Genomic DNA, 144,179 nt, shown 5'->3' with positions numbered 1-144,179 from the left:
AAATTAGTGCACATGGTATTGGGGGTAGGGTGCTGACATGGATAGAAAATTGGTTGGCAGACAGGAAGCAAAGAGTAGGAGTGAACGGGTCCTTTTCAGAATGGCAGACCGTGGCGAGTGGAGTGCCACAAGTCTTGGTGTTGGGGCCGCAACTGTTTATCATATATATTAATGATTTGGAAGAGGATAAATAAGAGCAGCACTAGCAAATTTGCAGATCAACTGGGGGGTAATGAAGAGGAAGTTAGGTTGCAGGGTGACCTCGACAGGTTGAGTGAGTGGGCAGATGCGTGGCAGGTGCAGTATCATATAGATAAATGTGAGGTTATCCACTTTGGTGGCAAAAACAAGGGTGCAGATTATTATCTCAATGGGGTTAGGTTAGGTAAGGGGGAGGTACAGCGAGACCTGGGCGTCCTTGTGCACCAGTCACTGAAAGTTGGCGTGCAGGTACAGCAGGCAGTGAAGAAAGCTAATGGAATGTTGGCCTTCATAACAAGAGGATTTCAGTATAGGAATAAAGAGGTTCTTCTGCAGTTGTATAGGGCTCTGGTGAGACCACATCTGGAGTATTGTGTACAGTTTTGGTCTCCTAATTTGAGGAAGGACATCCTTGTGATTGAGGCAGTGCAGCGTATGTTCACAAGATTGATCCCTGGGATGGCGGGACTCTCATATGAGGAAAGATTGAAAAGACTAGGCTTGTATTCACTGAAGTTTAGAAGGATGAGGATGGATCTTATAGAAACATATTAAATTATCAAAGGACTGGTCAAGCCAGATGCAGGAAAAATGCTCCCAATGTTGGGCGAGTCCAGAACCAGGGGCCACAGTCTTAGAATAAAGGGGAGGCCATTTAAGACTGAGGTGAGAAAAAACGTTTTCACACAGAGAGTTGTGAATTTGTGGAATTCCCTGCCACAGAGGGCAGTGGAGGCCAAATCACTGGATGGATTTAAGAGAGAGTTAGATAGAGCACTAGGGGCTAGTGGAATCAAGATATATGAGGAGAAGGCAGGCACGGGTTATTGATTGGCGATGATCACCCATGATCACAATGAATGGCGATGCTGGCAAGAAGGGCCGAATGGCCTTCTCCTGCATCTATTTTCTATGTTTTATTCTTGGTTAGCACAGACACGATGGACTGAATGGCTTCCTTCAATGTTGTGAATTGTTTTCAACACATGATTTATTTTTACAGCACTCACCCTTAGCTATGTGGTCAATGCTACATATCAGGAAGAAAGCCGTATGAAATAGCTGCAAAGATCACGAGGACTTTTTGGATTACGCTAAGATTTCCAGCAATTCCCTGGACATTGCCACTTACAGTATCTTCGTATTGATGCTTGAAACGAGGTTGTAAAATTTGCTCCGAATGCCTTCTAACAACTTTCTCAGTATTTAGGGCAGCACAGTGGAGCAGTTGGTAGAGCTGTTGCCTTCACAGCAACAGAGACCCCCAGTTCGATCCTGACCTCGGGTGCTAGTGTAGAGAGTGGATGAGAATGTGGGGAAAAGGAACTAGTATGCACAAGTGATCGATGGTCGTGGTGGGCCGAAGGGCCTGTTTCCATGCTCTAGATCTAAAACTAAGACTAAATCTGCCTCCGGCACACTGATTATCTGTCTCCATAGTCTGTTGTAAGTCAACGACTTTACAGGTCCTGCTTGCGGCATTCAGCCCTGGGATCATTTGTCAGACCTGTGTTTAGTTGTGGCAGAAGGTTCACACAGACGTACATGCACCTGACACTTAAACTGCACTTTAACAGGACAATGCTTCCTAATATAATCAGTGCAGTTGAATTATGGTTTCAAGCCACGTATTTATCCTTTCACTATGACAAAGAGTATGACACTATGACATTTGAAATTCTTAAGGCCTCGTTTAAAGCCCACTCAGAAATTTACATAAATAGAAATTTGTCAGCACAGTTCTCGGGTGCAGTGTCAACATTTAGTACCACTCAAATTATAATTCCACACACTGTCATTCACTCACATTTCTTCCACTCAGCTGAGGGATGAAGGCTGCACTGTTAGTCAACTCTAAGCCCACAAGCCATAGAGCAGGTGAGTGTTTCAATAAATGTTTAGTCTGATGTAAATTACTTTATAATTACCATTTTGTTTGTGGTTTAGTGTGGCTGGATCACGTTGATGCTGTCTTGTGCAATATGTTTATGTGCTTAATTTCAAAGTATAGATGAAAGGCCAGTGGCTCAAACTATAAATTATAGTCACAGAGACATACAGTGTCATAACTGAACCTTCGGCCCAACTTTTCCATGCTGACTAATCTAAGCTAGTCCTATTTTTCCGCATTTGATTCATATCCCTCTAAACCTTTCCTATCCATGTACCTGCCCAAGTGTCTTTTAAATGTTGTTATTGTACCTGCCTCAACTACCTCTTCTTGCAGCTCATTCCATATACGCACCAACCTCTGGGTGAAAATGTTGCCCCTCAGGTTCCTATTAAATCTTTCTCCTCTCACCTTTACACCGATGTACACCATATCAACTGTATTATCGTTATCAACTCTCTTTGTTAGTTATAGAACAAGATAGTACAGGAGCAGGCCCTTCAGCCCACAATGGCTGTGCCGAACATGATGCCATTTTAAACTAATGTCTTCCATATCCCTCCATTCCCTGCATATCCACTTACCTATCTGAAAGCTTCTTAAAAGCTTCTATTGTATCTGCCTACACCACTGCCCCTGGCAGTGCGTTCTAGGCACCGAACACATTCTGTGTTAAAAACTTGCCCGATACATCTCTTTAAAAACTTTCTCACTCTCTCTTAAAGCTACGCACTCTAGTCTTTGATGTTTCTATCCCAGGAAAAAAGTTTATCAAAAAACTCTATTAAATTGGTTAAACTAGATTTGCCCTGAATAAAACAATTTTCCTCGGGAAACTACTAATCCTGCCCTGATAAAATCTTCATCAAAGCATTTCCACCCTTTGAGGTTAATCGCCCCAGTCTGTAGTTGCTGGGCTTATCTACCCTCTGTTTATAGAACGGTTTGTAACATTTCCCACTCTTCGTTTTTATGGCATCAACTCCTGCATCCAAATCGCATTGAAACTTTGCGATCTGGGTTTACATGGGAAAATGTGCAATCTCTACACATGCCGTACTGGAGATCAGGATTGTACTTTGCTGCAGCTGCAAGGAAGCAGCTCTAGTGTCAAAATACACATTGAATATAGACCTATAGTTAGATCTTTAAAAGAAAACTTATAAATGTAAAAACAAAACACAAAGATAAAAAGACAAAAAGAAAAGGAAAAAAGGGAAAAACAAAACCCCCCTAAACTAAAGGAAAAAATAAATTAATAATAATAAAATAAGAATAAAAATAAAATAAATAAATAAAACTAAGCAAGGCAAAACAGAATCTGAACTGAGAATGTCAACAATTTAAGTCTGTTTGGCGTCAAGTCCATCTACATCAACTGGAAATATCTCGGGAAAGTGTGGAAAGGCTTGATCCCACCCTGGGCTGCAGAGGTCGGCATAGTGGCACAACCAGCAGAACGCTTCTTTGCAGCTCCAGTGACCCGGGTTCAATCCCAACCTCGGGTGCTGCCTCTGTGGAGATTGCATGTCCTCCCTATGACAGTTTCATCCAGGCTCTGGTTTCCTCCTACATCCCAAAAACCAGTGGGTTAGTGGGTTAAACAGCCATTGCACATTGCCATAGTTTGTAGGTGTTAATGGAATCTGGGAGGTTTTTGACGAGGTGTCGGAGGAATAAAAAATGGGATAAATATAGGTTTCTGCGCTGGGCAATTTTGATTTAGATATTGCATCTCTGTGTGTCAGGTAGTGGTCTTTTTATGTCAATGGTTCCTTCATCCTTCACCACCAAGAGTCCTGATGCATGTTCAGGCACTGGTGGGCTCAGAAGAGTCACAGGGGTATTCTGAAGGGCTGAAACGAGAATGATTATGTGGGGAGCCGACCAGGGAAGTTACTTGGCTTTGAAGGTGAACTTGGTCAGGCAAAATTTTGTTTCTCGGCTCCATCATTATGTATGAGCTGTTTCTGTTGCTGATAAAAGTTAAGATCTTCCTTTGAACATGCCAGATTTTTTTTTTAATGAGTGTTGCATTTTATACTGGCAGATGAACCAAATTCCTGGAACACTGTTTAAAAAGCAATTGAGAAAGCTGGTTCAGAGCCTTTTTCTTTAACTTTGAACTGTGGGCGATTTGTGAAAAGCTAAGCAATGGGTCTGCTTCCATGAGGAGCTGCTCAGAATTAGAATAAAAATGTACCGAGCCAGTACTTGGAAATTCAGTGAAGGGAGCACTGAGAGACTTCAAGAGATTGAAACAACCTGACATTTTACAGAATGTAGAAACAAAAAAATTCAGATGCTGGTTAAGACTTGAGTGGTAGGGACACAAAGTGCTGGAGTTACTCAGAAGGTCAGGCATCAACTCTGGAGAACGTGGATATGTGAATTTTCGGGTCGAGTCTGATCAGGACCCCTCTTCAGACCCAACTCGAAACATCACCTATCCATGTTCTCCAGATATGCTGCCTGACCCGCTGAGTTACTCCAGCACTTTGTGCCCTTTAGTGACATTTTACAGGTGGAATTTAACCGAGAAGTGTGAAGCAATACATTCTGGTAGGAATAATGAGGTGAGACACATTAAATAATACAATATAATAAGATAAGCAGCAGCAGAGAGATGGAGGTGCACAGAAAACCTTGAAGATAAAATCTTGAGTGGAGAGCCACTAAAGCATTGGCTTTACAGGACAAGGGGTCACAGCTTAAGGATAAGGGGGAAATCCTTTAAAACCGAGATGAGAAGAACTTTTTTCACACAGAGAGTGGTGAATCTCTGGAACTCTCTGCCACAGAGGGTAGTTGAGGCCAGTTCATTGGCTATATTTAAGAGGGAGTTAGATGTGGCCCTTGTGGCTAAGGGGATCAGGGGGTATGGAGAGAAGGCAGGTACAGGATACTGAGTTGGATGATCAGCCATGATCATATTGAATGGCGGTGCAGGCTCGAAGGGCCGAATGGCCTACTCCTGCACCTAATTTCTATGTTTCTATGTTTCTATGTTTACGAAAGGAAATAGACCATAGAAGGAAGGAACGTGAGCATAACCATTCTAAGTCACTTGGGAGGCTTGAACTTCAATACTGTATTCTGATCAGGTCACCACACACTAGGAATGATGCTGAGGAATCAAATGAGAAAGCAAATGGCATGTTGGCCTTCATAACAAGAGGAGCTGTGTATATGAGCAAAGAGGTCCTTCTGCAGTTGTACAGGCCCCTAGTGAGACCACACCTGGAGTATTGTTTGCAGTTTTGGTCTCCCAATTTGAGGAAGGGCATATTTTCTATTGAGGGAATGCAGCGTAGGTTCACAAGGTTAATTCCCGGGATGGCGGGACTGTCATATGTTGATAGAATGGAGCGGCTGGGCTTGTATACTCTGGAATTTAGAAGGATGAGAGGATATCTTATTGAAACATATAAGATTATTAAGGGTTTGGACACACTAGAGGCAGGAAACATGTTCCCGATGTTGGGAGAGTCCCGAACCAGGGGCCACAGTTAAAGAATAAGGGGTAAGCCATTTAGAACGGAGAAAAACATTTTCACACCGAGAGTTGGGAATCTGTAGAATTCTCTGCCTCAGGTGGAGGCTGGTTCTCTGGATGCTTTCAAGAGAGAGCTAGACAGAGCTCTTAAAGATAGCGGAATCAAGGGATATGGGGAGAAGGCAGGAACGTGGTACTGATTGTGGATGATCAGCCATGATCACATTGAATGGTGATGCTGGCTCGAGGGGCCGAATGGCCTACTCCTGCACCTATTGTCTATTATCTATTGAAGAGATGCTGAGAGAGAGTTACAAGAAGGACCAGTTATGTGGGAAGTCTGACAAAACTGAGTTTGTTCAAAGGGACAGTCACCATCAAAGATTATAAAGCTGAGCTCTGCTCTTTAATCTTTGGTCACCATGGTGGCTGATTGGTGGCCACGTTGGCGTTACGTATGTACAGTGCATGAATTACAATCCTTTCACAATAGCAACGCGATTAGCAAAGGGAGCTGTCTCTTTATCAACTTCTTCGATGCTTTCTTTTAAGCTTGCATACAAATACAAACCTACCTACACAGATGTATGGATAAGACGGAGATACATTGTTATGAACCAATGCAGGCAAAAGGGACCAACCCAGAATGTGGGCCAAAAGGTCTGTTTCTGCGCTGCACAGCTCTATGTCTCTATGACAACATCTCATCACTTCAGGAGATCACTCGTCCAAAGTGTCCAATATGATAGTTCCTCAACCCTGTACTGCCTGTTTGTATCCCCTATCAGGACAGCCCTAGTAGGCCTACTGCTCCTGCCTGCTCCTGTCCCAGTGAAGTTATCTCCTCATACCTCAAACCTATCTTATGCCTCCTTCTCCAGTCCCTTCCCACCTATGACTCTATTGTTCAGAATTAAATATGTGAGTTCAGGATTAACGTTTTCACTGGTGGTTATAAAGTTATAGTCATGAAGAGTGGAAACAGGGCATTCTGCCCAACCTACCGTTGCCAACCAGCCCCAATGCACTTGTCCCACTGGCTTGCATTTTGCCCATGTCTCTCTAAACCTATCCTATCCATATACTTCCCTCATTTTTTTCAAACATTGTTATCGTACCTGACTCAACTATACCCTCCTGCAGTTCGTTCCAGATGCTTAGCACCCTTTGTGTAAAAAGGTTGCCCCTCAGGTTCTTATTAAATCTTTCCCCTCTCACAAACTTACGTATGTGCTTTGCTTTTGATTCCCCTTTTCTGGGGAAGACTGCATTTACTCTATCTATTCCTCTTATGATCGTATACACCTCTATAAGATCACCCCTCATCCTCCTGCACTCCAAGGAATGAAGTCCTAGCCTGCTCAACCTCTCTCTACAGTCCAGGCCGTCTATTCTGGCAACATCCCCAAAATCTTTGTTGCACCCTTTCCAGCTGAACACCATCTTTCCGATAACAGGGTGACCAAAACTGAACAGAATACTCTAAATGTTGCTTCACCAAATGTCTTGAACAACAGTAATATGACCTCCCAACTTTATACTCAGTACTCTGACTGATGAAGTCTCATGTGTTGAATGCCTTCTTGACCACCCTATCTACGTATGATGACACTTTCAAGATCTATATATCTACACACCTAAATCCATCTGTTCTTCAACACACCTCAGAGCCCTGCCATTTACTGCACATGTCCTGCCCCGGTTAGACCTCCAAAAATACAACATCTCACACTTCTTTGTATCAATGTTGATACAGAGATATCAACCAGTATCAACTCCATCAACCATTCCCTAGCCCACCTGCCCAAACAATGAAGATCCTGCTGCGATTTTTGACAACCATCTTCGCTATATAACAAGACCACCTACATTATTGCCATCTGCAAACTTACTAATTGTGTACGTTCTCATCCGAATCATTGATTAGATGATAAACAGCTATGGTTCCATTACCGGACCCTAAGGCAGACCATTACTCACAGGCCTCCAATCCAAAAACAAGCCTTCCAATATCACCCTCTGCTTGTTCCATTAAGCCAATTTTCTATCCAGTCGACTGTTTCCTTGGATCGCATGCAATCTAATTGTGCCATCTTAGCTGAAATTAAGTAGAAAATAATTAATTATGTAAACAAGTTGTCAGTGAGTTAAATCAATTCAGAACAGCAATGCTGTTTACAGAGGAGAGGGACTCTACAATGATCAGACTTCAATAAATGAGATGAGAGGTTTTCTTATAGTGGTTAATATTACGTAATCAGATTTGCATTTTTTTTAATTGCTTCGTGTCGTAGGAAAAATAAGAAGCTTTATGAGATTTGTCAGTCTAAATCTGCCTCACCAATACAACCAGGGCATAGTTAAGTCACAAAAACAGGTTCAGAAAAATTCACCATTGATCAGTTTGGCAATAAATCCATCGGATATATTGATCCCAAACAAATAGAAGCAGTTTATTAAGGAACTGCAGATGCTGGAAAATCAAAGATAGACAAAAGTGCTGGAGAAACTCAGCGGATTTCGGGCTGAAACCCTTCTTCAGTCTGAAGAAGGTTTTCGGCCTGAAACATAGCCTATTTCCTTCGCTCCATAGATGCTGCTGCACCCGCTGAGTTTCTCCAGCACTTTTGTCTACCTTAGGAGCAGTTTATATTTGTTGATCCCATTTTATGGCTGATTGCTATTTGGTGTGTGGACAACACTGTTTCATTCTCATCCATCTCTTTCCTCTCCCCTCACGTAAACTTTCTCCATTCCACAAGAGACTGATTATGATGCTGATCATGAATCATCATTGGCATTCCTTGCTGATGCTGAAGAATTAGCACTTCATGAAAACTATGTGGACACTATAACTTCCCACAACACTCTTGCATAGTCTCCATTTTATTTTGATGCAATCCAACTGAATCTTAGATTATAGAAGGAATTTCAAATGAGTAATAATACAATATGATACGATAAAACTTTATTCATCACAGGAGGGAAATTGGTCTGCCGACAGTTAAAGCACACAATGTACGCAAAAACTTGAAATTAACAGTGCAAAAAAAAGCATGTTGTCTGGCTGCCATGTGCACAGTGTCTTCACCGGCACGAACGAACAAACAAACACACACAGACTTATCCCGTGGGCAGAGTATTCTAAACTAGAGTGCCCCTCCCCCAAACCAGGTCCCCCTTTGTTCACCCACTGTCCCTCACGGCGGTCCTCCCCACGCCGGGTTCCCATTGTCTTACCTTCCCCCCTCATGCTCCAGCTCCACTGAGGCTCCCGCTGTTGCCGAGGCTCCCGTTGCTGCTGAGGCCCCTTCACCGCTGAGGCTCCCTTTGCCGTTGAGGCTGCAGCTGCCACCGAGTCTCCCGCTTCCGCTGTTGAAGATCCTATTGCTGCCGCTGAGGCTCCTCCGACCCAGGCAGGCCTCATCACCCAGCTGCTCCGTAGTCCCCAGGGAAGGCCTGTGGGGCGAGCCGGGCCTACCAGGTCACATTCCGCTCTTCGGTCGTCGGTGGGACAATTGTTCCGCGGGTGGATTGGGCCCACACGACACTTCCACCGCATGCGCGGCTCCCCGAGACACTGGGTGCCATACTGCTATTTGGGAGACATTTTAAATTACATTTGTTTGATTATTTTCTACTTTTTTAATACTAGTGGTCTTTTCGTGGGACTATTCACTCTGTTGTATATTATGTAGGTTATGCAAGGTTTTGAATCATTACACTACTGTCATTGAATCTATGATTGTGTTTGCAGTCATGTCCGGATGATGTCTCCTTCTCAATTATGCACCGTGGAGTGTATTGTTTTCATGACTCTTTTAGCTATAATTTGAGATATTGCTCAAACACAAATCAAACTATTGATCTTTGCACAAGACACTGGAATCTTGAGCAAATAACAAACTGCTGGAGGACCTGTTTACGAGATATATTAATGGTTTGGAAGAGGGAATTAGGAGCAACACTAGCAAGTTTGCAGATGACACAAAGCTGGGTGGCAGTGTTAGCTGTGAAGAGGATGTTAGGAGGTTGCAGGGTGACCTGGACAGGTTGAGTGAGTGGGCAGATGCGTGGCAGATGCAGTATAATATAGATAAATGTGAGGTTATCCACTTTGGCGGCATAAACGAGGGGGCAGATTATTTTCTCAATGGGGTTAGGTTAGGTTAGGGGGAGGTGCAGCAAGACCTGGGCGTCCTTGTACACCGGTCACTGAAAGTTGGCTTACAGGTACAGCAGGCAGTGAAGAAAGCTAATGGAATGTTGGCCTTCATAATAAGAGGATTTCAGTATTGGAGTAAAGAGGTTCTTCTGCAGTTGTATAGGGCGCTGGTGAGACCACATCTGGAGTATTATGTACAGTTTTAGTCATCTAATTCGAGGAAGGACATCCTTGTGATTGAAGCAGTGCAGCGTAGGTTCACGAGATTCATCCCTGGGCTGGCGGGACTGTCATATGAGGAAAGATTGAAAAGACTAGGCTTGTATTCACTGGAGTTTAGAAGGATGAGGGGGATCTTATAGAAACATATAAAATTATAAAAGGACTAGACAAGCTAGATGCAGGAAAAATGTTGGGCGAGTCCAGAACCAGGGGCCACTGTCTGAGAATAAAGGGGAGGTCATTTAAGACTGAGGTGAGAAAAATCGTTTTCACCCAGAGAGTTGTGAATATATGGAATTCCCTGCCACAGAGGGCAGTGGAGGCCATGTCACTGGATAGATTTAAGAGAGAGTTAGATAGAGCTCTAGGGGCTAGTGGAGTCAAGGGATAAGGGGAGAAGGCAGGCACGGGTTATTAATAGGGGACGATCAGCCATGATCACAATGAATGGCGGTGCTGGCTTGAAGGGCCAAATGGCCTCCTCCTGCACCTAGTTTCTATGTTTCTATGTTTCTATGACCTCAACGGATCAGGCAGCATTTGTGGAGGGAAATGGACAGACGATGTTTCGGACTGGGACCCTTCTTTGTCTGAGACTCTTATTCCTCTGAAGAAGGGTCCCAACCTGAAACGTCGTCTGTGCCCATTTCCCTCCACAGATGCTGCCTGACCCGCTGAGTTCCTTAAGCAGTTTTTTTTTCACTTCTCATCTTTAAGTGGTGAGCAACTAGAGAGCAGTCCTGAACTACTATCTACCTCATTGGTGACCCTCGGACTATCTTTGACTGGACTTTACTGGCTTTACCTGGCACTAAACATTATTCCCTTATCGTGTATCTATAAACTGTAAATGAATGGATTGTAATTATGTATTGTCTTTCCGCTGACTGGTAAGCATGCAACAAAAGCTTTTCAGTGTACATCGGTACATGTGACAATAAAATAAACTGAACTGGACTGATTTTAGTATCACCAACGATTTAGTGAAAAGAAGGTAAGATGCATGACCTAATTTAATTTCCAGTGTATTTAAATTTATTGATCACACAGGTCCACATTAATGAAACAGTCAAGCCCTTGGCCTTCTCGTTTGTGCCAACCATTCGAAGACTCCCTGGTCACGTTCAAATAGTCGATACCAGATTCTCTCACCAGCCCGGAAAACAGCGAAGCCCTGTGACCAGTTCAGCAGTGATGAATGAGGTAACATCTTTAGTTTCAATATTGCTGCATTTACTTTTCCATTGAAGAATTTCTTCCGACATGAATAGAAAAGAAAACTCAGCACAACACTAACACATCACTAACACATCACTTCCCTGCCAAAATAGAAATCTCCAAATATCCACGTAATGTGTACATCTCAGCAATCAGGAGACTTGAAGCCTATTGACTGCTGTTTCAAAAATAATTATGTAGCATGTCTAAACTTTTTTTAAAGGGTGTTGTCCACAATCACGTGAGTTGTCCTTTTACTCTTATTTCAATATCTCCTCCAACAAGCCATTGATATGACCATTCGCTGGGAAGAGAAGTCAAATACTAACGGCCGCAATGCATTCACTTCTCGGAAATTGCCTGTAATTATAATTGGCCCATTTCTGTGATAGACCAGCAAAAATGTATGTACGAGTCAGATTCTATATTCAACCTGTAACTCAGTTAAACATAACATGTGACTGACCACCGGAAAATAAACTTGAACATTACCAGAGTTGGCACAACATGTGCTATCCTCACATAAGAAAATATTTAACCTTGGATTTTTTTCAATTGTTGCCTTCCTCCTGATGGCTTACATTTCCATTTCCATCCTGGAGTCCATCTATTATGATGCATTTCCACAAAGCTAGATAATAAAACCAGCACTGTAGTTGTCAATTTTAGATCTGCCTCTTTCTGTGCAACAAATCTGCCTAATTCTGTAGTAAACAACCTTGACATTGCCCTGAAACAGACACAAAGTACTGGAGTAACTCAGTGGGAGAGGCAGCATGGATAGGTGACTATCTGTGTCGGAAACCTTCTTAACACTAATTGTGCAGAGTTGTGGGTGATGATGAGGGGGGGGGGGGGGGGGGGGGGGGGAGAGAAAGCTGGAAGAGAGGAGGAGGCTAGACAAAATATGGCAGCTAATAGATGAAGGTTGATAGGTAGATGGCTGGATGAAGGCTAGAGATAAAAACACATACATTGTAGAATAATTATGTAGCGTGTCTAAACTTTTTTGAAGATAGATTCTCATAGTTAGACTTGTTTCTGTACATGCCAGTTCAAAAATGTTTTGCCTGCAATGTTATTTGAACTGTGGATATGGAGATTATGGAAAGCGTGCAGAGTGATGCCTGGATTTAGGGGCTATTAGGTACAGGAAGAGGTCGGACAGCCTTGATTTGTTTTCTCCGGAATGCCAGACATCACAGGGAGACCTGATGGAAGTGTATCAAATTGTGAGAGGCAGCGGTAGGGTAGACAATCAGAACCTTTTGTCCCAGGATGGAAAAATCAAATACTCAGGGACATAGCATTAAAGTGAGAGCGACACCATTTAAAGGATAAGTCTTCTGCACAGAAAGCATTGCTGGTTGAGCGCCGACGTTGAAGCAGATACAATAGTGGGATTTAAGAGACTTTTGGTTAGGTATCTGAATATGCAGGGAACCAAGGGATATGGATGTTTAGAATATGGATTGTGTGCAGGTAGATAAGATGTTCTTTTGGCATCATGTTCGGCACTGACATTGTAGGCCGAACTGTTATATATTCTATGTTTTATGTGCAAACTGTGATCTGGTGATATCATGGGAAGCACTGTTGGTTATCAGGCAACAAAAATAAACATGATATACAATGCATCACTTTATCTTCCAATCGTGTATTCTAATGGTTAAATACAATAAGGAAGGTCTGGGGCGGAAGATGCATTATTGTGGGCGAATTCAATATCAAAATAAGGCACAGAAAGAGAAAAATAGGAAAGAAAGGAATAAAGAGAGTGCAAGACAAAATGAAAAACCAGGAAGGCAAAAGCTTATCTTAGTGACCTCGCAGGTGTCCTCATGGTTTACTGGTCCCTTCGTTAGCTTAAGCATTCTTCTTAAACATCTGCTTTTCCTAAGCATGCTACTAATTTAGCCTGAAAACTCCGTTTTAGCTGACATAGCTGAACATTACACCAGATGCCTTAAATTGTAAGTATTGTAAGTATTGTAAAAGTTTTCTCAACAAAGTGTACCTGGGATGAAGGGGTTGGCAGATGAAGAAAGGCTGAGTGGTTTGACATAACACTCATCAATAGTTAGAAGAACAAGAGATGATTTGATTCAACCATGGAAAGTTCTGAAAGGGATTGGCTGGGTGGATGTTGAGATTTCTGCTCGTAGGATTACCAGGGATAAGTGAGCAATGTTTCAGGATAAGAATAGAATAGTTTCTTTATTGTCATTGTAACATGAACCATGTACAACGAAATTTAAAAATGTCAGCCAGTCAGTGCACCATTCAAACATTTCTAAAAGCTAACGATACATACAAGATAAAATATTAAAAGATAAACAACTAAATAAATATCATGAAAATAGCACGCATAAACACCCAACCCTCCATCCTTCTGTCGATTTCACAGTGTACCACAGTCCATTAGTATGTATCGCCCCTGCGTTCCTTGGCGGCTACATTTAGTGCTTTTATAGCAGTGGGGTAAAAACTGTTTTTTAGTCTGTTCGTCCTTGTCCTTGTAGATCTGTACCGTCTGCCTGACGGCAACAGTTCAAACAGGGAGTGTCCGGGGTGGGAAATGTCCTTTATGATGCTCTGGGATTTTTTGGTGCAGCGGGAACTGTGTAAGTCCTCCAAGGTAAGGAGAGGGCAGCAAAGGAAAGGGGTCGCTCAATTAAATTAGACATAGGTTTGTGGCTCAATGGAAGTTTCTACCCAAGAGAGCTGTGCTCACTGAGTATATTCAAAGGCCTGGGATTGACAAAATGTGTAGGAAGGATTGCAGATGCTGGTTGAAACCGAAGATAAACACAAAATGCTGGATTAACTCAGCGGGTCAGGCAGCATTACTGGATAAAATGAATAGGCGACGTTTCGGGTTGAGATCCTTCTTCAGACTGAGAGTCATCAGTGCTGGCAGTGTACATTTTCATACCTTTATGCCCCTGTCCCACTTAGGAAACCTGAACGGAAACCTCTAGAGACTTTGGTGCCCCAGCCAAGGTTTCCGTACGGTTCCCGGAGGTTTTTGTCAGTCTCCCTACCTGCTTCCACTACCTGCAACCTCCGGCAACCACCTGCAACCTCTGGGAACTGCACAGAAACCTTGGGTGGGGCGCAAAGTCTCCAGAGGTTTCCGTTCAGGTTTCCTAAATGGGACAGGGGCATTAGTTTCCTTGTTTGCCTCTCCCGTGATCCTCAGTCTGAAGAAGGGCCTCGACCCAAAAATGTCACCTGTTCCTGTTCTCCAGTGATGCAGCCTGACGCGCTGAGTTACTCCAGCATTTTGTGTCTATGCCTGAGGTTAACAGATCTTTGAACTCGAGGCGGCATGGGAAGAGACTGGGCAAGCAGTATTGACGCCTAGATTGGATAAGCGGTGATCTTATTGAACAGGCATTTGGGGTCAAGGAGCAACTCCTGCTCCTTTTTCTAATATTCTTGTGAAGGACCCTAGTGCCCATGTACATGAAATGTTGAACATTGGACACACAAGAGACTGCAAATGCTGGAATCTTGAACGAAAAGCATAGTCCTGGAGGAACTCAGTAGGTCAGGCAACATCTGTGGAGTACAATGGTTATGCTTTGGGTTGGGATGCGTCTTCATTGAAAGTTAACATGTAAGTTCAGTAAGCAATTAGGAAGGTGAATGGAAGATGGTTTTCATTACAAGACCATTCAAGTACAAGAGTGTTTTGCTTCCACGACATAGAGCCCTGGTAAGATTACATCTGGAGTATTGTGTGCAGCCTGGCTCCCGAACTGCCCTTGGGATTGAGTGAGATTAATGAAGGTTCAGCTGATCAATTTCTTGGATGGTCGGGTTTGTTTCACGTGAAGAGCTGTGTCGTGCGGTGGTATAATGGTACAGCTGATGCCTCATGGATCCAGAGCCCCAGATTCAATCTTGCCCTCAACTGCTGTCTGTGTGCTGTTTACACATTTTCCCAGCGACTGCTTAGGTTTCCTCTGGATGCTCTGGCTTACTCCCACATCCCAAGGACATGCTGGGTAAGAGGTTAATTGCCCACTGCACATGGTCTCCGATGTATTTGGTGGAATTGATGGGAATGTGGTGAAAATAGATAAGAGGGAAAATGAGTGGAGGACGTAACTGCTGTGTATGCTGCCATCTATTCAATGGGGTGAATGGACACCTTCTAGTGAATCCATCTACTCTCTAGATTTCAGTAATATGAGATTTTAAAAAGTACAATATTCTGGGGTTTAAAAAGGATAAATGCAGAGTTGGTTTCCCCGGTTGAGAGAGTCGTAAAATTATAGTCATTAAGCACGGAAAAAGGCCCTTTGGCCCAACTTGCCATGCTGAATAAAATATCCCTTATAAAAGTCCCATCTGCCTGCATTTGGATCATATAAGATCATAAGACATAGAAGCAAAATTAGGCCAATTCAGCCCATCAGGTGTGCACTGCCATTCAATCATGTCTATCAATCTCCACTTTAAAAACACCCAATGACTTGGCTTCCAAAGATCAATTCCGCAGATCAATTCCACAGATTCGCCATCCTCTGGCTAAATACATTCCTCCTCATCTCATTCTAAAGTACCTCCTTTTTATTTTATCGTGTCCTCTGGACACACTTTCTCACTACTGGAAACATTCTCTCCACATTCACTCTAAGCCTTTCATTATTCGGTAGGTAGGTTGGAATGAATGAGACACCCCCCCCCCCCCCCCCCCCCCCCCCTTCCATCCCCCCCACCCCACCCGCCCCCCACTCCTTCTAATGTCTAGTGAGTGCAAACCCAGAGCCATCAAACACTGCCCTAAATATTTCCTATCCATGCACCTGTCCAAATTTCTTTAAAACATTAAATGTTCAAAACCAATGATCAAAGTTTCAAAATAAGGGGGTTGACCATTCTGGGAAGAGATGAGGAGAAGTATGAAGAAGGATCGTGACCTGAAACGTCATCCATCCTTTTCCTCCAGTGATGCTGCCAGGCCTGCTGAGTTACCCCAGCACTGTGTGTATTGTCATTATAAACCAGCATCTGCAGTTCCTTTCTACTGATAGATGAGGAGATGTTGGGTGTGGAGGCTCTGTGAGGGCTCCTAACCAGCTCAGATATGCGTGGCCATGCAATGACATGGGCGCTTATCACATTGGAGCCCTGCTAGCTGGTTGACTTGGAAAATGCAAGCCCTATCCTTCAGAGGAAAGAAATAGACTTGCTTTTACATGAATCATCTTATCCCCTTAACTTGTATTATTGTGCCCGTGGATGTGTTGTTATTTCCCCAGGAACCGATCGTGTAATTAACTGCTATTTTTAACTGACCTTTTGAAAATCTTCTTTGCAGGCTTTGTGCATCACTGAAGAAGAACCCTCTCGAGATGTTGGAGTGGAAGAGGGCATTGTACAAGGAGCTTCAAACCAATGTTGGTTCAATAATGAAGGAACGCCTGCATCTGCCGACGAAGCTTCACAAATCCAGGGGATTTTCAAGGCTGAACTCGTCTTTCTGACAGGCTCATGTGGAAGCGATGGTGATTGCTTCTCTGGAGAAGATGGAGCAGACCTCTCAGCAAGGACGTTGCCTCCGTTGTATTTGCATCAAAATCCTTTAATCGATGACAAAGGCACTTCTGTTGGACCGAATGTTATTGGGGATGAATCGAAGGTTCTTTTGTTTCAAGATACTGAGGAGAAGCTGGACGGGACTTTGCAGGGATCTCTCTTTCAGGCAAGAGAAGTGTACTTTTACTCACTCAAGCTTAGTAATTCTTTTGAATAGAATCTGATGTCGGATTGCTCCATTGTAGAACTGGAAACTATGGCATATAACCCGTGAATCAATAAGAAAACCTGTCATAACCAGATACAGGAATAACATCCTTCGAAATGTGACAGATTTTTAAGAAAAATAATTTGTTGCCATTGCCTGTTTCCAACAGCTTTCATACACTGTACATCATGAACAGAAATTATGTTGATATCAAGCTGCCGTCTTTTATTCCAACTTGCAAGTAGACCTCCAAGTGCAAAGGTCTTGGTAAACCTGGTGTACAGTAGAAACATAAACAATAGGTGCAGGAGGAGGCCATTTGGTCCTTCGAGCCAGCACTGCCATTCATTGTGATCATGGCTGAGCATGACTAGTAAATAGTTGTGGATGGAATAAGACGCTAGAGGATGTAACATTGGGGATAATGTACATAAATAGTCAATATTACTTGGAAGAATGGATATTACTTGGAAGATGGATATGCAATGGAAGACATTTAAAGGCTGCATGGATGAACTACAAAAAATGTTCATACCAGTTTGGCAAAAGAATAAATCAGGGAAGGTAGTACATCCATGGATAACAAGGGAAATCAGGGATAGTATCAAAGCAAAGGATGATGCGTACAAATTAGCCAGAAAAAGCAGCATACCGGAGGACTGGGAGAAATTCAAAGACCAGCAGAGGAGGACAAAGGGCTTAATTAGGAAAGGGAAAGTAGATTATGAAAGAAAACTGGCAGGGAACATAAAAACTGACTGCAAAAGTTTTTATAGATATGTGAAAAGAAAGAGATTAGTTTGAACAAATGTAGGTCCCTTGCAGTCAGAAACAGGTGAGTTGATCATGGGGTACAAGGATATGGTGGACCAATTGAATAACTACTTTGGTTCCGTCTTCACTAAGGAAGACATAAATAATTTGCCGGAAATAGCAGGGGACCGTGGGTCAAAGGAGTTGGAGGAATTGAGTGAAATCCAGTTTAGCCGGGAAGTGGTGTTGGGTAAATTGAATGCATTAAAGGCCAATAAATCCCCAGGGCCAGATAGACTGCATCCCAGAGTACTTAAGGAAGTAGTTCCAGAAATAGTGGATGCATTAGTAATAATCTTTCAAAACTCTTTAGATTCTGGAGTAGTTCCTGAAGATTGGCGGGTAGCAAACGTAACCCCACTTTTTAAGAAGGGAGGGAGAGAGAAAATGGGGAATTACAGACCAGTTAGTCTAACATCGGTAGTGGGGAAACTGCTAGAGTCAGTTATTAAAGATGGGATAGCAGCACATTTGGAAAGTGGTGAAATCATTGGACAAAGTCAGCATGGATTTACGAAAGGTAAATCTTGCCTGACGAATCTTATAGAATTTTTCGAGGATGTAACTAGTAGCGTGGATAGGGGAGAACCAGTGGATGTGGTGTATCTGGACTTCCAGAAGGCTTTCGACAAGGTCCCACATAAGAGATTAGTATACAAACTTAAAGCACAAGGCATTGGGGGTTCAGTATTGATGTGGATAGAGAACTGTCTGGCAAACAGGAAGCAAAGAGTAGGAGTAAACGGGTCATTTTCACAATGGCAGGCAGTGACTAGTGGGGTACCGCAAGGCTCAGTGCTGGGACCCCAGCTATTTTAATATATATTAATGATCTGGATGAGGGAATTGAAGGCAATATCTCCAAGTTTGCGGATGACACTAAGCTGGGGGGCAGTGTTAGCTGTGAGGAGGATGCTAGGAGACTGCAAGGTGACTTGGATAGGCTGGGTGAGTGGGCAAATGTTTGGCAGATGCAGTATAATGTGGATAAATGTGGGGTTATCCATTTTGGTGGCAAAAACGGGAAAGCAGACTATTATCTAAATGGTGGCCGATTGGGAAAGGGGGAGATGCAGCGAGACCTAGGTGTCATGGTACACCAGTCATTGAAGGTAGGCATGCAGGTGCAGCAGGCAGTAAAGAAAGCGAATAGTATGTTAGCTTTCATTGCAAAAGGATTTGAGTATAGGAGCAGGGAGGTTCTACTGCAGTTGCACAGGGTCTTGGTGAGACCACACCTGGAGTATTGCGTACAGTTTTGGTCTCCAAATCTGAGGAAGGACATTATTGCCATAGAGGGAGTGCAGAGAGACGGTTCACCAGACTGATTCCTGGGATGTCAGGACTGTCTTATGAAGAAAGACTGGATAGACTTGGTTTATACTCTCTAGAATTTAGAAGATTGAGAGGGGATCTTATAGAGAACTTACAAAATTCTTAAGGGGTTTGGACAGGCTAGATTCAGGAAGATTGTTCCCGATGTTAGGGAAGTCCAGGACAAGGGGTCACAGCTTAAGGATAAGGGGAAAATCCTTTAAAACCGAGATGAGAAGAACTTTTTTCACGCAGGGAGTGGTGAATCTCTGGAACTCTCTGCCACAGAGGGTAGTTGAGGCCAGTTCATTGGCTATATTTAAGAGGGAGTTAGATGTGGCCCTTGTGGCTAAGGGGATCAGGGGGTATGGAGAGAAGGCAGGTACGGGATACTGAGTTGGATGATCAGCCATGATCATATTGAATGGCGGTACAGGCTCGAAGGGCCGAATGGCCTACTCCTGCACCTAATTTCTATGTTTCTATGTTTCTATGAATGCAATATTAATCATTTTTCAACAGTGCAGTGTTACGTGACATTACTTAAGGAATGCACAATGCACAATGCATTAATGAGTACTGCTTGGAATTGTATAAAGGATTGTTTGGGATAGAGACTGGGGAAACATCAGGTGTGAGCATTTGTTCGGATATCTGTTCCAAACCATTTTATGTTGCAGTGTCAAAACATGCAGGTAATCCCTTTGTGAAATAGCTCAGTGCTAAGCATGTCTCATAGCATTGAAAGCTGCTGTTATTTTGTGTCAGATGAAATTGCACTGTTTGTAGTAGCCCAATTGTGGCCCCATTTATCAATCATGATATGACACAAAGGCATAACAGGATGGGGCTGCACACCATCACATCTCATTCCAGCTAGAGATCCAGTAACTCGGATACAATCCTGGGTGGGATTTGCATGTTCCCTCTCTGACTTGGACTTCTTCCCTGTTCTCCGGTTTTCTTCCACGTTCCAAAGACGTGGGCATTGGTAGAAACAAAGAACTGCAGATGCTGTTTAGGCAGCTTTTCTGGAGAAAAAGGATGGGTGACGTTTCAGGTCGGGACCCTTCTCTGGTTGGTAGTGGCTGCTGTAAGTTGCGTGAGTGATGGCATCTAAGTGGAACTGACAGAAATGTAGGGGAATGGGTTACAGGGAAGTTTGTGAGGGAATGAGGATTACTCTGTGAGCCAGCAAAGAGTTGATGGGCTGAATGGCCTCGGAATAGAGTCACGGATAGTCATGCGGCATGGAAAAACGTGTCCTTTGGCACATCTCATCTATGTGACAAAGATGCTCCATCTAAGCTACCGTTTGCCTGCATTTGTCCCATATTCTAAAACCTTCCTATCTATGTACCTGTCCAAATATCCTTTAAATGCCATAACAGTACCTGCCTCACTACATCCTGTGGCAGCTCGTTTCATGTACCTCTCAGTGAAAAAGTTTTATCTCAGGTTCCTATTTAAATTTTCCTCTCTCACTTCAAAACTTTGTTCTCTGGTTTTTCAGCTGGAGACGTTGAAACTTCAAAATTCCCTCAGTAAACCTCTCCTCTACCTCTCCTTCCTCCCTTGAGGTACTTAATACATTCGCATTATAGTATATGTTTGGAATTCAAATCATTTTATGTTGCTCAAATCATTTTATGTTGCTGTGTCCAATTTTGCATGTAATCTCTTTGTGAAATAGCTCAGGGTGTACTACAGTGCTAAGCATGCTGCGTAAAATTGAAAGTGACTGTTATTTTGTGTCAGATGAAATTACACTGTTTGTTGTAGCTCTGTTGTGGCCCCAATTTATCAATCATGATCTAACTCAAAGGCATAACAGGCTGGGGGTGCACAAATGTCTCAGCCTACCCTAGTACATGGATAGGACATGCTTGGAGGGATGTGGACCATATGCGGGCAGGTGGGACTAGTGTAACTGGGACATGTTGGCTGGGGTGGGCAAGTTGGGCCGAAGGCCCTGTTTCCACATTGTATCACTCTGTGACTCTAGTAACTTGCCTTCAATCCTGGGTGGAATTGTACATTCCCACTGTGATTGCATGGATTTCCTCTGGATTCCTCCCACTTCCCAAAGACATGTGGGTTAGTAAATTAATTGGCTGCTGTAAATTGCCCTGGTGTGTGTGTGAGTGTGCGTGTGTGTGCGTATGTGTGTGCGTGGGTGTGGGTGCATGTGTTTGCGTGTGTGCATGATGATATGTGTGTGTGTGTGTGTGCATGCGTGTGTGTGCGTGTGTATGTGTGTGTGTGTGCGTGGGAGGTGGAATCTAGGTTGAGTTGACGGAAATGTGGTGGAAATAGATTAGTCATATAGTCATGTACAGCATGGAAACATACAGCAACTCTCATGTCGACCAAGATGTTCAAGGATTTTTTAATGATGTTTAACCTGCCTTAACTCTCCCCTCTGCCAGCTTGTTGCATATATTCAGCACCCTCTGTGTGAAAAGGTTGACCCTCAGCTTCGTGTCTGATCCAGTCTTGCCCAGCTCACCTTTAAAGATACGTCCTCTTATTTTAGATTCCACTACCCTGAGTGCAAGGCTGTGCATTCACCCTATCTATACCCCTCATCCCTTCAAGATATTATAAGTTGCTGGAAATTTGTGAGGGAATGTGGATTGCTCTGTGAGCCGGCACAGACCTGATGGGCTTAATGGCCTCAGAATGCAGTAAGGAAATATGGAAAATATGTGATGAGGATGGATGTGGGATGCCAAAAGCCTGGTGCTTTCCCAATGTTCCTATTTATCCCAACAACAAAATGATCAGAACATAATGCAATCAATATTAGCCCTGGAACCTGATCCACTTTACTGTTCATTCAAAATGAACTTGTTTGGTGTGTTCATCAAAGCTTATTTTAAAAACAGGTACAATGTAAGGCAAAACAAAGGGCCACACACCTTTTTACTCATTATTTAACTCATGTCTCAATATCATTATGCTGAAAAAAAAACACAGGCCACTTTCCAGTGGGGATGCCGATTTGCAGACTAGATAATATATTTAGTCACATTATTTTGGGAGATTATGGCTGGCTTTTGATGAATGTTCAGTTGATTATCAGCATGGTTTCATAAGGTCTTTGTACACATTCGTGTCTCAAATATAATGAGGCAAATCTGCCGGAGACCTTCCAGCTTTCATTTCCTTAATTCCCAGCAGTTACAATCTTATCTTCGTATAAAGTCAGAGGGTGACTACCTCAACTAGTTTATTGATATTCCAAACCATCGCGTGTTATCCAGTCACTGCTGTCTCTGTGGATCCCACCTCCCTCTATTACGGACACTGCAGGAGGTCTTCCACAAACCCCAGCGATCTCTGGAGAAAAATAATAAGGTGATGTTTCGGGTCAAGACCCTTAATCGGATCCTGCAGTGTTCAACCTTCGGTGTAAACTAGCATCTGCAGTTCCTTCCTATACAGATGGTATGTGACTGAGACATGGGGGAGGGTGGCATGGTTGTCATGACTGGGACATGGGGGAGGGGGTCGAGGGATGCCTATCATTAGGTAATCTGGAGAGGGATATTCCTTAATCGATACTCGGACATGTTATACCATCTTTAAGTAACCTGGCCAGTTTAAAGGAGAATAACATGACCTCCTGCACCCATCAGGGTGTGGCCACCCCCTGCCCACTCTGCCCACTCCTCCTGCTCCTCCTCTCCTGTGCATTAACAGCAGGACAGTGGCTGCCCTGAATTATCGAGTGACGCTGGGATGAATAGTGGTCGCCTGCAGTGGTGCAGCCAGCAGAGTTGCTCCAGTGAGTCCGTTTCAAACCAGTGTTCAATTGAGAGATGTTTAACATGTTTGAATTCCTGGGAGTTTAAAAAAGAATGACATAACCTCCTGTGTCATCGCCAATCAATGGAACTCTGACAACTTGCACTCAGAGCGGCGCGGCAGAGGCAGTGTTGCTGCCTTACAGCAGCAGAGACCGGGGTTCAATCCTGACTATGGGTGCTGTCTGTATGGAGTTTGTACGTTCTTCCCGTGACTGCGTGGGTTTTCCCCAGATTCTTCGGTTTCCTCCCACACTCTAAAGACATGCAGGTTTACTGGCTAATTGGATTGGTATAATTGTAAAATTGTCCCTAGTGTGTGTAGGATAGTGGTAGTGTGCGGGAAATTCTGGTCGGGCCGGACTCGATGGGCCGAAGGGCCTCTTTCCGTGCTGTATGTATAAACTAAACTAATCACCTCCAATACATTCATCAGGCTCAAAGGATACATTATATGTCCTTTCCGCTTTCTTCATCCTGTATTGTCAGTAAATTGTACGTTCTCCCCAGTGACCACGTGGGTTTTCCCCAGGTGCTCCAGTTTCCTCCCGTGCTTCAAAGACGTACAGGATTGCAGGATAATTGGCTTCAGTAAAGATTGTAAATTGTCCCCAGTGTGTGTATGAAAATGCTGGTGTACGTGGATTGCTGCCCGGCGCGGACTCGGTGGGCCGAAGGGCCTGTTTCCGCGCTGTATCTCTAAATTAAATTTTCCTAACAAACTTTATTCACCGTGTCAGAAGGAACGACAGCTGCTGGTTTATTCTGAAGATAGACACAAAATACTGGAGTCAGCGAGTCAGGCAGCATCTCTGGAGAAAATGAATTGGTGGCATTATGAGTCGGAACCCATTTCCAAACTTTATGTACGTATGCACAAGGAGACCAGCACAGTCGCAGTTACTACACTGCTCTAAAACATCCATTCGCAACTGTCAGCTTTTATACAGATTTGGACCAATTGAAATCTTGCACTCTCTCTAATTCCTAATTAGCATACATAGAATAAAAAACACCAATCACAATATGTTCTAAAAAAAAGTAACAATATCCATTAAAAACTACATGCTATTCAAAACCCCTAATTGTATTTAATCATTGTGAAGATGACTCTCGAAGACCTTGTTGTGTACAACTATCGCTAACCGCAGGTCATACTTTTATCTTGGTAAAGAGAAGCTCACAAGGTCATTGTTCTGTACGGCAGTAGCGAGCTGCGTGCTATCTTAACCCTTGCCATGCTGCATTTATCACACTCCCTTTTCATGTTCATGAATTAAAGGAGCAAAATTCGGCCATTCGGTACTACTCCACCATTCGATTATGGCTGGTCTATCTTTACCTTGCAACCCCATTCTCCTGCCTTCTCCCCATAACCCCTGACACTCTTATTCATCAAGAATCTGTCAATCTCCACCTTAAAAATATCCATTGACTTGATCTCCACCGCCGTCTGTGGCAATGAATTTCACAGTTTCACCACCCTCTAACTAAATAAATTCCTCGTCATCTACTTTCTAAAGATACGTCCTTTTATTCTGAAATAGTCACGTATCCATTTTGTCTTTCAACTGCCCCTGGTGATTGTGGCCGATATGGGCAGGATAAATGTGATTTGCACTGGTCCATTCTATGACTCCTTTATAACTGAACCATTGCAGTGGGGTCCATTGTCAGTGGACAATAACCTCTGGAATGCCAAATCTAGGTACTATTTCTTTCAGTAACACCTTTGCCACTGTTCTGGTATCACTGTGGCACAGACATTGTGGCCATTGGATCTCTCCTGTGCTGTATCGTTCTATGTTCTACATTAAACTCACCACAGAGAGTCAGGACTGCAGAGATCCAAGTTTGTTTACTTTCCTATTGCGTTGCCAAGTCTATTTTTATATAAGACTTCCCTTTTTACACAGGGATACAGGCTGTCCTTGCCACATTTAATCTGAGGGGCACAGTTGGGTGAATGGTGAGTTGTCCCGGGTGCTGGACTGCACATAAAGTGCAGCCGGAGGGCCAGCTGAGCAGTTTTGGCACCTCATCCAACTCATGAACCAATGATCGGCCATGAGAAGGAGGGGTTGTGGTGTCGGCGGTAAGCGAAGGTCCGAAGGTCGGACAGCTGGCCGGGCTGCCGAATGACGGGGCCACAGGCGAGGCATTGCTGCTGCACTCTATGGGACAAACCAATTTAGCCCAATATATGGGATAACCCGGCTAATACAGGACAGTTGGCAATGCAAAGATCAAGTCGCAGCCAGGATTTTGCAGTTGGTTGTGGGGTCTGTTGGATCATTGCTGACTCTGACAACAAGTGGGAACTCACAGGACAGCAGGGATCTTGCAGAGGGATTGCTGGGGAGTTCGGCCACGTCGGCTGCAAGAAGCACCCTCCCCGGGGCATGAAGACTGAAGATGGGCTGAGCTCGTTGCAGCATGACGGTTGGCAGGACGACCAGTTGGAGGCAACGGCTCCAACAGGCCTTGAGAACCAGGCCCGCTTGATAACCACAACTGCCGCTGGGACTGTGAAATGGCGCCAAACATGACGACTATTGCTTGTAGACTCAGTGGACCGCTTCTTTGCATTTTGTGCTAACTGGGAATAGTGCCCATATTCTCACTGATCTGAATGCAAAAATAGAATCTCACCATACCTTGGTACACGTGAGAATAAAGTAATATTAAACCATTGAACCATTGAAGCTCATGCCCAGTGCAACCCCGAGCAGGTGATGTCTAACTAAGCTAGTTTAGTTTATGTCATATGTACCGGGATTTTGTTGCGTGCTATCCCGTCAGCAGAAAGACCAAACATAATTACACTCAAGCTGCCCACAGTGTACAGGTAAAGGGTAAAGGGAATGACGTTTACTGATCTGAGAGGAGGTTAAAAAGAGCATAAAGTAAGAAATGCTGCTGTTGGAGTAGAGGTTTGAAAAAGTGGAGCGATTGTAATGAATGATTGCAGATCCGTTTCTGGAACCAGCACTCAGAGAGTTGCCTGTCTTGGACACCATCTGGTTTGTTTGTTGGGTCAGATAGTCTGGGATCAGACAACTGCCTGATTTAGATGCAGCACATTGGTTTGTAGTGGTAGAGCTGCTGCCTTACAACGGCAGAGACCCGGGTTCGACCCTGATTACTGGTGCTGCCTGTACGGAGTTTGTACGTTCTCCCTGTGACCACGTTTCTCCGGGTGTTCCGGTTTCCTCCCACACTCCATTCACGCACAGGTTTGTAGGTTAACTGGCTTCGGTAAAATTGTAAATTACCCCTAGTGTGTAGGATAGTGTTAGTGTACGGGGTAATCACTGGTCAGCGCAGACTCGGTGAGAAGAAGGGTCTGTTTCCTAAAGTAAAATAAACTGCTGGGGGCTACGGCAACAGGATACAAGGGAGTGAGAGAGTGGTAAGGGAACATGAGGCGGTTGTCAAGGTGGAACGCAAGTGAAATGGACATTCTGATCAACATCAGTATGGGATGTCCAGTATATGTGTACAGGGCCCGGGTCCTAAGGAGGTCCCAGCTAAATGACTCTGAGACGCTATCTCTCAGCACAAGGCCAGGACTCTGTGGTCTGCAGAGAGGTTTGTTGGCTAGTCACTGGCCTCCAAGCCACAACAGTGCAGTGCAGGAACGGGCCCTTCGGCCCACAATGTTTGTGCTGAACATGATGCTGTTAAACTGATCTTATCTGCCTGTACATGATCCATATCCCTCTATCCCCCTGCATTTACATGTGCCAATCTAAAAGCCTTTTAAACACCTCAATTGTATCTGCCTCCACCACCAATCCTGGCAATGACTGATATCCTATCCTGAAGGGCCGAACCTGCCCTCTACCGACCTTTTGGCTTTGAAGTGTAACCTGGTTACTTTACATCCCATTGAAAGGATATCCCCACCCACCATATCACCCTGGGACTTAAAGGGCACTGCCATCTAGTGCATAGGGTGTCACACAAAGGATCAATTGAGAGCCACCATCTCACCCAAAGACCTACTGCCATCTGTCTATGCTCCATCATCTCATTAAACTTTAAAAATGACTATAAACAACTGCAGATGCAGTTACTCGTAAACATCTTGATCAGGCACCCGGCCATATGTTCTGTCTCATCCATAAACAACTGACCGTAGTCAGCATGCTCTAAACAGGAAGTCACCAGGAACGTATTAACGCTAACATTAGATTATTCCTCTATATTCTCAGACCATGACAAAGCTGGGGGAAAAAAAGACTACACTGCAAGGGATAGTTAAATATCAGAGGATTATTGAAGGAGAATGCAATGTATATTATCAGTTTGGCTGATCTTTCATATTGCCATCATGTAAAGAAAAACATTTCCGTGCACACATTATGCCTGACAGCTTTGACTCATCAGATATTTTCCAACTTCTATTTCTCGTGAACCGTGGGCATTGCATTGAAATGTATCCTGCTCCGAGCTCTCTAAAGATGTTGATTGAAACTGATGGATGCAAAGAGAGGATTGTGGGAGTGTATTTTGTGCATGTTCTGGCAGAGGCCTTAAATGCATTTCTGACATTCGCGTGATCTGGCTTGAAACTGGAGATGTGATCTTTTGTCCATTTCTTAGTGGAAAAAGTGCATTGGAGCAACTCTGTGCAATTCTGAATATGACGCCATTTATTTTCCAACTTTAAATGAGAACTGTTACTGCCATCCACATGCTCACAAACTTCCCAAAGGTCTTCACATTTGATGGGAGAATCGTAAAGCACAAATTACTCCACGTGCAGGACCGGCCTTAAGCCAATTGGACCAATTGCTCCCAATTGGGCCCCGCGCCTAAGGGGGTCCCGTGCCAGAGTAATCTACTCTCGGCTCGTATAGATCTACCCCGGGTGGAAGGGGGAGAGAGTGGTGGAGAGAGAGTAGAAGGGTGGAGGGGGAAGAAAGGGGTAGATGGGGAGGGGGGTGTGAGGGGTGAATGAGGAAGGGGGAGGCGGGTCGTTCCCTCACGGTCCCGGGGCAGCGATCCCGCCCCTCCAGTCGCCGTGCTTCACGCACATAGCCCCGGCTCCACCCCTCTCTGGGGGTCTCCAATACAGGGGGGTCTCCAATACAGGGAGGACCAGGCCGGGGATCCTTTTTCCTTCTCTCCTTCCCTCCCTCCCTTCTTTCTCTCCTTCCCTCCCTCCCTTCTTTCTCTACTTCCCACCCTCCCTTCTCTCCTTCCTCCCTTCTCTCCCTCCCTCCCTTGTCTCCTTCTCTCCCACACACATCACACAGACAACTTACACACACACACATCACACACAGACAACTAACACACACACACACACACACATCACGCACAGCCAACTAACACACACACACACACAACTAAGTTAGGATGGGGTAGAAGCCCAAAGGGTAGGATGGGGCTGAAGCCCAAATTTTAATGCCTGGACTGGTTTTTCACCAATGGTTATTGGTTTTCCAGGATCTAGTTAATTACATTTACTTTTTTTAAATTTCACAATCAGTAAAACAAGTGTTATTGTAACTATGTACTTTTCTGAGGTGATCTACAATTTTGTTTGTTACTTGTAGGCTTACATGTATGCAATTTTATATTACAATGTAGCTTAGATCTGTTTGGTCCATTTACTCACAGGCACTTTTTAAGCGCACAATTTGATTACTTTCCATTCTACCATAGATATATAAAGTCTATAATAGACTTTATTTATATTTTTTGATGATTCTACGGACCTTGGCTGGGAACCTGGGGTTCCCAAAATTGTTCCCATTTGGGCCCCACACCTTGGGGAATGGCTGCTAACCAGGGGAGATTTACCAGAGAACTGGGGTTGGGGACTGGACTTTTGTGCCTTTTGTGCAGTGGTAACCACAGTGGGGGGATGATTTTTCTGTGTGTAAGGTACTTTGTTAGTCTGTGTCCAAGATGGCTGTCGGAAGAGAGAGTGGACGCTGGCGTGCTTTAGCTGCCGCTGCTCTCTCTTCACATTGTGTGTTTTTTTTTTGATCTTGTGTCTTTGGAGCGATTTCTATCTTTAATTTATGTATTGATGATGTCCTTATTATTTAATTTTCTCCGACTATATGTTTTTTTTTTTTTTCTCTTCTGTTTAATCTTTGTAAGGTGACCTTGAGATTTGAAAGGCGGCCGAAAATAAAATGTATTATTATTATTATTATTTAGGCCGGCCCTGTCCACGTGGCATACAAGTAAAAACGCTGGTATTCCAGCATATTCGGGACTTTGATGGTGTAAGATTTTCTGGACTATTGGCTGTTATTAATTCCCCAACATGCTTTAAATTTATTGTTTTTTTTAATGATGTTACGGTGTTATCAGAAATTCTCCAGTGACCTTGGCAGGTTTCAGGGGGACCAATTATCTTGGGCTAGTGTTGGACCTGTGGTCTGCAGTGAGTGTTGTTGGATTGTCACTGATTTCAAAGCAAGCTGAAACTTATATTTGGAATATGATGAGCAGTTTTCTGAGGAGGGAAGTGATGGCCGTAGGAGGAGTTTTTCAAGAATGATCCCGGGGATGATTGGGTTAATGAACGCTGAGCGTTTGATAGCACTGGGCCTGTACTCACTGTAGTTTCGCTTTAATTCCAGTTTTAGAGATACTTTGCAGAAACAGGCCCTTCGGCCCACCAAGTTATCGCCGACCAGCGATTCCTGCACATTAACACTATCCTACACACGCTAGGGACAATTTACACATACACCAAGCCAATTAACCTACAAACCTGTATATCTTTGGAGTGTGGGAGGAAACTGAAGATCTCGGAGAAAACCCACGCGGTCATGGGGAGAACGTACAAACTCCTTCCAGACAGCATCCAGAGTCGGGATCAGACCTTTGGCGCTGTAAGGCACCTCGCCACCATGCTGACCCAAAAGATGTTTAAAATTAAAGTTTAGAAAGATCGGGGGGGGGACCTCATTCAGACATCAAATAACAGAAGGTATGGAGAGAGTGGATGTGGTGAGGATATTTCCATTTGAGAGTGAGTTTAGGACCTGAGGGCATAGCCTCAGAATAAAAGGACGTACCTTTGGAAAAGGGATGAGGTGGAATTTCTTCAGTCAGAGGGTGGTGAATTTGTGGAATTTGTCCAGACGTCCATGGCCAAGGTAAGGCGGAGATTGACAGATTCTTGATCAGTATGGGTGTCAAAGGTTATGGGGAGAAAGCAGGAGAATGGGGTTGAGAGGGAAAAATAGATCTGCCATGAATGGCGGAGTAGACTCGATGGGCCGAATGTCCTAATTCTGCTCCTATGCTTTATGGACACATGAAATGATGGCCACGTGGCATCCAGGTAGATGTGTTAGATGAGATTGGAGATGCCTATATCTCAGAACAAAATCTGTTAATTTGTAATTGTAAATTTGGGGAGATAGATTGGAACAAGTGGGAGTATTTTCAAATTGTTTTTTAAAAATAATTATCTATTTTTAATGGGTCTGACTTATAGGTAGTTAAAGAGTGATCTCACATCCCCCACCACCCGTAGAATTCTGGATCAGTGAAGGAAATTAACAGGACACAAAAGAGTATGGAAGTTAGTTATGACCTACAGGCCCACAGCAATGAATTAATTGCATACGCACAGTAATTAAGCACAACCTTGTCAGTCTTGCATTCACTGGGATTGGAAATGCAGAAGCCACTGCCAGTTGAGCACAGACACAGTCCATACTACTTGGGAGACTACGTACTGATAAGGTACTGGGATTGGACAAAATTGGGACTGTGTTGGAGGGGACTGTATCAGGTGCTACCATGACACCAACCGCCGTGAAGATTGAAGATTACCCCCGTTGGAGACATCTGATACGATTGACTGTAAATGGAGAGAACCAAGAAAGGACAATGGGGCTATTGACTCTACTTTTTATCCTGAGGTTGGCCCAGATGGGCTGGACTTGGGGAACAACCACTGCACCAAGACGTCCTGAATAAGGCTGACAACTGTCCTTACATTTATAACACTGACCAAGATGGATCCATTACCACAGGTTCTTGAAGTAACCAGAAAAAGGTGGCAGCTTATCCCGGAGCTACAGACCGAGCTGAAACAGATGAGAAATGTGCTCACCAATGCCCACTCTGAAAATGACCAGCAATCAGGTTGTGAAGTTGAAAAGCCTTGATTTTGGAGTGCAAATCAGTTACAGAACTGGATTGAGGTAAATTCCAGCAGGGATCAAAGTGAGGAGCTGAGTTGGGTTGGATCAGACAGACAGTTGGCATTGATGGAGAAGGAAGAAGAATGCTGGTTTCACACGCTGATGGACAACTTGGGAGAAAGAACAACTCCATTTGTGAAAATAAAGTACATTTGTGACGAATGTGGACAGACTTTCACACAGCGGAACCACCTGTCAGTTCACCAAATGCGCCATACTGGAGCAAAACCTTTGCAGTGTGAAGTTTGTGGTTTCCAGTGCAGGCAAAGAGCATCCTTGAAATACCATATGAGCAAGCACAAGGCAGAAGCTGAACTTGAATTTGCTTGTGACCAACGTGAGAAGCGGTTCGAGAAGGCTCACAATTTGAATGTTCATATGTCCATGGTTCATCCCTTGACCCAGAATACAGATAAAAACAAACCTATTGAAATTGAATCAAGTCAGCTAAGTATAGAAACATTAATTAAGCAGGAACCCAGTTAATAGTTATTCAACAGCTAAATGATGAGTCTAAAGAATCTTGCACTCTTTTTCAGTGTCAGCAAGACACAAATGATTAACATGAATAAATATAATCAAGCCAGGCTTACCTAAATTGGTAGAGCAAAGGAAAGGTTTGTGTGGAGGAGAATATAGTTTGAGCATTATAGCACACCAGTTACAGAGACAAAGTCCAATGTCTGCAATGGGGTAGAGGTGAATCAGGCAGAATCCTAGCAATTGGAAGGACTGTTCAGAACTCTGATAACAGAGGGGAAGAAGCTAGTTGGTGTTGGGGTGAGGCAGGATTCCACTTTGCCACAGTATATCTGTACGAACTGTCACGCTCAGTTTTATAAGTGTTGGACTGTCTTCAAAAACGTCATTCAAAAAGTGAAAACTTCACCAGTAGCTTCAGTACAAGATGGACAAAAGGCTAGCAGATGTGTTGCAGCAACTGAAACATCATCAGTGCAATCATTTTCATAATCTCCGTTAAGCAATTCTGTGTCTGGTGACTTTAAGCAAATGTTAAACGACAGTCTTGGTTGCAAACCCACAGGGTCTACAGATGTTGGTCACCTGGGCTCACCATCATGGTAATAGCTGTGGTTGCACATGCACAGAGTGATTTAACAGCAGAGTATTGAGGAGTAGTTGGTGCTGTGTGGGGGTGTCCTCAGGGCCACAGTTACATCCTGGACATGCATTCAAGTTGTGGTGTTGATTTGAATGAGGGACAGTGCCCATCCATTTGAAATAATGACTCAATGGAGGAAGATCTAGGTGATTCAATAACTCTTTCACCTCGGAATGGTGACTGAAAATGGTGAGGGTGAAAATATTGCAAAGCATCATCCTGTTCCAGTGTTAGTTGACTTTCAGCCTTGTACATACAATGGAGCCACTTATGGTAGATGTGGACAACTTGGAATCCCCATTAAAGAAGTGCTCAGATCCTGAATATACAGAGTGCTCTTGGGAAAAAGTTCAGGTAGAGTGGGAGCGCCATCGAGTATGGCTGCCCAGCCTGCAGCTGTCTGTCTTTTCACCCTTTCTTAATTTTTTAGTATGGTAAAAGTTTTGTCTTGGAGGTCTAGTCTTTTTATGTGGGGGGTGGGGGGGGGGGTGGGGGGGGGGGAGGGGAAGGGGGAAAAACTGTATTTCTCGTTCCTACCTAGTCGGCGTTGTGACTTTTCTCTGAGCCGTTTCTTCGCCCCTTCCTCGCGTCCTACCAATGGGACTGGAGTGGCGTTTCCTGCCGGGATCGGCCAGAACTTCAGCTTAGGCGGCTGCGCAGCGTTGAAGCACCATCGCGGAGCGGGCGATGCCGTGTGGTAAGCTCCGGAGTGCTGAGACCGCCGACTCCAACATCGTGGAGCTGTGGTCGTGGAGCGTTCAGCTGCGGGCGGTACTGACTTTTAAACACCGTGGAGCCTGGAATCTCTTGCCGAGATCGCCAGTGTTGGAGCTCCAACCAGCGTGGCCTGTGGACTTCGGGAGCCATGGCCTCTGGCAGCAAGCGGCCGTTCCAGACACTTCAAGCCGCTGAAGAGTGTTCTCCCGACATCGGAGCTCCATCATCCGGCGAGAGGGCATGTAACATCGGGCCGTCATTGCGGCGACTGCAGAGGCCTTAAATAGGCCCCGGCTACGGGGTGAACAAGAGGAAAAGGACAGGACTTTGTTGCCTTCCCTCACAGTGGGAACCATTGTGGGGGGATGTTTTTATGTTTTATGTTAAATTCTTCTTTAATGTGGTGTCTTACTTTTATTGATGAGCTGCAAATGCCAACTCAAATTTCACTCCACCACAAATGGTGTATGTGACAATAAATGTCCTTTGTCCTTTAGGTACAAGGTTCAACTCAACCATTAAATGTAAAAAAATCAGTTAACTGCAATGAAGCATCTTGTTCTATAAGAAATGATGTTGTGGATGAGTCCAGTGATCTTTCTGAAAGATATTTATCAAGTGAAGATGACAGAGAAATAAAAGTTAAGAATGGCTCTTCAGACAAGTCTTTTCAACCATATTGGACGGAGAAGAGTAAGTTACCAGTTACGAAGTGCAATATTAAGGATGTGAAGAAACAATCTGGAACAAAACGTGGTTGAAACCAAGGTCAAATTTGGAAAGAGAAGGTTTCCCCACCATGTATCGATGTCAGTATAAGGGTTGCTGTGCTGTTTACAGAGGAGTTAACGGACTTAAGAAACACATAAAAGAGCAGCATGAAGAGGTGCATGAAAGACCTTACCCAAGATGTAACAAGGTGTTTCTGATTGATCGCTACCAGCAGTGCTATGTAAAGCTGATCCATACAGAAGATAGAACATCTTTACAGATCAGGAGGAAGTGCAAAGCCTTTGGTCACAACTTCGGAAAGACAAACCACCTTTGATTAACAATCTTGAAGCATTTTGAGCTCTATCTTATGACCAAGGGTCTAGAGGGAGGAAAAGCTGTCCAAACCCATGGATAGGCTTGCGTCTCGTCTCGCTCAAGGCGGTGAACCTCACCGCAGGCCGAGGGGGGCGGAAACACCTGTGCAATGCTCTCCGAAGGGACTGGCAACACCCTCGGACAGATGCGAACTTTATGGCACAACCCCAATATTGGCTGAAAGGATTACACTGCCTGCAAGTGGCACCTGTTCCATTGACCCTAAACAAGCTTCATCAGGATGGTTGTCAATGAAGAGAGTGAGAACTGGTAGCCATACCTTTGGTTTGGTGGACTTTGGGTTCTGTGATACATTATGGCTCCATAATTCTGTTAATCATTGCTCTAATGCTTGTGACCATTGTGTGTACCTACCGAGGACTATGAATGTTATCATGTTTGATAAAAACGAGGGAATGAAAGAGCTAATAGTCAAATCTAAAATGGAGTCATTCTTCTACAAAAGCATGGTCTAGTAGAACAAAAGAATGGCTCGGTGCCAAGTCTGATTGACTGCAAATTATATGGAACGCAATATGGAGGAGAAGGTGTCTTTTTAATAAAGACATTAAGATGGAAGCCTGCCTAATAACATGTGCTCTTTCAAGGCCATAAAGAAGCCAAGATTGAGAAAAACAGCTGACGCTCCAGAGATAAGTAATAACTTGTTATTGGATGAGCTTGATTTGGACCTAGCTTTTCCTATATTGTGAAAGGCTACAGAATCTTTCAGTCATGCCATATTCAGACTTGGTAGGACTGTTTTACTGATAAGAAAAATGTATACTTGTGCTAACTTTCCTTTGTTCTGTAAGTGGAGCCAGCGAAGCACTGAGCAACGTTTGTGCTCATTGAAGATCTTGCCACTCCCGTCTGACGAATTGATTAAAGATTGTCATGGTTTACCTTTAACAATTTTGTTGCTATCTGCTTTTTAAGAAACGATCTTTGACACCATCACCTCAGGGAAAGTGGAGTCAGTCACACTTTAAAAATGAATTAAAAAAGAGTCAGCAAGGAAAAATCTTTGGCATATATTAAACTTAAATTGATAGTTCTGTGGAAAATGATCTGATTCTGCAATATCTGTAGAATATTTGTGATTGTGGTGCTTCTGTAACTTATTTTCTCTCTTTTCTTTTTGCTCTTTACAGTCAAATACATCTTCTCGGTCTCCTCATATCATCAGTACCCAATCACTAACCTCCACCCTTCAGAGTGAAGATAGCTGTCCCACTGATCAGAGGCGGGCTTGCCTTTCACCTGTGTCAAATAAATCGCCACTTTATTTCATTGCCAATAGAAACACAGAAAATAAATCTTCCAGTTTGCCCAAGTCCAGTTTCTTGTCTGCATCTGAGACGTCCTTCTTATCTTCCAGTTCCTTACCTTCGGCACTTCATTCAAAATCCCTGTCCCCATCCAACTCTCCCGTCAAGGTCTCCAATGCAGCGTCTCTTCTCTACCCTCTAGCTCCATTACACTCTCGGAGCTGCAGTGATTTGCACTCTTCTGCAGTTTGGTCTCCCTCATCCCTGCCCTCCTTAAGATCCACAGTGGGGTCTTCGACGTGTGTGCAGTCTTCACCTCATTCTTCCAGCCCGAATGTACGTTCTCCCACCTCTCAGCAACCATCTCGTCACCGCTCCAGAACTCCTGACTCTTCCCAACAAGCCTCGGTACACAGTAATTTAGCGAAACCTAGTGTCGGGTCCTCTCCCCTGACTCAGCTGTCATTGTTAACTTCCATGTTAAGATCTGGAAAACTGACTCCAGCATCATCCAGATCCTCAGTGCGGTCAGAAACAGTTTCCTCCCCCACATACTCCAGCGCCGCTGGTTTACGATCTTCCAGCAAATCGCCATCCCCACAAACCTCACAGGCATCTTCGTCCAGTCAAAAAGCCAGAACACTCTCTCCCACACCAGGGACCTGTTTCCAGAGCAGCTCTAGAATGGCCTCAAATGTTTCTTCTATCTCGCCCAGATCCACTTCCTCTCCTTTGTTCCCAAAGCCGGCGGCTCATTCGGTTCATTCTACTTCTACATCGTTATCCAAGAGGCATAGAAATAGTTCCAGAGAGAGAGCTCACACTCCGCCACCCCTTCCTTCCGCTCAACTCAAAGCTCATCACTTGAAGATGGCTAATTCCACACCTACGCTGTCTTCCTTGTGTCAGGACTCAAAGCCTCCGATATCACCCCATGTTTTCGTCCCAATCCGTAGACAGCCTTCTCCTGTCCCAGTGCACGATTCCTCACATCAATCCCCTACCATGCAGGAACAAGAACCTCTCTCATCAAACAAATGGTCGGACCCTTCACCCTCTAAAAGATCTTGGCAGAATTCTCCAACTTCTCGTCCTTCAAGTTTGAATTATTGCCCGGTAAAATATGATCTTCCTTTGTTTGGAAAGACACGACCTTCCCATTCTCCTACTGCAAGCCCCTTCAGTACTTCCCCCATCTTAGAACAGTCCGTATCATCTTCTCCGACCTCAGCTTCTTCATCCCCCACTCCAGTGAATTCATTTTCTTCTTGCTCAACCCCAGTTAATTCTTCCTTCAGCTCTGGTTTCCTTACTCCTACTCCCATGGCTGTTAGTCCTCCTACCACTTCACCCACATGGCATCAAACCCCTCCTCGTTCCTCCTCTTTGAAGCCAGACTCCCATTCCACCCCCCTGAATTATTCGTCCTCACTTAAACCTCCTACTCCAGAGCAGTTATCTCGCCAACCTTCACCTCTTGCTAAGTTCAGTGGCAATGTTAATACTCCAGCTCACACTGCTGCTCGTTTCTCTAACCCCAGCACTGACCCGCCATTGCCTGGTCTTGTAACCTCCCCTACACCACCATCACCCACCCCAAGAGCCGGCACACATTCTCCACCTTTACCCCGTTCCACTGAGACTAAGAAACCAGAACAACAGGTACTTGCACCTTTTACTTTTGCATGGTATTGATAGCGATGAAGGCTCTTTTCCTTGATTGGCATTTTCATCATTTGCTTCTATTAACTGAAGTAGCCTGCATGAAATATTGAAATTGTGTGAATTAGTCTTGTTCTGCTGGATTTCAAACTAAATCTCGGATCTAAAATTAATTCCCAAACTTCTCCTTTAACTAATGCTTAGAAACGACACCTCCCGGAACTTTATATTTAAGGCTTGTGATGTCATGATCATTTGTGTTAAATTCAGGTCTCCAATGATCTGAAAATGCTTGGTGTTGTCTATTGTAAGGCAATGTTTAAGTATTACTACAGTTTCAAAAACCAGGCTGAGCTTCTGAAAATAGCTTGTAATTTGGTCACTAATATCGATTGCAGCCATTTTGGAGAATGCTTTGAGTGTTTTAATTAGCCAACAAGGAACCATTTCGTATCGCAAGGTTTCTTTGAGGTGTATTGAAGAGTTTAGCTTTCTAAGAAAAAACTAATATGAAAATGAAGAGTTTAAAGCCTTCCCTTCCAATGGAACGATGCAAAAATAGGGAAAGAGCGTTTCAGCATTGTGTGTGGGGTTAGAATCAATCATGCACTTATCTCTTCGGAGAGTCATTCCATCACAAATCAGATCGCTGCTGGAAAAGCCCAGGAAACAAGATATTCGCAGGTGAGATAAGCTAGGGAGATAAAATAAGAAACAAAACAGGAGAGGAAACTTTAGGTTTTTGCAGACCTTTAACAAAGTGAAACAATTTAAACAAAAATATAATTTTCTATTGCATTATTGACAATAACGCATCAGTTCAATTGAAGATAGTCGGAATAATTTACAGCAGACAGCCTTATGTACAGGAAACTTTCATTCAAAGAGCAGAGGAAGCAGGAAATTTAGGACCTTTAGGTGACCTCTATCAAATACAAACCATGTGAGTGAAAGATATTGATGTGTAAATAAATGAAGTGCATAAAATGAATCACAGTCAAGGAAAGACATTCTTGCCACAGAGGGAGTACAGAGAAGGTTCACCAGACTAATCCCTGGGATGGCAGGACTTATGAAGAAAGACTGGATAGACTCGGCTTGTACTCGCTAGAATTTAGACGATTGAGGGGGGATCTTACAGAAACTTACAAAATTCTTAAGGTGTTGGACAGGTTAGATGCAGGAAGATTGTTCCCTGTGTTGGGGGAGTCCAGAACAAGGGGTCACAGTTTGAGGATGAGGGGCAAATCTTTTAGGACCGAGATGAGATTTTTTTTTTCACACATAGAGTCGTGAATCTGTGGAATTCTCCGCCACAGAGGGTGGTTGAGGCCATTTCATTGGCTATATTTAGGAAGGAGTTAGATGTGGCCCTTGTGGCTAAAGGGATCAGGGGGTATGGAGAGAAGGCATGGTTGGATGATCAGCCATGATCATATTGAATGGCGGTGCAGGCTTGAAGGGCTGAATGGCCTCCTCCTGCACCTATTTTCCATGTTTCCATGTTTCTATTTACCAGCAAGCAAGACTGCCGAAGGAATTACCTCCAGTCACTTACATTCCAGATCACTAGATGCAGTCTTTCACCTTTGTGGACATTTTAAATTTACAGTGTTCTAACGGAGTAAAATAGTTTAGTTTAAATATAATTCAAATATTTTGGTACCCATTAATTTCTGTTTTAAATGTTATATACATTTCTAAAAGATATGGTTGCAGTATTAATAATTTTCTTGGCATTTACAATGAAAACTCCATAGCTTCAGTTAATACAAAAGTTTGTAATTGAAGGTAACATGAATATAAATAAAAATAAATATTTTGAATGAAACCCAGCAATACCAGCAAGTAATATCAGGCCCATAACATTAACAACCCGTCATTTGAAACTATTATCTTTTCAAATCTATTATAGAAACATAGAAACATAGAAAATAGGTGCAGGAATAGGCCATTCAGCCCTTCGAGCCTGCACCGCCATTCAATATGATCATGACTGATCAGCCATTGTCCTTGTTCAGTAATAATCCCTCCTGCTCTTTTTCTGCACCTCTCTCCCTCTTGCCCTCTCTCCCTCTCTCCCTCCCTCTCTCTCCATCTCTCGTTCCCTCTCTCTCTCTCCCTCATTCCCTTGCCTGTTTCTTTTCTTGACTATTTCCCTCAATTCCTCCTGCAGTACAAGATCAAGTCACGCTATAAGGCTTTTGCAGCAATACCAACCAATACACTGCTTTTGGATCAGAAGGTTAGTGTTAGCCTCGGAACATGCCCTTTCCGTGTAAAAATCTGCACGATAATGATGAAAAAATTGCTGATAATGACACTGCATGAAGCTTTCGTTTATACAATAAAAGATTAAAACAGCATAATGGTTAATAATATCGCTATTGAATGGTTATGGTAGGCTGAATATCTTCTCAGTGTTTTGTTCCATTGAATGCATTTCATGATTTTGTATTCATTTGACAAACCATGGCCTTGTGATAGCACTTACCTCTTCATTGAAAATAATGGAAATATAATCACGGTTCATTTGGATTTGTCACCTGTCATTGTTAACCAACTTGAATCAAGTAGTTGACATTCATTTCATCCTGAAGAATGCTAATCATCATTCCGCACTGTTTGTAGACTCTGAGATTTGTATAGCTTTGAAACAGCCCTTCAGCCCATCATGTCCATGCCGACCTTTTTGCCCATCAATACCAACACCAATGCCTGCATCAGTGCCATATCCGTCTATGCCTTGCCTATTTAAGTGTCTGGCAAAATGCCTCTTAAACCTAATTGTTGTATCTGATTCAATTACTTTCTCCTTTTCAAAATAGGCTAGTCCCATTTACCAGCATTTGACATATCCCTCCAAACCCTTCCATATATAACATATAACATATAACATATAACAATTACAGCACGGAAACAGGCCATCTCGGCCCTACAAGTCCATGCCGAACAAATTTTTTCCCCCTTAGTCCCACCTGCCTGCACTCGTACCATAACCCTCCATTCCCTTCTCATCCATATGCCTATCCAATTTATTTTTAAATTATACCAATGAACCTGCCTCCACCACTTCCACTGGGAGCTCATTCCACACCGCCACCACTCTCTGCGTAAAGAGGTTCCCCCTCATATTACCCCTAAACTTCTGTCCCTTAATTCTGAAGTCATGTCCTCTTGTTTGAATCTTCCCTATTCTCAAAGGGAAAAGCTTGTCCACATCAACTCTGTCTATCCCTCTCATCATTTTAAAGACCTCTATCAGGTCCCCCCTTAACCTTCTGCGCTCCAGAGAATAAAGACCTAACTTATTCAACCTATCTCTGTAACTTAGTTGTTGAAACCCAGGCAACACATTCTGTAAATCTGCCAACCTGTCCAACTGTCCAAAAGTCCTAGGTCATCTAAAGAGTCAAAACATTATTGTTATCAAAACATTATCAAAACAAAATAAACATACTAAAGGGCCTGTCCCACTGTACGAGGCAATTCAAGAGTTCTCCCGAGTTTTCCCCCGATTCGAACTCGGAGAATGTCCGTAGTGGGTCCGTAGGAGTTCGTGGGTGTCTCGTAGCGGCTCGTACGAGTAAAAAGTAACAATTTTTTTCATCACGAATATTTTTTTACTCGTGGACATTTTTCACAGTGTTGAAAAAACGTCACGAGTTTACTGGATTTCCCAAGTACCTACCATTACTCGTAGGAGTCGCTACGAGACATCCACAAACTCCTACAGACCCGCTACTGACATTCTCTGAGTTCGAATCGGGGGAAAACTCGGGAGAACTCTTGAACCTGGCGGAGAGGCAAAGTAAGTAAAGTGGACCGGTGGAAAAGAACAAGCCAGGAGCACATTGACTTAGAAATTTGAAGGAAGAAATGGAGTTGGATTGGACACACCCTCAGGAAACCTGCCACAAACATCACTCGGCAAGCCCTGAAATGGAATCCCCAAGGACAAAGGAAAAGAGGTCGTCGCAGGAACAGCTGGAGAAGAGTTTTCCAGACAGAAATGTCTGAGAGTGGGCTCAACTGGGGAGATCTCGAAAGAACTGCCAACATCCGAGGTGGAGGACATGTGTCAATGGCCTATGCTCCCTAGAGGAGGAGGAGGAAGAAGAAGAAGAGGAGGAGGAAGAGGAGGAGGGAGGAGGAAGAGGAGAAGAGGTAGAGGAGGAAGAGGAGGTAGAGGAGGAGGGCGGAGGAAGAGGAGGAGGAGGAGGAAGAGGAGGAGGAAGAAGAGGAGGAAGAAGAGGAGGAAGAGGAGGAGGAAGAGGAGGAGGGAGGAGGAGGAGGAGGAAGAGGAGGAAAAGGAAGAGGAGGAGGAAGAAGAGGAGGAAGAAGAGGAGGAAGAGGAGGAGGAAGAAGAGGGAGAGGAAGAGGAGGAAGAAGAGGGAGAGGAGGAGGGAGGAGGAGGAGAGGAGGAAGAGGAGGAGGAGGAAGAGGAGGAGGAAGAAGAGGAGGAAGAAGAGGAGGAAGAAGAGGAGGAAGAAGAGGAGGAAGAAGAGAGGGGAGGAGGAAGAAGAGGGAGAGGAAGAGGAGGATGAAGAGGAAGAGGAAGAGGAAGAGGAAGAGGGAGGGAGAGGAAGAGGAAGAAGAAGAAGAGGGCATAGCCTCAGAATAAATGATGTTCCTTTAGAAAGGAGATGAGGAGGAATTTCTTTCGTAAGAGGGTGGTGAATCTGTGGAACTCATTGCCACAGAAGGCTGTGGAGGCCAAGTTAATGGATATTTTTAAGGCAGAGATTGACAGATTCTTTATTAGTACATGTGTCAGGGGTTATGGGGCGAGGGCAGGAGATTGGGGTTGAGACTGAAAGATAGATCAGTCATGATTGAATGGCATAGTAGACTTGATGAGTCAAATGGCGTAATTCTGCTCCTATAACTTATGAACTTAAGCCTCACCATTTCTTACTTCTGGCACTTGAAATCAAACTGGAATACTTGTGAAATGATGTGGCATTAATGAAGGTGGTGATTTTTAGAGATGTTATGTGCCTGCCAATTAAATATTAAAAGCCCCATTTGATTCCATTTGAAGCTAATGCTTATAAAGATGAAATGAAACAGAAAATGTTGAAATTACTCATCAAATTGGCAATTCTGGGCTAGTTCAATTAGTATGTATTTGGCCCATAGACATTTATTCCTTCCTAACCATATGTCATTCAACACATCTTACCAAGGAAATCATTAATTGGAACTTACTGTCGCAATTATTTTATGAAAAATAAGACACGTGTCTCTGTGATATCACCCAAATGCACTGGCAAAGAGCAAAGATTAAATCCATGTCTTCGTCCAACAGATAATTAATGTGAACCATTTTTCAATAGATTTTTATCATGTATATTTTTTCTGTCTTGGTTCAATCTTTCTTTGCTCCCCATTATTTGTCTTTCTGTCTCTGAGTTTGCGCTTGTTCCCCTTTAAGGACTTCTTTGTTCCCCGTTTTTCAATCTGTAACATTCATTAGGAAGGGATGTAATCTTTTGATCCCACCATTAACCAAGATCCAAAACTGCCACTTCTGTTCGCTCCACATTCACTGCCACCTGTTTCTTGGAAGCAACATCCCTGAGTTGAAGTTTGAGGGAAAAGTATTTAATTAAGATAATATGTGGTGAGATGTCTCTGAACAGACATTTTGTCCTATTAGTTGACCTTTTCTACACCACTCTCAATCTGGATTTCACATTCATCTTTGTTCTTCTGCTTATAACCATATAACCATATAACAATTACAGCACAGAAACAGGCCATCTCGGCCCTACAAGTCCGTGCTGAACACTTTTTTCCCCCTAGTCCCATCTACCTGTTTCGGCTCGACCCGAAATGTCACCCATTCCTCTCCAGAGATGCAGCCATTACCGGGAGAACATGGAAACTCCGCACAAACAGCACCCAAGGCCAGGATTAAACCTGGGCCATTGGCTGTGCCAGGCAGCAGCTCTACTAGCAGCGCCACCGTGTTTTTGGAGATTGGTTGATATTTGAAACTCACTGCCGAAGTAGGTGGTGGAATCGGGCACACTCACTACGTTTAAGAGGCATTTAGACAGACACTTAAATAGGCAAGGGCAGAAGATGATACTCTGTTAATGTGGGCAAATATAATGAAGGTAGATGGGCAACAAGGTTGGCATGGACTTGATGGACTGAATAGCTTGTTCCTGTGCATTTAGTTTAGTTTAATTTAGAGATATAGCACGGAAACAGGCCCTTCGGCCCACCGGGTCTGTGCTGACCAGCGATCCCATGCACTTGCACTATCCTACACACTAGGGACAATTTTACAATTTGTTTTACCAAAGCCAATTAGCCTACAAACCTGTACATGTTTAATATATAAAACTCTATGACACTATGGCGATGTTGGAGGGCATAACAAAAGGCCGTTCAGCCTATCTAGACTTTTTCTAGATGTGCAGATCACATTTTCCAGTTTAAGTCCAGATTGCATTAAGTCTCAGGGTGACCCACCTGAACTGTGCCAGTATAATTCCTCCAGAAACTAGATTTTCACCTCTGAAGTACAGCAGTACAGCATAATGTGTCTGGACTCTAATCCTGGAACACCATTTGTGTAACATTGACTCCCAGCATCAGCTGCCAAGCCTTACTCGATCAGCCTGCTATCAAGTTCCAGAGACCTGCTCTCCCCACGCCCACCCCCTGCATTCCTGGCTGTTGGCTCACAAGAGGGACAGCAGGAGGCCAGCGGGTGCAAACGTTCTCCAGCTGCTAAATCCCCTGAAGTGAGCCAAAGAGCATTGTTTCCATGCTGTTTCTATCAATTTAAAATCCAACTCAAGTGAGGGTATGGAGCTCAGCAGTGTCCTTCAAAGTGAGCTACTTGCCTTTGGTCTTTTACCAACAACCTGTGTCCACCAGTGATGCCCATGATGCAGATCATGCCTCAAGCTACAGGCCCTCGGCTATGCTGGAACCTTGACTCCTTGGGTAGCAGGCCTTTAACAGTAAAAGGCGCATCTTTGACTACTTGCCTCCAGGACAGTGAGCAGAAGGGTAAGTCCCAGACTTAGTGGTGGGGGGCGTGTTTCATCGATGATGTCAATCTGTAGGAGTTTGGAATGGCAAACAAGGATAACAAGCTCCCGGCACACCTCCAAGTCCAGGGAGGAGGAATTCCTTGGCTACAGACAGGGGGAGATTTAGCCGCATGATCGGGTAGGCTTTGCCCAGTGCAGAGCTTTACCGATCCACTCAGTGCTGGTCCACTACCAGAGGAATGTTCTGGAGGGCACACCAGTAGATCCGTTGGGGGAGTCCAGAACCAGAGACCGCAGTGTAAGAATAAGGAGCAGGCCATTTTGAACAGAGACGAGGAAACACTTTTTCTCACAGAGAGTGGTGAGTCTGTGGAGGCTGGTTCTCTGGATGCTTTCAAGAGAGAGCTAGATAGGGCTCTTAAAAATAGCAGAGTCTGGGGATATGGGGAGAAGGCAGGAACAGTGTACTGATTGGGGATGATCAGCCATGATCACATTAAATGGCAGTGCTGGCTCGAAGGGCCAAATGGCCTACTCCTGCACTTATTGTCTATTGGCTCCAAGATGAGTGGCACAAGCAAGTTCAGGCATCTGAAGGCATCTTCACTGACTCATGTCATAAAGGGTGGATGAACAGACTATTTTTCCCAGTGTACGAGAATAAAGAACGAGAGGGCATAGGTTTAAGGTGAGAGGGGAATGATTTAATAGGAACCTGAGGGGCAATTCTTTCACACAGATGATTGCGGGTATATGGAATGAGAGGATGAGGTTGTGGCAGGTACTACAACGCCCTTTAAAATCTATTTGGGCAAGTACATACTTTGAGATGGTTATAGGTTGCATAGGTTGAGAGGGATATGGATCAAACTTGTGCAAATGTGACCATATATGAACATCTAGGTCAGCATGGATAAGTTGGACAGAAGGGTCCATTTCCATGCTTTATGACTGTTTATAAATAAATAAATGATCGAAGCGCAGCGGTGTTGTTGATCAGTTTAGACCAGGGGCCTCCAAACATTTCAGCATGAGGGCTACATTAAATATTTGGCACATTTTTGCGGTCCGTAGGACAACCACCCACTCATCCACACTCCCACCCACCCACCCACTCACTCCCTCAACCACCCACCCACCCACCCACTCACTCATCCAATCACCCACTCACTCATTCACCCACTCAAACCTAAAACCCCACTGGATCTCTGGTGTGCCCTCGACCCACTCACTGGTAGTGGACCCACTGAGTGGATCGGTAAAGCTCTGCACTGGACTCTAAACTCACAACCCACTCACTCACTCACTCACCACCCACTCACTCACTCACTCACCACCCACTCACTCAGTGGCCACTGTCGCTGACCTTCACTGTCTTCCCGGTGCTACCGACGCTGCTGCTGCCGACCCGCATCCCTACTCCAGCCCCCCATGAGCCTCCACCAGCGGACTCCACCAGCCACCAGCGGGCCAGAGCGTCACGTCTCCCACTGGCCACCAGCGGGCCAGAGCGTCACCTCTCCACTGGCCACCAGCGGGCCAGAGCGTCACCTCTTCACTGGCCACCAGCGGGCCAGAGCATCACCTCACCACAGCATGTGGTCTCCACCAGTCTCTGTGGGCGTCCCTCTCCACAGCATGTGGTCCCCCCCCCCCAGTGCCCCCCCCCCCCTACAGGGAACATCAGTCGTTGCACTAAACATTATTCCCTCAACTTGATAGCCTACCACAGAACCCGCTAAATAGCCCACCCCACGGAATGTGTTAAGAGCTTGCTGTGGGTCGGATAAAATCTCGTGGTGTGCCGGATGTAGCCCGTGGGCCATAGTTTGGAGACCCCTGGTTTAGACCATCAAATGCAGGTGGTTGCTATAGGTGTTGTTAGTAAAGATGTCATATTTCCTTTCAATAGGCCATCGATGAAGCAGTCAGCGACTCGATGGAATCTGCAGCACAAAACACATCCGACGAAACCCAGTCACAAGTATGATTTATGGACACATTAATTCCATAGTTGGTTTTATGTTCAATGCTTGTGCGGTGATTGTGTATAACTTTGTTTCTGTTGATGCAGTTCCTTTTTGAGCCTGGCACTCTCAGGAAACAGTCTGAGGAACTGTATGCTACTATTGAGAAAGTACTGGAGGATCCATTGCCAAAGGTAATGAAAGAATTGAGTTGAGTAAACGTTTACTGCCCTTTCTCCCCACCAAATACACACGATTCTTAAACTATTTTCTTCTTATTCCTATCCCATCCAGCGCTGCACGAGTTCTTCTCTCAATTCCCCACAGAGGTCGTTGGATGCAGAAGGCCGCCAAGTACGTGAGTTATAGCGCATGATCAGCAGAACCTAACAAAATGCACAACAGCACCGCTTCCATTTACTGCAATATTGCTTTGATATGTTTGATTAATGAATTGGATTGAATTGTATTGAATACTTTATTGTCACTTGTGACAAATCACAGTGAAATTCTTTGCTTGCATACCCAAGGTATACAAATAGTCGCCCATAAAGAGCACTTACAAAGTTACAATTTCCCTCCCCTGTGCCAGTTCCCCCTTTGTTCTCCCCCCCTCCCCTTTCCCACCACACCGGGTCCTCCTTTGTACCTTCCCTCGGCAGCAGCGTCCTCACTTCCATGTGTCTGTCCTCGTCCGCCAATCGTTTGGGTGTCGGGGGTTACGGGGAGAAGGCAGGAGAATGGGGTTGAGAGGGAAAGATCGATCAGCCATGAATGAATGGCGGAGTAGACTTGATGGGCCGAATGGCTTAATTGTGCAAGTATCACTTAAGAACTTATGAGAAAAATAGTGAAGAAAACTGGCTCTGATTTTAAAAGTAGTTCCCGCTGTGATATGTGGGCATCAACCAACTCATGTGCTGATTGCTCGAATGTCAAAGTCACACTAATCTATCTCTGTAATGTCAAGTGCTCCACATTCTCACAACCTGATTCTTAATTCATCATAATTCTATGGTCGCTAAATATGAGTCATTGAGTTCTTGTGTCCTGTGGTATGGTATGACGAGCCGTTAGAAGTAATTGTTCCTTCTTCCGTTAATTTGGTGTTGTGATACAAAGACAGTGCAGTCCTGACCTCCCGCCTGACTCATAGGAAAACTTCGAACAATCTTTAATCGGGCTATATTGGACTTCAATGTTATGTCTTGCACTGAATGCTGCACCCGTTATTCTTTATCAGTGCACTGTGGACAGCTTGATTGTATATGTGTAGTCATGTATAGTCTTTTCTTTGACTGGATAACACGCAAACACCGTAACATCGTTTACCACCGTAACTCGGTACACATGACAATGATAATAATAAAGTAAAAGATGCATGATAAGTAATGATTTTGCATTACCAAGTCGATCCCAATAATGTCCCTCAGTCGCTGGGTCTTTCAGCTTGTATCTGCTACCCACGATGGACTGAAGTTCTACTCAATTCTGCGGGTGAGAAGCAGGCACAGTGACCATCCATTACTTTCTTCCCCTGAGTGTCAGCAACTACCACGCAGATCTGTTCTTGAATGTTCCCAACTGGTCCAAATCAAATCTATTCATCTTGTATGACATGTGGATTATTGAAGTTGTGATCTAAAATATCACACAGGCAGCCACAAGCCCATCCTGGATAATCCAATATCAATCCTTGCAGACAGAATTGACTGATTTCTTCAATTCCTTTTGCTGTCTGAATGTATCAGTGGTTTTGTTGGAATTACTTCACCATGACATTGCTTTTTAAATGCACAACTTTCCCATCTTAAAAATAAACAGCTAAACTTTAAACTGAAGCTGAATATGTTTAAGTCAATATGTTTAAGATGGAACTGCAGATGCTGGTTGGTTTACACCGAAGATAGACACAAAATACCGGATTGACACAGCGGGTCAGGCAGCATCTCTGGGGAAAAGGAATATGGGCTAGCTATTCCTTTTCTCCATAGTTAGCCCCTATTCCTTTTCTCCAGGGTTGCTGCCTGACCAGCTGATTGCCAAACTTAGTAAATTTCTTGTCCTATGCAATGAATATTCAAACCGACTTTGAAGTCACAGAGTAACAATTGAGAGATTCCCTTCAGTGTCATCTCCACCTTCACCATGCATTTCATCCATAAAATAACTATTGTATATATTTTTTCATTTTCAGCTTTTTAGTCCCACACCGAAATCAGCTGGAAGAGAAACCAAATATGTGAGTTTCTTTTTGATATGGTGTATGTTGAAAGTGTCAAATTTCCTGAAAATGTTAGAGGAAATGTGGAATGTTTCATGCTGTGAATAGATTCAATGTGGATTAGTTTTAGAGATACAGCACTTAAACAGGTCCTTCGGCCCACTGTGTCGGCACCGACACATTAACGCAATCCTACACATACCAGGGACAATTTACAAATACATCAAGCCAATTAACCTAAATACCTGTACATCTTTGGAGTGTGGGAGGAAACGGAAGATCTCGGAGAAAACTCACGGGGTCATGGGGAGAACGTACATACTCCCAACAGATAGCACCCATAGTCGGTCGGGATACAACCATGCGCCACCATGCCACCCTAGATTACATGTGTAGGAAGGAACTGCAGATGCAGGTTTACATCGAAGATGGACACAAAAAGTTGGAGTAACTCAGCGGGTCAGGCAGCATCTGAAGGCAGTCAAAAGACGGGTCTCGACCCAAAATAGCACCTATTCCTTTTTCTCCAGAGATGCTGCCTGTTCCATTGAGTTACTCGAGCTTTTTGTGACAATATAAATTACATCTGCTATTTTTTTAAACTTAGAACATAGAAATGAACAGGCCCATCAGCGAACACAATGCCAAGTTAAACATATCTCATCTGTCCGCATGTGATCCATATCCTCCATCTCCTGCATATCCATGTGCCTATCTCAAAGCCTCTTAAACATCACTATTGTATCTGCCTCCGCCAACACCCATGGCAGCATGTTCCAGGCACCCACCTCGGTGACAAAAACTTGTGTTGCATATCTCCTGTGAACTATGCCTCTCTCACCTGAAAGATATTTCCTTGAATATTTAAGAAAGAACTGCAGATGCTGGAAAAATCGAAGGCGAACAAAAAAGCTGGAGAAACTCAGTGGGCGAGGCAGCATCTATGGAGCGAAGGAATAGATGACGTTTCGTGTCAAGACCCTTCACAAAGGATCTTGACCCGAAACGTTGCCTATTCCTTCGCTCCATTGATGCTGCCTCACTTGCTGAATTTACCGATCATTTGCATTTATCTACAAGCGTGTAACCATTTTATTATGGTATGGATGATTTCTTGGGAATAGCACAGATTTTAATCAGCGGAATCTTTAGGACATATATAATTACCAACAAAAAGGCTGCTTTCAACCTAAACTGTAAACCAGCTGAATAACAACTATAAATTACTTGTTCTGACACTACGAAGCGTCATGGATGGGGTGAGAAAGGTGGAAAGGGGGGAGAGCCGCAGTACTTGTTGGATGCAGTGGGCAGGTATCATTATCATTATCATCCTTTATTGTCATCTTGCAAAGCAACAGTTGTACAGTGCAAAATGAGAAGATGTTTCCCAGGGAATACCGGAGCATCGCACATAAAAACTTAAAAATGTCACGCATAAAATAAAAACGATAAAAAAACAATCCAGTTCCTGATAAAACAGTATGAATAGTTTAAAAAAATGCAGGTAAAAACTGCAACATTAGAATACAAGTAAAAACAGTCATAAAATGTCCAGGGCAGCTGAATTAAGAGCCAGTGCCAGAGTTATTACTCAGTGCCAGTTATTAAATTGTCAGTGCAAAAGCAACAGAATCAGGTGGAGTGACTGTTTAGCAGCCTCACAGCCTGTGGAAGGAAGCTGTTTAGCAGTCTGGTTATCCGGGCTTTGATGCTGTGATGGCAGGGATCTCTTTCCTGATGGCAGGAGATCTAGATATGTGTGGAGGGGGTGCAGTCTGTCCTTTGCAATGCTCAGTGCTTTTTTCAGGCAGCGGCTCTGGAACAGTTCTTGTACCGAGGGTAGGGAGATGCCAATGATTCTCTCTGCTCCCCTCACTACCCTCTGCAGAGACTTCCTGTCTGAGCAGTTACAGTTGGAGTACCAACTGTAGAGATTTATTTTGATTTAATAATGGGAGAGAGGACTTATTTCCAGGGCCTTGGGTGCAAAATACAGTCCTTATCCTGGGTAAGTGCAATCATTATATATGAATTGAGATTTTGTTAGCTAAATCGCGACATAAATATACGTAAGGTAGAATTTTGAGCTTTAGCAAGGGAGCAAAGCAAGTAGCAAAGGACAAATGCCACTAAACACTCGACAAGGTTGCCCCGACATTGACATAAGAATTTGTCCAATGTTTAGTTCAATTGAAATTAAAATGGTGCACCCTTTTGCTGCAGAGTATTCATCTATGATTAATGCAGGAGTATAGATTCCTAGAGAGATTTGGACAGTGGCAGGCCCTTTGGCCCACTGAGTCAGTGTGGATCATCGACCACCCTTTTACACAAGTCCTACATTAATCCCATTTTATTTTCCCCACATTCCCAGGTTCCACCCTTCACCTCCGCAGCAGGGGTAATTTACAGCAGCAAATTAACTCATTGCCCCTTTGGCATCACATCTATGCCGAATACCATGCCAAGATCAACTAACCTCATCAGTCCACAAATGATCCATATCCCCCCATTTTCTGTATAAACTAGTGCCTATCTAAAAGCCTCTTAAATGCCCATGAAATATTCAATAATTGTGAGATGGAACCTTACATGTAGGGTAAGCCAGATGGTTCCTTTATTTTAGCATGTTTTTAAAACCCCAGACATGATTAATATCAAACATTAGAACAGCACAGCCCATTCTAATTACCCACTTGAGTTCTTAAACACTTACACCTTTGTGGTGTGGGTGATAAATCTGGAGGGAACCCGCGCGTTCACAGGGAAAACATGCTAAATTGCACACAGACAGCACCCGCGGTCACGATTGAACCTGGATCTCTGGCTCTGTGAGGTAGTGACTCTATTGGTTCTGCCACTGTGCCGCCTATCTGCCAGCAACTATTTGATTTATGGTATTAAAGTTATTTGCTTCAGCAATACCTGTTTAAATCCTGTGTAGATTGTTGTTCTTAAATAAGTATGGCTTCATTGTGTAATTTTTATATTTCTTTTACAGGCGAATCTCCATCTGCCATCATATGAGTACACAGAGAACAGAGCTGTAAGTATCTCCAGAGATGCTGAAACATAGAAACATAGAAATTAGGTGCAGGAGTAGGCCATTCGGCCCTTCGAGTCTGCACCGCCATTCAATATGATCATGGCTGATCATCCAACTCAGTATCCCGTACCTGCCTTCTCTCCATACCCTCTGATCCCCTTAGCCACAAGGGCCACATCTAACTCCTTCTTAAATATAGCCAATGAACTGGCCTCAACTACCCTCTGTGGCAGAGAGTTCCAGAGATTCACTACTCTCTGGTGAAAACAATTCTTCTCATCTCGGTTTTAAAGGATTTTCCCCCTTATCCTTAAGCTGTGACCCCTTGTCCTGGACTTCCCTAACATCGGGAACAATCTTCCTGCATCTAGCCTGTCCAACCCCTTAAGAATTTTGTAAGTTTCTATAAGATCCCCTCTCAATCTCCTAAATTCTAGAGAGTATAAACCAACAATGAAATTCTATCCAGTCTTTCTTCATAAGACAGTCCTGACATCCCAGGAATCAGTCTGGTGAACCTTCTCTGCACTCCCTCTATGGCAATAATGTCCTGGCCAGTTTTTTTCCCAGATATACGCAGCAGGTCAGCCTTGTATCACAACCATTCAATAGCCAAAGTCCAATGTCCACAATGGGGTTGAGGTGAATCAGATAATATCTAGCTTCTGGAAGCCTGATAACAAAGGGGAGGAAGCTGTTCCTGAGTCTACTGGTGCGCGCTTTCAAATGAACAGATAGCTTCCCTCTAATTCACGAGAATATATCAAACTAAAAATTGAAATGGGATCAGAAGAAGGGTCCTGACCTGAAATGTCCCTTATTAATGTTCTCCTGAGATGCTGCCTGGCCCGCTGAGTTAATCCAGCACACTGTGTCTCCTTTGTAAATCAGCATCTGCTGATCCTTGTTTCTGCATTCTTCTGAAATATTGGGATGTTTTTTTGAACTCCAATTTAAAAAGATTAAACCAGCTTCATTCCACCTGCCAATCAGCTGCTCCCAAGCCACTAAATTACAAATTAGCTTGATGATCTTGTTGGAGGAGGAAAGAAAAGCATCCAACAAGATGAAATAATTATTGAATCATTATCTTTTAATACATGCATATTGGTTCGTCATCTTTTGGGAAAACTTCTAAAATTGTACCATTACAAGGAACTTCAAAGCATCATTGATTTATGGGTTGTCAATTAGCACTTTAAAATTGATGAATTGTGAAGATTACTTGGGATAATTGAAATACCAAACTAAAACAATCAATTAAAACATGCCAGTTAATTAATCAGTGCACAGTGATGCTAACACAGTTTAACACCCAAGTGATACTCAAGTGACACACATTGATTAATACCTCGTTGAATCATGTTGAGTGGCTGAACGTTGTAAGAAAATAATATTATTTTATGACAACCCCCTCCCTTTATTCCTATTCACATACCTAAAGAAGCTTTTACTATCTTCCTTTATATTCTTGGCTAACCTTCATACCTTATCTTTTCCCCCCATTTTGATCTCATGTTTAATAGTTTAGCTTGATTATGTTGTCCTTTGTCTTGGAATTGTTGTCCTGTAGATCTAGGAAGTAGATTTATCGGAACAACCTTTGTATATGATTGGGATTTTTTTCCCCGAAAGTGGTAGTTGAAGCCTCTGTTAAAATAGAACAATACTTTTGTCTAGTTCACTTTACAGGTTTCAGAGTGGAAACAGGCTCTTTGGCCCACTGAGTCCATGCCAACCAACAATCGCCCATACATTAGTTTTATCCTATACACTAGGGACAATTTTACAGAAGCCAATCGACCTACAAATCTGCATGTCTTTAGGATGTGGGAGGAAACCAGAGCACCAGGGGGAAACCCAGGGTAACCCTTCCGTAACAGGGAAAACATGCAAACTCTGTACAAGACAGCAATCAGGTTGAAACCTGTGCCTCTCACTCTACTGCTGTGCTACTAATAACTGTCCTAACAATTCAAATATGAAACCACAGTGGTTATTCTGGTAATTATTACCACATTCAATTACCCTTTAGAAAGCATTTGTACATTGGTGTTGTGTGTTTACTCACCTTTAAATCTAGACAAGACCTGGTGTAATTCGTCCAGTTACTGTAATGCAGAAGCAACCTGCAGTGCCCAAGAAGGAAGCCAAATGCCCCAATCGTTTCACGCAACATACCGATGAAATCGATGACACTGAATTCAAAGAGGTAAGTGCCTTATATCAGATTAACACTAGCTGCATAGAACGAACCATCATCAACTGATTTGCCATTTGAAGATGTAAAATATTGATGGAAATCTGCCTGCTTTTCACTTCCCATCACACATCTGCTAAAGTAATTTAATCTGGTTGGAGCCAGGTGGTTATATGGATTACAAGGTTGATGGAGTTATTCACTCAGCAGTAATACTTTTGAACTCAGTCAACTGTGTTATTACATTGCCCTTTTCATAGCCAATTCTTGCCGTTAAACTGTCATCATCTCAAAGTAGGCATGGAAGCACTTACATCTGTAATTTTGCTATTGCAAATTTGTAATTGCGCTAACTTTGTTCTTGGTAGTTTAGAAACTCAGCACAAAACTGTATTGCCCAAAACGCTTCAAGGAATGTGCTACTGAATGGACAGTGCAACCCAATTTAATTGGTGATAGAATTAAAGAAATCCTGTGATCAAAGCTATCGATGTGTAATGATAGCTTTGCGAAAGGGCTCTGTGCTGAATATAAAATGATCCTGGTAGTTTTTAATTAACATTGACGGTAGTCTCTTCTGTGCAGGCTTATGCTCTTTGAGAATACCCTTGTGGCAAAAAAACTTGTACGGCCAAAAGGTGACAAGTTGAATACAAAATGTAACACTTCAAATTTGTCAGGGTCATTTGTCGTTCTATAACTTCTCCAAAATACCTATACATTATTAAAGGTTTGCAGCATTTCCAAGTGAGTTACTTGGCAGCAAGTAGTGCTTTCTAAAGACCAGTATAAAATGCACATACGAATGTTGTCTCATTCTTAGGATGGAAAACTTGCTGCAGCCAAATGCTTTCCCAGATGAACCTCTTGGAAAACTACTTCTCTCTGGAGCTTGGTGGTGGCAAGAGGGATGGAAGAGAGAAAACAAGAGCACGCCTCTTTGATAATCATTAAACACAATAAGGATACATGTGTATGTCTACACTTGTAGCTCCTTTGCACTTCGGATGTATACAATGTTAATTGAATCGGCTCTGGTACATGGAACATAGAACAGTATAGTACAGGTATAGACCCATCAGTCCACACTGCCAGTGCCGAATATGATACCAAGCCCAACTCTTACCTGCCTCCACATAATCCATATATCCATGTGCCTATCCAAAAGTCTCTTAAATGCCACTATTGTATCTGCCTCCACCACCACCCTTGGCAGCACTTTCCAGGTACTCACCACCCTCTGTAAAAAAATAATTGTCACGCACATCTTTATATTTTGCCCCTCTCATTTTAAAGATGCCAATATTTGATATTTCCATCCTGGTAAAGAGGTTCTGACTGTCGACCCTGTCTATGTCTCTCATAATTTCATATACTTCTATCAGGTCTCCCCTTAACCTTTGACGTTTCAAAGAACTCTGATACTTTGACGTGTGTACTATTCAATGTACTTATGTGCAATGGACCAAATTAGTGTGGTCATTTCAATTTATCATTTCAATTTGCTTTCCAAATTGGATTTTCTTGACAATCTTTGTGCTGCACTATAATTTCTTCACCCTGCGAATTCCAGACAATAACTTAATAATTGATTTTTAAATAATATTCGCACTTTGCTTTTGACCTGGTAAAATTACTTTGTGAAGAAATCTCAGCTCCAGAATGTAACTGTGTACTTTCTTTGTTTGCAGTGTCCCTCCATTTGTTTTACTGTCCGTTTTCCTTCAACAGTGGCTCTTCCCACTCTCTGCCATCCTAACGTCTGTCTCACACCCCACTGCGTGCAATGAAACTTACCGGAACATGCCGTGCTCACAGGACATATCCCAGTCCATTCCTCTATCTCTCTCACCCGTCACTTGCCTAACCTCTGGATCACGCATTTGCTTCTCTCCCATTGCCCCATGTAATTACTATATGACCTCTAACCTCTCTCGCAGCCTTCACTCCCTATATATTAAGGTGAGATGCTTATTAATAATTCTTTCTTAAGCATTCTTATGTTGTTCTCTCATAGTTTTGCTGCATGAATATTGTTAAGGTGGGGAATAACACATACCACTAATACCCGCAGCTGTGCCAGATAATACATTTAAATGTCCTCGTTCTTTGACAAATGAACGTTGATATGGAATATTTCACTTTTTATTAAGTGGTGGTTGAATTTTCAATCAAAGATGGAAAAGGGAGATTTTCCTCTGTATATTAGGTTTGAATTTGAGATTGAGTTTGGGTTTAGTTTATTGTCACGTGTACAGAGGTAGTGACAAGGTTTTGTTGCCTGCTAACCAGTCAGCAGAAAGACAATACATGATTACAATCGTGCCATTCATTGTGTACAGATACACGACAAAGGGTCAGAGTATAGTGAAACATCTTCCCAATTTGAAGTGCTTGAAATATGACCACATTGAAGCAAGAGCCAAGAGTCAAGAGTGTTTTATTGCCATGTGTACCGACAAATGGAACAATCAAATTCTTACTTGTAGCAGCGTAACAAGCCTGTAAATACGATAAGCATAGATAATATGTAATAAACAGTAATTCAATTAATTAATAATCCCAATACACGTGCAAAATAGACCCAAGACTGTTCACAGTCAAATTCTTACTTGTAGCAGCGTAACAAGCCTGTAAATACGATAAGCATAGTTCTTAAACATGGTGGTCTGCATCTGCAGTTTAGCATTGTCAATTAACTTAATAATCCCCCCTACACATGTGTTGAAAATAAATGGGACAATTCGTGTATTTACACAGGCTACATACCAGCTTAACTGGCTGGCCCAATTTCACAAAGGCTTATTGTGACCCTTGTTCGCCATAGTTCGGAGGTGGAGTGTTGTGCAGTCTTCAAGAACAGTCTATTCTTCTTTGTTGGAAAGATAATTGTTCTTAAACATGGAGGTCTGCTTGTCCCAGGACAGTTTAGCACTGTCAGACTGTACTGGCTTCACACTTTCTTTCAGATTCCCGTCAGCTTGCATTTGTTCCTTTTTGCCTTCCATCTCAACTGACATGGGTTGAGGAAACGGGAACACCTGGAAATCCCATGGGAAAAAATGTCATTTTAAACTAAATGAAAGAAACCTTGCAGGTTACTTTTACATTTGTTCCCCTTAAACTATAAACTTTTATACTTCTCTATCCTGAAACTAGTTTTATACTCTATCCTAAAAGAAAATACTTCATTTCACAAAGGCTTATTGTCATTTGGACCCCGTTGAGGTCCAAACGAAATGTTGTTTCTGAAGCCATACATTACAAAACGTAAAAGATTCACAATGATTTACACAAACTATCCTTCACATCGCTATGATGGAAGGCACAAAATTATCTCTCCATTGAACTCCCCCCCCCCCCCCCGATTGAGTCTAAGTCAAAGCTTGTGCCCCGCGGACATTAATACCATTAATTCCAAGGTTCGCGCACCGGGTCTTGGTGTTATGTGGGCAACACCTATTCCATTCCCGCAGATTCCAAGCCCGCAGGGCATGCTTGCATTTCCGTTCCTTTTGCTCTTCAGCTCGCAACTCGGGCGGGAGAAGTCGCCGGAGCCCCGAAAAGCGATCTCCCAACCAGGGACCCGCGGACTTCTGATTGTTGCCGGAAACGCCAGAACACCTGGAGTAAACCCACGGGTCGGGTCACAGAGATAGCACAGCTTCAAACTCCACGGACTCGGCCAGCTCAAACATTTGAGTAGGATTTTTCCGTGATGGAAATGTCTATTTTAAACTGTTGGAGGCCGATCCACCTTGCAGGTTACTTTTTACATTTGTTCCCGACAAGAAAACTTGGGTCTCCTTTTATAAGATTCTATCCTGAAACCCCCCCCCCCCCCCCCCCCCCATCCCCGACTCCTCTATCCTACAAGAAAAGACAAAAAAAATAAAAAAGACTATGACCATCCAATTTATTTTTGCCCCCCAAGATTTTATAGATTTCTTGCCTCTCTGTGTGACCAGAAACCTTGAATGCTAGCAGTGACCACTGGCTGACGAGTAGGGTCTGGAGACAAGAGAGAACAAAGATGAGGCATTCGCAGTTCTGGGCAGATGCGTGCTCTAGTAATGGGAACTTTGGCTGATAGTTCAGAGACGCCAGCACTACCTTTACAATGCCCAGTGCTACGCTGCCAATCTTCATCACACACAGCACAGGTTCTGAACTTGGGACTGGCTGCTTGCCTGGCATTTCGGATGCCACTAAGTGTGGCTGATGCCAGAGACAGTATTTCTGCTAGTCTCACTGCCATGTGCATTGGTTTTGTTTACTGGGCCATTGATGTACGTGCATTTTTTTTTCATTCTGACTTTTACGGTGATTTAAAAGTAATTATTTTACTATCGATTTTTCAGATGATGCTTTACTTTGTTATTTTTCCAAGTCAGTGACAGATTGCAAGTATTTTAGAAATATAGGTATTGTGACATTGACAAAACCATTATTACACCTCTCAATTACAGCTTGCAGTTTCCAAACTGAAGCGTACCACTAGAATCTGCTTTGTAACCTTGAGAATATATGTGATAACACACTGTAGAATTCAGCATCATAGATCCACACCACATATCGCAAAACAACTTTCCCACTACTATTAAAATATAGAACAACATATGCACAACAACAGCCCCTTCGGCCCACGATGTTGGTACTGAACATGATGCCAAAGCTGCCTGCAAATAATCTATATCCCTCCATTCCCTGCATATCCATACACCTATACAAAATACTCTTAAATGACACTGTCGTATCTGCCTCATCCACCAGCCCCCCGCAGTGTGTTCTAGGCACTCACCACCCTCTGCCTCTCACTGTGGCTTATACCCTCTCCTCTGCACCCTCTCCAATGCCTCCATTTCCATCCTGGAATGGGGTGACAAGAACTGCAGGGTTTGCAGTAATTGTTTGCATGCTCTGCATGCTTTCTCTTTGTAATGCTGCAAAAATGTGTTAAACAACATGAATTGTAATCTGGATGACCAATAAGGATCTGGAGAGTTGTTGCCCAGGGGCTATGGTGTCAGTCACGGCCAGGAAAGGCACTGGCAGTCGGCAATGGCAATGTTGTTGCTGGATTGAAGTACCAGTGACCACTGGTTTCAGTGTCAATGACCTGGCAACTCACTAGGCACTGGCATTGTGTTTGCATTGACTGTTCAGTTTATTACTGGACACTAGCACTGGCGACCTTGTTCATGTCCAATGTTATCACTAGCCACAGACGATGGCATCAGTCGATGCCTATGGATGTCACTGGCTCCTGGAACTGGGATCAGTGACGATTGGCAGGAAAGCCAATGGATAGTGGATTTGAGCAATGGAGGCCCAGAATATCAGCCACTGGGCAACGGAGATGTCTTGGCGACAATGGGGATGCCTCTGGCTGGTAATGCTTGCGGCTGCTGGCATTAAGTTGAATGGTGGTCGATGTCCATTGGTACTGTTGTTGGCATGGATGCTCTGTATCAACGCTCTCCACTGGCACTGCAAGCCATCTTGATGTCCACAAATGTTACTGTCCACTTTAACTGTGGTCAGTGGTAATAGAGTCATAGGCATAGACACTGGCAATGCCTCACTGGCTTGCAGTGCCAACAGCCACTGGGCATTAGGCTCAGTCATGTTCACTGTGTCTGGCAACGACCACTGGTGATGGAAATGATGGCCACTCACACTGTAGACAATGTCACTGGTCTGGAAGGTCACTGATCACTGGGCACTTACATCAGGGTCAGAGTGATGGCCTGATGAAAAGGATGCAGCTCCATTGTTAAGGCCGCATTAGGAATATTGCAGCAGTTCTGGTTGCCCCATTACAGGAAATATATAGAGGCTTTGAAGAGGGTGCAGAGGAGATTTACAAGAATGCTGCCTGGATTAGAGGGTTTCAGCTATATGGAGAGGTTGGATAGACTTGGATTGTTTTTATTCTGGAATGTTGGAGGTTGAAATGACCAACACTAGAGGGCATATAAAATGAGAGTGTGGAAGTTTAGTGGAGATGTGTGGGGCCAACTTTTACACAGATAGTGGTGGGGGCCAGGAATGCATTGCTAGGGAAAGTGGTGGAGGCAGGTACAATAGTGGCATTTAAGAGGCTTTTAAATGGGTGATGGAAATGTAGGGAATTGAGGGACATAGATTATATACAGGCATATAAGGGTTCTGTCTGGGCACCATGTTTGGCACAGACATTGTGGGCCAAAAGGGGTGTTTTTGTGCATGCGTGAAGGGTCCATTTCTGTAATGTACTGTCCTATGTTCTATGTCATTGGTTGCTGGCAGTGTTGACCGATGTCATCCCCTGTGACCATAAACAAGGTCACCAGTACTAGAGGCCAGTGATGATACTGACTGTCAATGTGAACACAATGCCAAAGCCTAGCGATATCCCAGGTCATTGACACCGACACTGAACTCATTAGTTGTGGAATGCAGTAGTCTGGCATCAATATTGACTCCAAGAATAACACTTTCATCCATTGTGTACAATTCCAAGGCTCCACTTCCACAGCATGCAGAATAATTAATCATTAGAAACTGCCTTTATAAACGGGCAACGTGTCTACACATCAGGATTACACTGAATACACTAGTTCCATGTTAGATCAATAACAAATAAATTATTTTCTGTTGAGCTTTGCTGAAGCAAACAAACAAGAGTCAACCTGTATTACTGCTGTAGCAGTGATGTTATGTGCCAAAGAGATACAAAGTGCTGGAGCAACTCAGCGGGACAGGCAGCATCCCTGGAGAACGTGGTAGGTGATGTTTCGGGTGTGGACCCTTCTTTAATCTGAAGAAGTGCCCTGACCCAAAACATCACATATCCATGGAGTCTGAAGAAGGATCCCGAACCAAAACGTCACCTACCATGTTCTCTAGGGATGCTTCCCTGACCTGCTGAGTACCACCTGCACTTTGTGCTATTTTTTTGTAAACCAGCATCTGCAGATCCTAGTTTCTATGATGCTAAGTACCGTCTTTGTTAACTTACAATGTACAATATATGTTGAACTTTAGCGATATGCTAAAGCCGAGGAAGGAAAAAAAAATTTTTTTGAACCTGTTCATAACACATTTCATAACACATTTAACGGATAAATGGGTATGAAAGGATTAGAGGGACCTGTGTCAATGCAGGCAAATGGGACTAGCCCAAAATGCCAACTTGGTCAAGGTAGGTAGGCCGAAGGGCTGTACAGATCTAAATGTTGTTTGTGGAAAGCATTCCACTGTAAATGTTGAAAATCTAACATTAAACATAAAGTGCTGGAAATACTCTGCAAATCATGTCTCTCTAGAGAGAGACAATCACAGTCAGCAAACTGAAATGATGTTCGGATGAAACGTTAATCTGTTTTATTTCTCCAGCATTTTCTGTTTAAACGAAAACTTTTGTTTGGCAGATTATGAGAAAATCGATTTGAGCCTTGAAATTTACTCCCAGTCACTTACTACCCAGACAGGATTTCAGAGATAGCTAACTCTGAAACTCATTGAAATAACACAAGAATTGCTTCACATTTAGATGTAGGATTTCAATCAATGTCCCGAGCTCCCATCATGTAGCATCTTCTTAATTCTGGTTCAGAGCAGCTTATCATCCATGTGAACTGGCCAAAGATCTGGCGACTGTGATCATAGAGAGCCAGGGAAACAGGCCCTTCGGCCCAACATGTTTATGCCGACATGTTTATGCCGACCTGGATGCCCCTTTTAAACTGGTCCCATATCCCCCTAATCCTTTCCTATCCATGTACTTGTCCAAGTGTCTTTTACACAATACAATTTATTTGTCTGTAGCTGCATCAACTACAACTTCTAGCAGTTTGTTCCATCTACCCACCACCTTCTTTGTGAAAAAGTTGCCCCTCGGGTTTCCTATTAAATCTTTCCCCTCTCACAAACCTATGCCCTCTAGATTTTGATTCACTTACCCTGGAAGAAAGGCTCTGTGCTTTCGCCATATCTATTCCCTTCACTATTTTATACATCTCTATAAGATCATCCCTCCGCCTCCTAAATCTTATCTCACTTTGTAAATGTCACCTGAACTAACCTTGATGGTTCCATAAGAAGGTACATAAAAATGCTGGAGAAACTCAGTGGTTGCAGCAGCATCTATGGAGCGAAGGAAATAGGCAACGTTTCGGGGCGAAACTTTGCCTATTTCCTTCGCTCCATTGATGCTGCTGCACCCGCTGAGTTTCTCCAGCATTTTTGTCTACCTTCGATTTTCCAGCATCTGCAGTTCCTTCTTCTTAAACACTGGTTCCATAAGATTCTATTCCAAATTTCTCCTAACTTTTCAGAGTTCACATAATTATTACTGAGAGCCACACAGTGGTTTAATTAATACGTTTACTACCCAACATGCCCCACTCAGATAGAGACCACAATAGGTTTAAACCTGGCTTGTTGCTGTGTAGAACTGATGCTACAATTGCATCTTAGACGGAAGCAGAAGAGGAAGCCATTTGGCCTATTACAGATCTTTGGAATAGCTATCGTAAATTGCCCCACACTCCTTCCCATTCTCCATTGCCCTTTCAAATATCTTTCAATTTTCTTTTGAAAATTCACTTCTGAACATTGTTGTTCCACCATTTTTTCAGGCAGCACATATTAGGTCATAACTAATTGCTGTGTCCCAGAAGTTTCTATTTTGCCTTGGAATCTTTTGTAATGATATTAAATTTGTACTTGCCTACTCATCTACTAGTGAATGCAAAATCCTTCCTCTCTCTATGAAAAGCCTTCATGATGTTCAAACCAGGATTTAAATCTGTGCTGAATCTTTTGCACTTTATACCATCCTTGTGTATCTCCTCTGCATCCTTTCAAATCAACCATGGGTTTGGGAATAGGGATATTATCCCACATTGTAGACAGACATAAAATGCCGGAGTAACTCAGCAGGTCAGCAGGTATCTCTGAAGGGAAGGAAAGGGTGACGTTTCGGGTCAAGACCGTTTCACATTGTTCTTGGTAGCCACCGCGACTGCTAAGAAACATATTTGTGGAAACTATAGCAGGGTAAGATTAGTGCAATGCACAGTCGATTCAAAATATTGCTTTTGCAGTTAACAGATGAGAAATGTCAAAATGGACAAAGAATTGGAGGGCAAATTGTACTCTGAACAAATCCTGGCTCGAGTCTAAGAGGAAAGTTGAGATGCGGTCAGGTGTACACTTAAAAATTACATATATGGCAGTAAAAGAAAAGGGTGCGGGGTTAACTTAGTCTGCTTTTTGCAGAAGATTATTTCTTCTGAAGAGTTTTAGGTCCTAGAACTGCTAGTTCATAGTTCAAACTAATATTTTTACTGACCAAGCAAGTTTGGTGCAGTTCTAAGCATTTCTGTAGTTCTAGAGGGGACTGTGGGATTAAGTATGGTGGTCTCGTAAATCTTTGTAGAATCATTGACATTTCCACAAACAGACTTGTCTGTTAAATTCAGTCAGGAACGCATGCATTGCTTAAAGTAATTTAATTTTCTGTTCAATGTAAGTGACATAGTATGCAGAATAATTAGATATTCAGGTGACTGCTGTTAAAACTCGTATTCACCAATGCTCTCTGCCTTCTGTTTAAATGTTGCCAGCTTATGTTGAACTGTAGAGGGAGTACAGAGAAGGTTCACCAGACTGATTCCTGGGATGGCAGGACTTTCATATGAAGAAAGACTGGATAGACTCGGCTTGTACACGCTAGCATTTAGAAGATTAACGGGGGATCTTATAGAAACTTACAAAATTCTTAAGGAGTTGGACAGGCTTGGTGCAGGAAGATTATTCCCGATTTTGGGGAAGTCCAGAACTAGAGGTCACAGTTTAAGGATAAGAGAGAAGTCTTTTAGGACCGAGATGAGAAAATCATTTTTTACACAGAGTGTGGTGAATCTGTGGAATTCTCTGCCACAGAAGGTAGTTGAGGCCAGTTCATTGGCTATATTTAAGAGGGAGTTAGATGTGGCCCTTGTGGCTAAAGGGATCAGGGGATATGGAGAGCAGCCAAGGATGGGATACTGAGTTGGATGATCAGCCATGATCATATTGAATGGCGGTGCAGGCTCGAAGGGCCGAATGGCCTACTCCTGCACCTATTTTCTATGTTTCTATGTTTCCCCCAATATTGCATTGATGTGTCGGTGCTATTAACTTTAAACAAGTGAATTATATATATTCTTTAAACACATCATTGCATAAAGTTTCACTTTGCCCAAGAGGTTATCTAGAGAACTATGTTTCCCACACATTTCTTGTTATTCTCTCTTTTTATGTGATGAAGCCACAACACTCAATAACAACAATCCATGAGAATGAAGCTTTGGGCATCAATGAGGTAAAGATGCCAATGTGCATGAACAAAGGATGACTTTTAATTATTTTGCCAGCATCACAGTGCATTGAGATGAATATCATGTTATCAGGTTGTTTCTAAGGCTTTGCTGTGTAAGATTTAACATTGGGTGTTGGGAATGAAGCCTGGAATTTCTTTGCCTTTTCAAACCAGTTTGGCTCGCATTGACCAAAGCAGTGCAAAAGAAAAGGTACAGAGTTTTAACTGCTAACTATCAGCCAATTTTCAGTGATGTCTAAAGGGCCTGTCCCACTTGGGTGTCATTTGCGCGTCACGCAGGTGGCACACGAAGATTTTGTGAATCCCAAAATCCTGGGGCACCGTGCGCGAACGCGCGTCACTGCCAACGCCACCACGTCTCACCTTGCGCCATGCACGCGTAATGCACGCCATGACGCAGACGTGATGCATAAATGACAATAGACAATAGATGCAGGAGTCGGCCATTCGTCCCTTCGAGCCAGCACTGCCATTCAATGTGATCATGGCTGATCATCCCCAATCAGTATCCCATTCCTGCCTTCTCCCCATATCCCCTGACTCCGCTATTTTTAAGAGCCCTATCTAGCTCTCTCTTGAAAGCATCCAGAGAACCTATAGTGGGGTACCACAAGGCTCAGTGCTGGGACCCCAGCTATTTACAATATATATTAATGATCTGGATGAGGGAATTGAATGCAACATCTCCAAGTTCGCGGATGACACGAAGCTGGGGGGCAATGTTAGCTGTGAGGAGGATGCTAGGAGGCTGCAAGGTGACTTGGATAGGTTGGGTGAGTGGGCAAAGGCATGGCAGATGCAGTATAATGTGGATAAATGTGAGGTTATCCACTTTGGTGGCAAAAACAGGAAAGTAGATTATTATCTGAATGGTGGCCAATTAGGAAAAGGGGAGATGCAACGAGACCTGGGTGTCATGGTACACCAGTCATTGAAAGTAGGAATGCAGGTGCAGCAGGCAGTAAAGAAAGCAAATGGTATGTTAGCATTCATAGCAAAAGGATTTGAGTATAAGAGCAGCGAGGTTCTACTGCAGTTGTACAGGGTCTTGGTGAGACCACACCTGGAGTATTGCGTACAGTTTTGGTCTCCTAATCTGAGGAAATACATTCTTGCCATAGAGGGAGTACAGAGAAGGTTCACCAGACTGATTCCTGGGATGGCAGGACTTTCATATGAGGAAAGACTGGATAGACTCGGCTTGTGCACTTTGGAATTCAGAAGACTGAGGGGGAATCTTATAGAAACTTACAAAATTCTTAAGGGGTTGGACAGGCTAGATGCAGGAAGATTATTCCCGATGTTGGGGAAGTCCAGAACTAGAGGTCACAGTTTAAGGATAAGAGGGAAGACTTTTAGGACCGAGATGCGGAAATCATTTTTTACACAGAGAGTGGTGAATCTGTGGAATTTTCTGCCACAGAAGGTAGTTGAGGCCAGTTCATTGGCTATATTTAAGAGGGAGTTAGATGTGGCCCTTGTGGCTAAAGGGATCAGGGGGTATGGAGAGAAGGCAGGGATGGGATACTGAGTTGGATGATCAGCCATGATCATATCAAATGGCGGTGCAGGCTCGAAGGGCTGAATGGCCTACTGCTGCACCTATTTTCTATGTTTCTATGTTAACCTGCCTCCACTGCCTTTCCTCGTCTCCGTTCTAAATGGCTTACTCCTTATTCTTAAATTGTGGCCCCTGGTTCTGGTCTCCCCAACATCGGGAACATGTTTCCTGCCTCTAGCGTGTCCAAGCCCTTAACAATCTTAGATGTTTCAATGAGATCCCCTCACATTCTTCTAAATTCCAGAGTGTACAAGCCCAGCCGCACCATTCTCTCAGCATATGACAGTCCCCCCCATCCCGGGAATTAACCTTGTAAACCTGCTCTGCACTCCCTCAATAGCAAGAATGTCCTTCCTCAAATGAGGGGACCAAAACTGCATACAATACTCCAGGTGTGGTCTCACTAGGGCTCTGTACAACTGCAGAAAGACCCGTTTGCTCCTATATTTGATACCTCTTGTTATAAAGGCCAACATGCCATTCACCATGCCATGCCAATGACGCGCAAATAACACCCAAGTGGTACAGGTCCTTAACACTAATCTACACTTCTATCTGGACTACACGTCTTCCCACCCTGCTTCCTGTAAGGACTCCATCCCCTACTCCCAATTCCTCCGTCTACGCCGCATCTGCTCCACGGATGAGGCGTTCCACACCAGGACATCTGAAATGTCCTCATTATTCAGGGAACGGGGGTTCCCCTCCTCCACCATAAATGAGGCTCGCACCAGGGTCTCTTCCATACCCCGCAACACTGCTCTCTCTCCCCATCCCCCCACTCGCAACAAGGGCCGAGTCCCCCTAGTCCTCACCTTTCACCCCACCAGCCGTCACATACAAAAAGTAATCCTCCGTCAGTTTCGCCACCTCCAACGTGACCCCACCACTCGCCACATCTTCCCATCTCCCCCCATATCTGCCTTCCGCAAAGACCGCTCCCTCCATAACTCCCTTGTCAATTCTTCCCTTCCCTCTCGTACCACCCCCTCCCCGGGCACTTTCCCTTGCAACCGCAAGAGATGCAACACTTGTCCCTTTACCTCCCCCTCGACTCCGTTCAAGGACCCAAGCAATCGTTCCAGGTGCGACAGAGGTTTACCTGCATCTCTTCCAACCTCATCTATTGCGTCCGCTGCTCTAGATGTCAGCAGATCTATATCGGTGAGACCAAGCGGAGGTTGGGCGATCGTTTCGCCGAACACCTCCGCTCGGTCCGCAATAACCAAGCTGACCTCCCGGTGGCTCAGCACTTCAACTCCCCCTCCCACTCCATCTCCGACCTCTCTGTCCTGGGTCTCCTCCATGGCCACAGCGAGCAGCACCGGAAATTGGAGGAACAGCACCTCATATTCCGTTTGGGGAGTCTGCATCCCGGGGGCATGAACGTCGAACTCTCCCAGTTTTGTTAGTCCTTGCTGTCTCCTCCCCCTCCTCAGCCCCCCTGCTGTCTCCTCCCATCCCCCAGCCTTCGGGCTCCTCCTCCTTTTTCCTTTCTTGTCCCCGCCCACCCCCGTCCCCGATCAGTCTGAAGAAGGGTTTCGGCCCGAAACGTTGCCTATTTCTTTCGCTCCATAGATGCTGCTGCACCCGCTGAGTTTCTCCAGCTTTTTTGTGTAACCTACTAATCTACAAACTTGTTCAACTATAAGCCAGCCTAACCCTTGACACTGGGCATGCAACCTTACAGAAATAATCAAGTGGTTGCTAACTGCATCTTTGAGTAGGCTCTGACATTTAAACTTGAAATCATCTAAAAGCTTGTATTTATACTTGTTTTTGATTTATAAAGAAATTAACACTTTGCCTGAAATTGATAATTGATTCTGTGCCGTTTTTATGTCATTTTTGCTAATTAAAAGATTGGATTAGATTCTCCTATGAAATTTCTATGAAGCCACTTTTAAATATATCAAAGCCTATTTTTTATGCAAAAAAGGTTTCTGATGCACGATCACATTCTATAACACTGATTGATTGCATGAGACTGGCAGTATTTAAATTTGACGGTATTCTAATAAATTTGAGTGGAAAATTAATTTTGACCACAGTTTCCATTGATTGCATCACAACTGGAAACTCTTGGCTATTGCCAATGTCCTGGGACGGACATTCAGCATAGATGTTACATTTTCATCTGGATAGGGAGAGTCTAATATATTAGCTGCAATGCAAACTCCTCCAGGAGTTTGCACAATTTAATAGCTATTTCAACAAATTTTGTTGCTTATTAATGATAGAAATTAGAGGAATAAAATGGTTTGATTGCATTCATATACCTTCCACCACATATGAAAGATTTGAGCTGAACGTTGAACAGCCTTGTATTGTTGAATAAAATGGAAAATACAAAAAACACTCAGCTAATCAGGCAGCATCTGTGGAAAGAGAAACCATTAACATTTCAGGTCCAGGAACTTTTCTTTTTGATTTTCACAATGTTTGAATGATACATTCTTTGAAAAATTACGTTATTTTACAATTCAACATAAAATTTCCATTAAATTGAACATTTTGCAAAATTTCTACAAAGTCTTTGATTATTTTAATTCTAAATGTGTAACTGTAAAGTGTGTGGTGACAGAGAACATACGGGGCGGTATTCATATCTCTACCTCTCCATTTACATGGAGCATGCCTCCTCTAATCAGGTTGATTTACTGTGGGGAAAAAAACAAAGCGCTGGAGGAACTCAGTGGGTCAGGCAGTATCTGAGGAAGAATGGACAGAAGACATTTGGGGTCAGGACACGCTAGGGCAGCATGGTGGCGCAGCGGTAGAGTTGCTGCCTTCCAGCGCTTGCAGCACCGAACACCCGGGTTCAATCCCAACTCCAGGTGCTGTCTGTACGTAGTTTGTACATTCTCCCCACATTTCAAAGATGAACAGGTTTGTAGGTTAATTGGCTTTGTGTGTGTGTAAACTGTCCCTAGTGTGTGAAGGAAAGTGTTAATGTGCGATGCGGACGGTGGGCCGAAGGGCCTGTTTCCGTGCTGCATCTCCAAAACTAAAAAAAACTAAAACTAAAACTTCTTCAGATGTAAATGCCGAAACATTGTCTGACCGTTCCGTCACAGCTGTTGCCTGACCCACTTAATTCCTTTGTTTTTTTGCTCCCAATTCCAGCATCTGCAGTATCTTGTATCTCATGTTTGATTTACTGTTGCCTTGATATGTGTTTGATCTTTGGGCAGCCCAGAACCATGTGGCTGGAGTTGCTACTTAAAGCTGGCAGAAAAATTGCAAGTTATACTTCGATACAGCTATTCTCAACTTTCTTACATCCTGAAGTACTTTTCTACCAATGCAATGCTTTTTTTTTTTAAAGAGATACAGCATCAAAACTGGCCCTTTAGCTCACCAGGTCTGCACCAGCCAATGATTATTCGTACACTAGTTCCGTGTTACTCCAGTTTTGCATCCTACACAAGGGGCACTATAGAGAAGCCAATTAACCTGCACACGTGTGCGTGTTTGGAGTGTGAGAAGAAACTGGAGCACGCAGAGAAAACCCATACGGCCACAGGGATAACGTCCAAACTCCGTACAGACAGCACCCGTAGTCAGGATCAAACCAGTTCTCTGGTGCTGCAAGGCAGCAACTCTGCCGCTGCACCACTGTGTCACCGTTTTAAGCCCACTGCTGTATTTCCAAGTTGAGCATCTTTGTAACAGTGCGCTACTGCCATCGCATGCAGTCGTTTCCACAACATCGTCAGCTCTTCTCGTGGATGCTCCCACGTCTCCACACGGGATCTCACACGTTGTCTTCTGACATGACTTATGCGGGATGTATCCCTTACATAAGGGGTTGGACAGGCTATATGCAGGAAGATTGTTCCCGATGTTGGGGAAGTCCAGAACAAGGGGTCCAGTTTAAGGATAAGGGGGAAATCTTTTAGGACCGAGATGAGAAAAACATTTTTCACACAGAGAGTGGTGAATCTCTGGAATTCTCTGCCACAGAAGGTAGTTGAGGCCAGTTCATTGGCTATATTCAAGAGGTAGTTAGATGTGGCCCTTGTGGCTAAAGGTATCAGGGGGTTTGGAGAGAAGGCAGGTACAGGATACTGAGTTGGATGATCAGCCATGATCATATTGAATGGCAGTGCAGGCTCGAAGGGCCGAATGGCCAATTCCTGCACCTATTTTCTATGATCAGTGTGAAGAAGGGTTTCGGCCCGAAACGTCGCCTATTTCCTTCGCTCCATAGATGCTGCTGCACCCGCTGAGTTTCTCCAGCAATTTTGTGTACCTTTGATCTTCCAGCATCTGCAGTTCCTTCTTGAACAGTTTAAATTCACATCAGCTCAAGTGATGTGATTTTTCTCCCTCTGGGAGGTGGTTACAAACAGAGTGGAGAGTCTGAATTACTGATAACTACTTTGGAATTCGTGTGTTAAACGATGTTTGTCTGGAAATTCTACCCAATGTCATTGCCATTCTCATGGTACTGATGATCAGGTCGACTCTGCCTTACGGATGTTGACTGAAAGATATTCCCTGGTCAGACTACCACAGAGAGCTCATCGATTTTCTTCAGAAAGGTTCCATAACAGCTCTCTGAGAAGGCAACTGTCTCATCTTTAAGATGATGCCTCCAACTGTGCAGCACTCTTTGGAGTTGTTATGGATTCACAGCACAGAAATAGACCCTTCATCCAACTGAGTCCACACCGACCATCAATCACTCATTTACACCAGTCCTGCACTACTCGTGTTATTCCCCCACATCCCCAACAACTCCCTGCCTCCAGACAAGACCAGAGGTCAGGAACAAACCGAAGAGGCTGGAGCTGTGAAGCAGTAGCTCTACTATCCACCCCATTGTGCCACCCCACAACCTTCATTGTAGTGGAGTATCACCAAAGATGTTCAATCCTTTAAAGAGGCACATAAACCCAGAGCCTCTGACCCAGTCAGAGAATAAATGTTTTTGTTGCGATCCAGTGCTGTCAATATTTGTCCATGTGAGGCAATCCATGTTTAGCTATACCATCCATGCTTGTGGTGTATGCTGGGCAACAGACATGGAGAACAATAGTATAAGGAACCCTTAGGTCCTATATGTTAACTATGAGGCTTAACCCTTACTCATTTGATTTCTTCAGATGCCCACTTCTCAGCTTCATAAGCTAACTGAAGTACTTTCATTTCTTTATAAATGCGTTTTGAAACCGAAGCAATCCCCACCAACTTAGATGTTCTCATCATGAACTAGTATTAATGATAATGAACTAATAATTCCAGTACAAATACCCAGATGTTCCTGGACGCAATTATTCTTGCATTGTCAATGTGTGTGTACCCCTGCTTTATGGAGGGGATGTGCTCCTAGAAATCTGTGACACAAGCATTTTTTTCCAATGAGTCCCATGTTATAAGTAGAGATGCCTTTCAATGGAAAGCTTTTCTCTCAACAGCAATGTCCACCTAGGTGCAAAGTCTACAGAAAGGAAATTCTGAGTTTTGTACGTAGAAGAGGAAGGGTTGTTGTTTTAATTAACTTGAAATGGATGTTGACAGGAGACACGAGAGACTGCAGATGCTGGAATCCAGAACAACAAACATAAATGGATGTTACATTGTTCGGTATAGTATCAATGTAAAGGATTGCCTTGTCGGTTTCCAAAGTAAATCTCTTTAGTGACCATCCATTGTGAGCCACCAGCCGGTGATCATTGTCTTTGGTAAATCAGTTCATCTGTATACATTTTGTGATTATTCTTTCCGACACCTCCATAATAGTGAATTTTTATTCCCACAATTTTTATCACAAATTTTGGGTAGTGATTTGTGAATTTGGTGAGGGAGAATTTCCATTACCCAGATTGCCATAATGAGGCATTATACTGCATTTTGAAATAGTACACTCTGGGGAAATTGTAATCGTTCTCCCTTGACTGATTATTGCAGCTTGTGAATGCAACAACAAAACCAATCAAAGATCAGCTTCAGAGGAAAGGCACTGAGCGAGGATCTAGGCGGTCACCAACGGATTACCCTGGCAGTGATGAGGAAGTGAGGAACGAGAACGAGGAACGAGAACAAACCATCAAATAATGAATGAAGGTGAGGGATGTGTTTCCTCTGTGCAAAGCCTGACAGCCAAACAGTTTGAGACTGCAGGAGCAAATGCATGTTTGGAGTTTAGCGTGCAGAGAGACACAACATGGAAACAGGCCCTTCAACCCGTTAACTTCACAATAAATTCATCAATAACGTATTTACACTAGTTCTATGTTATCCAACTTTCGCATCCACTACCTACGCACTACGGGCAATTTACAGATGAAAATTAACCTATAAATCTTCATGTCTTTAGAATGTGGATGTGCAAGCTCCACACAGACAGCAGCCAAGGTCAAGATCGAATCCGGGTTTCTGGCACTGTAATAGGCCTTTTTCCCTCCCAACACCAGTCCCTGGAGACTGGAGTTGGGAGGGAAAGGTGGGGGAGTCGAGGGAGAGGAGGGGGAGACAGATGGGGGTGGCTTCATTTACTGGCGGCGGGTGTCTGTCACTGAAATAGGCAGGTGAGATTTCACATCCACTGGGAAACTGAAGGGAGCAACAATTAACTGCTGCCTGCCCGCTGAGTTAAAGAGTTCCCACGGTAAGACGATGTTAGTTACGCCCAAGTTTAAATTTCCAACGTGTGTTTCAGAGTAAATCAAAAACTGTCTGAATCAGCAAGTTAGACACAAAATGCTGGAGTAACAGCGGGCCAAGCAGCATCTCTGGAGAAAAGGAATAGATTCCATTTTTGGTCGGGACCCTTCTTCGGGATGATTGTAGGGGGGAACTGGAAGCAAGAAAAGACCGGGACAAATCAGGGCCAACAACAGATGACCTCAGCAGGGTATTTTGAAGAAGGGTCCCGAACCGAAATGTTGCCTAACCCTTTCCTCCAGAGATGCTGCCTGACCCACTGAATCACTCCAGCACTTTATGTCTATATTTGGTTCCCTGATAGGCCAATTGTTGGCTAGGGATAGTGTGATCCCAAGAGGGAACCAGCATTGCAAACCTTGGACTGGTTAACCAACATTTTTTACTGCATGGGGGGGGGGGGGGGCAGGAGGGGGGTTGGGGGGGGGGGGGGGGGGGGGGGGGGGGGGGGGGGGGGGGGGGGGGGGGGGGGGGCAGGAGGGGGTGGGCGGGGGAGAGAGAGAGAGAGTGTAAGTTACCTAAAATTAAATAATTCAATGTTCATAGTGAACACGGACACAAAATGTTGGTGTAACTCAGCAGGTAAGTCAGATCTGGGAAGAAAAACATAAAAAGCTGGAGTAAGTCAGCGGGTCAGGCAGCATCTCTGGAGAAAAAGTATAGGTGGCGATTGGAATCGGAACCCTTCTTCAGACATCCTAATCGGAATTGAGTCTGAAGATGTGTCTTGTCCCGAAACATCACCTATTTTTCTCCAGAGATGCTGCTTGACTCGCTGAGTTACTCCAGCTTTTTGTGTCTGTCTTTGTTTTAAACCAGCATGTGCAGTTCACTCGTTTACACGGGTCTCTGGAGAACATTGATTGGTAGCGTTCCGGACCCTGCTTCGGAAAGGCATCGATCGCTGGTCGGCGAGGACTCCGAGCTGTATCTCTCAAAGAAGTACATGTGAAAAATTTCTCACGGACCATAAAAATGCGGGACCTTTCAGTAAAGTCCCTTTTAAAGATTATAGTTATTTTCTTGAATCTCATTAACATGAATATGTTGATGTCCATATGCGGATGCAAATCTTTATTTTTTAAATTCAATCCCACAGAAGACAATTTTTACTCACCTTCTGTCCCCTCTGTCCAGCTTCCGGGTTCACCGTTCGCAGGAGTTCCCACGGTACCCGCAAGAGTCAGTACGGATATCGCACTGGCCACTACGTGCATATAATGTTGCAATGTTCAACCACAAGTGTACAAGTCACTCTTGGAGAAATTCAAGCTTGTTTGAATTTTCTCCCGAGTCACCAAGTTACACGAGTACCTGTCATTAGCGCCATGGTGGTCCACGAATGCCGTACGGTTATCGCTAGAGGTTCCCACAATGTTCAACTCTGGTTAACTCTTGCGTCAAGTCGCCCCATGAAAAAGGGATTTAAGGCAGCAGCTCTGCCGGCTGCGCCACTGTGCTGCCCCATGTTGTGACACAGGTAATTATAGGTTGAATGGCCTAATTCTGCTTGTATGTCTTATGGTCATATGGTCTTATGATGTTTTAGTAAAACTTTCACAAGTCTAGTTAAATAATTTTCATGTAAATTAAAATATTTGTACTCATTGACATTTCAAAAGACCATTTAATCCAAGATTCAGGCTTTCGTTTTCCCCAAAATAAATTATGTTCATGAAAAATACATACAAGATGTACAAAACATTTCACAACTATCTTAAAGTTGACAATGTTGGCTATTCGGTTATTAATTGTGCAAGATCCTATTGCCGATGTTGTGACTTCTTTGGACCATAAGCACTTGAAGTGAATGAGCCAGTTAGAGACAATCCAGCCCCTCAATCTCAAGAGGTGGCAGGACCTTAGGCTAGCCAACACAGTCCTTTTCCACAGAGCCTTTGAATTGGCTGCAACGAGCTTCAGAACATCGCTCATCATGCGCTCCTGCAGCCTGGAAAGCGTGAGATTGCAGCATTCACCTATGCATTGCCTTAGATTGGCTGACTGGCAGAAGGAGGTTTACGAGAATGTTACCAGGGATGGTTGGGTTAATGCATGAGGAGCGTTCGATGGCTTTGGGGCTGTACTCGCTAGGGTTTAGAAGCACGAGGGGGAAAAAAACCTATCATACCTCTAGTTTCCCTCTGATCCGAAACGTCATCTATTGTATTTTTCCAGAGGTGCTGCCTGACCCGCGAAGTCACTCCAGCATTTTGTATCTTCATTATTATCTTCGGCCTTTTTCCTACTCTTTCCGCATGATTCAATGATATAGTTTTGTGGAAGGGTTTTTAAAGACATTCATTTTGAGATTTTATAGAATGCCACGTCAAAGCCTGGCAGGTTTTGGAGTTCTATTTAGGATTGAACTGTAATAGAAACAATAAGACACTCATTTTGCTTTCTGCGGAAGCCTATTATGTTTCATTTTGACCTGAGATGTCAACAGAATCTATCACTTTGAGGCAACATGTTAATGTTAATTGGGTCAGTACACTTATGCAGGGGGTATTATGCAGGTGTTCAGAGACTTGATAAGGTCACTTGTCCCCAGCTGCTTTTTTCTTTCAAATTATCTTCCTGCGCTCTCATGCTTCTGCCGTCTACAAAATTGGGATCATTTTGTGTTATGGACTGGGCTACCTCCAAAACTCTCTGCAATTTCTTGCGGCCTTGGGCAGAGCTGTTCCCAAACCAAAAGCAAAACAGACCCTGTAGCCCACTGAGTCCACGCTGACAATCACCAACCCATTTATACTGATCCAACATATTAAATATAACAAAGTATGCTTAAGGGGTCAGATACACCACTCTGCTTCCTGTTTTCCTGTTTGAGTTTAGTTGAGTTTATTATCATATGCACTAGTGCAGTGAGGTGCGGGCACAATGAAAATCTTGTGTACAGCAGCATCACAAGGAGCATGCACTCAGACAATGTGTAAATTATACATAGGTTCTGCCAGATAATTAAAATAAAATGACTGCAAAAAACAATTTTAAAGATTGCACTATAAAGTTGTTCTGAAGTGGTGACTAATTGTTTTACTCCCAGTTGTCTGTTGAAGTAAACCGCTTCATGTACATAAGAAATTGGCCATACAAAATAACAGCTGAAGAAATGTATGATATATTTGAGAAGTATGGACCAATCAGACAGATCAGAGTTGGAAATACACGCAAGACAAGAAGAACTACGGGTGTCAGCGGTTAAGGGGAGAAGGCAAGCGAACGGGGTTAGGAAGGAGAAATAGATCAGCCATGATTGAATGGCGGAATAGACTTGATGGGCCGAATGACCTAATTCTATATGGAATGAACTACCAGAGGAGGTAGTTGAGGCAGATGGGAAAGGTTTAGAGGACAGGTACATGGATGGGCCAAATGTTATGGGCCAAATGTGGGCAAATGGGACTAGATGGAGTATTTTGGTTAGCACGGATAAGTTGAGCCGAATGGCCTGTTTCCGTGCTGTATGACTCTGTGACTCCATAACATGAGGTCATTTCATAGTCATTATCACTACTCCTGGTTTCTTTTTATTGAGTATACTTTAAATATTAATTTCATATAATTTGATTTCATTTAATTGGATTTATTGAATTATATGAAATCAAATCCCCAGCATCTGTGTTGGGATTTGCACTCTGATCTATGGATCAGTAGCCCAGGGCTCAGCAACAGTCTCTCCTTGCAGTCGGCAATCACTCATTACTGATGGCTATCAATTACAGCCATTGAGAAGCAACTCCCTATGGTGATCAGGACAGGATCATGCTTGGCTTGAATTACCTCTACAGCCAAACCGCTGACAGGAATCACCCATTCCCATTTGCAGGAAGTGTAGGAAGGAACTGTGGATGCTGGTTTACACCGAAGATAGACACAAAATGTTGGAGTAACTCAGTGGCTTAGGCAGCATCTCTGGAGAAAAGGAAATGGGTGACGTTTCGGGTCGAGGTCCTTCTTCAGACTGAGAGTCAGGGGAGAGGGTAAGGAGAGATAAGAAAAGGTACAAAGAACAAATGAATGAAAGGTATGTAAAAGGACAAATCAAAGTCAGCAATGATGATCAAGAAAAGGTAGAGCCCACAATGGTCCATTGTTGGCTGTGGAGAAGGTGATAACGAGTGAATACAAACAGTGAAACTAAGTAGTGTGACAGTGAAACTAGTGCAATGATAGGGTGGGGGAGGGATGGAGAGAGGGAATGCAAGGGTTACTTGAAGTTAGATGACAAAATTCATACTGCTGGGTTGTAAGCTGCCCAAGCGAAATATGAGGTGGTGTTCCTCCATGTTTAGGAATGTTGCTTCCTGGACCATAGAATACTATTATAGAAAATATCAGATTTATTGAATGGATCCAAGATCTAGGACAAAGTACATATGATATAAATTATTAGTAAGGGACTTTACACTTGTCCAAAGATGATTTTATGAAACCAGTCATTAGGCTCATCAGTGACTGCAGCAACATCACCAATAAATGCTTCCATTACAATTTATTTTCCATGAGGAATTGGAATTCTCCTCTGCAGACTGAGACATTCCAGAGAAGAGCTTGTATGTACTATCTCACCCCCATTTTCTTTCAGTCTGAAGGGTCCCAGCCCAAAACGTTACCTATCTATCTATTCCTTCCACAGACGCTGCCTGACCTGCTGAGTTGCTCCAGAAGTTTGTGTTTTGCTCGAAATGTCAGCATCTGCAGTTCCTTTGTGAACCCCTTTTCTTTTCCTTTCTGCACCTCACTCCTTTAGCTGAGAGCCACAAACAGTGAAGTGGCAAGTTAGTTCTTCTGGACATTCCAATGAGCGTGTTTGGGCACCTGACTGCTCGCCAACACTACGCTAACATATGATCCAATGCTCGCCAACACTTATGGACTAGCCACTATAAAGAGATGGTCCTATTGGGCAGTGGCAGAGCAGTCTGTCTCTGCCTAAAGACGCACATCTGTCAACAGAGGACAATTGTAACACAACTCTTAATTCAATGCAGAGGCACATTCTTCTGCCCGGTTCAGAGAGTGCCAGTAGAGGCAAAGAACTCCCAATAAAAAAAGCTCAACAGGTCAGGCAGCATCTGTGGAAAGAGAAACTGTCAACGTTTCGGGTCTGTGAATGAGAACAGAACAGGAAAATGTGTAGAACAAAGGGGATGTCAGTGGTAGTTTAGTTTAGTTTAGAGATACAGTGTGGAAACAGGTCCTTCGGTCCATCTAGTCCATGCCGAACAGTGGTCACTCATACACTAGATCTATCCTTCACACTAGGGAAAATGTACAGAAACCAATTAACCCACAAACCTGCACATCTTTGGAATGTGGGAAGAAACTGGAGAAAATCCATAGGGAGAACGTACAAACTCCGTACAAACACCCCCCTAGTCAGTGTCGAACTCATGTTTCTGGTGCTGTAATGTAGCAACACTACCGCTGCACCACTGTGGTACTTGGAATGATGAATTAAAATGGCATAAGGGTGGCTGTTACCAGCGCAATAATCCTCTTGATCTATATAATGTCATGCATGTTCAAAATACACAAATATGCATAAAATGAGCATGTTTAACATTATTTTACATTGTGATCCTGCATGTGGCTTGTAGCTATAGGAGAAGCAATTAGTGCAGACAAGGTAAAGAAGTAATGTAATTAAAACATGCTGACACTGTTCCAGTTATGTTGAATACAAACATCAATAGATTCGCTAATCTCACATAACCTGAATGCTGATTGTTCTAAGATGAGCCCCCTACAAGTTACATAGAGCACACAGAGATTAGTTTAGTAAAATTACTGAAAGCAAGCTTAGATTTCATGAAAACACAAGGACCTGCAGAAGTTGGACTCTTGAGAAAAACACAAAGTACTGGAGGAACTTAGTGGGCCAGACAGCATTTGTGGAGGGAATAGATTTCCTTTAGAAACAAAGAACTACAAATACTCAAAAGGCCACAAAGTGCTGGAGTAGCTCAACAGTTCAGGCTGCATTCCGGAGTAACTGACCTGCTCATTTACTGCAGCATTTTGTGTCAATAGATTTCCGGAACATATTGCTGAATTCCTCCAGTGCTGCACTCTCACAATCTCCTTATCTAAAGGAAATATTATACGCATGGAAGCCACTTCCAGGTTTGTTCTTTAGTTTAGAGATACAGCAAGGAAACAGGCCTTTGGGTTCATCAAGTCCACACCAACCAGCGATCCCCGCACACCAACACTAACTGACACACACCACGAGGGGCAATTTACATTTATACCAAGCCAATTAACCTACAAACCTGTAAGTCTTTGGAATGTGGGAGGAAACCAAAGATCTCGGAGGAAACCCACGCAGGTCACGGGGAGAAGGTACAAACTCCATACAGACGGCACCCGTCGTCAGGGATCGAACCCGGGTCTCCGGCGCTGTAAGGCAGCAAATCTACCGCAGAAGTAACACTCCACTCATGAGATTGTGTGAATGTTCATTAGAGGGAGTCAAACTCAACCGAAGAATGGAGGTTTAGTTTAGTTTATTATTCTCACGTCTACCTCACAGCTTCAATGACCCAGGTGCAATCCTAACCTCAGGTGCTATCTGTGTGGAGTTTGCACGTTCTTCCTGTGACCGAGTGGTTCCTTCCCAGCTGCTCCAGTTTCCTCACACATCAAAAAAACAAGCGGGTTTGCAGGTTAAAGTGGCCCACGTGTGTAGGCGAGTGGTAGAATCTGAGGCTGGTGGGTAGGAATGTACAGGGAATAAAAAGGGATGAGTGTAAAATTAATGTATGTGAGTGATGGTTAACATGGAGTCAGTGGGCCAAAGGGTGTTTTCTCCATGCTGCATCTCTCGTTGGATCTGTGACTTTATGTGGGTCAATATCTTGCCACATTTGGTTGAAATTACTGTGCCACACTTAAGAAAGTGTAACCTACACCACCATTGTAATGCAACCTTTCATTTCATGGGCTGCGGTGACAGTGCTGGTGTCACAGTTGTAGTATTTCTCTGAGTTACCTTAGTTGTCCTCTGTCATCTGATCCGCTGAAGCTTTGCAACATTATATAGCAAAACCTGGGTGAGACTGTCCAGTGAGAAACTAATCTTGCTTTACCCAAATCTCACCTGTACACTATTAGCTTTGGTAGCTTTGAAGCGATTAAGAACTGGAAATTATTTCCCTTCATGTAAAATCTTTGTGGCCACCCAAATGGCTGAAATCAGCTAATTTAATGTGTATAGATCTGGGGCATTCCTGAATGAATGGAAAAGCATTTTACTTGATATTCCTGATTCTTTTAGTTCAGATTAGTTTTGAGATACAGTGAAGAGACAGGGCCTTCGGCCTACCGAGTCCACACCGACCAGTGATCCCTGCACATTAACACTACACACACTAGGGACAATGTACACTTATACCAAGCCAATTAACCTACAATCTTGTACATCTTTGGAGTGTGGGAGGAAACCAAAGATCTCGGAGAAAACCCATGCAGGTCACGGGGACAACATACAAACTCTGTACAGACAGCACCCATAGTCGGGATCGAACCCAGGTCTCTGGCTACACGCGCTGTGAGGCAGTAACTACCAATGCGCCACCGTGCTGCCAATAACTTGTTAACTTAAACCCAACAGTCTCACCCAGATTCTCCTATCATTTATGAACTTATCAATTTACAGGCAACTTCAACATTCCTGCATCATAATTTTAAGACTGGCATAAAGTTAAACAAATAAATATATCAGAGTTTTCAAGCTGAAGTGACCACAAAGTTAACCCAAGAAGATCATAAGGACATAAGTGATAGGAGCAGAATTAGGCCATTCCGCCCACCGTCTACTGCGCCATTCAATCATGGCTGATCTATCTTTCCCTCCTAACCCCATTCTCCTGCCTTCTCCCCATAACCACTGACACCCATACTAATCAAAATCTATCTGTCTCTGCCTTAAAAATATCCATTGACTTGACCTCCGCCGCCTTCTGTGGCAAAGAATTCGACAGATTCACCACCCTCTGACAAAATTAATTCTTTCTCATCTCCTTCCTAAAGGAATGTCCTTTAATTCTGAGGCTATGCCCTCAAATGCTAGACTCTCCCACTAGTGGAAACCTCCCCACATCCACTCTATCCAAGCCTTTCACTATTCAAGGTGAGGTTTAAGATGAGGTTTAAGGAGATTCTGAAAGGAAAATGGAGAGTGGGAAAGGTTGTTAGATTTAGTGAGGGAATTTGACCAAGGTAGTCAACCTTCCCATTTACAAACAAAGAATTTGGCTTCACTGTGGCTTCAAAGCTGGATCCAGAGTATCAAAGGCACCGGCTGTTAGGACAAGCATTGTGAGCCATGTATCCATGATATGTGCTGACAACATAAGCCAACAGATCAGGTTCCAGTTAAAATATCTGCTCACATCAAAGGCACTTCATTCTTTCACCGTGAGATGAGCCCTTCCAAACTAAGCTTAAAAAATAATTTAAAAAACATGATGCACATTGATTTTTGTATTTTAGATAATCAGCAGGATTAAAGAGATTAATTGAATAAAAGCTTTTTATTCTGAGGTATGAAGGAGGTGAATAATTTCAAGTTCAAATTATCTTTGGTGAGGACTCGATGGGCCCGTTTCCATGCTCTGTAACTAATGCCTGCCTCCTTGAGAATGTCGGCAAAATAATCTCTTATACTTTGTTTCAAGAGAGCAACAAAGAGTGTTTAATTGTCAAACCACACAGAACAGAAGAATGAAACTGTTATTTGCTTCAACATTAATATTAACGCATCAACACTGTAATAAATATACAATGCACAATAATACAAGAAGTGGTGACAGGTAGTACTAGGTAAGCAGTCTGTAATAGAGCGAGCTGAAGTATGTAGTGGAACCTACACAAAGTCCATCATAGAGTAGAAACAAGGAACTGCGGATGCTTGTTAATACACAAAAGTACATAAAGTACTGGAGTAACCCAGCAGGTCAGGTAGCATCTCTGGAGAACATGGATAGACAAAGTTCTGGTCACGATCCTTTTTCATCTGAAGAAGGGTCTTGAACTGAGATGTCAACTGTCCATGTTCTCCAGAGAAGCTGCCTGACCTGCTGAGTTACTCCAGCACTTTGTGTACCCAAAGTCGGGAAAAATGGCGGCGGCGGGAATTTCAAATTAACAACGGTCCCTTACCGCGAATCGGCTTCATCTCCTTCAATTGCTGACTGCGGTTTATTTTCATCCCGGACGAGGTCTTGATCTACTACCTGTCGTGGGACCACTGGAGGGTCGCTCCAGTTGAGGTGGTCTGTGGTCTTTTTTGGCCGTTTTCCTCTGCGGCCTATACAGCTAGCCGCCAGAGAACCGCTTGGCCTATACACGTTGCCGCCAGAGGACGCTGACGTTGACTCCGCATCTCCGCCCGCTGCCCCCCCCCCCCCCCCCCTGCTGGTGTTGACTGTTCTGTTACCTGTTACCTACCTGCCTGTCTGTTCCCTGCCTGTGCCTGTGAACCATCGACGCTGAACACCTCCTGTGCCTGTTCTCCATCGATGCTGGACACATCCCTGCACCAGCTGCATCCTCCCTGCATCCGCACCGCTGGACAACCTCTCTGCACCTGCACTGCTGGATACTCTCTCACTGCACCCTCATCGCTGGACTACCTCTACACCTGCTCTGCTGGACAACCTATTTGCTCCCTCAATTGCTGGACACCTCGCTGCATCTGCATTGCTGGTCAACCTCTTTGCTCCCTCGCTGCTCGACACCTCGCTGCACCCGCTCTGCTGGACAGCCTCTCTGCTCCCTCACCGCTGGATACTCTCTCCACCTGCACCTGCACCGCTGGACACCTCTCTGCACCCTCACCATCATGCTCAAATACTCAACTCTGCAGATGACTGGTTTCTGCAACAACCACATCCCATCCTGCACCCAGGTCATTAAACAGCTTGGACTTCTGCGTCGACCCCATTTCATCCACAGAGGCTCTCGGCGCAGGCTTGTTTGCTTCAACCACGGACATTCCATTTCATCCATCTGCTCACTACCACGCTCTGCCCCCCCCTCACTCGCGTCACCCCCCATCCCAGCTGACCGCACGCACTGTCAACCGGGACAACCTCGGATCTCTCCAGCCTGCCCCCATCCCTCCACCCTCTCATAATGCCAACTTTGCCCTCCTCAACACCAGGTCGCTCAACAACAAAGCCCTTGCCCTCCATGAACTAATCCTTGACAACACTCTGGACTTCCTTCTGCTCACTGAGACCTGGTAACAACCCAATGTCTTCTTCTCCCTCAATCAAGCATCCCCACCTGGATTTAATTACATTTCCAAACCCCGCCCCTCCCGCCATGGAGGTGGCCTCGCTGTTATTTTCAACCAGAATTTTCGTATCACTGAACTCACCTTCCCCCCAGTAGCATCATTTGAATTCCTCGCCTTCAAAGCCCTTTCCTCCATGACAGTCATCCTCATTTACCGGCCACCTAAACCAAACCCCTCCTTCCTATCTGACTTCACTGAACTCCTCACACTTGCCTCATCCCTCTCCCCATGTCTGCTGCTACTTGGTGACTTAAATATTCACATGGACTCCCCCACCTGCAAGCTCGCATCTGAATTCGCCTTTTTACTGGACAACTTCTCTCTCACTCAGCACGTCACCTTTCCCACCCATGACAAAGGTCACATCCTTGACCTGGTCTGCTCCACAAATCAACCGGTACTCGACCTCCATCCTTGCCTCTTCCCCCTCTCTGATCATAAGCTTATACGGTTCACCATCCCTTCTCTGACACCTCGCCCCCGCTTCCTCCGAGAAATCATCTTCCGTAATCTAAAATCCATTGATCCCCACCATCTCTCTGACCTGCTCTCCACCACTCTCCCCCTGGACTCAACCCCCATCTCACCTGATGATCTCACAAACCATCTCAACTCCACCTTGTCTACCTCCCTCAACACTCTGGCCCCCCCTCAAAACAAGAACTGTAACTTTCAACACATCTTCACCCTGGTACACACCTGCACTTCGTAAACTGAAACAGACTGGTCGCCAACTCGAACGACTTACAAATAAATCATCTCTCACAGTCCACCTTGAAGCTTACAAACTCCACCTCACTGACTACAAAGATGCCCTCATTGCTGCAAAATCTGCCTACCTCTCCTCCATATTCACCGATCCCTGCCTAAACCACAGAACCCTCTTCTCCACAGTGGGCAACCTCCTCAAGCCTTGAGCCAACACTATCCCTACCTCTACTCCAGATCTCTGCAACTCATTCCTCCACTTTTTCGCTGATAAAATCAGCACCATCTATCAATCTTTATCCCCTGTACCCGACTCCCCAGCATCTACTCCACCACCTACCAAGGCCCCTCCTTTCAACATCTCCACTGACCTCCTTACCCCTCCTCCACACTGCTTCCTCTCCCAGTTTGACCTGGACACCCCTATTGAAATCTCCAAACTCATCAGCTCTTCCAAACCCACTACCTGCTCCCTCGACCCTCTCCCCACTCCCCTGCTGAAGTCCTGCCTCCCCGTTCTCTGCCCCTACCTCACTAATCTCTTCAACTCCTCATTGTCCCAAGGAATTGTCCCCTCCGCTTTCAAAACTGCTGCTGTTACACCAATCTTAAAGAAACCTGGTCTTGATCCCTCCTCTCTCATTAACTACCGCCCAATCTCAAACCTCCCCTTTCTTTCAAAAACCCTGGAGCGTATCGTTGCGTCGCAACTTCATTCCCACCTCCTTGCGTATAACCTACTTGAACCCCTCCAATCTGGCTTTCGCCCCCTCCATAGCACAGAAACTGCTCTCCTCAAAGTCCTCAACGACCTCCTCACCTCTGCTGACACTGGTTCCCTCAACATCCTCATCCTCCTCGACCTGAGCGCAGCCTTCGATACAGTGAACCATAACATCCTGCTCACCAGACTCAAAGACCTCGGCATTGAAGGCTCTGCACTCAGCTGGCTCCGTTCCTACCTTTCCAACAGATCCCACTTCATCTCTCTCCACAACCACACCTCTGCTACAGCCACAGTCACTCAAGGCCTTCCCCAAGGCTCCGTACTCGGCCCTCTCCTCTTCATCATCTACATCCTCCCCCTTGATCAGATACTCCGCCACTTCAACCTGGACTTCCACTGTTACGCTGATGACACCCAGATCTACCTCGGCACCAAATCCCCCCACAACCCCCCCCTCTCCCATATCAACTCCTGTTTGTCAGCTATAAAAACCTGGATGCAACATAATTTCCTCAAACTCAACAGCGATAAGACAGAATTCCTCCTCATAGGCTCCAAAGCCACACTCAGCAAAATCAATAACCCCACTCTCACCATCGACGGCACCACTGTCTCCCCATCTCCCCAGGCCCGCAACCTTGGCGTGATCTTTGATTCCACCCTCTCCCTTCAGCCTCACATCTGCCATGTCATTAAAACCTCCTTCTTTCATCTCCGCAACATCGCCAAACTCAGACCCTCTCTCACACCTCCCGCTGCTGAAAGACTCATCCATGCCTTCATCTCCTCCCGACTGGACTATTGCAACTCACTTCTCCTTGGCATCAGCTCCACCTACATCAACCGACTCCAACTGGTCCAGAACGCAGCCGCCCGACTCATCACCCACACCAAATCCTGGCATCACATCACTACAGTCCTCAAACAACTTCACTGGCTTCTCATCTCCCACCGGATCACCTACAAAATCCTGATCCTCACCTACAAAACCCTCCACCATCTGGCCGCCCCATATCTCACTGATCTCCTCTCCCCCTACCAAACCTCACGGTCCCTCAGATCCACATCAGCCGGTCTCCTCTCCATCCACGTCCAACCTCCGCAGTTTTGGGGACAGAGCATTCTCCAGGGCAGCTCCCAGGCTCTGGAACTCCCTCCCCCAACTGATCCGCAATTCCGTGTCCCTCACCATCTTCCAGTCCTGCCTCAAGACCCATCTCTTCACCTCTGCCTATCCTTAGCCCCACGTGCCGTCCCTTTTCATCTGTGCATTAATTGCCTCATACTGTGTTTTGTATTGAATTCTGTCTTTTCTTTGTGTACTAGTCATGTCTCTACAATTTATTTCATTCCCCTTACATGTTTTTCCTCTACCTGCAAAATTTTTGTAAGGTGTCCTTGAGACTCTTGAAAGGCGCCCATAAATAAAATTTATTATTATTATTATTATTATTATTATTGTCTATCATAGATTATCGCTGAAGTGGGAGTTGTGGTTAGGGTTTTGCTGGGGTGGTTCAAGTGCCTCAATGTTAATGGGAAGAAGCCATTGTTGAGCCTGGAGGCAATGATTTCTCAGGCTCCAGTACCGACATCCTGATGGTAACAGTGATATGAGAGCATGGCCAGGGTGGTGTGGGTCTTTAATGATATTAGTTACCTTTTCGTGGCAGCACCTCCTGCCTCAATATCCATGATGGACTGGGCAAAGTCCGTCACTTTCTGGAGTCTGCTTTGTTCTTGGCCATTCGAGTTACCAATCCAGGTCGTCAGGCAACCAGTCAGTATGTTCTCACACCTGTCAAAGTTCGATAGGGAATCTGGCGGCATACTGAATCCACTCAATCATCTGAAGAAGCAGAAGCATTAATGATCTTTCTTTGTGATTGCAACGATGTGCTGGGCACAGGATAGATTTTCAGAGTTATGCGGTTCCAGGAATTTGATGCTGTTGGCTCATTCAATCACCTTCACATCGATGTGCTACCCCTTTTATGTATCAGATAGAAAGATCTGCTGTGATCAGTCAATAGTTTTTGATAGAGAAAGGATAACAGACATAATTTGAAGATTATGAAAGAAAGGCATTTATTTAAAGGCATGTGGAGATGCCCTTTATTCTGAATATTTCTCACCATGCTTGTAAAAGATTCTCAGACATTTCTTGTGGATTAATTGCGTCTGAATGGGCCACACAAAGGAGGAAGGTGATTATTTGTTGTGTTTACTAACGTTAATCGCAGTATGCATCAATTTCTTTTGTGGAATATCGTCTGTCTTTGGAGCTATAGGTCGTAGTCAGAGCTCCCACTACCTCCTCTTGTTACTTGAAGTGGTTGAGGGCATAAGTAATGGATGTTCACCATCTGACCTCATATAAACATTGTAGCTGCCTTTGTTGCTGTAATATTCTGACAATCAATGCCACACCATGATTTGGATGAGAACGTACATGGCATGGTTAGCAAGTTTGCAGATGACACAAAAATAGGTGTTACTGTAGATAGTGAAGATGGTTGTCAAATATTGCAGCAGTATCTTGATCGGTTGGGCAGGTGGGCTGGGGAATGGTTGATGGAATTAATACAAAGAAATGTGAGGTGTTGCATTTTGGGAGCACTCACAAGGGCAGAACCTACGCAATGAACGGCAGGGCTCTGAGGAGCGTTGTCGAGCAGAGGAATCTAGGAGCACAGGTACATTGAAAGTGGCATCACAGGTAAATAAGGTGGTCAAAAAGCCTTTTGGCGCATTGCTGTTCATCAGTCAGAGCATTGAGTATAGCAGTAGGGAGTAGCAGTTGTATAAGACATTGGTGAGGCTGCATTTAGAGTATTGTGTAAAGTTTTGAGCCCCATGTTATAGAAAAGATGTTGTCAAACTGGAAAGGATGCAGATAAGATTCACGGGGATGTTGCCAGGACTCAAGGTCCGGAGTTATGGGGAGAGGTTGAGCAAACTGGGACTATATTCCTAGGAATGTAGGAGGATGAGGGGTGATCTTATAGAGGTGTGTAAAAACACAAGAAGAAGAAATCGGGTAGAGCCTCTTGCCCAGAGTAGGGGAATTGAGGACCCAGAGGACATAGGTTTAAGGTGAGGGGGGGAAGATTTGATAAGAATCTTTCACGCAAAGGTGGTAGGTGAATGGAATGAGCTGCCAGAGAAGCTAGTTGAGGCAGGTACTTTCGCAATGTTTAAGAAACATTTAGACAGGTACTTGGATTGGATAGGTTTAGAGGGATATGGGACAAACGCAGGTAGGTGGGACTAGTGTAGATGGGACATGTTGGCCAGTATGGGCAAGTTGGGCTGAAGGGCCTGTTTCCATGCTGTAAGAATCTATGATGCTATGACTCTATGACCAGCGAGGGTATTAACATCACTTATGCACATTATTGGAACCACAAACTTCTTCAGTAATGAAGAGCACAGTGACAGCCTCATTCATCACAGCTTGATGCTAACTCCCACATTGCAGTGGTGAAGTAATTGGAGGACAGATAGCTTACCTTAATGCTGTACCCTCTACAATTTGATATTTCTATACTGGGAAAAGATTCTGGCAGTCTGCCTTACCAATCTGCACCGTATTTGGAAAAAACAGTGTTTAACACAATGACCAAAAAACAGAAAGATGGAGTACCTCAGAAAAGTAACTGGTGCCTGTCAATGTTTTTCCAATTTAGATTCTGTTCACTCTGTAGATGTATGGGAATTATAACCACTAATATACCAACTTGCCACACACCAGTGAGATCAAGTGTAGGCTGGACCATCATATTGCCCAACACTTGTCATCAGTCCACCTAGATCTCCCAGTTGCTAAACATTTTAACTCCTCTTCCCATTCCCATACTGATGTTTCTATCCTGGGTCTCCTTCACTTTCAGAGGACACGCACAGACTGGAGGAACAGCGCCTCATAATCCTCTTGGCTAGCTTACAACCCAATGCTATGAACATTGATATCTCCAATTTTAGGTAGCTACCCAAAGGGGGGTACCTCCACCCCCCTTCCCCCTCCCCCATCCCCCTGTGCTTCACCTGGACTCACATCTATATCTCCACCCCTCCCCTTCCATCTACATTCTTCTAGCTTCACAATTCACAACTCTTCAATCATATTGTCTCACATCCGTCCTTTCATCTCTGGCCTTTGTCCAACCATCGACCTATCAAACCATCGACCCTTCACCCGCATCCACTGATAACTTGCTAACTTTACCCCAAAGTTCCTATAGCGGAGCAAGATAGACCACTCCTTCTAAATGCAATGGGCTGACGTGTAGTACGCAACGGAGCGGAACGTGGGCCTTTTTGTCATCCATTTCAGTGACCCGACTCGCAGTGTAATCAACGTTGCGGGGGAACAATTTGTGTTAATAAATTATAATTCTGAAAATGAGGAGAAGATTTTTACCAAAGAACTTTTATTTTTATGAGGATGTTTCCGTAACCGGCTTCTGTCTCCGCACTAGTATCTTTGCTCCGCTACACCGGGATCTTTGGTGCAGAGACGGAAGCCGGTTACGGAAATGGGGCCGAAGATTACCTATGAATCTGCCCATGACCGTACTACGTCTTTTTTGTCGAGTGATCTATCTTGCTTGCTATAGGATCTTTGCTTTATCCTGCTGTTCCTCCCTTCTATCTTTCTTTCCTCCCACCACCCAAATCAGTCTGAAGAAGGGTCCCGGCCCAAAATGTCACCTATTTGTGTTCACCAGAGATGCTGCCTGCTCTGCTGAGTTATGCCTACACTTTGTGTTTTTATTAGCAGCTTGTAAATGTGACTTACAAAGCTGACATAGGTCATGCTTTAGTGAGTGCCTGCACTATTGTGCTTTGGAATGGAATGCAGGAATGTATCTTTCCATTTACAGATTGTTACGGAGCTATCTTTGTTACATAGTCACACAGCACAGCAACAGTCCTTCAGCCCACTAACAAATACCCATGTGTAGAAAGGAACTGCAGATGCTGGTTTAAAACGAACATAGACATAAAATGCTGGAGTAACGGGATAGGCAGCGTCTCTGGAAAGAAGGAATGGGTGATGTTTCGGGTTGAGATGCTGTTTCATACTAGAGTCAGAGGAAAGGGAAACAAGAGATATAGACGGTGATGTATAACAAATATAGAACAGATTAGACTAAGTGGATCCCATGTTCACACGGGAGGGCTGGTCTCCCAACGCAATATTCCAGCTCTCCACCAATTCCAATATTGGTGGCCATTGGGGAGGGGGGGGGGGGGGGTGGGTGTGGCCGTATTTCTGTGCTGCAGCTCAGTCACTCAGGCGTGGTGGGCTGGCAGCTCAGTCACTCAGGCCTGGTGGGCTGGCAGCTCAGTCACTCAGGCCTGGTGGGCTGGCAGCTCAGTCACTCAGGCCTGGTGGTCTGGCAGCTCAGTTACTCAGGCCTGGTGGGCTGGCAGCTCAGTCACTCAGGCCTGGTGGGCTGGCAAATATGGTAGCGTTTTTTTCTAAAATCAAAATACAACGCAGACAGGAAGTGGTCGAGATGAGACTTTTAGTTATATAGATAAAGTAACAATGATAAAGGAAACTGGCCATTGTTAGCTGGTTGCCAGGTGAGAACTGCTGGGATTGCTCTGCTGGAGGGTGGCATGGTCCAAATAGTCTGATCAATCTTGCTCTGTGTTGTTATAAGAGGTGTGGATACAATGGGGGAGGCGGAGGGAGAGATTGAATTAGAAGGGGACGATTTTAACATTGAACATTGGATTGTAGAACAGTACAGCATAGATAGAGGCCCTTCAGCCACAATGTCTGTGCCAAACAAAATGCCAAGATAAACTGACCTCCTCTGCCTGCTTGTGATTCATATCCATCCATATGTGTTTATTGTTGTTTTATTGTATTGTATTATATGTATGACTGCTGCAATTTCGTTCAGACTTCGGTCTGAATGACAATAAAAGGCTATCTATCTATCTATCTATCTATCTATCTATCTATCTATCTATCTATCTATCTATCTATCTATCTATCTATCTATCTATCTATCTATCTATCTATCTATCTATCTATCTATCTATCTATCTATCTATCTATCTATCTATCTATCTATCTATCTATCTATCTATCTATCTATCTATCTATCTATCTATATTCTGCAAATCCATGTGCCTATCCAAAAGGGTCTTAAATGCCACTATTGTATCTGCCTTCATCATCATCCCTGGCAATGCATTCCAGGCACCCATCACACTCTGTGTAAAAAATCGCCCCTCACATCTTCTTTAAGCCCTTTTCTTTAAAGCTGCACTTTAATCTTAGACTTTTGACAAAATGTGTTGACAGTCTACCCTCTCTATGCCTCTCATAATTTAATATATAGTTCTATCAGGTCTCCCCTCACCCCTGGTACCCCAGAGAAAACAATCCAAGCTTTTCCAACCTCGCCTATAGCTAATATCCTCTAATCCAGGCAGCATTCTGATGAACTTCATCCACACTCTCTCAAAAGCTTCTGCAACTTTTCTGAAATGGGCTAATCAGAACATTAAGGTGAGAGGGGGAAATTTAATAGGAACCTGAGGGACAACATTTTCACACAAGGGTGGTGGGTATATGGAACAAGCTGCCAGAGGAGGTAACATCACATCATTTAAAAAGCCATTTGGGCAGGATACATGGATAGGAAAGGTTTAGAAGGATATGGGCCAAAGCATACAGGTGGGACTAGTGTAAACAGGGCGTGGGCAAGTTGGCTGTCGGGCCTGTTTGCATGCTATGTGACTCTATGACTCTAACTGCACACAATACTTAAAACGTGGCCTAACCAAAGTTTCATGGTGTTGCAACGACCTCCTGACCCTTACATTTCCATCTCCAAGATTCTATCTGTGAGTACCAAATGCAATTGTGAAGCGTTGTGTGTGCAACTGGGAGACAGAGCAAGATATTTACAGGGAATAGTGGGTGAAGGGAGTTGAATGATAAATAAAAGGGTAGAACTTTCTTTGCAATTATTTTGAAAGATGGTAAATAAATTAAATTTAGGTTTATTATTTTCTCGTACTGATGTACAGTGAAAAACTTTGCTTTGCATGCTACCCTATCAATTCAGATATACAATACAAAAATAAATTAATGCTAAACTCAAGTACAATAGATATTTGGATGGGTTTGATATGAATGTCTAACTGCTGCTTTTTTTCTCCCTCAGGTGACAAGACTGTAATATGCGGTAGTCCATCTCCTGGTCTAACGTTTCACCTGAAAGTACATTTAAAAAGAGCTTCTTGTAAATATGTAATTAAAAGATTCGAACCATTACAAAGTACTGCCATTGTAACCACAAAAAAAATCAAATAATGATTACATTATTTATTTAATAAAATCCCAAACCTTTTAAAATTGCTGATGAAGGAACAAGAAACTACAGGTGCTCGGTTATACACAAAAGGACACAAAGCACTGGAGTAACTGAGCGGGTAGGCGAGATTCCCAGTCGAGACCCCAAATATCCATGTTCTCCAGAGATGCTGCCTGACCTGCAGAGTTACTGCAGCACTTTGTGTCTGTTTAAAATTGCCATCTGATGATATTTACAATGTAAACATTCAATGTGGTCAGATAACAGTAATTGCTCACATTCTTCTGGATGAGAATCACCTGTAGCAGTAGATAAATGGGCAATGGATGTTTCTGTTGATGCCTGATTGGTGTCATTTGCAGCATCTGCTGAGCTCCTGGGAAAGCCAGGTAAATAGAAAATACTTTGGGCATCCAATATTTACATGCCATATGTTCACAGTGTATTTGCTATGGATGTTTTATTTTCAGACTTGCGGCTAAACGTGTTCAACTTCCAGCCTACATACCAGTGAAGATGTCTGCAGACAATTTTCAATCAATGTCATATCTTATTTTCTGTATGAATTTTAATGCTTTTTGAAGAAAATAAAGCCAACTGTTATTTTAAAATGGGGTAATGTGTTTCAAATTGTTTTTTTTAAATGCATTTAAACTCCTAATTTATCATTGTACATCCAAAAACCTTTAGTAGAAATGGTCATGCACTTTTAAAAGAAAATACAGTTGCTTGGTAAGTTATCGTAGATGAAAGCATTTTTTATTTAGAGATGCAGCATGAAAACAGGCCCTTCAGCCCATCAAATCCACGCCAACCATTGATCACTTGTTCACACTGGTACTATGTTATTCTACTTTTGCATCTACTCCCTACACACAAGGGACAATTTTACAGAGGGCCAACGGAGGGCACCTGGAGGAAACCCACGCATTCACAAGGAGAAGGTGTAGACTCCACATAGAGAGTACCCGTGCTCAGGATTGAACTTGCGTCTCTGCAGATGTGAGGCAACAGCTCTACTGCTTCACCACTGTGCTGCCCTTAAATGAACTTTATAATTTTAGCCGTGTTTTATACTCTGCCCCACAGTGATTACATTTTAGAAGGAGAAAATAATGCATAGACACAATATAGGAAGGATTTGATTGTACTGGAGAGGAAGCAAAAAGGTTTTTAGCAATAAATCGCCTACGAAGAAAGGCTTCAGTTTTGAGGAGGTCTGGAGAGGTTGGGTTTGTGTTCCTCAGAGTGGAGGTGGCTGATTGAGGGGTACAGAATTATGTTGGACATAATTAGTTTGAATAGTGAGAAACAGTTCCCACCAACAGAGAGGCCTAAAATGATCATCTATTTCTTGTTAAACATGCTCCATCATTAAAAATATATAACTTGCCTTCACAGAAGCCAGAAAGATATCTTAAATGTTTGGCAAAATTCCTCAAACTGAATCTGAGAGCAACTAGTCATTTAAAAATAATTGTTCCTTATTAATTTATTTCTGTACTATTATTACTATGATTAATCACTGTATGCTATTTTCAGCCTTGTTTATTTCTGTGGGATGTCTCCTTGTATGGTAAAATATTACTAGATAGCAGTAGGTTGTAGTTGTAAGTGGCTGTCTCATCAAAGCAACGAAGGAGTACTGATGAAGGAGAGAACACTGGGGACAACAATAGTTTGCCAAACCAAAGGGTTAGGGTTAATGTTCAAATTTAGGACTGGAATATTTTAGTGAGATGCTGGGGAAGAGAGAATTCCAGATGACTGAAGTGTTTGCTCAGTGGTGCAGTGGAGAGATTGGCGAATTAGAGATACAGCAAGGAAACAGGCCCTTCGCCTCACCGAGTCCATGCCCTGCTTCTGTGCCACATAACTCCATGACTTTAATTATTTAATGTTTTTGGTGACATACTTTTCCCATATCTGACTTAAAAAAAATAAAGAGTATAAGTCTATGCAAAGACATCGGCATTTTAGGATGGAATAATGTAAGCGGTTTAAAAGTGATCTGAGGAAGATTTTATTTCACTCAGCTGATGGCTGCAATCGTGAACACACTGCAGTGCCTGGGAGAGTGGAGGAGGAAGAGATTCAAGAGTGTTTATTTGTTATATACACTGGATGTGAGCCAGAACAACGAACTGCTTACTTTTTGGAGCTTTAGAATTGCAACAACTACAATAAAAATATACAATCAAGTATCTATTATTCCAGGTAAAGCAGACCACGATAGTGCAAACACTACCAAGCATTGAGCAAGAATAGTGGTGCAAAGTGCATAGTGATGGTGCTGAATTAGGGTTGTGGTTAGGTTTGTGTTGGGTAGTTTAAGAAGCTGATGGTTGATGGGAAGAAGCTGTTTTTTAATCTGGAGATAATGGTTTTCAGGCTCCTGTATCTTCTCCCTGATGGTAATACAGGTGCACAACCTTTTATCCGAAAGCCTTGGGACCAGACACTTGTCGGATTTCGGACATTTTCGGATTTCAGAATGGAAGATTTTTAGCGTAGATTAGGTAGGTAGCGCGGGCGGCTTGAAAAGTCTGGAGCTGCTGCCTCCTCCCGGGTGACCGGGAGAATCATTGCATAAATGTTAGTCAGTTAGTTTGGAGGGATTTTATGTGGTGGTGGTGGAGTCGGGGTGAAGGGGGAAACTTTAATTCTTAGTCCCCTACCTGGTCGGCGACTCCCAACCTCGCGGAGCTGGGGGCTCCGTCCGGCCGCGGGCGGCGCCAGTTGGAGCTCCGACCCCGGCAACTCTACCCCTGGCTGCGAGGCGCTGCAAATCCAGCGCCGCCCGCGGTCGGACATCCCAGCTCCGGGAATGTCGGGAGTCGGCGGCGTCGCAGCGCTGGGATACCAGCAGGGAGCGGGCAATGCCTTACCGGGTCGCCGTGCGGCAAGCTCCGGAACGCTGTGGCCGCCGACACACAACATCGCGGAGCGTCGCTGGATTTGGAGCCGCGGAGCTGGGGGCTCCGTCCGGCCGCGGGCGGCGCCGGTTGTAGCTCCGACCCCGGCAACTCTACCCCTGGCTGCGCGGCTCCAAATCCAGCGACGCTCCGCGAACGCACGGCGACCCGGTAAGGCATTGACCGCTCCCCGCCTCTCCGACCAGGTAGGGGACTAAGAATTAAAGTTTACCCCTTCACCCCCCTTCACATAAAAGCCCTCCAAACTAACTGACTAACATTTAAGCAATGATTTACAGATGTTTAAGCGTCTCCCGGTCTCCAGGGAGGAGGCAGCCGCTACAGTAGTACAGACCTGGGTTGACCGTGGGTCGTTTTGGGTCAATTTTGGCGCCAAACGCGAGCTTTGGTGCGCAGACGACATCTGGAAAAAATGGCCGGTTTTCGGAGCTTTTCGGTTTCTGGAACACCGGATAAAAGGTTGTGCACCTGTAGTGGGAAACGAGAGTGGCCAGAGTGGTGTGAGTTTTTGAAGATCCAGTCTACCTCCTTATTATGGACCTCTTTATCATGGATTTTGGTTATAGTGGATGGAGCTTCTCCACAGTAATCACTGTCTCTATAAGAACACGAGCTTCTGGTTATACTGCGGGAGGCCGTTGAAATTGACAAACAATTGTTTTGTTCGACACTTGTGCATGAATACTCTATTAAACGATGTAACAAACACCCTTTTGTATTTCTAGCTTGCTCAAACAGCTTTTTGGATATACAGCTGAAGTTCAACCATTTGTGGCTCTTATTTCAAGAAGCTATTACTTACTGCTTGTCCTTGAATTTATGAGATGCAGTAGTGTTTAGAGAAGCTTTTATGCCTGAGTGCTGTAGAGGAAATTGTATGTTTCTATTCACGATGTACTTCCTCCTCTCTTTCCCGATCTCAAGAGTTCTGCTTTCGAACATTTCTCAGGGTGAGTTTAAAAAAACTAAAATTGTCTTTCTGCAAGAATCCTTTCACCTCAACAACAGTAATTTGCATTTATAAATAATAATATTAACTTCATTTGTATAGCACCTTTTACACAATTGAATGCAACCCAAAGTTTTTTCCACATAGACACAGGTATAAGCAAAAATACAATTTAAAACAATAAGAACATAGCACAGATATATATTAAAATACAAAATTGCAAGTGTAAAAGGACAAAGGATATAAAGTCAGTTAAAAACTTGATTAAAAAGATAAGTCTTTAGCTGCCGTTTAAAAATGTCAACTATGTGGGCGTCTCTCATAGCCCTGGGTAGGGTATTCTACAGCTTGGGAGCATAATTAAAAAGAGCTGCTTCACCAATTTTCCTTTTGCTGCGACATTGAGTGGCTTACAGTCCAGCATCAGAAGACCTGAGCGCCCGAGTAGGGGCACAGAGAAGGAGGGACTCTGATAAATATGCTGCTCCTAAGCAATTTAGGGCTTTATAGACAAGAAAGAGGACCTTATAGTCTATCCTGGATCTCACAGGGAACCAACGAAGGGAATATACTACTGGGGTGATATGTTCCATTTTCTTGGTATTTGTTAAGAGCCGGGCTGCGACATTTTGAAAGTGTATTTAATGTGGAAGAACATCCCAAGAAGTTTCCTGGAGATGTTAGCAGATGGAAAACATGGTTGATGTGCCAAAGTAAGTATTATTCTTGCCTTGTGGAAACAAGGAAGTGCAGATGCTGGTTCACACAAGAGGATACAAAGTGCTGGAATAAATCAATGAGCCAGGTAGTATCGCAGGAGAATATGGATAGGTGGTGTTTCAGGTTGAGACCCTTATTCCGGCCTTACATTGTACTTATAATGGCACTGAAGGAGATCATTTGATCAATGAGTCCATGGTGACTACTGTGGAACAATCCCATTAGTCCCATCACTTTAATTCCTCATTCCCTTCTATTATTTTTCTCAGTAGATGTGACACTATATTCTGCACTCTTGTTTCCTTTCTCTTTTACATACTTGATATGGTTTGCCTGGACAGCATGTAAAACATATGTTTTCACTATATGTTAGTGCACATGACAACAATAACCCAATTCCAAGACCCTGCAACATATTCCCTTCAGTCAATGCCTATCAACTCCATTTTGATTCTTGTTAGCATTGATTTCCACTAGAAGTAGTTTGCAGCAGCATGTTAACCCACTGGTGTATCCTTGTGGGATCTGGGAGGCAACTGGAGCACCCAGAGAAAATGCAGGCTAAGGATCTGGTCAAAGAGGTTAAAGGATTGCAAGATAAATCTTGGCTTGGCAATCCTTTAAACTCCTCTTTCACTAAATCCTTAGCCTGTGTTTTATCTGGTTGCTTCAGTTGCCTCCCAAGGTAAATCTTGGCTTAGCAGCAACTTACCAAGAGTTATTAGTATTATCATTGGCATATTTCTTTGTGTTTATGGGCTGCTACACTGACAGTCAAGTGTTGCATTTATCAACATGGTCTGTGCAGATTTTCTTTTGATGCAAGCAGATACTTTAATTGGCTGTCTTCTTTCTCAGGCCGAGACAATCTTTATTAAACATGCTAACCTCGCCATCAGGCAATGGTACAGAGGTTTGAAAATGCAGACCTCCAGATTCAGGGACAGTTCCCACCCCACTATTATAAGGCAACTGAACTTCTCTCACCAACCAGCGAGTGGCCCCAATGGTTCGTCATCTATATCATAGTAATAGACCATGTCCACCGGTACTGAACACATGGATCTAATCGGGATACAGATGTGGAATTCGACTCGGGCCCAGCACAGCCCATTTGTGTCTGGTCCATGGGAATTTTGTCTTTGGGCTCCTGGACCCATGTCCTGTGTCAGGGGGGCAAGGGATCTGGTTTGATTGCAGGAGTTGGTACAATGTGTAGCAATGTTACAACATTTTGAGATTTTAAAAATCAAGTCTGCAACTTATCCCGTCAGATAAAGCATGAAAAGAAGTTTAATTTGACACCTAATTCACTTTCATATCTTTAGTATTAAAAAAGTTATGGCCATTTTCATACTTGGAAATTAGCATCTTGTTCCCTATTGACTTTCCATTGACTTAACACAAAAGTTGTGATCAAGGACAGTGAAATGGCCATAACTTTATTAAAAATTAAGAGAACTGAAAGTCATTTTCAGCTATTATAGATAGAAGCATTCTGAAACAAATATTAAATAATCTTACTTGGATGACCTGAAATTAAGGCATATAATTAGTTAGTTACCCAATTGTAGCTAATTCCAAAATTCAATTACTAGATCTAAACATCTATCCATTTCTTAAGAAAAGATTAACATTTTTAAATAGCCTAAGTGTTCAAAGAACATTCACACAAGACAGGTGGGAAAGCTCCGAAGTGTTTTTGTTTCCACATCTTCATGGTTTAATACTGGTCATGTAATTTATTTAAAGTTGCAGTACCTCATAAGTAGTGGGGAGCAGTGAAAATAAATCACCGTGACCCTTCACGAACTCGTGACCTTTGATCTTGGCCCCTAATTCACTGGGATGCACAGAACCAGAATCAATCTTTCTGTAAAATAGCCTCATGTTTGATTAGCTAACAATGCGCGCAAATCTGTGGGTTATGGGTGTGAGATTTGAGACAGTGTTGAAAGTGGGAATGGGACGTTACAATGATGAATTCTGATTATTTGGAGTGAGTCTTCTTCTTGCGTATGGCGTGCACAGCCTAAAGTTGTAGGTCAACTTGTTCTATTTGATCTAATTGTTTGTGCATGTCGGGTTGATTGCATTAATCGAAACTGGGTGGACCACGTGAAGGTTGCAATCTGCCACCCCTTTGGAGTGAGTGAATCATCCTGACTGAGTTCAAAGGTGCATTTAGTATTACATTAGAAAGGAAACCACTGTCCTTGGACGGTACAGTGGTTTGCTGCTACAGCTGCTGCCTTACAGCACCAGAGACCAGGGTGGGATCCTGACCTCGGGTGCTGTCTGTACGGAGTTTGTGCATTCTTTCTGTGACTGCATGGGTTGTCTCTGGGTGCTCCGGTTTCCTCCCACACTCCAAAGACGTAAAGATTTGTAGGCTAATTGGCTTCTGTAAAATTGTAAATTGTCCCGAGTGTGTTGGGTGTTGTTAATATATGGGGTGATCGCTGGTCAGCTTTGGTGGGCCGAAGGCCCTGTTTCTGTGCTGTATCTCCAAAGTCTAAAGTCTACTTAAGTTTTGGAGCTGTTTTGCATTACCGTATCCAAATTCCTGGAGCTTGTGCTCAGTTTGGGTCACCTGCTATAAGAAAGATGCCATTAAGCTGCCAAGAATGCAGAGAAGATTTATGACGATATTGCCTGGACTCAAGGCACTGAATTATAGAGATAGGTTAAGCAGGCCCAGGATTTTATTCCTTGGAGTATAGGGGACTGAGTGGTGATCTTTTGAGGCAGTATCAAATCATGAGGGGCATAGATAAGAAGAGGGGAAATATTTAGTAGGAAACTGAGTGCGATTTATTTTCACACAGAGGGTAATAGAATCATACAGTCATAGAGTGATACAGTGTGGAAACAGGCCCTTTGTCCCAATATGCTCACACCAGCCAACATGTCCCAGCTACACTAGTCTCACCTGCCTGCGTTGGTCCATATTCCTCCAAACCTGTCCTATCCATGTATCTGTATAACTGTTTCTTAAATGTTGGGATAGTCACAGCCTCAACTATTTCCTCTGGCAGCTAGTTCCATACACCCTCTGCCCTTTGTGTGAAAAAGTTACCCCTCAGATTCCTATTAAATCTTTTCCCCTTCACCTTAAACCTATGTCCTAGGGTGGTACATACTGTATATAGAATGAGATGTCAGATGAAGTGATTGATGCAGGTACAATAACAACATTTAAAAAGCAGTTTTAAATGCCGGGACATCGAGTGTAAGAGTCAGGAAGTCATATTAGAACTGTATAAAACCTCGTTTGTGCTACTTAGGAAGGTTTAAACTAGATTGGCTAGGGGAGGATCCCAGAGCAGAAAGGAGGTAAATGAGAAGTTGGGGGCAAATACTGTGGTCAAAAAGGATTTTCTTCTTCTTGCGAATAAATCTGAGATATAAATAAACCAAACAAAATGGTTGGATCTCAAGCCGGGTGTTGAGCAGCCAGGTTGTTGTCTCGGCGTCAATGTCTGCCAGGCCCAGAGCTCAATTTGTTGGGTGGTAGAGCGGGCACCCAGAGATGACATGGTTGGCTATTCCACATTCATAGGCTGGGCTCTGGTGGAGCCACCATCTCCACATGCTGGCATTGAGACTCCAGTGCGAATTCTGTTGAGCTTCACCCATACTTCTCTGGGGAGGTCAGACCCTGGTCAGCTTTTATCGGGTGAAGAGACGTAGCTGTGTAATGGAGATGAGGTTGCCTTCCACTCCTGTGACCACTAGGCGGCTATCCAGTTTGCTTTTGCCTCAATTGGCTGGATGGATGCTAGGAGTTGTTTGCCATGTGGAGCAAAGGGGTGGCGGGACTTCAGTTGGGGTGGCTTCTGCTCTCTGCTGATAGCCTGATGGAGGAAGTGATCTAGGTCCATGGCACGACGAGATAGTGCCAGAGTTGCTGCTTCCCTTTGGATCCCTGCAGGTGGAATGCCTACAAGTATAGGGAGACGCTCGACTGGAATAGATTGAAGGCACCCAGTGATGGTTCGCAATATGCTGTTCAGGCTTGTGACTACCAGGCTAGTATGTCCGCTTCCACTCCATACGGGTGCGTAGTACTCAGCTGGGGCATACACAAGAGCTAAGGCAGAGGTGTGAAGAGTTGATGGACTGGTTTCCCCAACTTGTTCCTGCCAGGCGTCGGATGAGACCGCTACGTGCCATGACCTTGTCGTGGAGACCAGCCAGGTGTTGACGAAATGTAAGCAACCTGTCCAGCTTTATCCCGAGGTAAGTGGGTGTTTGTTGGAACTCCAAGCACCTATTGTTAACGAAGACAGCTAGTTCTCGCTTAGCTTCCTTGTTGTTTAGATGAAATGCTGTTGACACTGTTTTGCCTTCGCTCAACTTTAGACGCTACTGTCGTAGGTATACTGCCAAAGTCTCCATGTCTTGACTCAAGGAGCTTTCGATTGTCTACCACTCTTTGTGTCTCATCAGGATGGCTAGATCGTCAGCATACCCATATTTTCCAGCGATGGTCTCTGGGAGGTCATGGATGTACACGTTGAAAAGCAGCGGAGCCAAGATGGATCCCTGTGGGATGCCATTCTTCAGTCTATGCAGCCTACTCTGCTGTCCATCACTGGTCTTAAGCACAAAGCTGCAGTTTGATATCAGCTCCATGATGTAGCGTACCATGCGCCTGTCTGGCAGCACACGAAGTAGCTTTGCAGTTAGTCCCCGGTGCCACATGGTGTCATAGGCAGCTGTCAGATCTATAAGAACAGCTCCTGCCTTCTCATTTGCCTCTAAGCGGGCGTAATGAGATGCTCGTAATGTGGGTGGCGCGACCGATGTCGCAGCGGCCTCTGCAGTCTGTCTGTGTATTTTTTTTTTGTCCCGTTGAGGGTTTAGTTTGTAGCGGGTTTTTAATTGTGTATGTGTGGGGGGTGGGTGGGGGAAACTTTTAAATCTCTTCCCTGCATGGAGACCCGACCTTTTACCTGTCGGGTCTCCGTTGCTGTTGGGGCCTAGCGCCATGGAGCGGCCTCCAACCGGAACGACCTGGAGGCTCAAGTCACGGAGCCTGTGTAACTGTGGAGCCGCGGAGCTGTGGAGCTGCGGACCTACCTTCGTGGAGCTGGCCAGCTTTGGAGCGTGGAGATGGTGACACCGGGAGCTTGCAGGTCCCCGGTGGGAGACCGCTTTGCGGGACACCGGCAACAGCGACTTCTCCCGCTCGAATTGCGGGGTTCAGAGTGACCTGGAGCGGGGCCTTACAACGCCCGGCGCGGCTTTAAATTGCCGCGGACTTGCTAGCGCCCGCCGGGGGCTCCAACATCAAGAGTCGGGGCAGGGCCTTACATTGCCCGGCGTGGCTTTGAGTGGCCGCGGACTTGCTAGCGCCCGCCGGGGCCTTTGACCCGGACTTCGGGAGAGGAATGGAGAGCAGGGGAGAGTTAAGACTTTGCCTTCCATCACAGTGAGGAGGTGATTCACTGTGATGGATGTTTGTGTGAATTGTGTTGGTGTGTGTCTTGGTTCTTTTCTTGTATGGCTGCAGAAACCAAATTTTGTTTGAACCTCATGTGAGGTTAAAATGACAAATAAAAGGTATTGTATTGTATTATTGTAAGCAGTCCTCGATATCTTGGGTGAGGAGGGTTACATGGACTGCAGTAGATCGACCTTGGCAGAAACCAGCCTGCTCGTGGGGTAGTTGAGGGCCCATGATGGGGTTCTCAAAAAGGATAAGATTAGCAGACGGGTCAGCCAGGTGTATTGCAAAGGGAAAGGAGAGAGCTGTGGTTTAAACTGCATTTATTTCAATGCTGGAGACTTAACAAGATAGGACATGATCTCGGAGTGTGGAGTCGCTTAGGGGTCTGGAATATTATAGCCATAACAGAAACATGTCTAGGGGAAATGCCGGACTGGCAGCTCAATCTTCCAGGATATAGATGCTACAGATGCTGGTAAGAGAGAAAGTTGTGTGGTCTTTTTGATGAGGGGGACACCACTACAATGCTCGGAGAGAAGATTCTTGAGAGATCGTCCAGCGAAGCCTTAGGGGTAGTACTTAGAAAAAGGGAGGAAATTATCACTTTGATGTCCCTGTATTATAGACGTCCCAATAATCGGCATGAACTAGAGGAGCAGTTAATTGGGAGATATTATAGGGTAGTGTTCATATTGCCACTCATGTGGGTGAAACTTTTGAGCCGAGAGTGTTCTATTCAGCTACCTCCATACATGCCATTATAGAAATTAAAATTAGTGAGTAGGGTTCATGGGAGTTTTCAAATTGTTAATGATTTGGATGACAATATAGTTAACAGTGTCAGTTAATTTTCAGATGGCACCAAAATTGGTGGTATGATGACAGTGAGGAGAGATATCTCGGTTAACAACAGGATCCAAATTAGTTGGGGAGGTGGGGCAAGGAATGGCAAGGGATTTAACGCTAATTGTTGTTAGGTGTTGCAATTTGGCATGCCAAACCCAGTCTGGACTTAAACAGTAAATGATGGGGCTCTGGACAGTGTTGCAAAATAGAGAGACCTGTGAGTATTGGCGCATGGTTCTCTAAAAAGTGACGAGTAAGGTAGACTTTTTGATGAAGACATTTTGACGTTTGGCACCCTTGCCTTCATTGGGAAGGGTTTTGAGTCCAAAGGTAGGGACATTGAGATGCAGTTGCACTAGTCATAGGAGAGACCGAGCTTGTAGTACTGTGCAGTTCTGGTGGCTCAGCCTGCTTTTGTGTCCAACCAATCACCAAGACGGTCTGGACTGCCTTAACACGTCCAAAAGCTGAAAGGGCAGCTGGTGGAGCTGCTGCTTCACAGCACCTGAGATCCAGGTTCAATTCTGTCTGGAGTTTACATGTTCACCCTGTGACTGCATGGGTTTCCTCTGTGTTCTTCAGTTTCTTCCCACATCCCAAAACCATGTGGGTTTGTAGTTTAATTGGCCTCTATAAAATTCCCCCCTAGTGTGGAGGGAGTGGATGAGAAAGCGGGATAGAAACATAGAAACATAGAAATTAGGTGCAGGAGTAGGCCATTCGGCCCTTCGAGCCTGCACCGCCATTCAATATGATCATGGCTGATCATCCAACTCAGTATCCCGTACCTGCCTTCTCTCCATACCCCCTGATTTCCTTAGCCACAAGGGCCACATCTAACTCCCTCTTAAATATAGCCAATGAACTGGCCTCAACTACCCTCTGTGGCAGAGAGTTCCAGAGATTCACCACTCTCTGTGTGAAAAAAGTTCTTCTCATCTCAGTTTTAAAGGATTTCCCCCTTATCCTTAAGCTGTGACCCCTTGTCCTGGACTTCCCTAACATCGGGAACAATCTTCCTGCATCTAGCCTGTCCAACCCCTTAAGAATTTTGTAAGTTTCTATAAGATCCCCTCTCAATCTCCTAAATTCTAGAGAGTATAAACCAAGTCTATCCAGTCTTTCTTCATAAGACAGTCCTGACATCCCAGGAATCAGTCTGGTGAACCGTCTCTGCACTCCCTCTATGGCAATAATGTCCTTCCTCAGATTTGGAGACCAAAACTGTACGCAATACTCCAGGTGTGGTCTCACCAAGACCCTGTACAACTGCAGTAGAACCTCCCTGCTCCTATACTCGAATCCTTTTGCAATGAAAGCTAACATACCATTCGCTTTCTTTACTGCCTGCTGCACCTGCATGCCTACCTTCAATGACTGGTGTACCATGACACCCAGGTCTCGCTGCATCTCCCCCTTTCCCAATCGGCCACCATTTAGATAATAGTCTGCTTTCCCGTTTTTGCCACCAAAATGGATAACCTCACATTTATCCACATTATACTGCCTCTGCCAAACATTTTCCCACTCACCCAGCCTATCCAAGTCACCTTGCAGTCTCCTAGCATCCTCCTCACAGCTAACACTGCCCCCCAGCTTAGTGTCATCCACAAACTTGGAGATATTGCCTTCAATTCCCTCATCCAGATCATTAATATATATTGTAAATAGCTGGGGTCCCAGCGCTGAGCCTTGCAGTACCCCACTAGTCACTGCCTGCCATTGTGAAAAGGACCCGTTAACTCCTACTCTTTTTGCTTCCTGTTTGCCAGCCAGTTCTCTATCCACATCAATACTGAACCCCCAATGCCGTGTGCTTTAAGTTTGTATACTAATCTCTTATGTGGGACCTTGTCGAAAGCCTTCTGGAAGTCCAGATACACCACATCCACTGGTTCTCCCCTATCCACGCTACTAGTTACATCCTCGAAAAATTCTATAAGATTCGTCAGACATGATTTACCTTTCGTAAATCCATGCTGACTTTGTCGAATGATTTCACCACTTTCCAAATGTGCTGCTATCCCATCTTTAATAACTGACTCTAGCAGTTTCCCACTACTGATGTTAGACTAACTGGTCTGTAATTCCCCATTTTCTCTCTCCCTCCCTTCTTAAAAAGTGGGGTTACGTTTGCTACCCGCCAATCTTCGGGAACTACTCTAGAATCTAAAGAGTTTTGAAAGATTATTACTAATGCATCCACTATTTCTGGAGCTACTTCCTTAAGTACTCTGGGATGCAGCCTATCTGGCCCTGGGGATTTATCGGCCTTTAATCCATTCAATTTACCCAACACCACTTCCCGGCTAACCTGGATTTCACTCAATTCCTCCAACTCCTTTGACCCGCGGTCCCCTGCTATTTCCGGCAAATTATTTATGTCTTCCTTAGTGAAGACGGAACCAAAGTAGTTATTCAATTGGTCCGCCATATCCTTGTTCCCCATGATCAACTCACCTGTTTCTGACTGCAAGGGACCTACATTTGTTTTAACTAAAAAAACAAATGTAGGTCCCTTGAACTGGCCATGAACTGAACATAGAGTTAATTTGAACGGGTGACTGATGAGGACGGGGACTCGATGGGCAGAAGGGCCTGTTTCCATGCAGTATCTCTAAACTCTGAATTGTTTCTCTTTGCACAAATGCTGACCGACGGAGAGTATTTCCAGCATTTTCAGTTTTTGTATCACATTTCCCTAACTGCAATTTGTGTTTGTTTTCTATTTTGTTCCTGTTTCAAGGATCATGAGATATATGCTTTTTTTTTTTATTGCTGCTTTCTGTTTTTATTGTATTTTGCACTCGGCTTTTGATCTCAACAAGATAAATACTGTGAAAATCATTATCCAAGGAAACTTTGTGATCTTTTCTCTAGGAGTTGTTTTTTTCCCCTCTAGATTTTTATGTGATGTATTTAAAGGGAAATCAATTATTCATTTGCTTTTATACAAAAAATACATAAATAAATTCACACAGAAGGTGATGGGTGTATAGAATGAGCTGCCAGAGGAGATAGTTGAGGCAGGTACTATAACAACATTTAATAGACATTGCATGGTGGAGCAGCAGTTGAGTTGCTGCCTTACAGTGCTTGCAGCGCAGTAGACCTGGGTTCGATCCCGTCTATGGGTGCTGTCTGTACGGAGTTTGCACGTTCTTTCCATGACCACGTGGGTTTTCTCCGAGATCTTCGGTTTCCTCCCATATTCCAAAGACATACAGGTTTGTAGTTTAATTGGCTTGGTGTATGTGTAAAATTGTCCCTAGTGTGTGAAGGATAGTGTTAATGCTCGGGGGTCACTGGTCGGTGCCGACTCGGTGGGCTGAAGGACTTGTTTCCGTGCTGTATCTCTAAGCGAAACTAAATTTGGACAGGTACATGGATAAAAAGGTTTAGAGGGATATGAGCCAAATGTGGGCAAGTGGGACGAGGATAGATGGGGCGTTTTGGTCGCCTTGGGAAAGTTGGGCCTGTTTCCATTCTGTATGACTCTATGACACTAATATTGGGAAAAAAGAAAAATGGCAAAGATTATAGAAATCAAACTTGAAGACGTATCTTCTGACATTTGGGACTAGAACACGAGTAACACACATTGCTGTATTGTTTCACATGGTAAACCAAGGAAACATTACACTGTACAGATTATAATTTACTATCATGGAACAGTTCCAGTGTTATCTCTACAATAAATGGTTCACCTGTTATTTAGCAGGAAAGCAATGATTTATAACAATAACAGCTGTTAATGCATTTTGCCAAATATGTTAAAACGCTTTGTAATTAGCAGAAAGCAATTGATCCCACAAAAATAATTTGTGTATGTAAATACAGAATACCACAGATGCTGGAAATGTGAAATAACTACATGAACATTTGGAGATACTCAGCAGTCAAGACATGCCAGTGGAATTAGAAACTGAGTTATTGTTTCAGGTTGCAACAGGGGGTCAACCACCAGCAGCAGTAGCAACTCGCTAGTTGAGGAGCGTAACCACTTTTTCGCCCATTTTGAGCTGAATGAGGCGGCACTCAATGTGAGCACAGAGAATGTCAGGAGAGCACTCCGCAGTGTCAACCCCAGGAAGGCTGCTGCCCCAGATGGCATCCTAGGGAGAGTACTGCGGGACTGTGCAGACCAGTTAGCGGAGGTTTTTAGCAACATCTTTAACCTCTCTCTGTCAACATGCACTGTCCCTAAATGCTTCAAGACTGCTACCATTGTGCCTGTTCCCAAAAAAACATCTATCACCAGCTTGAACGCAGGGCTTCCAACTCTCACGCTTTCGGCGTGAGACTCACGCCCTGGAGCAATTTCTCATGCCCTCACGCTCACGACCGAGTACTCACGCTGAGTTCAGTCTCTGCGCAATTTGTCCCTTAGCGCCGTGTGCCAGGGATCTGTGCGGTCCCGGGAAGCGTGTCAGTTGGCGGCTGTGAGTGACATCGCGCCTCTTCTCTTTCTTGGTTGGATGTGCAGCCGCCGACAACATGAAGCAGCCGGAGATGGAACTAACCAGGTGAATCAGTTGTAAAACCTGGGGGGGGGTGTTTCGGAATGGCCATGGATTATTAATAGTAAGATTAAACGAGAACTTACCAGTTTGAAGTTTGATCTGTATTTTATGAGGCGTTACGATAATAATAATAATAACTTTATTTATAGAGCACTTTAAAAACAACCACAGTTGCAACAAAGTGCTGTACATGACTAATCATGGACAAGAAATTATTACATAACAATAAAAACATTCAACGAAAAGAGTAAAAACAATAAAATTAAAAACATCAAAAAGCACTAAAAACAGGAGCAAAGTCTCAAGCAGTGTCAAAAGCCAAGGAATATAAATGTGTTTTAATACTGGTTTTGAAGATGGACAGTGAGGGGGCCTGTCTGATGTGCAACGGCAGGGTGGTCCAGAGTGCCGCAGCAGCAACAGAGAAGGCTCTATCCCCTCTGAGCTTCCGCTTAGACCTCGGTACCTCCAGGAGCAGCTGATCAGCTGACCTGAGGCACCGGGCAGGAGCGTATGGGTGGAGCAGTTCAGAGAGGTAAGGCGGGGCGAGCCCATTTAGAGATTTAAAAACAAATAAAAGAATTTTAAAATGAACTCGAAAGTGCGCGATGAGGGATTACGTGAAGAGCCCGCTCAGCACGCATGCGCGGCATACTTCAAAGCAGCGGTGTGGAATCACAGATAGACACAGTTATTGAAGTAAACATAGTAAAGACAAGGAGACATCAGTTTATCAGTTTGACCCATATTATTGAGGGTGGGAGCGGAGGGCACGTAATCCCTCATCGTAACTCCTCATAAAATACAGATCAAACTTCAAACTGGTAAGTTCTCGTTTAATCTTACTATTTTACTTCGGAGTCACGTGAGTGATTCCGTGAAGTCTTCAAAGCTCTGTGATTTCAAACCGTGTAACAGTTATTACTTCACGCACTGCCGAAGTCCTTGAGGGAGGAAGTGTGTTATCGTAATCAACCAATGAATCTGTTTGTAGAAAAACACAATGGTATTTTTAAAAAATAACAACAAAGAAATTAAATTGCTCCCCTGGGCTTAAATTAAATATTTGCAGTCTGTAAAATCTTTCCTACAAATAAAACAGGTTTTGCCAATGATTTTACCAAACGGTCTTTCCCATCCTGGATGGTGTAGACAGGATGTGGTCTATAGGCACGTCCATTCTTTTAGCCTTCGACATGGATGCTGCCCTGGTGGAATGAAATTTGTACATGTTAGTTTTTATCCCAGCAGCTTTTAGCACCTGCTTGAGCCATCTCAAAATGGTTTGGCTCGTCACCCGACCATAAGGTTTTTTATGACTGACCCACAAGGCTTTTCATCTCCCTCGAATATTTTGGTTGTGTCTATGTAGGATAGTAGGGTCATGGCACATAACCGTGTTTCTGGTGGGTAAGCCCGGAATTCCACGACTGGATTAGGTGTTCCTGGTCTGCTCTGTTTGATCATTCCCTGGATAATGACAGACCTCTGGTCTGGAGCTGTGAGCATGGTGTCCAGTCGCAATAGGTGTAGTGACTGGACCCTCTGTGCAGATACAAGTGCCATCAACATGAGTGTTTTGAGCATAGATTGTTCCAGGTTGAGGGATCTGGCTGGTGGCCATCCCCTGAGGTATGTCCGGACCACACTGACATCCCATGTATGGGTGTACCTTGGTCTAGGGGGTTAGAGTTGTAAATACCCTTGCTTAGTTTGACCATCAGAGAGTGGGACCCCATGGCCTGTTGTCCTAGAGCTGGTTTTAAATAGACAGGCAGGGCACTTTTAGCTGTGTTGATGGCTCTGTAGCTGAGTCCTTCATCGTGGTGAAGGTTCGCCAGGAATTCCAATACATTGGTAACTGTAGCGGTTGAGTAGGTGGTCCCTGTATCCAAGCAGTACTTCTCCCATTTTTTGATGCTGGACAAGTGCTGTTTTTTAGTGGATGTTCGGAGGGATGCTGAAATGATGTCGACGGTTTGTTCTGATAATCCCAGTCCCAGAAGTGGTTTGTGCAGAATCTGCAACCCAAGAGTTTGATTTTTTTTTGGCACGGGTGGCTTGTGGGTGTTAATAATTCTGGGTCACAGGGGAATACCATCGGAGTTTCAACAACCATGTAATGGAGTATTGGGAACCATGGCTGCGTAGGCCAGTCGGGTACTATCAAAATACCTGAAGCAGAGTCCATTTGTATTGTGCGTAGTCCCCGACTGATGAGGCAGGAGGAAATGCATAGAAGAAGAATTTCCCCAATCCAGCGCGAACGCATCTACCGCTGCTGCCTCAGGTCTGGTTCCCATGCGACATACATAGGTACCTGGTAATTTAGCCTGGATGCAAATAAATCGATATCTGGCGTGCCATATTGCTTGATAACCTTTGCGAAAAAATGTTTTGGGGGTTTTAACATCCATTCGATGTTGTCATTAAATTTACGTGACCTCGTGTCTGCCACTGTATTTAGCTTACCTGGCAGGTAAGTTGCTGATAGCCAAATCTATCTTTCGACACACTATTGCCAAATTGTGTTGACCAACTTGTCGCATGATACCGATTTTATGCCGTCCATATGGTTAATGTAGGTTTGCGCCGCCCACTTTTGGTGGGCGGCGCGACTCTCGTCAGCAGCGGCCTCTGCAGACCGTCTGTGTTTTTATTATTTTTTGTCTCGTTTTTATGTAGTTTATGTTATTTTTTGTTGTTGCGGTATGTTTGTGGGGGGGTGGGGGGGGGGGGGGGGGTAACTTTCCCCTGCACGGGAGACCTGACCATTTCTTTGTCGGGTCTCCGTGTCGCTGGGGCTGCAACGTGGAGCGGCCTCCAACAGGAACGACCTGGGGTTCCAGCTGCGGAGCTGCCGACTACTTGCCGTCGTGGGGCTGGCCGAGTCCGGAGCGGTGGTGGATCGCTGCAACTGCGGGTCTGGCGGACGGCGGCACCGGGAGCCCGCGGGTCCCTGCTGGGAGACCGCTTCTCGGGGCTTCCGCAACGGTGACTTCTCCCGCCCGAGTTGCGGGGTTGAAGAGCACCTGAGCGGGGCCTTACATCCCTGCCCCACGCGGCTTGGAATGGCCGCGGGACTTTGCGAGAGCACGCCGGGGGCTCTAACAACTAGACCCGGTGTGCGACCTTGCATCACCCGGCGTGGCTTTAATGGCTGCGGGACAATCGCCATCACCAGCCGGGGGCTTTGACTTTGACTCTGACTCTGACATCGGGGGGGAGAGTGCAGTGGAGAGATAATTTTTTTTGCCTTCCATCACAGCAATGTGATGGATGTTTGTGTAACTGTGTTGTGTCTCGGGTCTTTTTTGTTTTGTAATGTATGGCTGCAGAAACAACATTTCGTTTGGACCTCAAGGGGTCCAAATGACAAATAAATTGTATTGTATTGTATTGTACCCACCACCGTAGTATTTATCTATTTGTAACACTGACTTTACGTTCCTGGGAATATACATCTCCCAGGACCTCAAATGGACAATGAACACCGTCACTCTCGTGAAGAAGTCACAGCAGCGGCTGTATTTCCTGAGGTCTCTGCGGAGAGCAAACGTTTCACAGCCGCTGCTGCTGTCCTTCTACCGATGCGCCGTGGAAAGTATCCTCTCCTGTGGCATCCTGGTGTGGTTTGCTAGCTGCACTGTGGCTGAGAGGAGGGCGCTGCAGAGTTATTAAAACTGCACAGAGCATCACAAACGCTCAACTACCCTCCCTGGATGACATATACAGGGCCTGATGCTTGTGTCGGGCCACAAACATCAAGCAGGACACATCCCACCCTGCCAACCACCTTTTCACTCTGCTACCCTCTGGGAGGTGATACAGGTCTCTGAAGACTCGCACAGGTAGACTAAAAAATAGTTTCTACCCATGTGCGATAATATAACTTAACTCTAACAGAGAACACTGGGGGAAGCACAATATAATTCGGGGTGCAAGATAATGCGCAATATTCTTTTAAAATATTTTAATACCTATTTATTATTTTCTTAACTGATCTTGTGTATATGTGAGTCAATGGCTGTGTTTTGCTCTTTTTAAATCTTTTATCCTGTGTACACACCGAAGGAGATGCAATGGAATTTTGTTGTACAGTTGTTGTGCAATGACAATAAACGAATTTCATTTCTTTCATTTGATAACCTGAAAATAATTTTGATTCATTAATACGTTATAGTTTGTTTTAGAGGCATAGAGTTATACAGCGTAGAAATAAGTCCTTTAGCCCAACAAGCCTGCATCAACGATCCACTCCCTATTTGCAGTAGTCCAAAATTACTCTTAACATTGGTGAGACTGCAATTGGAGTATTGTGCACAGTTCTGGTTGCGCCATTGCAGGATGGATGCGGAAGATTTGGAGAATGTATAGAAGAGGTTTTCTTGGACGTTGCATGGCTTAGAGGATTTTAGCTACAAGGAGAGATTGGACAAGCTTAAAATGCTTTCTCTGGAGCATGGGAGTTGAGGGGAGACCTGGCAGAAGTGTATAAAATAGTGAGTTATAGATAGGATAGATATTCAGAACCTTTACTCCAGGGTGCAAATGTCAAAGACTAGAGGGTAGAGCATTACATTGAGAGTGGCTACGTTTAAAGGGAATGTGTAGAGGAAGTTTTGTACATAGAGTTGGTGTGTGTCTGGAATGTGGAAACAGACACAACAGACTTTTAGATAGACACATGAATACGCAGTGAATGGAGGGATATGGATCACTTTCAAGCAGAAGAGATTAATTTCATTTAGATTTAAGATTAATTTTAATTATGGCATTGACATCGTGGACCAGAGGGTTTGTTCCTGTACTGTACTGTTAATGCTCTATGTTAAATCCCATTTCTCATGTGGGAGAAAACTGGAAAATGTGCCGGGGAAAATCCCGTCCCGTCACATGGAGAACAACAGACTCCACATAGAACACACGTGGGATCAAGATTGTACCCGGGTTGCTGGGAGATAGAGCTGTTTCTTTAAGCTGCGAGTAGAAGGTTTGCTTTGGTAGAAGATTAGTCAAGCATGATTTCCCCTTCGTAAATCCATGCTGACTCGGACTGATCCTGTTACTGCTATCCAAATGTTCAACTATCTCATCTTTTATAATTGACTCGAGCATCTTCCCCACCGCCATATAGAGCTAATAGGTCAACAGAGGACACCATCAAACATAGCTCTACATTCTGCACTGTCTCAGATGGAGCACCCTGGCTCATATGTGAGGATGTTGTTTGTAGATTTTGGTTCTGCATTCAATAGCATCATCCCCAGCAGAATGACGGACAAACTGTTTGACCTGGGTGTTAATGCCAACACATGCAGATGGATCAAGGACTTCTTAACAGATCGCCCACAAACTGTCAGGATGGGGTCCAATCACTCCCCAGTCCTGACGCTCACCACAGGAGCGCCACAAGCTAACTGGTCTATAATTCTCGGTTTTCTCTCTCCCGCCTTTATTAAAAAGTGGGATAAAATTGGCTACCCTCCAATCCACATGAACTGATCCTGAGTCTATAGAATATTGGAAAATGATCACCAATGCGTCCACGATTTCTAGAGCCACTTCCTTACATACCCTGGGATGCAGACCATCAGGCCCTGAGGATTTATCAGCCTTCAGTCACATCAGTCTATAAAACACCATTTCCTGCCTACTGTGGATTTCCTTCAGTTCCTCCGTCATCCCAGATCCTCTGGCCACTACTATATCAGGAAGATTGTTTGTGTCCTCCTTAGTGAAGACAGATCCAAAGTACCTGTTCAACTCATCTGCCATTTCCTTGTTCCCCATGATAAATTCACCTTTTTCAGTCTTCAAGGGTCCAACTTTGGTCTTAACTAATTTTTTCCTCTTCACATACTGAAAGAAGCTTTTACTATCCTGCTTTATATTCTTGACTAGCTTACCTTCATACCTCATCCTTTCTCCCCGTATTGTCTTTTTAGTTATCTTCTGTTGTTCTTTAAACATTACCCAATCCTCTTGTTTCCCGCTCATCTTTGCTACATATTACTTCTTCGCTTTAATTTTGAGTCTTCTTGGAGTTGATGGTAAGTACAAGTTTCGTGTATGCACTGTTGAAGGCAGTCAGGATGAGTTGCAGATAATTTTACGAGAGAGCTGCAACACAGTTGTCGTCTGCGTATTGGAACTTGATGAGGGAGCTCATCGATGTCTTAGTTTTGGACTTGAGACGGGCAAGATTGAAAGGCCTTAGTGAGGTCGATGAATGCCATGTACAAAGGTTGAAGTTGTTCACAACATTTCTCTTGTAGTTGACGCATTATGAAGATCATGTCGGCTGTTCCACATGATGATCTAAAACCGGCTTGTGTCTATCTGGAAGGATCTTCTCGACTAAGGGCTTGAGTCGGTTGTTCATGATGTGGGTGAGCACCTTGCCCGCTGTTGCTAACAGGCAAATTCCACGATAGTTTCCGCAGTCAGATCGATCCCCTTTCCTTCTGTAGATGTTAACGATTGCTGAGTCTCTAAAGTCTCTTGGAGAGTCTTAATTTATCTAGACCTTGATGCAGATGATAATGGAGCAGGTTACCTCCAATGTTGAAGACCTCGGCTGGTATTCCATGGAGTCGAGCTGCCTTGTTGTTTTCAAAGTTTTGATGGCTTCCTTGACTTCGTCAAGCGATGGTAATCAGTTTAGGGAGTCATCAACAGGCTGCTTTGGAATGTTGTTGATCACAATCCTGTCAAATGAGGCGGTTTGATTTAGAAGATCTTCAAAGTGCTCCATCTAGAATTGATGTCAGCATTGCTCTTCAGGATGGTTGACCCATCTTTGCTTTTGAGAAGGGCTTGGACGTGAGTGGATGGACCAAAAACGGCTTTGGCGTTGAAAAAGCCTCGAGTGTCGTTGGCGTCTGCTAATTGTTGGATTTCCTGGCTTTCACCCCCCACCATTGGTTTTTCAGGTTTCAGGTGATCTTCTAGACTGCAGCCTTGCATTCCTGATAGCAGTTCCCTTTGGTAGCCGACTGTTTGTCATTATTATCAAACCAATCCTGATTTTTTTTTTTTACTTGAACCCAATTGTTTCCTTGCAGGAGGCAATGATAGCGTTCCATTGTTATAGACAATGAACAATAGGTGCAGGAGTAGGCCATTTGGCCCTTCGAGCCAGCACCGCCATTCAATGTGATCATGGCTGATCATCCCCATTCGGTACCCCGTTCCTGCCTTCTCTCCATGTCCCCTGACACCGCTAATTTTAAGAGCCCTATCTAGCTCTCTCATGAAAGCATCCAGAGAACCTGCCTCCACAGAGAATTCCACACTCGCCAATCTCTGTGAGGAAAAAGTGTTTCCTCGTCTCCATTCTAAATGGCTTACGCTTTATTCTTAAACTGTAGCCCCTGGTTCTGGACTCCCCCAACATCGGGAACATGTTTCCTGCCTCTAGCGTGTCCAAGCCCTTAACAATCTTATATGTTTCAATGAGATCCCCTCTCACCCTTCTAAACTCCAGAGTGTACAAGCCCAGCTGCTCCATTCGCTCAGCATATGACAGTCCCGCCATCCCGGGAATTAAGCTTGTAAACCTGTGCTGCACTCCCTCAATAGCAAGAATGTCCTTCCTCAAATTAGGATGTTCTTCGACAGATAGTGGGATTTGTTGAAGCAGTTGTTCTTGAAGCTTTTATTGAAACTTCTGTACATGGTTGATGTCTTGAACAGAACCATGCGCATGAGGCATTTTTATGGACGCACCTGGAACTTTTAACTTTTAACTGATTTTGGAGAGTAAAATGCAACGAAATTTCGTTCAAGGTGCACTGTGTCTAGGTGTATATCTGAATGACAATAAAGTTTTCATACATTCATACATTCATTCATTCATTCATGCATTCATTCATGCATTCATTCATGCATTCATTCATTTGAAGGATGTCAACATTGAATTTCTTGGTGGTGTTCTGGTTTTGATGTTTCCTTTTGGGCCAAATCTTCATTCTCATGGTGGACGAGATGTGATGATGGTCTGCCCAGAACTCATCGGCACCAGTAACTGCTCTTGTTTTCAGTACATCTTGTTGGTCACGGGATCGTACGATGATGTAGGCGATGAGGTGTCAATGTTTGGAACGTGGATGCTACCAGGGGGACTTTGTGCCTGTTTCTCTGGCGAAATAAGGGGTTTGTAATCTCCAGGTTGTGTTCAGCACATTTGGTGAGGAGGAGTGTTCCATTGGCATTCACCTTGCCAACTCCTTCCTTGCCGATTGTTCCGGTCCAGAGCCTATGATCATTCCCGACTCTGGCATTGAAGTCTCCTGAGAGAATGATTTTGTCGTTGTTGGGAACAGAGGAAAGGACGTCGTCAAGTTGGGCGTAGAAGTTCTCCTCTACTTCGTCTTCAGTGTCCAGAGTTGGAGTAGAGGCGCTGTTGATGGCGGTGTATTGGTTCTTGACGAGCTGGATTCGTAGAGTGATAAGACATTCATTGATTCCCAGTGGTTGTTCTGTCAACTTCTGAAGTAGGATGTTTCGGATGGCGAAGCCTATTCCGTGGATCCTTGGTTGTTTAGGATCAAGACCTTTCCAGAAAAAGGTGCATTGTTCTTCCTTTAGTCGCCCTTCTCCAGCTCTGCGGGTCTCACTCAGAGCAATGATGTCAAAGCTGAATTTTCGGAGTCCAAGAGCAACAAAGGCGGTTCTTCTCTCTGGTCGGTCTGAATTTGGGTTGTCCATCAGAGTTCGTATATTTCAAGTTCCGAGTTTCATGAGTTCGCTTCTTGATGGTTTTTGGCCGTATGATGGTAATCCCTCTGGATGCAGCTTTCCAGACAGGACAAGGCAAAGGTGACTATTGTTAGGGCACCTTTTCTAGCCCCTTCCCAGTTCAGCGTGAGCAGAGTGGATCCTAAATAGGGCTGCTCAGACATGAATACTGTTACCGAACAACGTTCCTGCTTCTGCTCAAAGTTGAGCGATTGAATCAAGTAGTCACCGTTTCCGTGCCGGTTCTTGACTAGGAACGTCCAGCCATCACGTGCTTTGCTCCCGCCACCCTTCCCCGGTCGCCGAAAGTGTTGTGAAGTTTTGTGCTGCTCACAGAACGAATACGCCTGTGCGTGTGTTTGTTTAACGTGTATTTGATAATGCACTCCAAGAAGCACACGGTCCTTCACAAATCAATCTATTTATTCCAATGGCAAGGGAACCAAGACAATTGGAGCTGATAGATCTGTTGCAGCCTTCATCCGCCCACACAACCGTTGAGTTCAGGATAACGTTGTCCGCCTGGTCCGCTGTTGAGGTCTTGGAGTTTGGATCGTTCTTAGTCTGGACCCTCATCCTCGACCTTACCACCATGGGTGGCCCTACCAGAAGCTGGTGCTTCCGACGGAATCACTCTCAGGATCATGGGGACACGCAAGCCTCTTCACCACGACAAGGTAAACAATCCAAAGAGGACGTGATAATAATAATAATCTAGATTAAACTAATCTAAACTAAACTACTAAACTATAACTGGGTACAAAATGAAAGCAGGATTTTGAATATCACACTGGAAGTTTATTGGCATCTATGTAGCAATGTTACAACATTTTGAGATTTGAAAAATCGTCTGAAATTTATCCCATCAGATAAAGCATAGAAAGAAGTTTAATTTGACACCTAATTCACATTCATTTCTTCAGTGTTAAAAATGTTATGGCCATTTTCATACTGAAATTAGCATCTTGTTCCCTATTGCTTTTCCATTGACTTAACACAAAAGCTGTGATCGAGGACAGTCAAAAGCCCATAACTTTCTTAAAAATTAAGAGAACTGAAAGACATTTTCAGATTATAGATTGAAGCATTCTGAAACAAATATGAAACAATCTTACTTGGATGACCTGAAATTAAAGCATATAATTAGTTAGTCACCCAATTGTAGCTAATTATAAAATTAAATTACTAGATCTAAACATCTATCCATTTTTTAAGAATAGATTAACATTTTTAAATAGCCTGTGTCCAAATAACATTCACACAAGAATTCACAATATAACATGATTTTTAAATCTCATTGTCATGAATTCATAGGCCAAATGGAAGGAATTTAGTGTTTAATTCCCGTAAATTAATGGCCATTTAAATCATCTTGTGAGTGGGATTTTGTGGAACGTGATCGTTTGGAACGTTGCGGGTGCAGTGAATTTAAACCCCATATCAGCAGGAAAAATACTGCCGGTTCGTATGGGGCCTAAATCACCTTTTTGCAACGTAAAATTTGGATTACGTAAATTTTGGATTAAGGTAATCCTAAGAAGCAAGTTTATATATAAAATAAATGGCTTTCCTTTAGCTGTCCCGTACATGAAATCCGTCCCCGTTGTCGGCGTTGATGGCATTAGAAGCTAATTTTTATTTTACTCCAGCGCTGAAATTGTCCAGCGATTTATTATTTTAAAAAAATTAAATTAAAAAAGAATTCACAGACCGGCAGTCGGAACAATTCTTCAGCATAAGCTGGCACCCCAAGAAAATATATCCAGGACGGGCAGGAGAAAACCACATTTTTCAAGAACCACGGCCAGTGACAGAACTGAAGTGCTGCTGAAGGTAAGTTTTGTAACATACCTAATCTATGGACAGTTGTTAGGAAGCACCCAGATGAAAAATCACCAACCTGAAATGTTAACTGATTCCCTCCCCTCAGATGCTGCTCCATCTGCTGAGTATCTCCAACATTTCCTATTTCATTTTGTCTTTTAATAAGATCTTAAAAAAAGTATTCACAACATTTTGTAAAATACTTTGTTTTAAATGTTCATGTCATAACATTCAAAGTTCAGCGTTGATTTTTCAAAAATATACTTCTGTAAAAGTGAATCGAAATGGTCGAAATAAAATACTGTACATGCTCAACAGTTAGGACTCATCAGCTGAGAGGGGAAGGTAGGGTTAAAGTTTCAACGTCAACCCCATCTAACAGAGTTATTTCAGGTGTTTTATTTTAATATTTCATTATGAAGTGCACTATGTCACAGCAGGTTGATCTGCATTGCAACATATACAGTCGTATTCATAGAGCAATACAGTACGAAAACAGTTTGTCTCATTAGCCCACATTTAGTCCATATCCCTCTGAACTTTTCCTATCCATGTATTTGTCCGGGTGTCTTTTAAATGCTGTTATAATACCTGCCTCAATTACCTCCTCCAGCAGCACGTTCTATATACCCACCACCTACTGAGAGAAAAAGTTGCTCCTCGGTTTCCTATTAAATTTTTTCCCTCTCACCTTAAACCTACGTCCATTACTTCTTGATTCCCCCCTCCAAGCTGGTTACCAAACTCACAGAACTGGGTCTCTGCGCATCCCTCTGCAATTGGATCCTCGATTTCCTCATTCACAGACCACAGTCTGTTCGTATTGGTGGAAATGTGTCAGACTCGATAACAATCAGCACGGGAGCACCTCAAGGCTGCGTGCTCAGCCCCCTGCTATACTCCCTCTATACTCATGACTGCGTAGACGGTCATAGTGTGAACTCCATCATCAAGTTCGCTGACGACACCATTGTTGTGGGACGTATCACTGATGGGGATGAGTCGGTGTATAGAAGAGAGATCGAGCAACTGTCCATATGGTGCCAGCACAATAACCTGGCCCTCAACAGCAGTAAAACCAAGGAATTGATTGTAGACTTTGGAAGGAGTACGATGGGGACCCACAGTCCCTATTATATCAATGGTTGAAAGGGTCAAGAGCTTCAAATTCCTGGGCATGCACATCTCTGAAGATCTTTCCTGGTCCGAGAACACTGATGCAATTATTAAGAAAGCACATCAGCGCCTCTTCGTCCTGAGAAATTTACAGAGAGTCGGGTTGTCAAGGAGGACTATCTCTAACTTCTACAGGTGCACAGTAGAGAGCATGCTGACCGGTTGCATCGTGGCTTGGTTCGGCAACTTGAGTGCCCTGGAGAGGAAAAGACTACAAAAAGTAGTAAACACTGCCCAGTCCATCATCGGCTCTGACCTCCCTTCCATCAAGGGGATCTATCGCAGTTGCTGCCTCAAAAAGGCTGGCAGTTTCATCAAGGACCCACACACCATCCTGGCCACACACTCATCTCCCTGCTACCTTCAGGCAGAAGGTACTGGAGCCTGAAGACTGCAACGACCAGGTTCAGGAATAGCTACTTCCCCACAGCCATCATGCTATTAAACTTGGCTTGGACAAAACTCTGAACATTAATAGCCCATTATCTGTTATTTGCACTTTATCAGTTTATTTATTCATGTGTGTATATATTTATATAATGGTATATGGACACACTGATCTGTTTTGTAGTCAATGCCTACTATGTTCTGTTATGCTGAAGCAAAGCAAGAATGTCATTGTCCTATCAGGGACACATGACAATAGAAACATAGAAAATAGGTGCAGGAGTAGGCCATTCGGCCCTTCGAGCCTGCACCGCCGTTCAATATGATCATGGCTGATCATCCAACTCCGTATCCTGTACCTGCCTTCTCTCCATACATCCTGATCCCTTTAGCCACAAGGGCCACATCTAACTCCTTCTTAAATATAGCCAATGAACTGGCCTCAACTACCTTCTGTGGCAGAGAGTTCCAGAGATTCAACACTCTCTGTGTGAAAAATGTTTTTCTCATCTCGGTCCTAAAGGATTTCCCCTTAAACTGTGACCCCTTGTCCTGGACTTCCCCAACATCGGGAACAATCTTCCTGTATCTAGCCTGTCCAACCCCTTAAGAATTTTGTAAGTTTCTATAAGATCCCCCTCAATCTTCTAAATTCTAGTGAGTACAAGCAGAGTCTATCCAGTCTTTCTTCATATGAAAGTCCTGACATCCCAGGAATCAGTCTGGTGAACCTTCTCTGTACTCCCTCTATGGCAAGAATTTCTTTCCTCAGATTTGGAGACCACAACTGCACGCAGTACTCCAGGTGTGGTCTCGCTAAGACCCTGTACAACTGCAGTAGAACCTCCCTGCTCCTATACTCAAATCCTTTTGCTATGAACTCACTTGAGACTTGAGACTTGAAATACTCATTCACTCTCTGTGCATTCACTCTCTGAATTCTCTTCATGATTTTATAACTTTCAAAGCTACTATGTAATCCAATTCTGAATTGAGATCCAATATCATATTGACACCATTATTTAAATTCACCTCGGGAGCTTTGACTTACTCTGCACTGAATAAGTTATTCATTTATTTTCAAACATGAGGAACGATTTACCTGAGCTTATAGAATTATTAACGGTGCCAATTTTTACATGCATGGTGGGATTAACATCATGAACAGTTCCACTGAGACCACAGGGATTTGATTTAAACAAAAGGATGGTTAATTTAGAGATAGTGCAGAAACTGGCCCTTCAGCCCACTGAGTCAGTGCTGACCAGCGATTCCCGCACACTAGTACTATGCTATCCTCCGTACACACTAGTGACAATTTACAATTTTACCGAAGCCAATTAACCTAAAAACCTGTACATCTTTGGAATGTGAGAGGAAACCGGAGCACCCGGATAAAACCCACGCAGGGCACAGGGGGAACGTACAAACTCCATACAGTGGTGCAAGTACAAGGAATAATTTGGGAGAAAATAAAAAACAAAGGCTTGGTGAGCTTTTAACAAAGGTTTTAATGTTGTAAACCTAGTGTTGTCGTTTGAGGCTTAAATGTCAATGACAGCAGAAATAACATGGTGGCTAGAGGGTCAGAAGAGTTGTGGCTTTTAAGGTACTGTTGTATGGATTCGGGCAATTTCCTGAAGGGCTTAATGTTGAAGGAAAATGAGCTGGATAAGAGTTAGAACAAGAGTTTGGCAAAGAAAGAAGGAACTGTGGCTGTAAGTTCATTAGAGATCAGGATCACAAGGATATTAATGGCCTCGCAGGATGGTAAAAGCAAGAATATGGCCCTTAATTTGGATCAGAGAGTTGACTCTGAAGAAGGGATTGGGCAGCAGAGAAAAACAATGAATTCTGAGGCTGAGATCAGCAGAGAAGCACCATACTAAAACCTAGGAGATGGTGAGTGCTGATTTGCGGGATCAGGAATGGCTTTGGGGAACAGGATGAAGCACATAGTTGCTGAACTGGTCCACCAAGATAGTGCCTCCAAATGTTGGCCAGGGCAAGGACTCATTTTAAAATCTATTTTAAAAGACAGTGCTACACAGTTATGATGAGTCGGCTTTAATCATGGATAGTTAGTTTGGTTTAGAGTGAAAGCATGGAATCAGGCCCTGCAGCTCCTTCAGCCCATGGAGTCCACATTGACCGTTAATCACCCTTTCACACTAGTTCTATGTTATCCCACTTTCAAGTCCACTCCCTACACACCAAGAGCAATTTTACAGGGGGTAATTAACCCACAAACCCGCTCGTTTTTTTTGATGTGGGAGGAAACCGAAGCACCTGGAGAAAACGCACAAGGTCACAGGGAGAATGTGCAAACTCCACACAGAGAGCATCCAATGTCACAATGGAACCATGGTCTCTGATGCTGTGAGGCAGCAACATTACCAGCTGCACCACTGTACTGTCCTTTTGAGCAAAAGGGATCATTACTCTGGCCTTACTCAAGTGTGATGATGTATAGACATGGATCTCACAGCAGTATTTAGCAGTGCAGAATAATTATACTCTCTTCCTACCTAATGTTTAATCTCAGTGAAATGCAAAATAATTAGATTCCTTCATTTGCCTCATCTACTTTTGTTGACATTCCTTCCTAAACTACAATGATACCAATTAATCAATAGAGAGAAAAAATATATATATTTGAAGAAAAGCTGGGTGGGGTTTCTCCTGGTTTACTGACATTACTCAAAAATAATCTGGCCAATTAAGAAAAACAATCTTCTTGCAAGATATTATTCTTAATAAATTGGTTGGTACATTTATCTGTTATAACAGTGAATACGATTCCAAATTACATTATTGCTGTTGACATACTCTAAAAGCATGATAAATTTATGCTTTCATTCCCGTGACATAACATTAGTTCAGAGTCTTATCTATAGTTGAATTGTAATGCAAATTAAGGATGCAAAGTAAATGTGTTTCTTCATAACCAGCAGAATATATCTGGGAGAAGAATTAAATTCTACCATTTTTCCTGTTCAAAATGTTAATTAGTTCAGGAAGAGAATGCAGGAACATTTCAAAAATCTGAGACTTTGTTGGAATGAAACAGGAGATTTTATGATCGTGCAACGTTGAAACAGGTACAGTGGCCCAAATTGACCATGCCGACCAACATGTCTACACTAGTCCCACCTACCACTTATGCACACTTGTAACAAATTTCTCAGAGAACCAGGTAAGTTTGAAGCAGGTAGGAACTATCTGTACAGGGACACGAGGAACTGCAGATGCTGGTGTTCTGTGGGGCTGGAACAGGCAGAAACAATGAGTCGGTCAGGACAATCCTGTTTGTGGATTTTAGGAAGAAGATTGAAGTGCACGGCTGAGAAATATAAGGTTGGAGGCCGTGGATGGAGATCATCTGAGGTGATGAAATCAGAAACAGTCAGGAAGATGATGGGCTGATGTTCGTCTGTGGAGTCATAGTCAAGGCATAGGAATGAGGAGGTGTCCAAGAGCTGGTGACAGGCCTCAGAGGTAGCCTGCCAGAAAACACCAGCACCTCCCTTGTCAGAGGGATTGCTAACAGTGCTGGGATTGTTGCTGAGTGAGCATTCAACATTTACAGCATTTACAAGACTACTATAGCTGTGTTTACAAGGAACGTGGGCAGGTACAGGAAAATAAAAAGTTTAGAAAGATATGGGACTAGGCACTAGCTTAGATGGAGCATCTTGGTCAGCAGAGACGTATTGGGCCGAAGGGCCTTTTCCCATGCTACAGTATATGACTCTGAGTATGCGGAAACAAGAACCTGGCTGGTTTAAGAAGAGCATGGAAGCTCCAGTGAGTAGAAAGAAGAGTGGCAAACATTTTCAGGTCAGACAGATACCGAACCAATAGACAATAGGCAATAGGTGCAGGAGTAGGCCATTTGGCCCTTCGAGCCAGCATCGCCATTCAATGTGATCATGGCTGATCATCCCCAATCAGTACTCCATTCCTGCCATCTCCCCATATCCCCTGACTCCATTATTTTAAGAGCCCTATTTAGCTCTCTCTTGAAAGCATCCAGAGAACCTGCCTCCACCGCCCTCTGAGCCAGAGAATTCCACAGACTCACCACTCTCTGTGAGAAAAAGTATTGCCTTTTCTCCGTTCTAAATGGCTTATTCTTTATTCTTAAATCCCGAACCATCGGGATTTCTGAACGGTCAGATCGTGGATAGTCAGAATTGGACTGGAGCCCAAGTTTTATTTAACGTTCCTCTGTTTGCCATTCCATCTGTCAGATTTCAAAGATGCAAAAGAACTAACCTGTAAAACTAAAGGTAGACACAGAATGCTGGAGTAACTCAACGGGACAGGCAGCATCTCTGGCGAGAAGAAATGGTTGACGTTTCGGGACGAGAATGAAGAAGCGTCTTGACCCGAAACGTCTCCCATTCCTTCTCTTCAGCGATGCTGCCTGTCCTGCTGAGTTACTCCAGCATTTTATGTCTACCTTTGATTTAAACCAGCATATGTAGTTCTTTCCTTCACATAACCTGTAAAACTATTGGCAAGACATTAATGATTTATCAAAAGCCAGCAAATGGTGTTCGGTAAGGTGTCCACAGAGATAGTGAAGCTGCCTCAGGGTCCCCGTGGCTCTTGTTTATTGATATCTTAGAAATGAAATCTACCTCTCATGGGAAGTAAATTGCTTTTACCAACTGAATACAAGTCAATTAACATCACCCGCTGTTTCACATTCCCTAATATCAGATACAAGCAACCGGCAATTTTAACTAATATCAATTATTTTCAAGTAATGTCTGGTTCAGCTAACCCTACAAAGTCTATATCTCCTCAGTCAGGTTCTGATGGTACATTAAAGCAAGGAGCAATTTTGTACATTGCATCTTATTGATGCATTGGAAAGTTCACATGGAATCCAACTAAAAATAAAGTCTACATTTTTCAAAACACAAAGTACAGGAGGAACTCAGCATAACAACAGTCAGACTTCTTACAACATTTTCATAAGGTTTAGGAGCAGAATTAGGCAATTCGGCCCATCAAGTCTATTCCGCCATTCAATCATGGCTGATCTATCTCACCCTCTCAACCCCATTCTCCTGCCTTTGCCCCATAACCCCTGACACCCTTACTAATCAAGAATCTATCAATCTCTGCCTTAAAAAAAAAACATTGGCTTGGACTCCATAGCTGTCTGTGGCAATGAGTTCCAACACTGCGAAATATCATTGCATATACCATTTCAATCTGCAGATTGATTCACTGTTACAGATACACCATTGAGTAGCACGGCACATATTATATTGTGATTTTTCCTATTTCTTTCCCTTCTGAAAAATAAAGTAAGATAAATTATTTGCGGGCAGGTTAATGGATCACTGTCAACCCAGTGACTAAAACACTTCGTTCAACCATTTACATGAGCACCCACTATTCGTTGACTGATTTAAAATAAGAATAACATAAAGCTAACACACTAGAGTCAATTTTTAATTCAGCCTTTTGAGTGCCAAAACCTCAAACAAATGATAATATGATTTCATGCACTGAACTCCAGTTGCGAATGTTGCTATTTGATTTATGCGTTACAGTTTTGCTCCTTTTTGATTAGATCCAAGATGCACTAGTGTAGTTTAGTATAAAGATACAGCCCTTCGGCCTACTGAGTCCCTGTTGACTATCAATCACCTCTTCACACTAGTTTTTATGTACCGCAAAAAGCAGTTGCAGTCCATCCAATCTCCGCTTATAACTCAAGCCTTCCACTCTAGGCAACATTCCTGGGATTTTTTTCTGCACTCTCTCTAGCTTAATCCTATCCTTCCTATAGTATGGTGACCAGAACTGCACACAGCACTCCAAGTGAGGCCTGAGGAACAATTTCTTCCAATGCCTATGCGCAATGCTACTGCAAATGAAGCAAAGCATACAATATGCTTTCTCCACCACTGACTACCTGTGTCACCACTTTCAGGGAACTATCCACTTATTCACTGGGAACCATGAACTATGCACTGGTGATGACAGATGCGATGAGTGGGCCAGTTGGAGAGGGACGGGATAGTACCTCCAATACCTGCTGTCTACCAGGCGGAGTTATCTACAGTGGTGGGGACTCTGTACACCACTACAGTGGTGGGACTCATCTCCGCGGGGGACGAGTACGCCTACCGGGATGAGGTGGAGCAGCTGACAGTGTGGTGCGAAGAAAATAACCTGCTCCTCAACACCTCAAAGACGAAGGAGGTAATAATAGACTTCAGGAAAAACAAAACGGACATGGTACCACTGACCATCAGAGGGGACTGTGTAGAGAGGGTGGCGGATTTCCGCTTCCTGGGAATCCACATTGAGGAGGACCTGACGTGGAGCATGAACACCACTGCGCTGCTGAAAAAGGTCCAGCAGAGACTGCACTTCCTGCGGGTGCTCAGGAAGAACAACATCACTCAGAGGCTGCTGCTGTCCTTTTATCGGTGCTCCATTGAGAGCATACTAACATACTGTGTATGCGTGTGGTACACCAGCTGCACAGTGGCTCAGAGGAAAGCGCTCCAGAGGGCCATTGACAACGCCCAGAGGATTGTCGGCTGCCCTCTCCTTACCTTGGAGGACCTACACAGTTCCCGCTGCACCAAAAAAACCCAGAATATAATAAAGGACATCTCCCACCCCGGACACTCCCTGTTTGAACTGTTGCCGTCAGGCAGACGGTACAGATCCACAAGGACAAGGACAAATAGACTACAAAACAGTTTTTACCCCACTGCTATAAAAGCACTAAATGTGGCCGCCAAGGAACGCAGGGGCGATACAGACTAAGGGACTGTGGTAACGGTGAAATCGACAGAAGGATGGAGGGTTGGGTGTGTATGCGTGCTTTGTCTGTGTTTTTTATTTATTTGCTTATCTTTATTATTTTACCGTGGATGTTTCGTTAGCTTTAGAAATGTTTGAATGCTGCACTGACTGGCTGACATTTAAAATTTCGTTGTACATGGCCCATGTTACAATGACAATAAAGAAACTATTCTATTCTATCACAGGCAGCCTCGTGGAGTTATGGAGTTATTGCTGGGCACCGGGCGGAGATATCACTGGGCACCAGGCGGAGATATCACTGGCCACCAGATGGAGTTATCGCTGGCCACCAGATGGAGCTATCGCTGGCCACCAGACAGTTATCACCAAAGATCTTATAGCGGAGCAAGATTACTCTTACGCAAACGTGTAGTACGCTCATGGGCGGATTCATGGGTGATTATATGACCTATTTTAGCAACCAGGCCCCGCCATCTTGCTCCACCATCTTGTTCCGCCATCTTGCTTCCTGTCAATGATCGGATCTTTGTTTCCGCAGCGGGGAGAGGGAGTGCGGGGCCTGGGGAGAGGGAGTGTACGGCCCGGGGAGAGGGAGTGTGTACGGCCCGGGGAGTGGGAGAGGGAGTGTACGGCCCGGGGAGAGGGAGAGGGAGTGCGTGGCCCGGGGAGAGGGAGTGTACGGCCCAGGGAGAAGGAATGCGCGGCCCGGGGCAGCGGGAGAGGGAGTGTGGGGCTCGGGGATAAGGCCTAGTGTGTGTGAAGTTGCGGGGAGGTTTACAATGTTTCTTATTTAATGTCCCTTGTCTAGTCTGAAATAAAGTTCATCATTGGATCAGAAGAAATATAATTGTGTGTGTTATATGATTATATACATTTATATCACATTCATGTATGTGTGTTTATAAACATTTTATTCTTTAACAAGAATTAACAGAATTATGAACTAACAGAATTATGAATCTAACCCTATATCACGCACAGAAACTTCCCCCGCAATGTCAATTACCCTGCGAGTCGGGTCGGGTCGGTTCCGGTTACTACAAAATCAACTCAAACACTGCTTGTGAGCCATTTAAAAAGAAATGATTTAAAATATATTAAAAAAGACAATTACCAGAGTCAAATTTTATTCTTGACAAGAAGTATGAACTGACAGAATGATGAATCTAACCCTATATCACACACACAAACTGTTCATTGATTACACTGCGAGTCGGGTCGGGCCAGGTAGGCTCCATTTACTAAAATGGGTGGGGAAAAATGCCCAGGATCCCCTCCGTAGCGTACTACACCTCAGCCCATTGTATTTAGCAGGAGTAGCCCATCTTGCTCCGCTATAAGATCTTTGGTTATCACTGGCCACCTCATGGAGTTATTGTCTATGAAGATGAGCCACTTCTAGTGTTATGAAGGTGCAGTTATTTCTGTGCTTTAATCCAAGCAAAAATGGATTGATCTATCTATTATAAACAGAGGTTGTTTTTTTGCAAAATGTTTGGTAGAAATAGGAAGAAAATTAGGCCTCTGTTTATTTTCTCTATGTTCTGAATGGTCAACTTCTGCAATGCCAAGATTTATATCCTCCAAGTAATAGGAACTGAAAATGCTCTCAGCGTAACAAAACGAGTAAAATGCATTGTCACGTCTCAGTTCATCTCTGTTATTTTTTAACTGATTCTCTATGATATTCAAATTTCAGACCTGCATCGTGAGATATCAAAGGAACCGAAGCAAACCTTAGACCAAGGCTGCAATATGTAACTCTCCCTATTACTGAATGAAGGCTATTTTTCATACACAACTGTAACTTTAGGGCAGATTTTCAAAATGCTGCTCATGTAGATTGTTTGTCCATTATTAATGGAAATTAAATTTAGTCCATTCGTATAATTGGGGAGGGGGACTGAAATAAGTTGTCAATTTAATACCAAGACAATAGGTTGAAAATTTACCTTCATGACACTTTTCAGTAGGTGAGCTGTAACATTGTGTGGATGTTTACTATAGAGTTATGGTTCCTGGTTGTCACAGAGGCATAGCAGGAGGTGCTGCTAAGCCTGGAAGTGTCCTGGGTTTGATTCCCACCACCAGTGCTGTCTGGTTAGAGTTTGCACATTCTGGCTGTGATTCCATGAGCTTCCCCCCTCCCATGTGATCCAGTTTCCTCCCACATCTTGAAGATGATTTGGTTTGTATGTTAGAGCATAGGAGCATTAGGTACAGTTGTAGGCCACTCAGCCCCTGAAACCTGCCCCGCGATTCTATACGATCATGGCTGATCAGCCCCAGCCTCATCTCCTCTTCTGTGCCAGTTCCTCATCTCCTTCAATTCATTGATCTTTCAAAAATGTATCCACTTCCTCGTTAAATACCCCAGTTATCCCTCCTCAGCAAACCCCTGGGATAGTGAATTCCAGAGTGTCACTATCCACTGAAAGAAGCGGTTCTGGTCTGTGCCAGTAGCATCAGGTTTAATGACGCACTGCCATCTCTGGGATGCTGCCTGACCCATTGGGTTACTCCAGCACTTTGTAAGGAAGAAGGGTCCTGACCCGAAACGTCACCTGTCCATGTTCTCCAATACAATACAATACAATACAATTTATTTGTCACTTGAACCTCATAGAGGCTCAAGTGAAATGTTGTTTCTGCAGTCATACATACAAGAAAAAAAAGACCCAAGACACAACACAATTTTCACAGAAATCCATCACAGCGCATCTCCACCTCGCTGTGATGGAAGGCAAAAAAAACGTATCTCTCCCCTGCACTTCCCTCTCCCCCCGATGTCAGAGTCAAAGTCAGAGCCCCCGGCGGGCGATAACAATTGTCCCGCGGCCATTAACGCCGCGCCGGGTGATGCAAGGCTGCGCTCCGGGTCTTGTTGTTGGAGCCCCGGGCGGGCGCTGGCAAAGTCCCGCAGCCGTTGAAGCCACGCCGGGCGATGATGTAAGGCCCCGCTCCAGGTCATCCCCGACCCCGCTACTCGGGCGGGAGAAGTCGCCGTTGCGGAAGCCCCGAAAAGCGGTCTCCCAGCAGGGACCCGCAGGCTCCCGGTGTCACTGTCCACCGGACCTGCGGTTGGACCCTCCGAATCTCCGAGAGTCGGGTCGCAGCAGCGCGCCACCACCGCTCCTCCCACTCCGGACTCGGCCAGCTCCGTGATGGTGAGTAGGTCCGCAGCTCCGTGACTGGAGCCCCAGGATGTTCCTGCTGGAGGCCGCTCCATGGTGCAGCCCCAACGACAACGGAGACCCGACAGGAAAAGGTCGGGTTCTCCGTGCAGGGGAGAAATTTTAAAAGTTTCCAGGGATGCCACCTGACCCACTGAGTTAATCCAGCACTTTGTGTCTTTTTTCTGGTGAACCAGCATCTGAAGTTCATTGTGTCTCCCTTCTATGCCTTGTTCCAAAGTCCAAATATCCTCAGCCCTATTTTGCATCATCATCAAACTTGGATACTTTCCACTTTGCCCCTCTCTTTCCGGTCATTATATAATAAATAATTGAGCCTCAAGAACTGACACTTGGGGAGCTATGTACATTTGAGCCTACGTACACAGCTTGAAAAAGACCTTGACTCTTCCATGAAACCAGTCATTAATCAACACTTATATGATAACATGAGCTCTCGTCTTGTGCACTAGCCTTGCATGTGGGACCTGGTCAAATCTCCTCTTAAAATCCATACGGTCTACACCTGCAGGGTCAAGAGTCAAGAGTGTTTAATTGTCATATGTACTAACAATGGAATAATGCAATTATTACTTGCAATAGCTTAACAGGCCTGTAAACTTAATACACATATATAATATATAATAAACAAAAAATCATTAAATTAATAACCCCATTACAAGTGCAAAAAAACCCCAAAGTCCTTTATGCAACCAAAGATAGTCCATAGAAGTTCATAGTTGAGCTTAGTGTTGTGTAATTTTCAAGAAGCTGGGAAGACCTATTCCTAAACTTTGTGGTCACTGTTTTCAGATTTCAATACCTTCTTCCCAATGGTTGGGAAATTAAATGGAGTGGAGTGGAATGGAATACGAGGCTCAGTGAGATTCTTTGCTTATATACCCAATGTATAAAAATAGCAGCCACCTATGGCACTGACAAAGTTACAAAGCTCGCCGTCTCCTCCTTTTGTTCTCACTCCCGCCAGAGAGACCCTCTACACGAGGTCCCATAGTCCTTTGTTCTCCCACCCTCCCCAATTATCTATTGTTCTCCCCCCCCACCACTTCCCCCCACACCGGGTCCTCCATTGTTCTCCACCTTCCAAACGCCGGTCCTTCACGCTCTCATCGACCGTCGACCCCCAAGGCATCGCCGCCGCCACGAGGCCTCACCACCGCCGAGGGCCCATCTTCGATAAGCTTCAACGCTGCCGAGGCCCCACCGTCGCGCGGTTTCACTGCTGCCGCCTCTTCGCCACCGCCGAAGCCTCACCGTTGTCGACGCCCCACTTCACACCTCCATGGTGCCGACTCGGGCCCAGAACCGCAGGCTCCGTCGCTGCTCCGCCAACTCGGACTCCAACCCGCGAGGCCCAGCTCCTCCGTCCGATGACCTAGGAGCCGCCGGCCGGGCCCAGGAAGGTTTCCAGAAGGCACCTCGATAAAAGCGTCTGACCGCGTTCCCAGTCAACAGCCGCGGCCAGTCAGGAAGCCTTCTGGCTGTGCGGTAAATGAGGTAGAGTAACAACATTTAAAATAAATTTGGACAGGTAATCAGATAGGAAAGCTTTAGAGGGATATTATGAATCAAATACGTGAAAATGGGATGTGCTTGGCTGGGTCATCTTAGTCAACATGGAAGGCTCTGTTTCAATGCTGTATGGCTCTATGACTCTATCTACTGCCACTTTCCTGAAACTCGGTGAGTACGAAAACACGAACAATTTATCTACTTTCAATCTCATAAAGTTTTCAGGTTGGTAGGTTAATGAGTTGCCGTAGATGGAGAGTTGATAGGGAGGTGAAAAAAAATAGGCTACATTGAAATAAATGGATGAATGTGATTGATGGGATTGCTCTGAGAGCTAGCACAGGCTTAATGGGCAGAATGACCTCCTGTGTCATGAGGAGAAATGAGCATGAAATAACATTGCAGGATTCTGTGGATGATCAGCCACGAGATCCTTTCATTTATTCCTTTTCTGGTCTCTTTGCGTAATCTAGAAAAAAAAACTGCTCAGTTTGGCATTTAGGTTTAACTTAGTTTATTGTCACGTGTGCCAAGCTACAGTGAAAAGCTTTAGTTGTGTGTTAGGCATCTCGACTACTGCAGGGTAATTTGTTATTTTATAAATCGGAATGAAATGTTGGTATTCCTTAAAATAATTCACAGTTGCCGCTCATAGATTATTGATGCAAGAGTGGGTGTTTCCTTCAGTCTTTGGAGATGGCATGTGGTCAAGAGCCATACCGAACCCATGTTATTTTCCTCGTAAACCTCAAAGACCTCTTTACTTCTCATCCAGCTGAGAAACATGATGTTCAGTGCAGAGCCCTGTGTATTTCCCTTGCAGGTAATGGGGTCCATTGGAGCTCCAATGCTGAGAATCTGGCATGTTCAGTGAACGTGGTCATGTTCAATGTCTAGTCAAGTCAAGTTTACTATCAATATGTACAAGTACGGTGATGCACCCGTACCATTGTAAACCTTGATTGCAGCAGCATCACAGGCACATAGACTCAAACATTAAACGTTTAAAAACTAAAAATTACACTATATTCTACAATCATAATCATACTTTATTAGCCAAGTATGTTTTTCAACATACGAGGAATTTGATTTGCCATACAGTCATACTAATAAAAAGCACCAGAACACACAAAATACATTTTAACATAAACATCCACCACAGTGACTCCTCCACATTCCTCACTATGATGGAAAGTGAAAAAAAGTTCAATCTCTTCCCTTCATTGTTCTCAGATGATCGGACACTGGGTCGGGCTAGTCAAAACATTCTGTGACTTTGGAGCTCCCGACTCGGTCGCTGCCCGTGACTGAGAGTTCTGCGATATTAAAATCCGTAGGGCATGGTTGGAGTGTCGATCCCAGGCAAGGGATTGGCTCTGCTGGTAAGTCCACACCTTGTGGTGGGGCTCAAAGTCAGTCCCGAACAAGGCCTCCAGCTCCACGATGTTAGGCCACAGAGCAAACGGAGATATGACCTGGAAAACAATTGCATCTCTGGCAAGGTAAGAGATTGGAAAAAAAGTTTCCCTCGCCCACCCCCCACATAAAACAAACCAGAAAACATCAACACAAACGCAACACACTAAAAATAACAAAAAAAAGACGAAAGGACAGACAGACTGTTGGCGAGGCTGCTATTGTGGCGCCGCCTGGTGGACAAGAGAGTGAAGAGAAAAACACGATGTGAAAATAAAACAAGACATTAGTGCAAAACACCATTGGAAAAGAAGTCCATAGCAGTCAAGAGGTGGTCTTTAGTGCGTAAGATGGAACTGCAGATGCTGGTTTAAACCGAAGATAGACACAAAAAGTTGCAGTAACTCAACAGGATAAGCAGCATCTGGAGAGAAAGAATGGGTAACATTTTGGATCGAGACCCTTCCAGAGATGCTGTCTGTCTCGCTGAGTTACTCCAGCTTTTTGTCAATCTCCGGAGGTCATTAGTGTTCTGTTGCTGAGATCGGTTTAGGGTTGTGCTGATTTGTTCAATATCCCGATGATTTTAGGAACGCAGCTGCTCCTGAAACTGGTGGTGTGGGACTCCAGGCGTCTATATCTCGAGGAGGCAGTGAGAAGAGGGTGAAGATCCTTGATGAAAGATACCACTTTCTTGAGGCAGCATCTCATGTAGATGTTTTCAATGGGCTGTCCAATACTTTGCAGTCTCTTGTGTACCAGTGCATTGAAATTGAGGCAATGATGCAACCATTCTGAAGAAAGGGTCTCGACCCAATACATCTCCCATTCCTTCTCTCCAGCGATGCAGCCTGATCTGCTGAGTAACTCCAGCATTTTGTGGTCTAACTTCGGTTTAAACCAGCAAGTGCAGTTCATTCCCACACAGGATACTTTCTACACTGCATCTGCTGTGATCTCACAATAGAATTGTGGCTACCCACAATAGAAAGTGGTATCTGAGACCTTCAGTGAAAGAATGGCAATTAAGAGATAATATGCCTTATTATCATCTTCCTTTCATATTGCATCTCGGTGAAGTACAACTGGGTATGGTTAAAAACAATATAGAAATGCCACTGATACAATTTTATTAAACTCATCACCATGTGACAGAATTGAATTCATGAAAAGTACAAAGTGCTGGAGTAACTCAACAGATCAGGCAGCATCTCTTGAGGGAATGGACAGGCAACGTTTCAGGTCGGGACCCTTTTCAGACTTCAGCATCTACAGGTCCTTGTGTTTTTGCCCAAGTCCAGGAGTTTGGAAATGAATTTGATTAGGATTATGGCGCTGAAGGCAGAGCTGTTGTCAATGAACAGGACTCTAACATAGTTGTCCTTGTTATCCACATGCTCCAGCAATGAGTGTAGGGCCAGGGAGATGATGTACTCTTGGCTATCAGCAGCATGCTGGTGAACTTGAATAATGATCTGAACAAAACATCAGCAGTCCAAGATCCCCACTGTCCCCATATAGTTACTGCTGTGTTTGCTTGCAATCAGCTGAGTCTGTAGATTCATATGAATAGCAGTAGCTGGCACACTGAAGGGTTTTTAATTGACATGTTACAATTTAAATGCTGTATTCACAAAGAGATCAATTGAAATGATAAATGCTGAAATTAGTTGTTAATTAATGATTTATTGGGTCATTAAACACTAGTTGGTGAACAGAATATATTCTGGATTAATTTGCATTAATTGATTTTGATTCTGCAAAAGTGAACACTAAATCTTTGAAGGGATCATTTGAAGAGTATTTTAGTTCATTTCAAGCTTCTTGTATGCTTCATCTATTATAAATATACAGTAGATATAATTTCAATTACATTTCAAAAGCAAATGACTGAAAGTAGGTTGGATACTTTTGGTGTAAATCAAGTTCCTGGAAATGACACAGTTAGATTTTAATTTAATTGCCTTGTTAACAAAATGTTATTCCTGTTTCCTTCAGCTACAAAATGTGGCCTCATAGTGTGAGATATTTGGATGCTAGCGGTACTGCATTATTTCCAATGCACGCCCAGATGAAGGGCAGCACAGTGGTGCAGCTTCTCGAGCTGCTGCTTCACTGCACCAACAACCTTGGTTCGATGCTGACTTTGGGTGCTGTTTGTGTGGAGTTTGCATGTTTTCCCTGTGACCCCGTTGCTCCGGTTTCACCTCAAAGTTGTGCAGGGTTGTTGAATAATTGACCTCTGTAAAATTCAATCTTATGTTTAGAGAGTGGATGAGAAAGTGGGATTACATCAAACTCGTATGAATGGGTGATTGATGGTCGACATGAACTCAGTGGGCTGAAGGGCCTGTTTCCATGTTGTATCTCTAAACTAAACGAACCTAAACTAAACTAAACTAAACTAAATTAAACCATATTATTAGAACCACTGCCTCACAGCCGAGTGACCTGGGTTCAATCCTGACCTTGGGTGCTCACTTCAAGGAATTTGCATGTTGTCCGTGTGATCACACAAGTTTCCTCTGGTTACCCAATTTTCCTCGAACATCCCAAAGCCATGCAGGTTTACAGGTTGAATTATTGCTGTGAATTACCCCTGGCAGATGACTGAAGGAGGTGGGCTGGGGTGGGATGGAGTGGTAACCTGAACTGCACACGATACTCCATGTGTCTCCAAACCACTGTTTTACAAAGCTGGAACATGATGCCCTGGGGGGCGTTGCCTCAGAAACCACCAGATAGTGGCTGCAGTGCGGCCACAAATGCTGACTTCCTGAGAGAGCAAAGTAAACCTCTGCTCTATAAACTGGCTGCCAGTGCCTCCGCAACTTGCTGAATTAATGTAACACCCAACAAGTCACTCTGCTCACATGGATGTAGAGGCCTGTTGGCAGCTGTATGCTGTCTAGGATCAGGAGCCTGGAGATGAGTTTGGTTGGGATCATGGTGCTGAAGGCAGAGCTATGGGGAAAAACAGGATATTGGTGTACATGTAATTCCAATAGTGCAGTGATGCATTTGGGACCAGGGAGATGACTCACTATTGGATACCAGCAGCATGTTGGTGAAATTGTAGAATGAGCTTAACCCAACATCAGAGAGTGGCGCAACAGTAGAGTTGCTGCCTTACAGTGTCACAGACACGCATTCCATCCTGACTATGAATGCTGCCTGTGTGGAGTTTATACGTTCTCCCTGGGACCGCATGGGTATTCTCCGGGTCCTTTGGTTTCCCCCCAGAATCCAAAGATGTGCAACGTTTGAAGGTTAATTAGCTGCTGTAAATTGTCCAAAGGGTGCAGGATAGAATGAGTGTATGGGGATCATTGGTTGGCCTGAATTGGGTGGACCGAAGGGCCTGTTTCCACACTGTATCTCTAAAACTAAAATGTTTGAAGATCCCCACCGTTCCTACATTGTTGCTGCTTACATGAAAGAGATGTGTAGGGTACCCTTTGTACACAGAGAATGGTAGGTACCTGGAACACGCTGCCAGGGTCGAGGCAGATACAACAGTGATGTTTAAGAGGCTTTTAGATATGCACATGGATATGCAGGAAATAGAGAGATATGGATCATGTGTAGGTAGAGGACATTAGACAATAGACAATAGGTGCAGGAGTAGGCCATTCAGCCCTTTGAGCCAGCACCGCCATTCAATGTGACCATGGCTGATCATCCCCAATCAGTACCCAGTTCCCGCCTTCTCCCCATATCCCCTGACTCTGCTATCTTTAAGAGCACTATCTAGCTCTCTCTTGAAAGTATCCGGAGGCAGAGAATTCTACAGACTCACAACTCTCTGTGAGGAAAAAGTGTTTCCTCATCTCTGTTCCAAATGGCTTACCCCTTATTCTTGATGGCCCCTGGTTCTGGACTCCCCCAACATCGGGAACATGTTTCCTGCCTCTAGTGTGTCTAAATCCTTAACAATCTTATATGTTTCAATAAGATCCCCTCTCATCCTAAACTCCAGAGTGCACAAGCCCAGCTGCTCCATTCTCTCAGCATATTACAGTCCCGCCATCCCGCTTGTAAACCTGCACTGCACTCCCTCAATAGCAAGAATGTCCTTCCTCAAGTTAGGGGACCAAAACTGCACACAATACTCCAGGTGTGGTCTCACTGGGGCCCTGTACAACTACAGAAGACTCTGCTCCTATACTCGACTCCTCTTGTTATAAAGGCCAGCATGCCATTTGCTTTCTTCCAGGGCTGGATTTACGTATAAGCTAGGCAAGCTTAAGCTTAGGGCCATGAGATCTAGGGGGTCTACTCACCTCGCTGCCTCACCGAACCCATCGAACCTCGCCGCCCCACTGACCATCCGCCCACCGGAACCTCCTACTGTTTGCCCGCTGACACTCGACACTCCACCGCCCTGCAACAGCCCACAGCCATCGCCTTACCTGAATCCTGGACTCAGCACCGGGCCTGAAGCTTCCACGCTGCAGACTCCAACCCCTGGGTTTGACTGCGCTGGGTCCTAGTGCTAGGCCCCTCCAACCCTGGTAACCTCAGTGGCTGTTCCACTGGGTCCTCCCCATTCCCCTCAAACCATGTGACCCCAGGTCTTCCCCACCCACACTACAGTCCTCACCCCCGTACCCCCTGACCACCTCGGCCTCAGTCCACTCACCAGCCATCCTCCAGACCCAACCCCCATCACTGCCGTGTATTCACCATCCCCCCCTGACCTCCCCCACTCTGAGACCGAATGGTTTGTCCTCAGCAGGGAGACCTTACCTTCGTCCCCCTCCGTCCCCACCTCAATGAGTTCCGCACCCGCCACGATTTGGGGCTCTTCTTCCGTCGCCTCCGCCTCGCACTGTTCTTCCATGGGAAGGAGTCCTCGCTCCCATTAATGATCCCTTTTCCCGTCTCCAACGGATCCCCCCCACCTCATGACTATTGGTATAATGAAATATGGGGGTCACGTCGGAATGGGAGAACATTCTCAGTGGCTTGGACTTCCGAATCGGCCACTTCCTACCGGAGACCGCGGCTCCCAAAGTCCACAGGCTGAGCTGGGTGGAGATTCACGCAAAGGGTTCCCAGGGCTCCGCGATATTAAAATCAGTGCGGCCCGAGGCTGGGAGCTCCGCAAACCACAGCTCCGTGATGTTGAAGCAGCAGGCCCAACACTCCAGAGCTTCAAACGGCGATCCGGGTAAAGCATCGCTCCCAGTCTGAAGAATGGTCTTGACCCGAATCGTCACCCATTCCTTCTATCCAGGGATGTTGTCTCTCCCTCTGAGTTACTCCAAAATGTTGTGTCTATCTTCGGTGTATCTGCAGTTCCTTATGCCCCGTCCCACTTGGGAAACCTGAATGGAAACCTCTGGAGACTTTGCGCCCCACCTAAGGTTTCCGTGCAGTTCCCGGAGGTTGCAGGTGGTTGCCGGAGGTTGCAGGTAGTGGAAGCAGGTAGGGAGACTAACAAAAACCTCCAGGAACCGCACGGAAACCTTGGGCGGGGCGCAAAGTCTCCAGAGGTTTCCATTCCAGTTTCCTAAGTGGGACAGGGGCATTACTAAACTTTATTCTGCACTCTGTATCTTTCCCTTAGATTTACAATATTGCACTTGTGTTTAGATTTATTCATGTATGGTATTATCTGATTTGATTGCAGAGCATGCAAAGCCAAGCTTTTCACTGAACTCGATACACATCACCATAAGAAATCAAAACCATGATGTTATGAAAATCATGCTACAGTTTTTGTGTAACATAACCCCTTCCTCACCCAATGCACCCCCACCACCAACCCCTCCCCCCTCCCCCTCCCCCCTCCCACTGCCCTGTACAGCCTGGGATAGGTCTGTTTAGACTGATATTTTAGGTATTTTAAAATTTAACGTTTTATCTTGGATCAGAGACTATTATTGCCCTGAGGGATGTTCTGATGGAGAGTCATGTCAAAATGTTTTAACCACCAGTATCATAGAAACCTCATGCACCCATTAAAAAAAGCAGAACAAACATAATATTATCTCCTCAACACCAGCTGAACTGTAACTGCAGTAACGGAAGTTCAATTGCTTAGCAACACCATTATAAGACATTTCACAACTTCCCAGTGAGTAAATCCACATTGATATTTAATCCTGTAAGATTGATAGAGAGAAGTTCATGGTTCAAATTCTAAAACCAATTCCCTGGACAATTTGCAACCCAAGGGATTTTGCTTGCACTGATACACTAAACTAAAAGAAAATAAATTTGATGGTGAAAATGCAAAATAACCACATAAATTGCTGGCCACGAACTTGTAATGGAGAAGGAAACAGAAACTTGAGTTGATGCTAATAGCTCTCTTGCTAATAGCCAAAGAGCTAAAAGAGTGTCTCCTTCCTATAAAGCATAATTAATTAATTAATTAATTAATTGATTAATTCATTCATTCATACATCTAATATCACTATTTACGTGTACTGATAATAACAATTGAGATTGTTGCACATCATACAATGTTTATAGAACTCCTAAGAAGTGCAATGAGCAGTTTATTAAAATGGTTCTACAGTATGTGGAGATGAACTGGGGGAGCTTGGGATTGCAAAAACCCAGAAGATTTTAGGTTGGCACAGTGGCACTGGGTGAGCTGTTGGCTCACAGCCTCAGTAACCTGGGTTTAATCATGACCTCCGTTGCTATCTATGTGGTGTTTGTCTGACACTATGACACTAACTGATTGTAAATTGCAACCTTTGGAATCGATTCCTGGCTGGAATGAGAATCTGTCAGGGTGTTTCCAAGTGGCTGAAGGAGTTCGGAGAGGAGAAAAAAGATATGTGAGGAGATTGGCAAGGTTAGAGAGGAGAGAAGGATCAGGCTGGGAGTGAGAATTGAAGCAGGGAATGAAAGATCGGATGGTTCAGGAGGTGAACGGACTTTGACAAGGATGGAGTGTTGTTTGTGAGATGGGATTGCAGTGGGTGGCATGTGAATCGTGGGATTTTAGTTACTTTAGTTTAGATTAGAGATACAGAGTGGAAACAGGCCCTTCGGCCCACTGAGTCGAGGCTGACCACCTATCCCCAATACACTGGCACTATCCAACACACCAGGGACAATTAACAATTTTACCAGGCCAATTAACCTATAAACCTGTACATCTTTGGAGTGTGGGGGGGAAACTTCCCAGAGAAAACCCACACGGGTCATGGGGAGAACGTACAGATGGCGCCCGTAGTCAGGATCGAACCCGGGTCTCTGGCACTGGAAAATGCCCCTGTCCCACTTAGGAAACCTGAACGGAAACCTCTGGAGACTTTGCACCCCACCCAAGGTTTCCGTGCGGTTCCCAGAGGTTGCAGGTGATTGCCGGAGGTTGCAGGCAGTGGAAGCAGGTAGGGAGACTGACAAAAACCTCCAGGGACCACACGGAAACCTTGGGTGGGGCTCAAAGTCTCCAGAGGTTTCCGTTCAGGTTTCCTAAGTGGGACAGGAGCATTAAGATAGCATTTCTACCGCTCCGCCACTGGGCCACCCTATTGGTAATGAGATTGTGTGGTGGAATGGGTTGGTAGATTTCCACTCTGGGTCAGGGGAAAGTATTTTTTGTCCTTCCTGGCCCAGAAACATAACTGTAAGGACATGCTTCTCTTTGGATCCCAGATGTCCAGAAGCCCATGGAAGCCTTGCCAATCAGATTCAATCCTATGTGGTATTACCTCAATAATTGTAGAGGCTTATTAAAGCATTTAAGTGAGCCAGTGGACTGCCAAGAGCAGATTGGTCACCCAATCTCTTACCCTGCCCCTCTTCTTCATAGCTAGAAAGGGCAGAATTCAAGAAGGAGCAGTCTCAGGTTTGAGAATCTTAACATTTTTAGGTGTCATCCTGTTGATTAGGTTCGGTTCAGTTTATTATCGTCATGCAGTGAAAACATTTGTTTTGTTTGATCTCCAGGCACCGTTCGTGTGATGGACAGGGCTGCGTTCACATCTCCCTGCTTTTTCTTGCAGTCTTGGTCCGAGCCACTCCAAGCTGAGATGACTGAAAATTTCATGTTGCGTTTTATAAGTCCCTTTATAATCCTGTTTCCTTTCAGTTAACATCAGCGAGATCAAACTAGGCAACCATTTTGCTGAACACTTGCCCTCCGTCCACCAAGACCTACTGGATCTCCAATTCGCTAACCATTTTTCCTCCAATTCCCTTCCCATTCCAATATGAACCTCTTTGTCCTGGGCTTCCTCATTGCCAGAGTTGAGGCCACAAGCTAACAGGACGAACAATGTCTCAAATTCTGCTACGCTAGCTTACAACTTAACAGGATGAACATTCAATTCTCCAATTTTATGTATTGCCCAACCACTGGCCTCTATTTTTTGTGCACCCCTCCCCAATGCGCATCCACTTCATCCAATATAACACCCCCCTTCGCTCCCCATCTCCTTCCACCTATATCCCTCTTGCTTTATATTTTGTGTTTAAGAAAGATCTGCAGATGCTGGAAAATCGAAGGTACACAACAATGCTGGAGAAACTCAGTGAGTGCAGCAGCATCTATGGAGCGAAGGAGATAGGCAACGCCTCTGAAGAAGGGTTTCGGCCCGAGGCGTTGCCTATTTCCTTCGCTCCATAGATGCTGCTGCACCCGCTGAGTTTCTCCAGCATTTTTGTGTACCTTTGCTTTATATTTCACTCCTTATCCCTCCTTACATGACACCCTTTTGTCTCATTCCCATCTCCAGAATTTACTTCAACCATCTACCAATCAACCCCCTTCACCTGTTTCCACTTATCACTTGTTCTGCCTCACTCTCTTTTACAACTTTCTCCCCCCACTACATTCAGTCTGAAGAATGGTCCCGATCCGAAGCGTCGTCTATCCATTTCCTCTGCAGATGTTGCCTGACCTGCTGTTATTCCAACACCATTGTTCATGTGTGACATTTAACTTACTGGGTCTTTCCATCATTTGCTTTAAATAAGCAGGCACTTGCGATTCTCCCTTTGGAAAATTGACTGAAGCTTACTTCAGCGGTTTGATGAACATGGATAATGGAATGGATGATGAGATGCCTACTTGTTATTCACACTATGATGTGATAGCTCATTATTATAATCCAGCCTGGTACATTTTCATTCATTCTTCATTGTTCTTAACCCACAGTGCTTGAAAAGAAGACGCCCAAAGAAGAACTATATTCAGTTTAGCTTATTTTTGTTTAATTTAGTTTAGAGATACAGCCCAGAAACAGGCTCTTCGGCCCACCAAGTCTGTACCAACCAGCAATCCTTGTACACTAGCACTATCCTACACACTAGGGACAATTTTACAATTTTACTGAAGCCAATTAACCTACAAACCTGTACGTCATTGGAGTGTGGGAGGAAACGGGATCACCCGGAGAAAACCCACGGGGCCACAGTGAGGAAGGACAAACTCCTTGCAGGCAGCACCTGTAGTCAGGATCGAACCTGGGTCTCCGGTGCTGCAAGGCAGCAACTCTACTGCTGCGCCACCGTGGCAATGCCAAATCCAATGTGCATTGGATTTGTTTCAATGCTCAAGTTGATTTCATGGTATTTGAAAATGTAATAAAGTGCATGAAGAGAGAGCTCAAGGTAACTCTGCAAAGCAAAACTAACCATTTCTACTCTATGCTATGAATTCATCCTGTCTATAATTCACAATGTTAATTATGGCGGCAGCGGTGGAGCTGCTGCCTCACCTAATGTTATGGTTCAGACCGTCTAAAGAAAGGCCCTGACCTGAAACATCACCTATCTATGTCTTCCACAGATGCTGTCTGACCCACTGAGTTACTCCAGCACTTTGTGGGTTTTTGTTTGTGAAACAGGCCCTTCGTCCCAGCGATCCCCGCACATTAACACTTCCCGACACACTAGAGACAATTTTAGATTTATACCATCCAATTAACCAACCAACCTATACATCTTTGGAGTGTGAGAGGAAACCGAAGCTCTTGGAGAAAACCCACGCAGGTCATGGGGAGAATGAACAAACGTAGTACAGACAGCACCCGTAGTCAGGGTCGAATCCGGTTCTCTGGCGCTGGAAGGCAGTAGCTCTACCGCTGCGCCACCGTGCCGCACTATCTCTTTATTTTCCCTTTTACCAGATTCTGATGAAGGGTTCTAGAAATGAAACATTTTCTCCCTCTGCAGATGCTATCCAGCTGACTAGGTATTTCCAGAAATCATATGTCCAGCATCTGCAGTATTTTAATTTTAATTTTGGCAGTCAGGATTGAGCGATCTAGATGTCCGTTGATAATAAGTGGGAGAATCTCGCAGACCTTGGTGAAGGTAGATAACTCAGAGATGCCACTCTGCCCTGTGTTTCTCTATTACAATTCACTTCTGGAAGAGGAGAGGAAATTATATCTAGCATTCACTAGTAACTCGATAATATAATTGCTACATCACGTCCAACATGCAGATACCTACTTATCTGTTCTGATTTCCTCCCACTTACTGGTCGGTGGGTTAATTGTCTACAGTGAACCAGCTACTCATGTGCCACAGATAGACACAAAAAGGTGGATTAACTCAGTGAGAAAGGCAGCATCTCTGGGGGGAAGGAATGGATGACCGGTTTATCTTCAGTTTAAACCAGCATCTGCAATTCCTTCCTACACATTTCCTCATGTGCCAATGGTGGTAAAGAAACATCAAAAGCGTCAATGGGCAAATGAAAGAGATTAGGTTACTGGGATAATAAATGGGGGATGTGCAATTTTGTGCCACATGTGCAAAGTGCACTTTTTACAGTCGTCTTCATTCCTGGGTGTTCGAGTTGCTGAACCAGGCCATGATGCAACCAGTCAATTTGCTCTCCACTGTACACCTGTAGAAGTTCAAGAGAGAATCCTTATCAAAACATATCAAATCGCCTCAATCTTCCAAGGAAGTAGTGACAGTGGCTTAAAATGACAGTGAGACTAAAGTGACAAGTGAAAAGTTAACGTGTGCGAATGTTGCTTGAGGTTCTGATGGTTCCTGGTATATAGCACGTACAAATATAGAAACCTGCCAATATTTAATGTCGAGCCCTTCACTAGAAGTGTGGGCATGAAGGTAGCAACACCTCCGTCACTTGTTACTTGCCGCCTGCGGATAAGATTGCAGTTTGTTTGAGATGACTGAGGTCAGGTCAACCTGATACTCATGAGGATGGAGGATTTGCATTTCAACAGCCCTCTTCCCCCACATCAACCCCAAAGGATGACAGAACCAATAAAGCACTGCTGAACTGTTGTTGCCTTGAACCACAAGGATCTCCCTCAGTGCTGGAATGAGAAATCAGTCCACGCTTAATTTGCAGAAGTCTCAAGAGCGAAAAACAATAAACTTCAGACTCAATATATGCCCAGTACTGAATCTAACCCTTGCTGAACTCAGAGGAATTGAGAGCCAATTTTGGCAGAAAAATGTAGTATAAATCAAATTGTGTTGTTTTTAAGTGTGTTGAAAACTAATAGATCTCAGCGTATATATGAACAAAGAAAGTTGAGGGGGGTGTGGGGGAGGTGGAAGTGGGGGAGGGGGGACGTGGGGGAAGGGGTGTGGAGGGGGGTAGGGGTATGGGGGGGGGTAGGGGTGTGTGGGGGAGCGGGGGGGGGGAAGGGGGGTGTGGTGGGGGAGGGGTGTGTGGGGAGGGGTGAGGTGCGGGGGGGGGAGACGGAAGGTGTGTGGGGGATGGGGGTGTGGGGGGGAGGGGGGTGAAGGAGGGGTGGTGTGGGGGAGGGGTGAGTGGGGGGGTGGGGGGGGAGGAGGAGTGGGGGGGGGGGGGGTGTGTGGGGGAGGGGGAGAGTGCGGGGTGGGGGAGGAGGGGTGGGAGGGGGGGGTGTGGGGGGAGAAGGTGTGGGGGGGGAGGGGGTGTGTGGGTGAGGGGGGTGAGGGAGGAGGGTGGGAGGGGGGGGGTGTGTGGGGGAGGGGTGAGTAGGGGAGTGGGGGGTGGGGGAGGAGGGGGTGGGGAGGGGCTGCTGTGGGGGGGGGATGCGAGAGAATAAAGGGGAAGCAGATTAGACTTTATTGCCTTCCATCACAGTGAGGAATGTGGGGAATCCACTATGGTGGATATTTATGTAAACTTTTATTTAGTTGTGTGTCTCGTTGCTTTTTTTTAGTTTGGCTGTATGGTGATTTGTATATCACTGTACCTTAATTGGTACACGTGACAATAAAAGACCTTTGAACCAGCATCTGCAGTTCCTTCCTGTACATCAACACTTCAACTGAAGCCTTAACCAGGAGCAGATTTTTGTTTTTTATGTTATACTCTGCACCTCTGTTTATAAACCCACAGGATCTCCAAAATTATTTTAACGATTTGCAAGATTCACAACATTTTCCACTTTCAAAATTCTTTGCAGACAGTCTTTCTCTCTCTGTTCCAATTGCCCCCTTTATGTTTTTGTATTTAATTCGTATTATCTCTTCTTATTTTTACCAAGCTGAATTGAAGGGCATCTTCCTCTGTGTCCATATTCACAAGTTCACAAGTTATAAGAGTAGAAGTAGGCTATTTGGCGAATCGGGTCTACTCCGCCATTCAATCATGGTGATCTCTGCCTCATAAACACATTTTCCTGCTGTAATTACCAGACTCGTACACGG

General features: G+C 44.2%; 2 protein-coding genes and 1 pseudogene across 3 annotated transcripts in view; all 3 read left to right on the top strand.

Annotated features, from left to right (window-relative positions):
* LOC129697034 (uncharacterized) overlaps nucleotides 1-17,033 on the top strand; it is a 37,813-nt gene extending 20,780 nt beyond the window's left edge. The window contains exons 1-3 of one of the 2 annotated variants that reach the window (XR_008723438.1): nucleotides 310-2,079; nucleotides 11,026-11,178; nucleotides 16,526-17,032. Coding sequence is in view for 1 of the 2 variants with exons in the window: in XM_055635227.1 (XP_055491202.1) it covers nucleotides 11,026-11,178; nucleotides 16,526-16,960 (588 nt within the window). In the remaining variant the exon portion in view is untranslated. Of the gene's footprint in view, nucleotides 1-309; nucleotides 2,080-11,025; nucleotides 11,179-16,525 lie in introns of those variants that run through there. The other variant, XM_055635227.1, reaches the window with a different exon arrangement.
* Nucleotides 17,034-30,887: 13,854 nt separating this feature from the next.
* On the top strand, nucleotides 30,888-34,014 carry LOC129696867 (zinc finger protein 276-like; annotated as a pseudogene).
* A 2,316-nt stretch (nucleotides 34,015-36,330) lies between these two features.
* Nucleotides 36,331-92,106, top strand: mlip (muscular LMNA-interacting protein). The gene is made up of 11 exons (XM_055635226.1): nucleotides 36,331-36,938; nucleotides 39,115-39,183; nucleotides 45,867-45,938; nucleotides 46,029-46,115; nucleotides 46,216-46,275; nucleotides 48,119-48,163; nucleotides 51,150-51,194; nucleotides 53,278-53,406; nucleotides 63,695-63,748; nucleotides 71,244-71,399; nucleotides 90,946-92,106. Exons 1-10 carry the CDS (start codon nucleotides 36,600-36,602, stop codon nucleotides 71,388-71,390), a joined length of 1,047 nt encoding a protein of 348 aa, XP_055491201.1. The 5' UTR covers nucleotides 36,331-36,599; the 3' UTR covers nucleotides 71,391-71,399; nucleotides 90,946-92,106.
* Nucleotides 92,107-144,179: the final 52,073 nt, after the last annotated feature.

Source organism: Leucoraja erinacea, chromosome 5, assembly GCF_028641065.1.
Source record: "Leucoraja erinacea ecotype New England chromosome 5, Leri_hhj_1, whole genome shotgun sequence".
Lineage (NCBI taxonomy): Eukaryota > Metazoa > Chordata > Chondrichthyes > Rajiformes > Rajidae > Leucoraja > Leucoraja erinaceus.
Note: the sequence above shows the minus strand (reverse complement) of the source record. Positions and strands in the feature narration are given on the sequence as shown.

Coding starts and splice junctions, on each gene's coding strand:
- mlip (XM_055635226.1), top strand. CDS start 36,600: ATGGCTGTTAGTCCTCCTACCACTTCACCCACATGGCATCAAACCCCT. Junction 36,939..39,114: donor CTAAGAAACCAGAACAACAG/GTACTTGCACCT, acceptor TTCCTCCTGCAG/TACAAGATCAAGTCACGCTA. Junction 53,407..63,694: donor ATGACACTGAATTCAAAGAG/GTAAGTGCCTTA, acceptor TATGTGATGAAG/CCACAACACTCAATAACAAC.